This window comes from Panthera pardus, unplaced genomic scaffold (genome assembly GCF_024362965.1).
Source record: "Panthera pardus isolate Hobbes unplaced genomic scaffold, ASM2436296v1 HiC_scaffold_13, whole genome shotgun sequence".
In the NCBI taxonomy this organism is placed as follows: Eukaryota; Metazoa; Chordata; class Mammalia; order Carnivora; family Felidae; genus Panthera; species Panthera pardus.
In genome coordinates this window covers 26,386,572-26,508,467 of record NW_026526688.1, presented here as the reverse complement: position 1 = coordinate 26,508,467, position 121,896 = coordinate 26,386,572, and the positions used below count along the sequence as shown (strand labels likewise).

General features: G+C 44.9%; 2 protein-coding genes, 1 long non-coding RNA gene, 1 other non-coding gene and 1 pseudogene across 4 annotated transcripts; 4 read left to right on the top strand and 1 right to left on the bottom strand.

Moving 5' to 3' along the window:
• Positions 1-1,803: 1,803 nt before the first annotated feature.
• LOC109277240 (low-density lipoprotein receptor-related protein 2-like) lies at positions 1,804-45,964 on the top strand. The gene is made up of 33 exons (XM_019466793.2): positions 1,804-1,970; positions 4,730-4,843; positions 6,505-6,624; positions 7,069-7,308; positions 8,181-8,294; positions 9,525-9,644; positions 10,770-10,895; positions 11,473-11,676; positions 12,371-12,539; positions 12,833-13,001; positions 14,160-14,385; positions 15,192-15,317; positions 17,158-17,382; positions 22,758-23,069; positions 23,690-23,902; positions 25,147-25,341; positions 26,129-26,344; positions 28,105-28,343; positions 29,880-30,009; positions 30,227-30,411; positions 31,663-31,849; positions 32,425-32,643; positions 33,038-33,221; positions 34,660-34,861; positions 34,948-35,112; positions 35,289-35,489; positions 36,944-37,493; positions 37,906-38,031; positions 39,132-39,242; positions 40,804-41,040; positions 42,903-43,380; positions 44,979-45,087; positions 45,803-45,964. Exons 1-33 carry the CDS (start codon positions 1,895-1,897, stop codon positions 45,827-45,829), a joined length of 6,315 nt encoding a protein of 2,104 aa, XP_019322338.2. The 5' UTR covers positions 1,804-1,894; the 3' UTR covers positions 45,830-45,964.
• A 7,871-nt stretch (positions 45,965-53,835) lies between these two features.
• Positions 53,836-54,905, bottom strand: CLDN23 (claudin 23). The gene has a single exon (XM_019466792.2). The coding sequence runs from the start codon at positions 54,822-54,824 to the stop codon at positions 53,949-53,951; it is 876 nt and encodes a 291-aa protein (XP_019322337.2). The 5' UTR covers positions 54,825-54,905; the 3' UTR covers positions 53,836-53,948.
• Positions 54,906-57,700: 2,795 nt separating this feature from the next.
• On the top strand, positions 57,701-69,408 carry LOC109277236 (uncharacterized). The gene is made up of 3 exons (XR_002085049.2): positions 57,701-57,802; positions 68,261-68,361; positions 68,498-69,408. It is a non-coding gene; the product is annotated as an uncharacterized LOC109277236 (long non-coding RNA).
• Positions 69,409-70,976: 1,568 nt separating this feature from the next.
• LOC109277235 (V-type proton ATPase subunit E 1-like) lies at positions 70,977-74,524 on the top strand (annotated as a pseudogene).
• Positions 74,525-91,227: 16,703 nt separating this feature from the next.
• On the top strand, positions 91,228-91,300 carry TRNAM-CAU (transfer RNA methionine (anticodon CAU)). Its single transcript has one exon. It is a non-coding gene; the product is annotated as a tRNA-Met (tRNA).
• The last annotated feature ends 30,596 nt before the right edge of the window (positions 91,301-121,896 follow it).

Sequence of the window (121,896 nt, the reverse complement as noted above, 5' to 3'; positions counted from 1 at the left end):
AACACATATCTGTGTGAGGCCAGATTTTCTTCATACCCTGCAACCAAAACAACAGTAAATCACAATTTACAGGTTCTGGGAATTCGAATTTACCTTTTTCAGGTGGTGTGTGTGTGGGAGGGGGCATCATTCTGCTCACCCACAGGCTGACAGAACAGATTGAAGACGTGAAATGTGGGGAGAGACAGAGGACTGTGGGACCACACATGTCACCAAGCAAGAATGAGTCAGAATACAAGGATTTAAAGCCAAATATAAATGCTACCGAAATTCTTACTTCTGTCACCCATGTCTATGGCTTTCTCAGCCTGTATGGGTTATTCAGAGCCGACGCTGACTGTTGCCTAACAATACAGCTGCCATTTACATCCACGTATAGCCTCATTTAGCTGAGATTCGAACCCAGGTCTACCACACTGCAATTCCAGCTTCTGACCACCGGCTTCGGTGCCTCTCTGGGAGGAAAACGCGTCTATATTCTTAAAACTCCGAGCTGCTCTATTGTGTCTCCGAATGCCATTAAGCGTCCGATAGAATCTGGTTCCAAAGCAACAACATTTCAGCAGAAATCGTTATGATATCTTAGGAGGTTTTTGTTAAGCGCGGAAGGGTCCTTTTAAGCGGCTTATGCAATCAGAGCACACAACGAATTTAAAGAAAACTTCAGAGCATATGGCATTCCGGTATCTTCCAAGTGTGATTTGATGGGGCCAGCAGTGAACATGAAGAGAGGTATGATTTAAAAGAAAGCTGTTGGAGTACTGTGTTGCAAATAACATCTAAGAAGGCACTTTGCAATTCAGTTTTCTGTTTCTATTTTTTTTTTCCTGGTGTTTTATTGCTGCCTTGCCCTTCCCAACGCTATAAATGTTCCTTGCCGGTTTTACATTCTAAATTCTAACTCCGCTGGCGTGTTCTCTCCAAGAATCTGACACTCATGTCCCCTGGTGTACTGGAAAGAAGGAATGCCACAGCTTAGTAAGGGGAAGGGAGGGTGCTCTATGGCTTTGCTAATGTGTCATCAGCTCTCATTATTTTTTATCCATCATCTCATCCCCGATGGCAGCATTTGGATAAAACGATCTCCAAATTCTCCCAGTCCTGTAAGTCTATGACTCTACAGAGATTATGTTGGACTCTGGCTTGGAGCCACCAGATCCACGTCCCCGTCCCGTTGTTTAGGAAAGTAATTCCACCCCTGCGGGGACACACACGGAAAGCGGTATGATGTTTCTCGGGGCTTTTGTGCTGTGACTCTGACCGCCGGCCAAGACGACTGACCCCTCCGCGCTGTCAGTACAGACCCCTCGCAGGAGGGCCTGGCTCTGGCCGGGGGGCGCTGGGAAGACAGGAGGCAGAGAGGGGGAAGTCCTCGCAGAGAAGGGCTCCCGAGCCCCGCGGCTGCCGTGCTGTCCTCAGTTTGCTGTTTCAAAGTGAGGTCTGAGGACCAGCAGCCAAGGCGTCACCTGACGATCATTCTGTTAGAGGCTCTCAGGCCCCCGCCCCACACCTCCGGGATCAGAGTCTGCCGAGTAAGATTTCTAGGTGATTCCTGTGCCCATAAGAGTTCTCGAACCCCGTAGTTAAGCGCGGCTGAGCAGTCCCACTTGGCCCCCGAGCGTGGCGGAGGCCAGGGCCCGAGGTAGCGGAGTTGCCGGAGGGGAGACCCCGCGGAGAGGCGGGCGCCGTCCTGCCCGCAGCCCGGCTGGGTCCCGGGCAGCGCCTCCCCGGGGGCCGGCCGCGGTGGTGCTCCCCACGCCCCCGCCGTCGTCATCCCCAATGAGCGGCGCGAGCGGAAGAAAGCCCGCCCCGGGCGCAGCCTGCGCTCCTCCCGCCAGCGGTCTCCTCCGGTGAGCGCGACTCCGGCCCCGAGGCGCCCTGTCCCCTCCCCGCCATGGGGCTCCGGGCGCTCCTTGTGCTCCTGCCGCCGGTGCTGGCCGCGCTGGGCGGCCTCGCGGGCTCCGGGACCGGTGAGTGGGGTCGCGCGGCAGGGCGTCCTGGAAGGGACGGCAGCGTGCAGGGGTGGCGGGCTGCGAGGCGCTGCAGGGGCGGGAGGAGAGCTTGGGGCACCCTCGCTGGTGTGCGCGAAGCACCCCCCCCCCGCCCCCCGCTCCTGCAGTGACCTTCCACAGAGGAGGGTGAAGTCCGGCATTCTGGAGGGGCCGCCGGCTGAGTCGCGGGGCCCCCTGCTTCTCTGCCCTTTCCTCCTTCCCCGCCTGCCCAGTGGGTGGAAGAGGTGGGCACAGCGGTCAAACTCGGCGTCTTTCCTTCATCCCACCCCAAGCGTGTGGGAGCGAGCTCTCTGCACACTGAGTGCAGGGCGCACCTTCTTCTCCCCCCTTCCAATTCCCCCCCCCCCCCCCCCCCCGCTGTGTCGTGGCCAAGTGGGATCCGCTTTGCAGCCCTGGTCTCTGATGGGACCCTCGCTCAGGGTTCCCCAGGCAGCAGATTTAGCCTGGTGGAGGCCCGGGGCCTGGGGAAGAGGTAAGTCCCTCCGGAAACAGCACCCCCCACCCCCCGGGGGCGGGGGTGGAGTAGGGGGACCGGGCTTGGGCCGGAGGTGCGGTTAGGAAGCGACTTCCTGCAACACTTGTTGATACCTCTCGGGTTTAGGCAGACCCCAAGGCAGAGGAGAGCTGAATCCGTGTCCCAGGGTGACTGAGACACCCACAGTTCCCAGATGGTGGCTGGCTGGGCGACTGGTTGGTGGCTTAGCCAGGTGTAGGAGGTGCCCAGCGTTTGTCAAACCGCCTGGCCTGCCGGCATGCTGATCTCTTGACAGGTCCTGGTTACTGGCCCTCATAGATTGAAGGCTGGTCATTTTAACTCGCGCAGACTCCTGGTCAAGGTGCTGTTAACTAGTTCGGAGGAGGTACCACTTAACTGAGTTCTCTGTCTTCCAGGAGGGATTCTCACCCACAAGATTTTTGCCTAACCTGGCAGAGCATCTCTGCAGGGATGAGAAGCCTTTGCTCTGGGTGGTCTTTTTGTACCACTCCTGGAGAACGTTTTAAGTTACTTGGGTTTTTTACTAAGCAGTGGTTACCAAGGCCCTCTGGCATGAAGACCTCTTTAGGATGTCCGTTTTAGAATAGCATGGGATCATTGTACTTTGTGTATTGACAGACTATGAGAAAGCTACCCTAAAATTAATATAGAAGTAAAAATATTAATAAGTGTCGTATTCATTCACAGCAATCGTCTACATAAGTGAAAAGTAATGTTTTGAGATGCATCTGTAGATGTGTAGAATCTCGATGCACACATGGTCTCGAAACTGAGAAGCACCAGAGCACCGTATTGTTCAAGGTGTGACTCACCTGGCAGTATGAGTCTCTGAGAGCTGACTGAACCCCTAACTGGGATCCTTCTGGAAGGATCTGCTGGAAGAGGCAGCAAAAGAGTTAACACTTTATGACGATTTATATGGTGGGTATACTGTGCCAAGTGGCTTTGTGGTCGTTTCATCTCTGACTCTTCCTCTTCTGATCACTTATTTAGTAGTCTCCTTCTATAGACCAGAAAACCGAGATCCAAAGAGAGGAAGTGACTCTCCCAAGGTCCTATTGTTAGTAAGCGGTTTCACTGAAATGCCAACCTATGTAGTCTAACAGCTGAGTCTGTGCTCCCACATTAGCGGTTGGTAACATCACTTGCTCTCAGTGGTTTGGGTTAAGCTAAGTAAGATTGCCTGGATGGTATGTGAGTCATCGGCAAAGTTGTTAGCTACCCATTAGTAACCAATACTTTCTAAATATTTCATTAAAATATTTTTTGCAAGTCAGCTTTAAAAAAAAACCATACCTTGAGTAGCTATGCTAAAATCGCTATGTTAGAGGGATACAAGTAAGACTATGAAATGGTCCCTTAACAAAGAAGCTGTGGTCTACACAACGACCTTCTGTTGTCAACTTCCATTACACAACTTTGCACCACTTTCCATTCCATATTGAAATTGTCCCAGGGAGTAGGACTGCACAGGGTTTTCAGTGCATCTTGCAGAGGCTTCTAGTATGGGCCATGTGGCTCATCTTTTCTAGGAACCAAAGGCTGGCTCTTTCTTTTTCAAAGTTATGACAGCATAATAAACTAAGTATAATCAGGCCTTCCTGGAGCCTCCCTCTGGGGACCACATTCTATAACAGGCTGATTTTTGACCATTAATCATTCAAGGTTGACAAACACAAGTTCATAACTTGAACAAAACTGAGAGTATAAATCAATCTCCTGCAGATAACTGAAGACTTAACAAATGCTTATAACCAGCCTATGAGAGGCATTCTTATCAAGATAGTATGTAGGGACCCGCAATGCTAATCTAATTTTCGGATGTGTCTGCACATGCTTAAAAGTAAACTAGAGTGCCGTCTTTGAACTTGGACTTCTAAATGTGCAACTATTCATACTGATTGTTTAAGACGGAACCGGAGCGAAAGCAGTGCCTGTGTCTCTTTGAGCAGAGCGCACGCCAGCCCCTTATTCTAATGGGGACAGGCGATGGCAGTTCCCCAACTTTATACCACCTGAAGAACTATTTCTGATGTAGTAACGACTGCAGAAGTCATATGCGATTTTATGATACTGAATCCCCCCAAGTGTCTTCCTGAGTATGAGTTGACGGAAGGCCTTCTGAATGACCTCTTGACGGCAGCTTACCATGAAAAGGTGCTCCCTTGTAGCCAACGTAGCCAGGAACTCTCACGGATTTGCTTTTTTTCATCCAACGTAGACCAAGTGAGGTGCAACATGACGAGGCAAGCTGCCTGTGGGGAAAGGTGCATTCCCGTGGCCTGGCTCTGCAACGGAGAGCGAGAGTGCCCCGACGGAACTGATGAGCAGTGTGGTGAGCGGCCTCCCCGTGTCTGGACTCCTAGATGGGCCCTTGGGCTGTTGCCTGGCTGACGGTGCCAGGTTTGGTGGTTTTCCCTCTTAGGGGGTATCCGGAAATGTTGGGCCTTCTGGATTGTTGCAGGCTTTCAGTTGGTAAGCCTAGGGATGTAGGTGTTGGTAGCATTATTATCAAAATGAGTGTGGAGGGCTGGTTGGGATAGAAAACCCAGCAAAAGTCTGGCTTCTCGCCTTAAATTCTGGCTGAAGCATGTGGCAGTTCCTGAAACTGCAATCATACAGATTCCTTGTATAGGAAACCTTGGCAGACCTCAGCGCACACAATTACTTGTAAATATATACAGTAAGTTAGTTCAGCTTTGCTTAGGGATTTTGTTCAACTAAAAGAAATCTTTACAAATTGAGTATAAAGAAAACTACAAAACCAATAGAAGCCAAGTTAGCTACTTGGTAAATGTCTTCCTGAAATAAAGCTCAAACGGCTCTGTGCTAAGAGTGCTCCCAGCCCCAGAAGGGACACCTGAACACCTATAGATGAGGAGAGCCTCTTAACAGATGCCTCTCATCCTTGTGCGGTAAATATGGAGGGAAAAAATTCCTCATTAAAAGAGGAACTCCCCCCCACCCCGCAAAGAACTTGGAGAGCGCTGTACTCCTTTTCTGTACCCCACATGCACATTCCTGGACTGGTCACTTACTGTAACTAATTTAATGTGAAACCTTTGGTGTGAAAACCTGTAATAGGGCAGGTTAGAATTACATTTCATACTTGCATCAATGCCTTGTGCTCTGCTCCCCCATATACTTCACCCCACTTCTCCAGGTTTACTTGCCCAAAGGCATACTTCGAAGTATTTGAAGATCTAATTAAACCCCAAACTAACAGTCTCCAGGTTGTCTGAGTTCTTGATATAGTCTCAAACACCAAAGGGGTTTGAAGAAGCGAACTTGTAAAACTGTACTGTCCACTACAGTGGCCATTAGCCACACATGAAGATTTTTTTAAAGTTTATTTTGAGAGCGAGAGAGAGCATGAGAGAGTGAGTGAGTGCGGTAGGGGAAAAGGGAGAGAGAGAGAGAGAGAGAGAGAGAGAGAGAGAGAGAGAGAGAGAATCCCAAGCAGGTTCCACACTGTCAGTGTGGAGCCCGATGCAGGGCTTGAACTCACGAACTACAAGATCAGGACCTGAGCCAAAATCAAGAGTCGGATGCTTAACTGACTGAGCCACCCAGGTGTCCCCCACATGTGAAGATTTAAATTTATTTAAATAAATACAGTTCCTTTATCATACAAGTCACATTACAGTTGCTCCACAGCTACAGGAGACTGGTGACTACCATTTGGGGCAGCATAGGTCCAAAACACTCTTCTGTAGTCACAACAGGCTTTACCGGACAACTGTGTTCTAGAAGCATGTTGGGGAGCATAAGCTTTATCGGGCTGCTAGGTGATTACCCCTGAGGCCGGGGTACAATGTGTTCTTAAGGATAACCTGAAAAGGACAGGCAAGTTCAGGATTGACTCAGTGGCGAATCAGGAATTAATTATTCTTTTGCCAATGACAAGACTTAATATGAAACCCAAATTTAAAAGCTGCGTGTGCCCTGACAAACACCTCTTCCTTTCTGCCCCCGAATACCGCCCCTGGCCTGCAGAGGAAGTATGCGGTGGACATCCTCAGGCCTGGCAGTGTGATGACGGGAAATGTATTTCTATTAGCTGGCTCTGTGACGGTACCGGAGACTGCTTGGATGGCTCCGATGAGGTTAACTGTGGTACGTACAACTTCGTGTATCTTCACACGTATTCTCTGTGTCTGCGGCATCGAGGAACCTCCACAGGATTGAGCGTAACACACAAGTCACTAAACAGCCTTATGCCACACGGGCTCACTCCAGATATGGTCTCTGTTATTATAGGGGACGTTTTATCCACTTCTGTATTTTTGCAAAATGACCTAAAAGATTCTTGCCTCCGTTGCCTTTTTAAACTCCTCTGGGATGAACTTGAGTATACAAAGTTGGGGCCACACCGCTAATCACTACCATCCCTTTCAGTTCTGGGTTTTCTATAGACCAAATCCACGAGCAGACCATAAATACCTGAATAAACGAGCAATACCTATGGTCTGTAAGCAGACCATAAATACCTGAGTAAACCTGAATGAACAAGCAAGTTCAGGGGCACTGCCCCCCTGAGCCCACTCCTGCCTTTGACAGAGATACCAACAGCATGTCCTGGCCGAAAAATCCAGTGTCCGGGAAATTCTCGGTGTCGTGATGCTTGGGAGCTCTGTGACGTGCATAAGGACTGCGGCGACGGGCTTGACGAAGCACCGTGCTCCCCGAACCGTTGCCTGGCCGGGCAGTGGCAGTGCAGGAACAAGGTGTGTGTCATGGATAGCTGGAAGTGCAATGGCGTCAATGACTGTGGTGACTCCTCCGATGAGGAAGCCTGTGGTGAGTCCCCCGCCCCACCCACCTCCCGGGCCTTGGCCTTTCGTTTAAAGGGGAAGGCTGTACTATGTGGACCGCTTTCTGCAAGCTGTGTTTCATTCCTGTGACCGAGACTTCCATCCTATATCTAAAAACAGGATGTTTCCTAGCAATAACTCGAGATTTAGTTATCCATGGAAACCTAAAGCAGTGCTCAAATAATAGCTCTGTGGTGGACGCTCTGAGCGTTGCCTCGAATGTTTCCACTACTCAACGTGGCCAATGCACAGAACACCTGAGCACCGGCTTATGAAGGCAGTCTCCTAACAGGTGCCTCCCGTCCTGGTGTAGTGAAGACGGGAGAGGAAAATTTCTCATTAAAAGAGGATTCCCCCCCAATGCCCTGCCTTACAAAGCACTTGATGAGTATTACGTTCCTTTTCTCTACACCCTCCCCCCCACCGCCCCCAACAATGTGGTAGAAACTCCAGATTCTCAGTAAATCCCAATCCTACTTCAGTCTTTCCAGGATTAAATCTGCAGTATTGAATATATTCAGATTCTAACATTTTTGTAATGTTTAAACTGGCTTAAGAAGAGTCTTCCTTTAGGGCGCGTGTTAACTCACTGTAACACCATTTCAATTGGAACTACTTAATGCTAATTGAATTCAAATTCAATATTCTTTCAGTCCAGTGCCCAAGTGGCATAAGATCCTTGTTATCAAGTCTTAAGTCCCAGTTCCCTGAAAACCCTGCTTCAAATGACACAATATCCTTTCCTACCTAGACTTGCTTTGGGTTCTAGAAATACTGCGGCCACCTTACTGTAATAAGTGTTTCTATCACCCCTTCCCCCCAGTGCTGTCAGAAAAGAATGCTTTCCTGCCTCCACAGCTTCCTGTCCAGAAGGCACTGTGAGGTGTGATGAAGGGAAATGCATCCTGGAATCCCTGATGTGTGACGGGGAAGCAGACTGCGCAGATGGTACCGATGAGCCCGCTACATGCGGTGAGGACCCCGTTGCTGGGTTGGCCCGATGCAGGGGTGGGGAGAATCGGACCAAGTAAGCCAGTGCTGCTTGGTAATCATAGGGTCTACACTCTGGGAACGCGTGGACTAAAACACCTATTAATCCTTCAGTGACGGCTCCATCCCAGGTTACAGGTTCCAAGCCTTGGTTTTGGTCTCCCGAGTTTGAGCCAATGTTACTTGTGCCATGAAACTTTGAGAGTTCTTCTCCTGTTATGGCTTTAGGGAAATAGACTAGCTAAATACCCCAAACCACATGGCTCCTAAAATTCTGGAGTAACGCATACTTTGCTACTGAGAAGCACATCGTGTGTTCAAGACCATATGGTGAATTCTCTAAGGATTTAACTGAAGAAAGACTTAGGAAGACTTTCCTGGTGAGGATGGAAACTACTGAGGGAAGCAACTCAAACTTTTTTTTTTTTTGAATGTTTACTTGTTTTTGAAAGAGCAAGAGCGGGGCAGGGGCAAAGAGAGGGGGACAGAGGATCAAAACGGGCTCCACACTGACAGCAGAGAACCTGATGTGGGGCTCAGACTCATGAACTGTGAGATCATGACCTGAAGTCAGACGCTTAACTGAGCGATTCAGGCGCCTCTCAAACTTTAATACCTTGCAGTTCTCACTATAAAAATCACTGTTGATTCAAGTTGTTGTGGAGGGAGAGGGGGCACCTGACCCCAGGCACTTTGTCATCTGTCTTATTTCCTCCTCAAATCTGGTATTAGATGTGTATAATGAAACCTCTTTAGTGCTGCTAAAGGCTGTGAAAGCAGCTTTCTACTAAAGGAACAAGTAAGATCGTAAAAGCATAAACAGTGGGACAAAGCACAGGCTTCTGGTCCTGTGTAGATAATTCACTGAAATTAATAAACTGCTATAAAGCTTCCTGAGGCAAGGGTCCTGACCACCCACATTTCTGGAGAAATTAAGGAAGAGGTTGCTGGCCCCTCTGTGGGCGGAACAATATGCCAACATTTGAAATTGTCCGGACTGTCCACCTAAAAATTCCTTTCCTCTGCTCCAAGTTTCCTAACTTTCCCTGTCTTCTGGTCTTTTCCCAAAGCCTCCACATTCCTAGGTCAGGGAGCAGGGTCAAAACAGTCATATGGCCCTTACACAGTGTGGGGGTTTGTAACACAACGGTTTATGAAATGTTTGATCTGTACCGTGTTAAGCCGTCCTGACTGCTGCCCTGTCTCTACCAGGTAAAAACTGCTCTCTGGCCAACGGGGGCTGTGAGGGGCAGTGCAGGGACACATACTGGGGAGTCCAATGTTCGTGTGGAGCCGGGTGGCAATTACAGCCGGACGCTCAGAGCTGTGCAGGTCAGCATTCATTTGGCTCATCTTCAAAGTTTTTATTGCAGGATGATGGATATGATATAAAATACACCAACTTAATCATTAAGTGTATACTCCAGTGGCCTCAGCATGTGCAAACATCACCACTGTCCATCTCCAGAACTTTGTCATCCTCCCAACAGCAACTCTCCATACCTGTGACATAATAACTCTGTCCCCAATCCCTGGAAACCTCTATCGACTTCCTGTCTCTATGAATTGGCCTGTTCTAGTCCTGCATCTAAATATGATCATGTGGTAAATGTCCTTGTGTGTCTGGCTTATTTCACTTAGCATGTTGTTAAGGTTCATCCATGTCCTAGCATGTGTCAGAATCTTTTTTTTTTTAAGTTTATTTTGAGAGCAAACATGAGTGGGGGAGGGGTAGAGAGCGAGAGAGAGAGTAGGGGAGAGAGAGAATCCCAAGCAGGCTCTGTGCTGTCCATGCAGAGCCCGATGTGGGGCCTGATCTCACAAATGGTGAGATCATGACATGAGCTAAAACCAAGAGTCGGGCACTTAACTGAGCCACCCAGGCCCCCCAAAACCTTAAGTCCAAATAATATTTCATTGTGTGTATATGTCTCATTTTGTTTATCCATCTGTTGATGGACACTTCCACGGTTTCTACCTTTTGGCGATTGTGGACAATGCTACGAACATTGGTGTGCAGATGTCTGAATCCCTGCTTTCAATACTCTTGGGTATATGTCAGAAGTGGAATCGTTGTATCATGTGGTCAAGTCTGTTTAACTTGAGGAACCATCCAACTATTTTCCACAGGGGCGGCCCATTTGATTTTTCCCACCAGCAGTGCACAAGTCTTTGTTTTTCCACATCTTACCATTCATTCTGAATCAGCAACACCCCCAAGAATGTTGTTAGGGCAACCTAGATCCATCTTCTGGGGTCTCTATATTGATGTTTCTGCTGAATTACACTTATGTGGATGGCAGTTCAACAGAGGCAGGGACTGTCTGTCCCAGCACCCAGTGCAGTGGTTTCCACATAATACGTGTCCAGTGAGCGTCTGAAAAGTAGCTCAAAGGAACAAAAATACTCAAGGGATTGCTCCTTGGTCATCTCTGACTTACAACTGTCTCTCATTAGATCTAGATGAGTGCTCCAAGGCCTACAGTCCTTGTGGCCAGCTGTGTCACAACACACCAGGCTCTTACTCCTGTGAATGTATTCAAGGTCACCAGCTCTACAATGGTACCAGTTGTCGAGTTACAGGTGAGCTCTGAGACCCTAAGTAAAGCCTAGCTCTTGCTGTGCCCTTAGCAGTAATTATAGATAGAAATACTATGGGTGATTCCCTTTAGGGTCTAGTATTAGAGAAGACTTTATTCTTTCCATAAAGAAGCTGCTATGACAACATTCCTTGGCCAATTTGAGTTTCAGTTGCTATTAAGTGTCTTTAAAATGACGTATTCTCTAGGCTATACACCTAGGGGCTCCAGGGACCCCACTGATAAAATCTTAACTGGGCCTGTGTTTCTTTAAGGATGGGACAGTTCATTTATTTGGCTTCTGTGTATGAGGCATAGAGAGGACGTCCGTTTAGGGTTGGGGGAAGGGCTGAATCTGAAATCAAATGGGCCAAGAGATTCCAAAGATTAGTTTGAATGTGTTGGAGTTTAGAGGAGGAATTAAGACTTAAGGTGGTCCCCTAGATCTCCTCTGGACACTCCTGAGTCAAGACTTCAGGGTAAGTGCATTTCAGCAGGGACAGCTTCTTTGGTTAAAGAGAATGGCATGAAAGTAAGTTTCAAAGGAATGTGTCACTACTCCTTTTCCAATTCTATTACAGATGATGCTGTTAAAATTCTTATAGCAGCAGATCGAGAACTTGGTGTCCTGGATCGAAGAACAGGCATCTACGAACCTCTTGTACCTATAAAATCGAGGCCTACTTCCGTTGCATATGATCTTGAGAGAAGCATGTACTTTTGGGTGGACGGAATCTTAAATGTGTTTGTCCTTGGGAAGCCAAACTCAGTTCTTCTCTATCCAGGTATATTTCTTGACGTGAAGAACCCTATAGCTTCTTAAAGCCACATCAACAGAGTATAAGCAGCCTGTGTTACTCATCTGGACATCTTCTGTGACTTCCTTGGGAATCATGAGAGTTTGTACAGTCCCGATTTGAGATAAGACTATCTAATTTGGCTCCATGGGAGCTTTGGTAGAGTCCAACTGGAGAATGAAGTCACTGTTAAGTAGTCCAGAAAGTTTGGGGATGTGGGCTCAGGCCAAGGTTTGTCTCCACTCTATTACTAGGTATGTGACTTTGAGCAAGTTGCTAACTCCTTTGAACCACCGTCTGTAAGATGAAGGGAATAGCACTTGCTTCATTGGGTAAGTGTGGGGGTTAAACCAGAGTTGGTACATGTGCGGAAGTGCTTAGCATTGTCCTGGGTGCCCAGAAATCCTCTGCGAGTGGTTAAGAGGTACAGTTCCTAACAATGCACCTGAGACTTCTGTAATAGATAGTGCCCCAAACTGAGGTTGCATTCTCTTCGATTTCTTGGTTATGTTTCTGCTAAGATCTTTCTCTTTCCCTGCTGCACACTGCATATTGGACATAGCACATCTCTGGCCCTCCTTCCCTGTGTCCTATTTGCCTCATTGTGTAGCTTGAAATCAGAACATGTAGACAAGTTCGGTCCAAATCTGTGGGAACAGAACACTGTCTCCTGTATCCCCAGAACTTAAAACGGTGAACAGTGTCTCTTTGGACTGGTTCACGGGACAGTTGTATTGGGCGAGCAGCTTCGCAAGGGTCATCTGTGCTGGTTTAAGTGATGGCAGAGGCTACGTCAAAATCTTGGAAAAGGATCTGGTGCCAGAGCAGCTCATCGTGTTTCCCACAAAGAAGTAAGTAGTGTTTCTTTGAGACTATATCCCAAATCATTGGTTATCTTAGAAGTTTAAGTTGATAAGAGAACACTTCAACTTTTTCAACCTATTTGCTCCAAAAAAAAAAATCTTGAGTTTAAAGCCTAAATCGAATGTTATGAGGCCCAACTTTTCAGTCTATTGAGTCTGAGGGCAGAAATCTCCTGCATTCTTAGCAGTGTGGTGATCTGGGACCTGTACAAGAGAGCTAAGGGGACCTGGCTGTTCAGTGGAGGGGACTGTTAACATCTTGCCCCTTTTACTTTTCTCAGGTCCTTGTATTGGGTAAATCGTGGTGAGAAAGGCATGAGAACTATTGAGACTGCAGGGATGGATGGCTCGGATAGGAAGGTGCTCGCAGCTGTAAACATGGAGGAGCCTGTAGGACTGACACTCGACCACGTGACCGGCAGGCTCTACTGGATCAGTGACTATAAAGAGGTACTGGAAATAGGTCCGGGAGAGAAGATAAACCATTAAACCTGGGTCTTGGTATGACTGTGGGTAACTGCGAAGTTCTCTTTGGTCTTGCATCGACACTGTGAAATACTTCTGGCTGTGAAAACGGAGAGAAGCGAGCTAGGATTGCACAGTATCTTTAGGTAGAGTCTGATGATATCAACATAGGTTGGGAGACTTGGCGTGACTTCCTTTTTTTTTTTCCTTAGGTTTATTGAAAAGAGAGAGAGGGAATGGGGAGGGGCAGAGAGAGTGGCGGAGAGAGAATCCCAAGCAGGCTCCATGCTCAGTGTGGTGTCTGATGCAGGGCTTGGTCCCATGACCGTGAGATCACGATCTGAGCTGAAATCAAGAGTCACTTAACCAACTGAGCCACCCAGGTGCCCCTATTGTGACTTTCTTAAATACTACAGTCAAACTTGGCACTGGTAGTATAGGGCATATTCTGTGTCATGCCTAGGATGTAAAACCTTTTAAGATGGCAGACCACCTCCTTGAAATAACATAGTTAAGTACTTAGTACTTACTTATATTCCTATTTCGAGGTCTTAATATTACAGTTTGTGTAATCTCATTTTTGGAAGCATCAAACTGACAGACCAATATGACACAGTGGCCAAAAGCATAGGCTTAGGAGTCATTTTTTTTTAAAGATGTCAATTTTTTTTTTTTAAAGTAATCTCAACACCCAGTGTGTGGCCCAATCCTGAGATCAAGAGTTTCATGCTGTACCAACAGAGCCAGCCAGGTGCCCTGGGGAATCATATTTTTAAGCCTATCACATCAGCTGTGATTTTGGCAATTTATGGCACCTCTTTGGGCTCCCGTTGCCCTCTCTGAAAACAGCTAAAATGTTTTTCTTCAAAAGACAATCGGAAAATGTAGGGAAAGAACTTGGCACAAAGTTTGGATGCAGACAATGTGTTGTACAAGTAACTATTGTAACTTATCTGTGACCCGGTTTGTGCAAGATGCAGTTGCACCACTGGGTTTGGCATTACCTTCCGTGAATCCTAAGATGATTTCATCTCTGTCAAGTTGATAGCTCATGAAGATGTTAATCAGTGTGCATGAAAGAGGTGCACTGACCTCGGCATCTCTTGCTAACGGTACACTGCTCTCATGACTCTAACCCTTTAGTCCATAGAGACGGTAAACGTGGACGGCAGTGGGAGGCACACCTTTCCTGAGATCTTCTTGGAAGGTGACAATCCAATAGGACTAGCTGTATTTGAGAACTCTTTCTTCTGGGCAAATAAAATACGGCTGTTTCGCACTTCACCCCACACCCCAAAGGAGAGAGTGGTGCTGCTGAATGCTTCCATATCTGCTTTCTCTGTCCTGCACAAATCCCAGCAGCCCAAGGGTATGTCAAGGACTTGCTTTTGAAATGCTAATGCATCAGAATGTACACTAAACAGAAATGGCCTAAATTACTACCTTGGTCTGCTCTTGGAACTTGCTACTTTTTTAGGCAGGGAAAATGTTCTGGGTATTATGCCAGAATTCTATAGGACTTCTAAATAAGAGAAAATGAGCAAAATCCTTTTCTGGGAAACTCCTTCCAAGCATGTACCTTGTGGTTTGTCCAAGTCCAATGTAGTAACCAGATTCTTGAAGTCTGAAATACATGAAACGGGGTAATAAGCTATTCACATAAGGGCTACAATAGCTTACTCACAGACACATTAATTGTCGTTGACCTTAAAGTTTTATGCTCTTGATAGAAAGTTGAAGAAAGCCCAGTATCCCATTTATAGAAGAGTAGGAGTTAAAAACTTTTGTCAATCAGTAATTATATGTCAGATTCAACTCAGATAATGGTTCTTACTGTGTCTGAGAGACTAACCAAAGTAGAGAACTGAGACTACTATTTACTTCTAAAGGAGTGTTCCTATAAGCGAGCTAGGCAGCATTTTGCCTTAACTCTGGGGGGAGAAGATGCTGGTGGTTGAAGCTTTATTGGCTTGAGCTTAACATGGATAAGTAATTGCCAGTATCTGAAAGGGGATTGTGGGAGTTTAAAGGTCAGCATGCCTAATCTAGAAGGAAACAAGGATACTGGGATTCCTCTTAAGGCAAAACTAATTTAATTCCCCTTGAGTCTTCAGTTTTGAACTAGTATATGGAGAATTCTGAAATTGTATCTAATCTATTTCTCTTTTACAACAGGCAGATACCCAGAATGTGCTCCAGGCTCTTGTAGCCACTTATGTCTCCTGTCCCCCATCCATCCCAAGGGCTATAAGTGTGTTTGTCCAGAGGGAATGTTTCTTTTACCTTCTGGTACATGTAGTGGTAAGTATGCTGGGTGAAATGGGTTTGGCTCTGGGAGTCACATTCCATGGTAGGCCTGGAAATAACGTGGCTTCCATTTTGGGATCAATCACTTTTGCACTGACAACCTTACTTTGGTTAAGTTTCACTCTCAAAGATCTTGATTAGTTTTTTAAGTTGTGTTAAAAGTCCATAACCTAGAACTTCCTATTTTAACCACTTCTAAGTGTACAGTTCAGTAGCATTAGGTACGTTCATATTTTTCTGCAGCCATCACTACCATCCATCTCCAGAACGTTTTCATCTTCCTACACTGAAATTTTGTACCCATTTAACAATAACTCCCCCTTCCTCTCCTCCTCTGCCTGCCCCTGGACGACCATTCTACCTTTGGTCCGTATGAATTTGACTATTTGAGGAACCTCATTAAGTGGAATCATACAGTATTTTCCCTTTCGTTGCTGGCTTATTTCACTTAGCATAATACCTTTGAGGTTCATACATGTTGTAATAGGTGTTAGAATTTAAAAAAAAATTTTTTTTAGTGTTTGTTTATTTTTGAAGGAGAAAGCGTGAGCAGGGTAGGGGCAGAGAGAGAGAGAGAGAGCGTGAGAGAGGGAGACACAAAATCCCAAGCGGGCTCCAGGCTCGGAGCTGTTAGCACAAAGCCTGATGCAGGGCTCGAACTCACGAGCCATGAGATCATGACCCGAACTGAAGTCAGACGCTTAGCCACCCAGGTGCCCCCAGAATTTCTTTTTAAGGCTGGATAACAATCCATTTTATCTGTACTACATTTGGTTTATCCATTCATCAATCTGTGGATATTTGGGTTTGATTGATTTTTAAACTAGAAAAACATAGTTTACACCATTCAGTTTTACCAGAAAATTTAAGTTGTATAAGAAAAGTAATCCTCCATAGTCTTATAACTATTATATGTTCTGGCTTCTGTTTGTGAGCAGAGAGTCTATGTCAATATTGTTAACGTAAAGTCTTCCTGCTGGTTTTGTCTTTGAAATATTAAGGCTACATGCTCCATTGAACCCCTCTATCCAAGTTACTTTTTCCTAAAGAACATTGAGGCTTTAAGAAGAAGACATGGTGGGGGCACCTGGGTGGCTCAATCGGTTGAGCATCCGACTTCAGCTCCAGGTCATGATCTCATGGTCCGTGAGTTCAGGCCCTGCATCGGGGTCTGTGCTGACAGCTCAGAGCCTGGAGCCTGCTTCGGATTCTCTGTCTCCCTCTCTCCCTGCCCTTCCCCCACTTGCGATCTCTCTCTCTGCCTCTCAAAAGTAAAGAAAACTAATAAAAATTTAAAAAAATGCTATAAGTATGTTCACGTTCTAACTACCTTTAAAGGACACAATTCTCAGGGGTAGCCACTGAATGCACTCATGGTGTATATAATACACTATTGTGCCAGACTCAGGACTTGAGCTTAAATCGTACCTTGAACATTATATATCCAGTTAAGTTCCCAAGTAACTTTTCTTTAAGTGGGCAATTGAATTTAAAATTCTTTCTACTGAGACTTGAGTGCCACAAGCAATGATTCGAGGACATTACTGAATGAAATGGGGCACCACCCCAACCCTAATCCTCCTGCTTCTGTGTGAACCTTTCAGCAGAAAATCCAAAGGGTTTGTGCCTTGGGAAAGCTGATTAGCACTTCATTTGCCCAAATGGCTCCCTTCTCTAAGAAAGCTAGGGCATTTGGGTTGTATGTGTGCCTCAGAAGCGAACTTGGTAAGACCCCTTTCTAGGTGTACCTCAGCTGGAGGGATTGCTCAAGAAGGGAGCATTTGGGCATACCTAGCAAATGGCCAAACAGTAAATCTCCTCTTTCCCTTGGTAGAGTTAAAGGTGGTGTTTTCTTCTGGCAAACGTCTCTACTTGTTGAAAGTTGGTTTTATGGGAACTGCTATAGAGCGAACCCTGGTTCAAGAGCATCCTAGGAACATCTATTTACTGGATATTGACTGGAAAAGAAACCTCATCTACTGGACAAATGCCCAGGGACGTCTGTTCTTCTCAACTGGCTATTCGGGAGAAAAGCGAGAGATTTGGACAGAGCGTACAGGTAAGTTGGGTGGCTATTTTGGCTTTTTCCCTTTATTTTCTGGCTCTAAAATTAAGTAGAGCCAAAAAAAAAAAAAAAAAAAAAAAGGTACCTATTCCTGATCTGAATCCATCTTAATGACAAAGAATTTTTTTTATTTTTAGTGTTTGTTTTTGAGAGACAGACAGAGTGAGAGCAGGGGAGGGGCAGAGAGAGAGAGAGAGAGAGAGGGAGACACAGAATCTGAAGCAGCCTCCAGTCTCTGAGCTGTCAGCACAGAGCCCGACGCGGGGCTCGAACCCACGAACCGTGAGATCATGACCTGAGCAAGTCGACGCTCAACCAACTGAGCCACCCAGGCACCTCCAAAAGAATGGTTTTAAACTAACTTACATATGAAGTATCAGAGTTACCCTTATGCTTAGGAGAGCTGTGCAGACTGTTAAAAGGCTACCATGATTTGGCAAATCCTGGGGTCAGTGGTAAGTTTTTTGAGATTCTATTTTCCTGGCCTTAAGTTTGGGTAGGACAGAAATAGACCTCAAATCCTTCAGTTTTGCAATGCAGATTTTTTTCTTGCACTAATTTAGAAGTGATTTGCAATGCAGATTTCTGAGAGAACTAGCAAGATATTTTCTTACCATGGTAATATATACTTTCTCTTCTCTCCCACTCCTGGGTGCTACACCCCAAGCTTAGTGCCCTGTGCTCTGCCTAACGGCAAACATCTACTTTATAAAAAGGAACTGAGGCTAGAGCTCTAGGGTGAGTAATTTGATTTCCGGATGTTCCCTGCGTACTGTAAGTACCAACAATAAGCTTTATTACAAGCAGTGCTGTCCTGAAAGACGTGCTCCCGGGACGTCCTTCAGAGCAGTGGACTCTGCTGAGTCCTGAGGGCAAGCACAGTGCCTGGTGCCTTGCAACTTCCGGTACCTGCCCTGGAGAACTTTCAGGAAAAAGTGAAGCGGGCAGTGATCTTGCAATACAGCTGATGGCTGTCTGAGGAAACTTGTGGCCTTAAATTTCTTCCCATTTAATTAAAAATGCCACCTTTGCTCCACTGGCTAATCTTAGCTAATAGGTTTCAGTGTTACAATGATTATATCAAGGAATTTTAGGAGACTGGCAGTTTCACTTGAGCTGGGTTCTCGTGTGGAATACTGAGTCCTTGGGGTAGGTGGCTCTGAAATAATAGGAAAAAAATACACATATCTGACCCTGGTTACTGGCACAGAGCTTTGTAACTTCCTGAGTGATAGCTCTGACACAGAGCTCCTAGGTCCTTTGGGGTTTCCTGGGCGAGAGGAATAGCTTTGGCTTGAATGAGCCAACAATGCAAAATTGAATTTAAGGTCCATTTCCACGACTTAGGGCCAGAAAAACTTTAAAACCCTTATCACTGACCCTGGGAGGCTGTTAACCAGAAAGACCAAGCCATGACCAGAAGCTTAGACCTCTCAGCCCTACTCCCCATTCTCCGGAGAGGGGAGGGGGGGCTGGAAATGGAATCAGTGCTCAGTCATGTCTATGTGATGAAGCCTCCACCTGTGTGCCGGAAGGGAGGCAAACCTCAGGTCCATGGGAACAGAAGCTCCTGCTTGTGGGCCCTTCGGATGTGGCCCTGTGAATCTCTTCACCTGGCTGTTCATTTGTATCCTGTATGCGCTAAACCAGTAAGTGTGTTTCCCTCAGTTCTGTGAGCCATTTGGCAAATGATCAAATTTGAGGGGGTTGTGGGAACCCCGATTTAGGGCCATTGGCTCAGAGTCCGGGGACAACCTGTACTTATGGTTGGCATCAGAAGTGGGGGCAGTATTGGGACGGAGCCCTTACCCTGTGGGGTCTGATGCCAACTGCAGGTAGATGGTGTCAGAACTGAATTAAAAACATTTTTTAAGAATGTCTTACAATTTAAGTTTATTTATATTTTGAGAGAATGTGGGTGGGGGAGAGGCAGAGAGAGAGGGAGAGAAAGAGAATCTCAAGCAGGCTCCTCAACACTGTCAGCACAGAGCCCGATGTGGGACCCGATTCCACAAAACTGTGAGATCGTGACCTGAGCCAAAACCAAGAGTCGGACACTCAACCGACTGAGACACCCCCAAGCGCCCCTGAATTGTAGGACGTTCTCGTGTTGCAGAATTGCTTGGCGTCGGGAAACCCCACATGTATCTGGAGAACAGGGGTATGTTTTTCGTGTATGATGGCTGAAAGCTTGACAAAGCCAGGCAGGCCATTCACAGCAGGGAAAGGGCTGGTTACCTCCAGGACTCCTCACAACCCAGCTTCCAGCTTATCCTCACATCAAAGTATACTAACATCAGTATTTTCTCTTGAATGCGTTAATCCTGTCCTACTGAGAAGCAAAGCTGGTAAATACAGTTGAGATTGCTAATAAAAAAAATGGGAGGGCTTCAAATCCTCTTTCAGGAAAGAGTGTGTGTCTTTAAGAACCTATGTAGAATCACTCAAAGAACATTCCGTGGTCCTGGCAACTGGACACTCAACCTTGAATCTGCACGGCACCACTTGAAACTCATGCCAGAGAGAGCGCATCTCCTGTGCAGACGTCAGAGCCCGACAGAGAAGAGCGAAGCTGGACCGGGTGTGGCCAGTCTGTTCTTGCTAACTGGCCAACCTTAAGTCCCTTCTTTCCTGGAGTGAGACTTAAGGAACATGGGGACAATTCTATGCCAGTTTCTCCTCATGAAAACATGAGGAATAAGGGTGCCTGGGTAGCTTAGTCAGTTCAGTGTCCAACTCTTGATTTTGGCTCAGGTCATGATCTCACAGTTTGTGACTGGGAGCCCTGCGTCAGACTCTGTGCCGACAGCACAGAGCCTCCTTGGGATATTCTCTCTCTCTCTCTCTCTGCCCCCTCTCCTTCCCCCCTCTAAATATAAATAAATAAACTTAAGAAAAGAAAACGTGAGGAACATTAAGATATGCTCCTACCCTAACACCCAGGAAGTGGGAAAAACTAACACACGTTAAGCCTGTGGGTTCTGGCTTCCCCATTCTGGTACCACGCCCCAGTTCCATGCCTTGTCTGTTTCTCAACCTTCCTGGTAGTTAACATTTGAGTTCTTTTTTAAAAAAAATTTTTTAACGTTTATTCATTTTTGAGAGCCAGTGGGTGAGCAGGGAGGGGGAGAGAGAGAGGGAGACACAGCATCTGAAGCAGGTTCCGGGCTCTGAACTGTCAGCACAGAGCCTGACGTGGGGCTTGTACTCACGAACCTTGAGATCATGACCAGAGCCAAAGTTGGACGCTTAACTGACTGAGCCACCCAGGAGTCCTAACAATTGAGTTCTTATATATATCCCAGCACACCACCGGATATTATATTAAGAACCAGCTTTCTGGAGGTTGGGGGATATGTTCATATATATATTATATATGTTTCTAATAAAGCTGACTGGCATAAAGGATGTGACATTATTTACAAATAATAAAATAGACGACATTCTTTACTGTAAATTTCATATAGCCACACGATTTTCAGATTGGCTACAGATTCAAGAACTCAGAATAAAAAAAGCAGTTTATAGTTGCAATTCAATCAAGATTTAACACAATCCAACTGTGAATAAATGCTTGATTGCTATCTGATTTGGCAAAGATGTCGATGCCATCGTTGAGTGAATATAGTCCTACTGCAGTGTTGTTTGCTACGTGTTTCTATAAACAAGTGAAAAGTGTAGCAATGGAGACTAATTGGAATTAGTTTATTGACACAAAGGACTTATGTGTGGAATTGGATAATAGTTTTCAAGGACTAGAAAAATATCTTCCCAATTTTTGTGGTATTTAAAAGGTAATGGCTGTAGATGTGACACATGTAAGTTTAATTTGCAATATTAGCATCTTTCTCCGCTACTTCAGCCCAGACCAGGGGTTTTCAACCTCTTCCTCTTAAAGGCCAGTTGTATCTGAAAAGATACAACAGTAGAATGCCCAACCAGCCGAAAACATGTACTATAGAATGACCACGGTGTGCTCCACCAAATTTTATGAAAACAGACTGCAGGCTGGAATCCGCCCAAGGGCCGTTGTTTGTCAGTCCCTGGACTAGAAAACAAAACCTAACACAAAGCCCTGATGTGCAGCGTTTGCCAATTTCTCTGCTTGAAAATACTCCCACGGTGCCAGATTTCAAGCTACCAATGTGATGTCTCTTAACCCCAGTGTACAGTAACAAAACACGGGAAAATAAGTGATGAGTGTTTTAGTTTTGTTTCAAATACAAGCAGGCTTATGTAATTTAGTTTCAATAATGACCTTACCGGACAGCAAATTTGCAGCATCCCTGAATTTAACAACTGGCGGTTACAGGCTCGTGCAAACTAGCTCCGGCACAGCGCTAGAAAATACCCGACACAGTGGGGCACCTGCGTGGTCTGGTTGGTTGAGTGTCTGACTTCAACTCAGGTCATGATCTCACTGTTCTTCGGTTCGAGCCCCACATCTGGCTTGCTGCTGTCAGCCTGTCAGTGCAGAGCCCGCTTCTGATCCTCTGTCTTCCTCTCTCTGCCCCTCACCTGCTTGCCCTCTCCCAAAAATAAATACCTTAAAAAAATAATAAAATACTGGACACTGTCCTAAGCTTTATGCATACTAACTCTAATCCTCAACACTGAGAGAAGCAGTGTCCCTACCATGCATTTGTGGAAACTGAGGCACAAAAATTAACGGGCACCTTATTTTGGAACGTGTTTCAAACAAGGCGATCTGACTCGCTAGCCTGACACTGCTAACTTTTATGCTATACTGCAGCCCAGTAGTAGGTACTATGTAGCTTAGACCCGGACCAATTGTCCGGCTATGGTGAACGGAATGGGAGCAGGGAGTGCTTCGTAGGGTCGTGCCCAGCGGTCACGCTTAGAAGCGAACGCTTTGTGGCTTTCATATACTTGGTGCCTATCATGTCTGTGTCTTCTGGCTGTGGGTCACCTCCCTATGTGTCCATCCCACGAATGACCTTTGATACCACCGTTGTGGTTTCCCTTTAGTCTCTGCTTTCCCGCAGCAATCTCAGTCCTAGGCACTTGACATGTAATTGATTGATTTTCATACTTAACCAATGAAGAGGGATGTGAATCCAAAGTTGCAGACCTGCATTCAAGTGTCAGCGTTGCCACGTAGATCTCTAACTCCTGGAAGGTGGTGAATCTCTCCCTTAGCAGCTGGTTGTAAGGGTCACATGAGCTGGTGCTACAGACAAGGTGCTGGATCCAGGATAGGTATGATGGGACTCAGATAAATGAGCCATGTAGGCTTGTTAGGAACCAGTCTTTGCATCCTAATTGTTTCCAGTTGAGTCCATCCTTAAGACCATGCATGAGTGTATTTGAGTGTCCTTTCTAATGGAAGTTCCTTCTCCTCCTTACAGTCTGCTCAGCAAATGTGGATGTATCCACTGGGGACTTGTACTGGCTGCCCTGTGACAGAAGTGCTATTCAGAAGACCAACATTACTGGCCCAGACACACATACCCTTTACAGGACAGGCAGCATTATACTGCATCTTCTTCTCAACTGGCCAAAGAGGGTGATCTACTGGGTAGAGAGTGGGAAACATTTGCAAAGTATGACCCTTGATGGCAAAAGCAGACAGGAAGTCTGGATGGGCACCTGGACGGCCGACACCCATATGGCCTTAGACCTTGGCTCGTCTAGCATCGTCTGGACTACCAAAGGGTCAGGTAAGTGCAACACCAAGCAGCACAGTTGGAAGAAGCTTGGGACGGGAGGTGGCGGGAGAATCTTGTCTCAGCACAAGGATTCCAGCCATTCTTAGAACTGGCTAGACCCAGGCTCAGATTCTGACTCTCGTAGGCAAAGCTGGGACCCGTGTCACTTACCTCACACTTGGTTCCATTTGTAAGTCTGGATTCTTGACTTGAAAGGTAGTAAGCTTCAGAGCTAATATGCTTAATAGCTTTTTGTCCAGAATCTGTTTCTGTTCCCGTGAGTGGAATTAACAGAACCCAACTTCCATTGCAAATGGAGCAGAGATGCTTCAGCTACACTTGACACCAGATACGGCCTCTGCCTCGTGGCTGTTGACGGTCCTCTCACCCAGAAACCATCTCCAGCAGCTGGCGCCTGAGCGTGTTCACAGACCGCATGTGAGGCAGTAAAATCACACCTGATGCTTCCATGTGGCAGATCTCACTTTCCTGGAGCTTTGAACACTTTCCTTGGACTTATTTTCAGTTGGGGTCATTGAACCTCAGTTGAGTGGTGCCCATGACCCCCCTTGCCCCTGCCGTCACAGGTTGCATGTTCTCCGTCAGCTTGTAAGAACTTGACTCTTCCTTAGGGTTGCAAAGTCTGAGCCTCCTAAAAAATAGAACATACGCTTTGAACAAGGCCTGGAGTGACGGCATTATAGCGGCCCACGAGCCCTACCTGGTGACCGTGCACAGAGGAGCTCTCCTGCTGTGGAACAGGAGGATGCCGGAGCCCTTCTCCGTGTCAAAAGAGCCAGACGTAAGGAAAATGATCATCCTGGCAGAGAATCAGCAGGTTTCAGGCGAGTCTTCCTGTGTGGGGTCATTCTCTGAAATCCACTTTACCTGCCTCTTGTCAGTGTGTTTTCAGAGGAATCTTATATTGGCAGTTGTCCCGACCCACAGGTCAGCAGGCCTTCTCCTAACTTCCCTATCCTGGAAGAGTAAGAAGCTGACACGTTTCTTAAAATTTGCTAAATGACCCAAGACCCCGAGCAAATGCGTAATAAACCTCTGGCCGTAAAGAGATCCATTTAATTTGTTCTAAACCACTTTCCCAGACAGGTTTTACCAAGGAACCCCCTTCCTCCAGGCAGCAACATCTTGCGGAGCATCCTGTGCAAAGCTGCTCTGGGGCTGTGGGTACCAGGAGAAGCGGTTCTCTCCTGCTGTTGAAGCTGTACCTGTAGTTCAGATTGCCCTGCTTAAGGCTGGCTTACCTTTCTCTCTTCACCTATGCCTTTGGCCTGGAGCCCAAAAATCTGATCCTGGATCTTGCGGCAGAAAAAGAAGAAATCCTGTCACAGGATTCAGGGGGCTTTGTCAGCAAGAGTGGCCAGAAGTCCAAAGGAAGGGTAGAAACAAGGAGGGCAGAGGCATTCTGTCCTCGATGTGCCCACTCCTCGATGTGCCCACTCCATAGAGATCTCTCCTCTCCCTCTTCTGTCTGAACTGCCTTACCTTTTGATTCATTGGTTGGTTTAGCCTGATTTTCAAGGCTGAGAAACATGAGGCATAGGAACCTATCTCTTAGGGAATAAAGTGTGCCAAGACAAGGTGAACGTTTTGGTAAAAATCCAACTTTGATTATCCTACAAACTGATCTGTTGGGTTGCTGTGCTAGTTGTTGAACGTACTAACTGGTAACTTTTAGAAGTGAAACTGAAACATCACAACAAGGGAGTGTCCACATTATGCTGCTCCCTGTCCCAGATCACAAGACGCTATAGCAGGGAGCCAGACAGAACAAGTCTGGTTGAAACTTGATTTTTTATTCCTAGCATATGGCATCAGGCAGTGAAAAAAAGTCGGTAGGCCTGAAAGGAGAAAACAGTTGGCCGAAATTTGAAGCCATTAGACGATGGGCCAACGCAGCGCATCTAATCTAAGGATCTAGGCTTTGAGTCCATCTCCCTGCTTGTCCCGATGAGGTGGAGAAATGGCACTACCCCGCCGTGACGTGGTTTTGGAGGAGGGGGACAATGGGAGTGCATCTCTGTTGCTGAAACCTTAGGGACTGATTTCCTGAAGCAGCTGTTTATTCTAGATCCTGAGTTGGAAGGGGCAGCCACAAACGGCCCCCCCGCCCTTCTTCCGGCGCCCCCTCTGCTTTGCCCCCAATCCTCTGTCCCCTGTCAGAACGGGGAGGAATGCGTCTCTCAGGAGTACCTCTGCGATGGCAAACGGGACTGTCAGGATGGCTCGGATGAAGGGAACTGTTCCCACTTCTGCAACAGACCAGGTTTGTCACGGTCTCCTGTCTAGTCCTTTGTGCCAGGCATATGACGCCACTCCGGCCGGGCACATGCTATGAGGTACCATGTTTATATTCTAATCACGCTTTGCTTTCTTAGATAAATTGTCATCAATAAAGGTCAGAGTCTGTCAGAATGTGGATTCTACCAGTATCCGTTTTATCACATTGAAGGCAAATGTTCTACTGGCTGTAATTTAACTGGTGCTTCCTTGCTTCCTCATATTTGCATAAGTGTTCCAGGATTTGCCTTTAGAAAGGCTGAGCCATAAAGTGAGCTAAATAGACCACTTGTAACAGATTTGGAGTGTCCCAACAAGTTTTTAAAGTAACCAAACCAATATGAACGCTTATGAAACAACTTAGTTCAGCTTGTTAATATAATTGGCCTGAGTACTTTACTAAAGCTTGCTCATGGATTAGATAAGCTCTAAAGCTCACACAAATAGGATGCAAACTCCAGGATGAGGGGGAGTTCATCTAATTTTATATTATTTATTTTTTGAAATGTTTACTTATTTTGAGAGAGAGAAAGAACAAGAGCAAGGGAGGGGCAGAGAGAAAAGGACAGAGAGAACCGCAAGCAGGCTCCATGCTGTCAGCGCAGAGACTGATGCCCTGCTCGAACCCGTAAACCGTGAGATGATGATAGGAGCCGAAATTGAGAGTCTGGCGCTTAACCGACTGAGCCACCCAGGCACCCCGAGTTAATCTAATTTTAAGTCTTCAGTATGACTGAGTATATGATGAGAGCCTCCGGTCCTTTCCATTTTAGGAGTCTTCCAGTGTCTGAACAGAAACCAGTGCATTGAGGGGAAGTACCACTGCGACGGAGCTCAGCAGTGCTCTGATGGGTCCGATGAGCTGGACTGCTGGGAGCCCACTGAAGATTGTTCTTTGCGTTGTGACAACAAGACCCGCTGTATCCCTAAGAGCTGGCTGTGTGATGGCAACCCAGACTGTTCTGACAGGAAAGACGAACAAGGATGTAGTAAGTGCCATATGCCTCCCTTGGAGTGTTTGAAAATGCATTACGGTTGATTCTCCTTATCTGTGATAGTTATATTCTATAAAGTTGCCACAAACATTGAATAAGCAGGTGTCACATCATTGCTCGTAGAAAAAAATGCAGGGTGAGGTTTCAGAGAATCTATCGCGATAATATTTTTGTCAACCAATCCATGTGTAACCTTGTTTTAGGAGTATTGCTGTTTAGAGACCACTTGATAATATATTGTTGACTCATTAACACTGAAGTCAGAGCCAACAGCATTTTAACTCATGCCTGAGCAAAGCTTATCTCATACATATATTTTCTCTGTAAGGCTTCTTGCACTCATGAATGCTAGACAGCCTTTCTGCACTATACTTGGGGGCCTATTTAAACAGCAAAATCACCAAAAATACAAAAATGTGGGAAGTATGGCCCTAAACAGACTTCAGAAAGGACACTTGTTTCCAGTGTAAGGACCAAAACAAGCAGGCAGAGCGCCGCCTTGTTTGATCGCAACTGGAAATGTGCGTTAGCCAACACAAATGTTTTGCTGCTGTATATGTGCATCTTTTTTTCCTTAAGTTTATTCATTTATTTTGAGAAAAACAGAGACTGTGTGAGTGGGGGAGGGGCGGAGAAGAGGGAGAGAGAAAATCCCAAACAGGCTCTGAGCTGTCAGTGCAGAGCCCGATGCTGGTCTTGAGCCCGTGAAACCGCGAGATCGTGACCTGAGTCGAAACCAAGAGTCGGACATCTAACCGGCTGAACCGTCCAGGTGCCCTGTGTATGTGTATCCTCAGATGACCAAAAAAGTGTGGGAGCACAGATTTAGGAAGGGTGTTACAAATTTTGGCAAGTAGGCGAATGTGCAAATAATCTGCAAATAACAAAGATGGACTGTACTTACCACAAAGTGAACAGACTAGGACGGAAGGTTCCAAGTTGGAGGGACAAGATTCCCATTAGTGGGAAACCAGTCTACTTGACAGCACATTTCTTGAGCTAGAATCTCCCTCCTTGAAGATTTTAATTTTGATCCTAGGTCTTCTCATGTGGTGGGCTATCCTCATCTATAGGTGTTACCACTTTCCCCTCTTTTTTGTGGGGTACACGATCTTTCTTTTTAGTCTTCCCAATGACTTGTTCCAAAGACCTTGATCATTTTGTGGGAATAGGGTAGAAGAGAGATTTTGGAGAAATTGAAGTGGGCAGAAGAGGGAGCTGGTCGAGGTACCATGATGGATTTGAATGTGGAGGTGACTGGGTAGCCAGATGATATGACTGTATTCGTGCGTATGAGAAGAACATTAGGAGGAAGAACCCAAGGTATCATTTACTTTTCAATACATATTTGTGGTTTTGCCTGGGATCTGACCTTTTTTCTTGAACCAAGCAACTTCTGTCTGTAGGAATGGAGCCCATGAACAGAACATGTAGGGTATGTTGGATGTTGTGAGAGACTTTCTCTTTTCGTGGATGACATTAAGGTCCTGCAGGAGAGTCTTCCTCCCCAGCCCATCCCAGTGTCCTTCCACATGTCTCCATCCGTGTCCTCTAGCCCTTGTTCTCCAAGACAGGATTTCTCCGGGCAAGCTTAGTAGGCCTTTTCTGACCTAACACTGCTCGAACCACCTTTGAGGGCCAGGGTTTAGTTCCCAAGGTGACAGCAGGAGACTGAAGAGTCATCAGACCATTTCTTTTGCCATCAAACTGCTTCCACCTCTGGCTGAGTTCTTACCTAAAGTTCTATTTTCCAGTTCATGCAAAATGCGGCACACCTGAATTTCGATGCAAGAGTGGCCAGTGCATATCTAATTTTCTGCGCTGTGATGGCAATCAAGACTGCCTGGACCACTCCGACGAAGAGGGCTGTCCTGTTGCTTTGCCTCCGCGGTGCCCGTCAGGGGAGGTGAGGTGCCGGAGGAGTGGAGAGTGTGTGTCGGCAGAGTGGCTATGTGACCGTGACGTAGACTGTGAAGACGGAACCGACGAGAAGGTAGTGTACCCTTCTTCAGAAAAAACAGACTCCTCGGGGCACCTGTGTGGCTCAGTCAGTTAAGTGTCAGACTCTTAATTTTGGCTCAGATCATGATCTCACCATTAGTGAGTTTGAGCCCCATGTTGGGCTCTGTGCTGACAGCGTGGAGCCTGCTTTGGATTGACTCTCTCTTTCTCTCCCCCCCCCCCAACACCCTGCCACTTTCTGTCTGCCCCTCACCCACCCCAAATAAACAAACATTAAAAAAAACTTAGGGGTGCCTGGGTAGCTCAATCGGTTAAGTGTCTGACTTTGGCTCAAGTCAAGATGTCTTGGTTCATGAATCTGAGCCCCTCGTCGGACTCTGTGCTGACAGCTCAGAGCCTGGAGCCTGCCTCACATTCTGTGTCTCCCTCTCTCACTGCCCCTCCCCTGCTCATGCTTTGTCTTTCTCTCTCTCAAAAATAAATAAACATTAAAAAAGATTTAAAAAAAAAAGCAGCTTAGAAGAACAGATTTCTCCTCACAACAGGAATACGTGCTTCCCTCTAGAAAACTTGAGAAAATACAAGAACAGAGAAGGCTCTCCTCCTTACTGCTCAGAAAGTTACTCGTAACTACATTGAAGTGTCCAAAGTGAGAAGATCTCCTGTTGAAACAAAAATGTTTAAGAGGTTTTTATTGTAGGTTTTCAAATGTTCGGTCTTAATGGCTGTGGCTTAAGGGTCCCACTCAGAAGCTCTGCTCACGTGTCACCATGAGGGGCACTGAGGCTGCCACGTTGTATGCGAGGTGCAGCCTGGCTAGAATCCTACGGCTCGTGTTGGATCTTAAGAAAGTACTTACTCCTGAGTGTTTTTTTCCCTCATCTGTCAAATGTGTGGAAGATATGGCTGCTGGTACCCGAGGGGCTGAGAATGCATCTGAAGGTTCGGGGCTACAGCAGGCGTACAGATGTCCCCTCCCCTCTTGTCCCAGATCTGAGTGTCCAAGTCAGATTAGGTGCAAATTGGTGCTATAACTTTTAACATGCTAGGGTGTGGGTTTGATATGGTAAAACAATCTAAAGAAAGTTTCTAGAGCACATTCTTATGTTTCTTTCTTTTACTTAAAAATTTTTTTGATGTTTATATTTGAGAGACAGAGCATGAGCGGGGGAGGGGCAGAGAGAGTGGGAGACACAGAATCCGAAGCAGGCTCCAGGCTCTTAGCTGTCAGCACAGAGCCCGACGAGGGGCTCAGATTCATGAACCAAGAGATCTTGACTTGAGCTGAAGTCGGACACTTGACCGGCTGAGCCACCCAGGTGTTCCCATTCTTATGTTTCTTAAACGAAGACCTTTCTTCCCACTTCCACCCAGGTTCAGTTTACCTAGAACTCCTCGCCTAAACTCTGGCTACTGAGAGCGTTTCTCTCTGAGTTTGGGGGCTTTCTCTGGCCTCATTGCAGAGGGGACCTGAGCATTGCCTCGTAACCCAGGCCTGTTCTCCCTCTGAGAACTGCTTCCTGGGCTCTGAATGCAGGTGTCGCTGACGGAGCCACTGTCTCCGCAGGACTGTGACCCCGAGGAGCTTCGCTGTGGCTCCAGGCAGTGGTCCTGTGCCAGCGGGGAGCGGTGCGTGCCTGACGCGTGGCGCTGTGACGGTCAGAGAGACTGCGGGGACGGCAGTGACGAGGCCGGGTGTAAGTGCAGGGGCTCCGGTTGAGGAGGGGGAGGCCTCAGGGGTGCCGGCTGCCGGCCTCCTCTTGGCGTGAGAAGCCAGCTCCACAAGCAAGCGGTGCGGGCGCTGACCTCCACCCCCTTTCCAGAATGGAGGCGTCTTGAGGGCACGTTGTTGCTGCAGGAGGGGTGTTCGGGGGTCGGGGGCGGACTATAAAAGTAGAAAGTCCTCCTCTCCAGGCCCCCCCGAGAAGTGCCAGAGTTCTGAGTTCCAGTGCGGCTCCCATGCCTGCCTCGACCTCCGCCTGGTGTGTGACGGGAAGGAGCACTGTCCCGACGGCTCCGACGAAGGCGGACAGTGCGCGTGGCCAGCATGCAGCCGAGCGCGGTGTTCCCACGCCTGCTACCAGTCCCCGCACGGGCCTGTGAGTTCATCCAGCTACTCTTCTCCAGCAGCCATAGACTTGGTTTAGCGAAAGGGGGCGACATCCTCACTCAGGCTGTCCCTGACTGCTCCGAAGGCTCTAAGTCTCATGTGGCAGAGCCACCCCGACCCATCCTCTGATGTCCTCTGAGTCCTTCCCAGCAACTAGGGAATCCCGTTGAGCTCCTTCCCCATGTCGTGTCTCCTGGAACCGTAACACCCAGCCTGCAGAAACTCCACTGCCTGCGAGCTGTGAGCTCAGGGGGACACGTGGGACTGAGGCAGAAGTTTTGAAGGAAGTCCCTTCCATGTGTGTATCTGGATGTGGCCTGCCATTAAACTGAGGAGAGCCACAGCCCGTGCTCTGGTCTGGCATTAGTAGTTGGCCGAACATCATGAACTTGCCTGACTCTGATGGGCAAGTAGAAGAAAACAGTATTCTGATGTCCCATCATAGTAATGTCTCTCTCTGTTGGCAGACTGCCGGTCTGCCAGTTAAGTCTCCATGCCTCTTACTGATTCTACTGGGGTTCTAGGGTGTCATGGACTGAACTTGGACCCCTTTGTTGATTCAGGAACCATGGTGGTGGCAAGGGTGTGAGGTGTGCAGCAAGGTTGATAAGACAGAGAATGACTATATTAAAAAAAATTTTTTTTACACTTATTTTTTGAGAGACAGAGAGACAGAACACAAGTTGGGGAGGGGCAGAGAGAGAAGGAGACAGAATCCGAAGCAGGCTCCAGGCTCCGAGCTGTCAGCACAGAGCCTGATGCAGGGCTCGAACTCACAAACCGTGAGATCATGACCTGAGCAGAAGTTGGATGCTCAACCAACTGAACCACCCAGGCGCCCCAAGAATGACTATACTTAAAATGAAGTTGGTTCTGGGGCACCTGGGTGGCTCAGTTAATTAAGCGTCGGACTCTTCATCTCAGCTCTGGTCACGATCTCACAGTTTGTAAGATCGAGCCCTGCTCTGGGCTCTGTGCTGATAGTGTGGAGCCTGCTTGAGATTCCCTCTCTCTTTGCCCCTCCCCAGCTCATATTCTCCCTCTCCCTCCCTCTCTCTCTTCCAAGAATAAATACATAAACATTAAAATTTTAAATGAAGCTGGTTCTAAGAACTTTTTTGTTTTCATCTGTTGAAATTGAGTGTATCACCATGTGCTTTTAATAGCAAGGTGAGGCCTTTTCATCAATGTTATGTATCGATGTCTTCAGGAAGTCTTTATGTTTTTGAAACTCATTCAGGTGTGTGCTTGTGAGCGAGGCTTTGAGCTGGAGAGCAGCGGCCAAGTCTGCAAGGACGTGGATGAGTGCCAGAAGCCAGGTGGTCAGCCTTGCAGTCAGACCTGTGTCAACACCGAGGGCTCCTATGGCTGCGCCTGTCACCCTGGCTACTCCCTGGAGCCTGATGGCCATACCTGTAAAGCAGCAGGTAAACTGGAGCCCGGGACGTCTCCTCAGCCCCGGATCAGGAGCTTTGAGCTTCTAAATTTTCCAGGAATACGAGTGCAAATCTCCTTTCTCAAGTCCTAAATGCCCCTGCCTGCTTTCTGTCTGCAGAGCAGGACTAGCACGGTCCCCAAGCCCCCTTTTTATATGTAGCCATTTAGGTTGGGTTAGAGTCTGAAGGTGTCTACAGATAAGGCATCCTTGTAACAGAACCACAACTCCGGCTTCTGTCACCACCGGTCAGCCTTACCTGAAGTTAGAATGAGTGTCAAAAGTTCCAATAGGCACTTCGTTCCTGCCCACTATGCACAAATCCTTAGTTAGAAATATTGTTTTCAGTTTACGCTAGCCATGCCTTTCTTCTGAGTATCTTTGAATTGTGGGTATTAGCTCAAGTTTAATAACATCGAGGGGAGAACTACTTACATACCAGCTGGCTAGTGTCCCAGCCTGGCAGTGAGAAGGCAAAGACGACTTTGTTCTCTTATTCCTTAGCCCATGCTGGGTTCAGCAATCAAACTCCTTAAGGCTGTGCTGAAAGCCGTTCTAATTTGGCAGGTACCGAACCAATCCTGCTTGTGGCAATTCAGTTCAGCCTACTCCTCTATGGCTTGAGGAGCTTGAAGGAAGATATTCTGGCAACCGTAGACAAGAACATGATGATTTTCTCTATTGACTATGACTTAGTGGGGCAGAAGGTCTTCTGGACGGATGTCGGTACGGAAAGTATTAAGTGGATAAGTATGGACACCAAGAAGAAAGGGACCATGGTGAAAGGTATGTCCCTTTGCGCAGACTTCATGCTGCCCTTGTGAATTACATATAGCGTGAAAAATAAAATGAGTGGCCATTAACATTCTAAACACTGATTTCATTAAATCTTCTTCACTAAAAGAGATCAAAGCCTGCTAATTGGCTGGATATGGAAAGATGTGTTGTCACCCCAGAAGACAGTGGGGGCCAAACTGTCAGCCAGAGGCCATTATTTCTAATGGCCATCTTCCTCTAGGAGTAGAACTTGGGAGTATTTTAAAGATTGCTCTGATGGGGATGCAGGTACTCGTAGGAAAATGAATTAACATGACATTCAAGCCTGAAGCCTAGGAGCCAAAACCCAGTAAAGGCTGTAATTTAACCTCAATTCACATGTTGAATGGCTTCCTCTCTTCAGGGATAAGGTCAGACTGTATAGTGGTCGACTGGATCGGGAGGAATCTGTACTGGGTGGATGGGACAGCTGGCCAGATTTTGGCAATTCGGCTGACTGCTGTCTGGAGAGGAAAATCTGAGCACACGATTGTCCTGGATGATGACGTGACTCAACCACGGTCTTTGGCTTTAGATCCCCTAAACGGGTGAGTCCGGGGATCACAACGCCAGTGAGGTCCTTTAGGTTTGTCATTCCTCCTTAGTTCTACCTTGGTTGTGTTCACCCAACACAGAATGAGTGAGTAAAAACCTATCTGACTTGACTTTAGATCTTATGGTGATGTGGGTCAACCATACACATGGTAATCGTAAAAGTTTCTGGTAAAAGTCCTTTATTTCAGTGAAGTGAGATATAGGTATGCTCACTTGCTGGCCCACCTATACTTTCTTCTGCTAAAATAATGCTCCATTCAGAGGTATATTATTTTATGGCTTTAAATGGCAGGAGGAAGGAGAATGGAACTAGGGATAGTGTTTAATTTATACTGATGTGCTTGGTATTAGTGGAGGAAATAATTATGTGTTGGGCTTGAATCTAGGTTCTTCCATCCAGAGTCCTTTCTCTGTGGAAAGGGCCAAGAACTTAGAGACCACGTTTTGTATCTGTCAGAGCCAAGCCTTCACTGGGATGGCCATGTGTGTATCAAATGTAAGAACAAGATAGAGCAAAACTTAGGATCCAAAGGTGACCCATATCGGGGACCCTCTGCTTTTCTCACCCTTTCAACACCTTCAATCAGGAATCTGTTAACATGGTCCTCAGGAAATTGGCAATAGTTCCTGATGCATCTAATGGCTTCAATTGTGACTAAGAATAAGGTCTAAGGCACACATCTTCCCATAGAACTAGCCTACTTTCTCGGCCAGAGAAGATCGGCAGGTTCCCTGGCTGTTTTCCAGGCCCAGAACTAAGGTATTCCTTGGCTGCTTCTATAGCTGTCATGATATTTTGTCTCCAAGTAATGACTAAATAAGCACTGTAAAATTTCAAGGGAAACTTTCTTTTACCACTTCATAATTTCTTTTTTTTTAATTTTTTAAATGTTTTAATTTATTTTTGAAGGAGAGAGAGACAGAGCATGAGCAGGGGAGGAGCAGAGAGAGAGGGAGACACAGAATCCAAAGCAGGCTCCAGGCTCTGAACTGTCAGCACAGAGCCTGATGCGGGGCTCAAACTCACAAACTGTGAGATCATGACCTGAGCTGAAGTTGGACACTTAATCGACTGAGCCACCCAGGCGCCCCAACATTTATTCATTTTTGAGAGACAGAGAGAGACAGAGCGTGAACTGGGGAGGGGCAGAGAGAGAGGGAGACAGAATCCGAAGCAGGCTCCAGGCTCTGAACTGTCAGCACAGAACCTGATGCGGGGCTCGAACCCACAAACTGTGAGATCGTGACCTGAGCCGAAGCCGGACGCTCAACCGACTGAGCCACCCAGGCGCCCCAACCACTTCACAATTTCACATAAGGAATAGACCAAGTTTGAGGAAAAAAAATAATTGGGCTAGAGATCAGTATTTTAAGGAATGAATCAGTATTTTCTGTGAGGTAATACTTTAAAGCTGACTTTCATCTGCACAGGTTAATGTACTGGTCTGAAATTGGAGGAGAACCTCAAATAGAACAAGCTGGGATGGATGGTAGCAGCAGAAAAGTACTCATCAATCAAGGTCTTGGCTCGCCAACCAGCATAGCGCTTGACCAGTTTAGCTGGAAGATATTCTGGTCCGATGACAAATTTCACTGTATTGGCTCTGCTAATCTAGATGGCACTGGTATTACTGTAAGTGTCCCTTGGTATTAGGCTGTGTGTAATGTCTTATGCCTTGTATAAAACTCATCCCAGAAACCTCATCGCCACCATTTTAGATGCTGCAGCTAACTCGAATCAAGAGCCCCTTTTCGGTCGCTGTGTTTGAAGATGAAGTCTTCTGGTCTGAGATGAAGACGAGAACCGTACAACGCATGAAGAAGACAACAGGCAAGGACAGGGCTGTCCTCATCAAGCGTTCTGAACAGCCGTACGGACTCAAGGTCTACAGTGTACTCTTCAAAGTTTGCCCCTCAGTCTCCCTAAAAAGGCCATATGTATGAACTTCCCAAGTGCAAACTAGTGACATCCTTCTGTCATGATTAGAAAGCAAGATTTACCCATTAGCTATTTGTAAGGATTCGGTGATGCGTAGTAACATCTGGCTGCTTTCTTCCAGATCATGCATGAAGTGCTCCAGCCCAAGTCTACCAATCCTTGTCTGGACGCTGGATGTTCTCACTTGTGCCTTCTGAGCCCACGCCCCAAGGGAAGCTGTCGTTGCCCAGTTGGACTCCTGCTCGCAGACGATGGCACCACCTGCGTTCCACTCGAGGAGTCTGCATTTATGTTCCTTGTGTTGCCCACAGTTATCATGCAGGTACTGTTCCATAGCCTTACATGTCTGGGCCTGGGCTGCAGTCCATTTCAGACTGAGTAATTTGCATTCCCCACGCACAGTTATACATAGTAGGGGCCCTTGCCCTTGGAATGTTTTTTTTTTTTCTAATTTTTTTCTTTTTTTATTTAGTGTTTGTTTATTTCTGAGAGAGAGAAAGAGAGAGAGAGCACAAGCAGGGGAGGGGGAGAGAGAGAGGGAGACACAGAATCGAAGCAGGCTCCAGGCTCTGAGCTGTCAGCACAGAGCCCCATTGTGGGACTCGAACTCATGAACTGCGAGACCATGTCCTGAGCCAAAGTTGGATGCTTAACCAACTGAATCATCCAGGCTCCCCTAAATTTTTTATTCTTTAGTCTCTGCACTTCATCTGGGGCTCAAACTCACAACCCTGAGATCAAGAGTCACATGCTCTACCAACCAAGCCAGTCAGGCACGACCCCCACCACCTTGGGATATTCTTCAAATACAATTTAAATTCTAGCATTCACTGTGTGTTGGGAGCTATCATGACCAAAATAAAGACCAAAATAAAGAGGCTATGAAATGAAGACCACTTCTTAAGAAATAGCACATCAGAACACAGGTGAGGGATCTGAGAGTGGGATTAATCTCGTTTAGTTGTCCAAGCATCTCACTGGTGGTGTGGAATAATTCTAAATACAAGCAGCTCAGCTGGGTTCTAGCCTGGTGGGGGAGGGTGAGTAGGTGGGGGAGTACATTTTGTGAGGGAACTTTTCTTAAATCATAGGAGGTACCAACAAACAAGTCACTTCTAACTTCTGTCCTATAGAGACGATTTGTCAGCTTTGGTACTTTAAAGTGACAAATGTTGAGGGGTGCCTGAGTGGCTCAGTTGGTTAAGCATCGGATTCTTGATTTTGACTCAGGTCATGATCTCACGGTTTGTAACAAGATCGAGCCCCACAAGAAGCTCTACACTGGTAGCGTGGAGCCTGCTTGGGATTCTCTCTGTCTCTCTCTGCCCCTTGTGTGTGTGCACACACATACTCTTTGTCTCTCTCTCAAAGAAGCTGATGAAAATGAAAAATATTGGGGTGAAAGATTGACTTCAGTTTCAGTAAGATATTAATAGTGGAGTCTCATTTAACGGAGAGGGCCTTTCATATATAAATGTATCAAATCAACACCTTGGACACCTTAAACTTACACAAATGTCATAGGTCAATTATAGTTCAAAAATTTACAAAATAAAGGGGAGGGCATTTAATGAAGGAGTACCTCTTTAAAACCCATGGATTCAAGGACTTTTAAGTGCTTAAAGCTCCATGAAGGGCGAAAAATAACTGCTATCGGTTTTTAGAAGATAAGTTCAAACTCTCATATGTTCCAAGCAGCGTGACGTTAATGCAAAATCAAGGTGAAGAATGACACTAGATTCAGCTGGTGCCATCCACCTAATTTTTTCCCCACAGATTTATCTGAAAAATCTAGAAGCGTTACTAGGACAGCCAACTTTACCAGAACATAGGATACTTCCCTTTGCCACTGTGAACCAGCTTGCATCCTTGGACTACCTAGTCCAAGAAAAGGCTCTCTACCTTTCAGAGTTGGATAATGGTGATATCAGGCTACTGAGGCTCAAAGAATCTGGAAAACTCTCTTGGAGGAAAATCCTATCCGTGGAGGGGACCGTGATCGACTTTGCTGTGGACTGGTTGAGTGGAAACATATATTGGATTGACAGTGAGAATCCCCACATCAATGTGGCTTCCTCAGAAGGTCAGTGTCCCACTGTCCTGTTCAGTGAAAACCTCTACCATCCTGCCTCGGTTGTGCTCCACCCACCCTCTGCAGTCATGTGCTTTGTGGACCTGGGTTCCCAGGAGGATGGTGGGCGTGGGTCCAGCATTGAATGTGCCTCCATGGACGGCAGCAGGAGGAAGGTGCTGTGGCAGAAATCCCAGGTCCCTGCAGGCCTGACCTTTTCGGATTCGGGGACCCGAGTGTACTGGGCCGACACTGGTAAGCAATTATAACCTATGCCCTAAATGTGAGTCCGAAGGACTCTTTGGCCACAGTGAAATAGTGATGTCCTGCTTTCTGGTCTTCAGCCATGAAGACCTTCAAATAGCATTTAGGTCTGAGTTTATATATTCTGTACCACCTTCCAAACAAACACAATGATTCCCCATTCTGAGTAGAAAGTAATAGGCCCCAGTTGTCCCTTTGTGAAGGAATAAAATCAAGAACTTAACAAATGTGCATGAGCAAATTGTGGTATATCTCTGTTGGAGTGAATGAAGGAGAGCGGTCCTTCAGAAAATGCATGGTAGATCATATCCTCCTGGAGGGGAGGCAGGACAAGACCCAAAGAGCTACAGGGTAGAGTATGGTTGTTTAGGCTAAGTGAGATTAACTAAGCCTCTCTTTCTAGGGAGAGGACTCATAGAAAGTATTCAACAAGATGGCTCTAGATACAGAGTAGACCGCAGAGGAATTGAGGGCCTTAACCTCTTTACATATGGCCAAGGCATGATGTTCTGGACAACAGTTGATGATGGTGGGTGTCTTTGTGATCTGAATTTACTCCTGGATCTCTAAAGCAAATCTGTTAATGCTTACCATTGATCTTTGGTAGGGTCTTTCTTCTGGAAGAATAGTTAAGCAACTTCTCTAATCTAACATGTCTATGTAACAGAGATTCTATGACTTGGGGAAGCTTTTGTGTGAAAAAATATTATTCTTCATATACGAACAGGCTTGATCCTGTTCTACCTGAAATTTCTGGCTTTCATTAAAAGCTCTCTGCCTTAGAGGACATTGTGATATGGTACAGAGAGAACTGGGCCAGGAATTGGAACCAGGTAGTATAACTGCTATGCTGCTTGGTAGCTACAACACCTTACCTGTAAAATGAGGACAGTACATGACTCACTTGACTAAATATGCATGGAGGTACTAAGCGAATTACAGAACATTCTGTACTTGCAGGGAATTTCTAGAATTTAAAGCGATTGTCCTAAACCACAGTGTTCTAGCATGTCGTTTCTGGCTAGCATCCAGATTTAGTAAAACTGGAAAACGCTATTTAAAAGCTGTCTCTTTTATAATTTCCAAATGCTGGTCCATTGACCACTTGGGCTGGCCACATCACAACTGCAAAAACAAGTTGTTAGATCCTACCCCAGAGATGCTAATTTATTAGGTATGTAGTGAGATCTTTGCTTTCTGTTGTAAGATCCCCTGGTGATGCTTATCGCAGAAAACCGTTTTCAGAAATGTTTTAGAACAATGTTTAAAATCATTACCCATTATTTGCATGGGCTATATTTAAATGTCTCGTGCCCTAATTTTCTGTCTTTGTATATCAGGATGTGTACGAATGTGCTCAACATAACTTACACCTCTTTATTTTGGAGGAAGGTATAGAACTGTTTTTATTTATCTTAAATTTCTTCCCAGAAACAAGATTTAGAAAAACACCTTTCTCTCTGGTAAAACTCTTGTTACTCAACTGGAGTTGATGCAGATGGGTGACAGTTTCCATACTCAGCAATTTCTTTTGCACAGGAAGTTGTCTTAGAAGTAAAATGTGCTTTTCTTAAAAAAAAAAATTAAAATTTGCTTTTCTTCATGATATTTCACTGGCTTTTGTTTCAGCCCAAATCACTAAAGTTTGGTACAGCAAGGCAGAACTTTCTGAAAATCGGTGGTTCCAAACAGACCAGAAGATTGTGGATTTAAAAGTTTCCGGCAAACTTAGTCAACAGGGTAAGCAAAAATTATGACAACACTGAAGCCTGCTGCGCTTCCCCCACGAAGGGGACCTTCCATCCCACAATATCTCCTTGAAATAACTCTGTGTTTCTCATTAAATTACTTCTCTGGTAAATTCTTGTGGATCTGCATAACTCTCTTTTCTTTATGAAGTTCTATGCAGTACAGTTCTGGTATATAACTAGTCCTGTTACTTATTGAGGAGATAAAACACAGTGGTAAGTATATTGGGCTGGGGTTTGGTATACTTGGGTTCTATTGTGAATGGAATTACATCTGTGGTATAATGGGAATTGTCTTTTATCTCTGCAGTGGAACTGGTCTTTATTCTACTTGTTGTCACTTGTATCTACTTGTGGTGTTAACTAATCCTTGGAATTCCAACCTGGGGGCGCCCAGATGTTTCCTTTCCTCCAGTGTTTGGGTAGAGTGATGATGGGCTTAGTTAAAATAGTAATAGATATGGGGCGCCTGGGTGGCGCAGTCGGTTAAGTGTCCGACTTCAACCAGGTCACGATCTCGCGGTCCGTGAGTTCGAGCCCCGCGTCAGGCTCTGGGCTGATGGCTCGGAGCCTGGAGCCTGTTTCCGATTCTGTGTCTCCCTCTCTCTCTGCCCCTCCCCCGTTCATGCTCTGTCTCTCTCTGTCCCAAAAATAAATAAAAAACGTTGAAAAAAAAATTAAAAAAAAAAAAAAAAAAAGAAAAAAAAAATAGTAATAGATAAAAGTCTTTTCCTAGTTGAGATTAACACCAACAATGTGAGCTCGAATAGTTAACCACATCTACCACTGCCATGTATATTGAGTATTTTGGTCTTAAGTGATTGCTGCCCCATTGCTTTGCTTTGGAAAGCTAAACATGACTAAAACTGGTGTTAGTCATGCTTAAACTTCTGAAGGCTTTCCAGAGAGAACCTTTTCAGAATTCTTCAGTGTGGATCAATGGTCACCCAAGTGATAATAATCTGTGGCTTAGGTCTGAGAAGCAGCAGAAGGGTCCCTGTCACTCCTGAGGCAAGTTTTATCTGCACTATATACATACCTAGTCTACTATTCCTGGAATATCTCAAAATAAAACCTTACTAGAGGTTAAAGCTTAAGATCTAAGCCTTGCAAAACCATGATCAGCTATAAATGGCTGACTTCTACTCAGAATCTTACGGAGGGAGAATAGACACCACAGCCTTCATGTTTTCATCGAAAGACAGCTTTATTTCTAAGGCCCTTCTGGTGTTATTGTTGGGTGCTTGATGTGAGGGAAAAAGGAGAACTCACAAGGGGGTCTTGGATGGGCCAGAGTTCAGCGCGATTTTTCTTAAGCTTCTCACTTGTCTGAACTCTTAGCCTTCTGAAGTCATCATTATCCATGAAGAAGAATCACCAAACATTCAGCACCTGGTTGACCAAAAGGAATTAAACTAAAAAGCTATCTACTCTGGAAAAAAACATCTGGGTCCCATAACTCTGATAGTCTGTTTGTAGAACGTCTGCAGAAGACCCTTCTGAAACCATCTAAATCAATGTTTTTTTTTTTTTGGGGGGGGGGGGATCTACAGGTAGTAACAGCTGCTCAAAGGACAACGGAGGGTGCAGCCATATCTGTTTGCCAAACCCTGAAGGACCGACTTGTAAATGTCCCAGTGGGTACTACTTGGCTAACATAAGCAGATGTATTAAAGCTGTCCAGTGCTCTGAGCCATCACAATCCTGTCAGGATGGTCAGAAGTGCATTTCCATGAAGCAAGTTTGTGATGGTCATGCTGACTGTCTGGATGGATCTGATGAAATGGGCTGTGAGTAATTCCTATCCAGGACCCCACTGTTCATCACCGTGCATGACATACTTTCAATATTTAATAAAGTAATTCTTAATATCTCAATCTAATTCTTAATATCTAATTCTGTAGTATCCCTCAAGCTTTTATCCTCTAGACCATAGCCTTGTTATTACAGGCACTTTTAAACTGAACAACAACATAAAACTTCTATGGGAAATTGGATATCAAATTATATAGACAACCTTCTGGAAAGCTAATGTGTCCTCCCATTCAGTTTTAGAACAGGCATTATGGTAGCTGCAAGGAGTCCGACAGTTTGTATGTTGTCTGAAAGAACATTCATTCAATCTAGATTTGATTCTGTGCATTTAAATTGATCACATAGTGAGCATAGCCCAGGAGGAGGAGGTTGGGCAAACGATTTGACCTGTCTTGGTTCAGCTCCCCGCTGTTAATGTGGAAAAAGCACTTTCTATGTCAAAGAGTTAAGGAATACAAGAGCATGCAAATAAAGCCGCCATCTTAGTACATACTGTTGTCATGTTAGTTCTTAAATGCTAGCTGGTAGATGGTCGTTACAGAAATGCTGCTGCCACATAGGGCCTTCATGGAAAGTTGTTGTCCTGGCCAGTCAGCTAAGCGACTGTGATATCTAATTCTGTGGCAGTCACTATCCTCAAATCTACAGCTTTGGCTCCAATGGTATTCAAGTCACGTGAGCTGTAGAATTGAAGAAACAGTGGGCTCAGCACTGAAACCCGTCATAACTAGTAAGAAGACAAACTGGAAAAGGAGTCTTATAGCCAAGGATTCTTATTGCTCAATTTAAACCTTCATCTTCCTGAAAGCTGACTAGATGGAATACCAGTTGTTATCCCTAATCAATTCATCTTAAATTGGAAAGTTAATAGGTTTTGACTCCCAGAGTTGATTCTATGGTCTAGTGAATGAGAGTGGTTTTACAAAACGCCTTGTGTTACAGTGACTCAAGCACACACGTCAGTGAGTGAGAAATGCATCGCCCTCACCATCTGGTTTTAAAACTAAACCAGAAACCTAACATACACTCTCCTGTCTCCCGTCCTGATGACAAAGCGTTGGCTCTACTCCTCAATCAGTATTTCACCCTGACTTTCACATGAAGCTTCTTTGGAGGGGATGGTATTGGGCACATAAAGCTAGACTGGCTTCCTCTGGATATACCCAACTGTCAAAGACCCTAAACTGCCCAGGAGCGGAAACACGCCTGTAACACCAGCTAAGGCAGAGACGGCAGGTGCTGCTATCTTCCCTCCCAGGAGTCTGGTCTTTAGCAGTTTCGTGTGGAATAATGCTTGTGCCAACAGGGATGGAGAATATGGTGAAACGTCTTCAACGCAAACCCAACTTTCAGACTGTTGGAGAGAAGCGCCCTGTTGCCCCACCCTCTCGCGCCCACGACTGCCACCAAGTCCAGTCCAATATTTGCAGCTAGTAGATCTCGCTAAGCCAACAGTTTACTTGGGCTCAAAAAAAAAAAAGTCATGTTTACAGATAAACTTACATCTTAAAAATCTTTCTAGAGATTTACCATTTAGATCCACCACACTATTCCTTATAGAATAAAACATTTTGGTAATGGAGGTGGTCTACCTTGGCTAAAAATGGGCACACCGTCATTTATAAATAGATTGGTATGATAGGCTGCTCCTGGAACCAAACATTTTAAGTGCCTTACCATATGCAGGTTTTTGTATGTTTTTAATTTTCTGTCCAAAGGTTATGGTAATGATAAGTTCAGACTTCTCTGGTTAAGTCTTCTGGAATTCTTGCTCTTCTGAAATAGTTCTCAACTGACACATATGTGTATATACCCACACTCCTACCTGTTTTTGTAGGTACCTATCCAGATAAAACCCATTCAGCACCAACATCGAAAAATGCAGAGGCCGGTAAAAGGTGGACCCTAAAAGCTGAGCTACCTCTCCAAGCTACTGAGTCTCCCAAGGCTAGATATCCGGGGCCAGAAGGGATGAATTATCCTCTCAGAAAAACACCCATCCCTCCAATTTCTGCTAGAGAAAGCAAGACCTCAGAGACCAAGGGAAAAGGCGAGCCTGTTCATCCCAAGGACTCACAGAGGGCAAAACATCTGCCGTGTAGCACCGACTACTGTAATGGGCGGGGAGTCTGTACGGTGGTAGGAGAGCTGAGAAAGTGCAGCTGTCTGATGGAATATAGTGGAGAGTTCTGTGAAGAGCCAGCACATGGACCTGCCCCTGGCCACATCACCCTTGGCGTAACCATTGCCTTATCAGTTGTCCTGGTAGCTCTGGGAGCATTTGTCTATTTCAGAAGAGAACACAAATTAAAAAGGTGAGCAGTTATTAATGTCCTCACGGGAGAGTTTATTCCCAAGAAGGCTTATAAAATAAGATTAATGGGGTCGGAGGTATGGCTCCATCCTAGAAGCCTGTCCTCTGAGAAAGGATTTGGGTGATGAAGCAGCCCTCACCTGTTAGATGACCTACAGAAAAACAACAGAGGCGACGTCTTTCAGTCAGACCTGGGGCAAATGAGATTGTAAGGGATATATGAGGCATTGATGGAGGTAAGATTGCTCTCAACAGCCATTAGTGGCATAATAATCTCAGGGATGAAGTGATGAGATTCTTTACCAACAAGGCAGAGTTAGTGCCAATGATTGTTTGGATGCAAATTCAGAGGTGTGTTAGTTTGCCAGACTGGGTGCCTTAACAAATTTACTTTCTCAGTTCTGGAGGCTGGAAGTGTGAGATCCATGTGTCCGTGGAGTTGGTTTCTCCTTGAATTATGGATGCAGATTTCTCCCTGTGTCTTCACATGGTCTTCCCTCTACATGTCTGTGTCCTAATCTCTTCTTATCAGGACACCAGTCATATTGCATTGGGGCCGAAACTAATGACCTCACTTTAGCATAATTACCTCTTTAAAGACTCTCTTGGGGTGCTTGGGGATTAGGACTTCAACATTTGAATTTAGACAGGACGCAACTCAGCCCCTAACAGGAGGTGAAATCAACTCCAGAAAGATTTAAAGCAAACAAAAAGTTTTGCGTAAAAGCAAGAGAGTCACAGGATTAAAGAAACAAATGAGGATAACAAATTGCTGGCTAAGGGTAGAAAGGATGACAAAATTGGCTTAAGTATAGGAAGTTATAGAAACTGAAGAAACTGATTAGGTTACACATACTGGGCCAAGACATTAAGCAGCCTGTGTATCAAGAAATATGGAGAGAAGGAAAGTTTTAAAAGTTATGTCTCTGTCCAGTGTTCACACAATGAAGAGAAGGCCAGGAGAAATGGTGTATCTTTGCCCAAGGTAACACTGGCTAATAGCTTACTAATGTTAAAACAGACTGAAATTCTACCCTTGGGAGGTCTTTCTACCACATTAATTGGCTTTTTTAAAAAAATGTTTACTTAAAAAAATTTTTTTAATGTTTATTTTTGAGAGAGATAGGGCATGAGTGGGGGAGGGTCAGAGAGAGAGGGAGACAGAATCTGAAGCAGGCTCCAGGCTCTGAGCCATCAGCACAGAGCCCAGTGCAGAGCCACAGGTTTTGAACCCACAAGCTGTGAGATCATGACCTGAGCCAAAGTTGGATGCTTAACCTACTGAGCTACCAGGTGCTCCATTAATCTGCTTTCTTAAGTCACCTATGTCTGATCTCTCATTTACCCCAATTACCTAGTTTCCCCCAGTTGAGAAGATGTATTATTTTGGAAATTAAGTGAATGCCTGGTAACAAATCATAATTGACTCAAGTATTGCCCATTCTAGATCATTTGATTCATTCAAAAGACAAAATAGAACATCATTTCCATAATGATAGCCTTTGTTTGATAGGGGATGAGTTGGCCCTTTCTAATCATAGCCCAATCCCAGCTTCAATCTCCAGGAACAACTCTGATGACTGTTTCTTTGATTTTTAGAAATAGTACAGCAGCATCAAGAAATCTGACCCACCATAATGAAAATGGCCAAGAAGAGGAAAATCTAATGAATAGTGAGACTTTTGTCAATGAAGCCTATGACGAGCAGGTATGCCTGGGAACTGTCTTTGGGGAAAACAGATTGTGGGGTACAGTGAAAGAAGGTCCCTTCTGAAAAATCCTAGCTGGGCAAAACTAGGCAGTGGTAAGTTTCAGAGCTTTTTGTAATTGGTGAATGATGCCATTATGTGTGTCAAATGGATGTCCAGTCCCTTGTTTATGTTTAGACTCTGTTCAATTTCTAGTTCAAACTGAAGTGAAATATGCATGAAATAGTAATCTAGATGTTCAGCTTTTGGTGAACTTCCACAAGGAGCTCAGTCATATGGTGGGGTGGGATGTCATTAGAGTTAGCTGGAGTTACCCCTACAATTTACATTCCTCTGTGAGCTGTGCTAACATCTTTGTTGTTTGACCACCTCTGTGTTTTGCTTTGTTTTAACATAGTGAGTATTGGGTGCCTGGCTGGCTCAGTCAGTAAAGCACGTGACTCCTAATCTCAAGGTCATGAGTTCAAGCCCCACATTGGGTATAGAACTTACTTTAAAATAATTAATTAAAAAATATATATATATATATTCAGGGACACCTGGATGGCTCAATCAGTGGGGCATATGACTCTTGATCTCGGGGATGTGAGTTTGAGTCCCATGTTGGGTGCAGAGATTACTTACAAATAAAATTTTAACCCCCCCTCCCCCCCAACCCCTGCCACAAAACTACTATAGTGGGTATTCTCTAACTTCAAGTCTCTTTTCCAACAGGAACTGTTAACTTTACAAACTGACTAACCTGATGAATACAGGAGCTGGAACATCTCAATAAAAATGGTTTATACATTGTATTGTGTGCTGTTTTAACATCTGCAACTTACTGTAACTGCATGTGCTAAAATGGTAATTTATTAAAATAACTGCTCTTTAAAATTGGGAGAGTTCATCTGGTTTTGTTAGTGGGTATTGGCAAACTCATCACCAGCAGGGGTGGACGTCAGTACAGGCCCCAAGTGATTTAGGTCGTGGCTTGTTCACAGAAACTATCTAATCCCCGCGTGCCTGGCCCCAGTTCTAGTCAGAGGTTCTGAATTTGAATCTTCTCTCTGTCACTAACTTTGAGGTGTAGTTAATTGCTCTGAACTGGTTTCTCAGTCTTGCAAATGGGAATGATCTCTCTCGAATCTTTACCTTTCAGGTAAAGGTCAAGTTTCTGCAGTGTAGCAAGTGTTCAAGTATTAGTTCTTTACCACTCTCTGATACCTACAAACTTAGCACTCGCTTTTGTTGAGAATTTATAAAAACCTTTAATGCTCTCATTTGACTCTTGAACAACACAGGTTTGAACTGCACTTATGTGTCCACTTAGGGTGCAGATTTTTCCAATAAGTACAATATTGTGAAGGTGTTTTCTCTTATGATATTCTTAGTAACTCTTTTTTCTAGCTTATTTTGTCAGGTTACAGCATATAAAACATACAATGTACAAAATATGTTAATTGACTGTTATGGGTAAGGCTTCTGGTCAACAAGAGGCTGTTAAGTCTTGAGGGAGCCCAGTTATATGTGGATTCTCTACTGCCGGGGGAGGGCACCCCAACCTCTGTTTGCTCAAGAATCAACCGTACAGGTGAATCTACTTCACAGATGTAGAAACTCGACCAGACGATTTGTCTAAGGCTTCCTGAAGTAAAGTGGGTGGACACTGTTCACAACACAGAGTTACAGGTGTGGACCAGGATGCATTTCAAACAGCTCTTGCCTGCCGGGGAAACATGTAGATGCTACTTAGATCCCAAAGTCCCTTTGACCGCTAATATTTCCGCTTGCCTTCGAGATGACATCTTCCTTCACACTTATGTAAGGAATCAAGGGCACTGTATCAGTGATGGGAGACGGGTAACTGCAGTATTGTCTAAAATTCAATAGCAACCTTGGGCAAATCACTGAATCATGAAACTGTTTCCCCAGTGATAACAAGGGGGTTAACAGAACCTATCTCAGGCCAATCAAACATCCCATGAAAATACAAAAATGCCTGCACACTAGAGACTGAGAACATGTTTAGTTTAGTTTCTTACAAAATGGGTTTGTATAGGCCACCAAGCATAAAGAGAAGTCCTGGGCTTCTTACTGTGAGTGTGGTACCTAAAACAGACTGTGCTTTGCAGTCAAGTATAAAAATTCCCAAGTACTTGACCAAATAAACAACCACTGTGGGCTCCGCCTTTCCTGATCCTGGGAGACGCACAGAGCAGCATTAAGTTGATCGGGTGCTTAGCTGGTATTTGGCAAAAACCATTTCAGCACCAAAGTGCCTGAGACCTCTCTCATCCACAGAGGGAATCTTAGATTTCTCTTGCTACCTCTCCCAAGAACCATCTCACTGCCAAGTTGGCCATTGGCAAGGCTCTGCCTCTCTGTGCAAAAGTGAGTAAAAATACCACACAAGAATCTGGCTTGAAACCATGCACGGATGACATGTGGCAGTATTAACACTTTGCCTGGACACACTTCAGCCGTCACCTTCACCTCCTGTGGACCTCGAGCCTCCATGGGACTTCCAAGGCTCGTGTTCTTGCCAGCTCCGTCTACTTCCTACTTCTGCAAGCTGTCCACTAGAGTGCAACTCCTGGCCGCACCTTCTAACCTGTGGGCCTCACGTCCAGGTTAGACCCCAGATAGGACCTCCGTTTCCTCTTCCTGGGGAAAAGGATTGCTGACAACAGCCAAATCTGTGTGTCCGTGGATGCACCCCTTCCCTCCACCTTCTGCCCTGGCTCAGTTATGTCTTTTCTCTTTGTTCCCCTATGAATGTGTGTCTCAGTATTATGCCACTTGAATCTAGTTCAACACATCCTGTTACGCTTTCCCTATAGTTAAGAGTTTACAAGACACATCTGAATGTCCTTTTCACCGGAAAGACTTAAGTATAAATGTTAAGTACCCATTCATAAGGTGAACAATTCCTAACCATCCCTATCCCCAGAATTGGGTTTAATTATATCAGTTTCATAATCTTACCTGTTTGGAGCAATGGCATATTAACTCTAAGAGCCACCTTTTGTGATGGTCTCTGTATTAGGTGTTAATTTCTTAATTTTTTCTCCACGTAAAGAGCTGGAGCAGTAAACCCCGTGGCAGATATAAAATTTGAATTTCCTTATAGGAATTCAACATCTATAATCCGTTGGGAGGTTTGGGTTCTCTTCTGGAGAGACCAAGGAGCTTTACCAAAGTTAACTGGTTCATGCTTTAGAGTCAAGGAGCCCTATGCAAAACTTGACCTTTTATGTTTATACCCAGCAGTTAAACACTGTATACTCTCTTTAGGAAATAAATAGGGGATCATTGATAATGGGAGGGATCCATCAAGTTCCTACTATTTTAACTGCTGAAAGCCTTCTGAAATTCAAGAGAAACCAAGAGCCAGAACATGGAGTTAGTTGCCATCAGGCAATTTACAGGCCAATGAGCTTCCTAAGCCTTCACTGTTTACTTATTTTTCTCCTCTTCACTGCACCTAACTCTTACCTTTCACTCTCAAGATACTAAATTTAGAAAGGCCCTCTGATCACATCGAATCCATTCTTCCCCGTTGTACAGACAAGAAAGCCAAAGTCCAGCAAGGGCAGGTCTTACGTTATTAGGAAGCATATGCCAGCCGCCCCCCCCCCACCCCCCAAATTCTAGTAAAACTGCGGGGACCCTCAGCCCTGTGATGAGTGGCAGCTCTTTGGGGGGCACTGGACGATTGGGAGCCAAGGTGGTTGGGGGAGAGCGGTGGTGGCCATGTTGAATGGCAGAGGTGCTCCTCACCAGTGAGCTGGCCTGCCCTGCCTGGCTCTGTGCCTGGACCTCACGCTGGTTTATGAATGTGACTGTGATGAGGGAGCATAAGACAAGCGGAGGGCCAAGCACAAGCTAGCACACCTGTCCCCCCGGTGGGTTATGTGGGATATTCCTCAGGGACCCCTGCCTGCCCAAGAACAAAGGAAAGGAAAGAAAGCCAATGGTTACCTGATAGAGATCATAGTCGTGCAGGATCTGAGTCTCCATCAGTTCACAAATATCTTAGTAAATTATAAGAAAAAGGCAATCTTATCCATAGCCTAATCTTCAGAAACCTACAGACTCAGCTTCCTGGAGCCCCAACATCACCCTCCCCTCCATAGTGATGGGGGGGAAAAAGGCAAGAAGGAACTGGAAGGTTAAGTTAAATTTCCTCATAACCTGCAGCCCATTGACAAATACTTGAGGGAAATACAGACTATACCATTTCTTAGGTCTTAATCATAATGCTTTGCTAGAGGGGAAAAAAAAAAAAAACTGACCTTAGCTTGACAATAGCAAGGCCTCCAGTAATGTGAGTCTTTAGCATATGGAGATCCCTCTAAGAAACTTCCTCTTGACTTTACCTCCCAACTCCATAGCATATAACCAGTCACTCTTCACAACCCCCATGCAGCTCTGTCACAGGCCCTGTCCCCGTGCTTTAATAAAATCACCTTTTTGCACCAAAGACATGTTCAAGAATTCTTTCTTGGCCATCAGCTCCAAACCCCACCGTTACCCCAAAACCCCCCAGCGGCGCCCGCCTCTGTGTCAGACGTGTTGGGCAGGCCGGTGGGACAAGAGTGCTGTAGAACTGTGTCTACCTCAAGGTTTAAGCCCTCCTCTCCACACACCAACACGGGAGAATAAACCCCCTAGTCAGCGCTGCCTCTCCCAGGCCCTACGCCCGCCCCCACTCCAAAATGCCTTGTCTGTATTTTCCTTGATTTGGACTAAAGCCCTTGTTTTCCTGTGTTCAGTCCTGTGTAATGGAGATTTACTGGAGGGGCTCATTTCACTGCTTGCAGTGTGGGGAGAGAGGAATGTGGGTGGAGGTCATTGGGAAGACTGGATGAGAATTGCACACAAGTTGTGTTTTTGTTTTTGTTTTTTCCTCCCTGGCCCCTCACACAAGCTTTTATTTGGAATAATGATGGCGAGATTGTGAGCAGGGGAGGAACAGAGAGGGAGACACAGAATCCAAAGCAGGCTCCAGGCTCTGAGCTGTCAGGACAGAGCCCAATACAGGGCTCAAACTCATGCACCGCAAGATAATGACCTGAGCTGAAGTGAGACGCTCAACCAACTGAGCCACCCAGGCGCCCCTAACTTAATAAATTGCTAACGGGCCCTGAACAAGTGTTAGTACCCATTCTGGGACTATAAAAATGCATAGAAACCACGCCCTTACCTTCAATTTAGAGGTGAAACAGGAAAGTACCCCAAGAAAACGGCACACTTGAACATGTGGATGATGTGTTCAAATAGGACACCTTGAAGCTGATGGGGGAGAGCAGCCATTTAGGGTGCGATGGGACAGGGGAAAACTATGAAAAAACACAGGCCTTGGCCAAGCCATGAATGGCATTTAAGCTAAGAGTGGATGACACATAAGGAACATCCTGAGGCTTTTAAAGACATGATTGACAGGTCTTCATTTTAAGAAGGTGGGACTGAAGATACGGGGGTAAGATCCAGAACCCTGGGGATGTGATGTGGCCCTGAGATTCGAATGTCTTTCTATGCCTGCTGCGTTGTGGGCTATCTATATACATCAAGAGAACAGGATGTTTCTCACCAGTTAGTCACAAACTGAATCGTATTCGATTCTGAACACATTCTGTGAGTGCAGAGCCCGACGCAGGGCTTGAGCTCACAAAACATGAGTTCTTGATTTGAGCTGAAACCAAGTGAGCCGCTTAACCGACGGAGCCCCCCAGGCGCCCCTTGATTTGGACAACGTTCTGTAAAAGACTGCGTTTGTTCCAGACTGTATTCCCTCCTAGAGAAGCGGTTAACCTGACAACAGGGAGAGGGCAGGATTTCCCAAGGCTTGCTCAAAGGTACCTCCTGCTTCTTCCTGTCCTTAGCAGATTGTTCTAGAGTGAGACAGAAGCAAACCACCCTGGTGCCTGGACTGCTGCACCATCACTGTTCTCTCGACCTGCAACGTTCCCCTCTCCCTTCTTTCCAGTCTCCGGTCAAGCCATCACCCCCTTCCTGGCTGCCTTTCCTAAAATCCCACTCTTTTTTTCCCCCAGCCCTTGGCTCTGGTCTGTTATTCACTGTCCTTGTACACAGCTCTCCTGCTAGAGTGTGTAAGTTCCACAAACGCAGAGCCTGGAACGGTGGTTTTCCAAAGTGTCCACAAAGGTGCTGACGAGATGACAGGCATCCCCAAACCTATCAGTTGGGCGATCTACGCAGTGGAGAGTGGTTTGCAAAGCATCGCTGACAGCCCTCCTACAGCCTCCACAAAGGCTCGACAGCTTGTGTGCTAAAACCTCACCCTTCCTTAGTGAGGGCATGCTCCCAGAAGAGCCTCACTGCAGAACAGGTAGAGCCGGAAGCCTGTTAACGCAGTATCTCCTCCACTTCCACGTGTTTCCCCGCCCTCCAGGCATAATTGGAGTAATCTTGAGAAGACTTCAGCCAGTAACTGGGGACACATACTTTGTATGTGATTGGGATTATTCAGAACAAGCTGTGTTGGTACATGGTGGTGGGGGAGGGGGAGGCTTGAGGCAGAGCAGCTGTGCTGTTCCCCATTAGTGTCTTCCCTGCGGGGAGATCGCCTGGCTAGTCCCTAGGAAGTTCAGGAGAAGTTCAGGCCCACAACAGCCACTCCTGAGGCTCCAGCCTGGTCCAGCGTCTTGTGTGTCAAAGCCATTGTCCGTTTATGCTGCTGTGGCACAGAATGACCCGTGTGTCTCCAAACAGATCCCAGCCTGATGCAGGAGTGCCTTTCCAGGCTTTCTTGAATATTTTTATAGCAAAAGCCAGTTTGCATTTTTAAAAGGAGTTTTGGTTTCATTTCTGTGCTAGGGCAAAAACGGAGCTCTAATTCTTGAAAACAAAGAATCACCAGAAGGGAACTGTTTTGAATATAAGCCACAGGAGAATAATTGGGCAGGGAGGAAAAGTGAAAACATACAAAACACTAGTTTTGTTTCTACTCAGGCTTCTCTAAGAAATATTTGGAATTATTATGCAGGCAGGATTCAGTGAATTCAATACTTGCTAGAAACCCAGTATCTTTATGTTTGTTGTCTGCTAGGTCCTGATTTCCCAGGCCCCTAATCCCTGCCTTTTGAGGTGTTAGCTGAGAAAGCAGTGTTGCCTTTTCTCCATCTGGGCCCCGTTCCCTGGAGCAAGTGCCCTAGCTCTCCTAGGGGGCAAGCTCTCAAAGGTCTGATTCTGTGCTGCCAGTTGGGAAGGACTGCAATTTGAGCCAGGCACAGTCCCAACGAAAGCCTTTGCAGCCCCAAGTGGGGGCCTCCCATCAGCTCTGGCACCTCCTGGGAGCTCCTTAGGAAATCAGTTCCAGGCCTCACTCCAGACCTACTCAATGAGAATTTGCATTTGAAGGAGGTCACCAAATGATACGCCTGCGCTTTAAGGTTTGGTCTCAAAAAACAGGTGATTCTGGTACAAAATGGCAAAGGAAGCAAATTTATATTATCCTTTCCACTGCTAATAAGCAGCAGGTGCCGTTTAGTTACTTACGGTACAGCTGTTACCAGTTCACTACTGAACTGAACATTCCTACCTCTGAATTGGATGCCAAGGGTAAGTTTTAAAGATGAGATTCGGCTCAGTAAAAGGCACCCTTAAATCAACAGCTTGAAATGAGAGCCGGCCCTGTTGGAGATTTAGTCTCCCTCATGGAACACTTAGCAGCCTACCTGTGATTTTAGGCACCGCTGTTACAAGAGGAAAAGATTTCTAGGCTCACTTTGTGTCGGAAACTGGTGCTTCTAGTTTTTTCAACAATAGACCTGGCTTTGCCCAGAAACCAGCCCAAACCTGAAAATAAAGCAATCAGGGATTTAGTGTGTGTGTGGGGGGGGGGGGGGGGGGGAGGGTTGGCTCCTTTTAGTAATCCTATGCTAAGAGGGGCAAAGATCTGAGTGCTAGATTTCAGAAACAGTGCTTAAGCAGCCAGGAAATTGTTAGCAATGAATGATTAAACTCCTAAAGGTTGTACTGGAGACAAAACAGCTTGAGGGAATATACTGAAACTCTTGTTTTCAGCTTTTATTCATAAATAAGAGATGTATGCCCATGTTCCTTAATCCGATGTGATTAACAGGTTCCACTTGGTACCAAATATTTAATTTATGGTCCTCTAAGTCCAGGATGAGGTAGCCAAGGAATAGAGCAATATAAGGTTAGTCTGTTCAATCCCACCTGGCTTCTAATACAGAAACTGCAGTGACCACCAAAAAAAAAAGTAATAAAGACAAATCCTACGCATACTTGAAGAAATGTGAGTTAAACAAGTTATTCCATGAAAGCCACAAAAACTGCCGGTATTTGCATGGCTCTACATTTATTTTAAGAGCTTCGTTCAAACATAGCCAGTATATTGGTCTCTTGAGAGTTTGCATAAGAATATATACAGCAAAAAAAAAAAAAAAAATTATATTGATGTAAGGTTCACTGGTATTTCCGGATACTGCTTCGAGGTGTTAAAACAGGGTTTTGGGGCCTCTGTTTGCTGATTTTGATGTTTTGTTATTGTCCCACGTCAACACGAGGCAAAAGCACCCTTGCTATATCTCCTTCAGCTTAAAGTATGAAAAACGCGTCACTCCATATGAGGACCCTGATCCCTCGGAGAGGAAGACTAAACTCTACAAAAAGAAAACCAAACAAACCCTGAACTAATTGTCCAAGGAGTCTAGTTTGGCCACAAGAAAGGAACATCACCCTCCAAACCGGTTACAGGAACGTGTCCGGGTTCAGACTCTGAGCCAGGTGTTTCCGGCTACAAGGTAACAGACAAGTTCAAGGCTGGACGTGGTGGAGCGAGTCCTCTGTCCGGGCAGAGCCTGGCCAGAGCAGGTAGGGGGGCCGCCGTCTACAGGTCGGAGTCGCAGGGCAGCGAGCCTTGGCAGCACCCGGTGCTGGGCAAGGAGGCATCGGGGGTGTCGGCCCTCTCCCCGCGGAGCACGTCCACCGGGTTGCTGTAGGCGCTGGGCCGAGGCCGCGGCATGGGGAAGCCGACCCTGGGCTTGCGGGCGGCGCCGAGGTCGGCGGGCCGCGGCAGGTGCTGGCCGTCGCTGTAGTACTTGATGGCGGGCGCGAGCGCGGGCTCGGGCCAGTCGACGTGCACGGTGCTGATGCTGCTGCGGCGCGGGCTGCCAGGGGGCGCCTTGCGGCAGCCGCGGCAGCGCTCCTCGCACCAGGGCGCGAAGCTGAGCGCCAGCGAGAAGCCGCCCAGCAGCAGCAGGCAGCTGCCCAGGTAGCCCAGCACCAGGCTGTAGCTGACGTGCACCGTGACCGGGCTGGCGTCGGCGGGCAGGACGGCGCGGTCCTCCAAGAAGTGGTTGTACCAGGAGACCGGGATGAGGCTGAGGAGGCCGGCGGCGAAGAGCACCACGCCCGAGAGGCCGGCCAGCGCGAAGCGCGGCCGCTCCTGCCAGCAGCGCACGCCGAGCGACGCCAGCAGCAGCCCCAGGGCCGTGGCGGCCAGCGACGTGACCATGAGTCCCCGCGCCACGAGCACGACCTCGGCCTCGAAGTAGCCCCACACGTCGGGCTGGCCGCACTGGCGCTCTTGGCTGGTCTGCTCGCGGCATATGTCCCACAGGCCCTGGTACAGCTCCAAGTCCACGGGCTGGTTGAGGAAGCCCTTCACCAGCCTCCAGCCGGGCGCCAGCGTGGCCGTCAGGTTGAGCAGTAGTCCGCAGGGCGCGAGCACCATGCCCAGCGTCATCACCACCGGCGTCCGCATCCCGGGGCCCGCACCTGCCTCCTTGGCCGCCCCTGCGCCCCCGGCTCCGGCCCCCGAAGTGAGCGCGGGCGCCCCGCTCCTTCCCGTGCACCCTTTGTCTCCGGCGCCGGACCGTCCCCACTCCGCGGCTCGCTTCTGCTTCCCTCCGCGCGTCCCGGCCGCTCCGGCCTCCCGTCCCCAATCGAAACCAGCTGGCGGGCGGGTCTGACCGAAACCGAGGGCCGAGGTGCGGACGCCCGGAGGCGGCCGCCGCGGCCAAGCAGGTCCCGGTGGGAGGGGCGGAGGGGGTGCGAGCGGGAGGCGGCGGGGAACCTCGCGCGCGGCCGGCTCCGGGCGGCGCCGACACCCCGCCCCGCAGTCTCCGGGGACGGAGCAAAGGTCGCCCCGCCCCTGCTCCTCGCGCGGCTCCGCGGCCCCGCCGGCCTAGCGCGGGGGAGGGAAGAGGCGGCGCCGCCCGGACGGCCCCACCAGGCTCGTTGGCCGTGCCGCTGCCCTCCTTCGCGGCCGATCTGGGTTCGCCAGAGTCTCTCCCGTTCCCGCCCGAGGGCCCTGCGCAGCCAGCCTCTCCCCGCTCCGCTCCCGGCGGGGTCCGGTGTCAGCTCCAAGTTTTGAGCCGTTGCCTTTCGGGCGCTCGAGGCCGAGTGGGCGGCGCCATCGCTCCCTGCCCTTCGGGAGATGCGCCGGCAGGTGCGCACGGAGGGTCCGGTCGAGTAGGGCGTCCGGGAAGGCGCTTCATTTGCTTAATAACACTTGTTCAGCGTGCTTCGTAAAAGCTTCATGCTTCGGCTTAAGTTTGACTCAAAAGAATCAAAGGGAGTGTTTTCCTGGGATGAGGGTTTCCAAAGGAGGAGGAGGAGGAGGATGATGATGATGATGATGATGATGATGATGTTGTTGTCGTTTTAGTCCCGTGGAAGATTTTGAAGAGACCAAACAAGGGAAGGGTGCTACTGGGTGTCCTGTCTAGCACACTTTTCAGTTGTATCTACCACAGGGTCCTAATGCAAATAAGTTTGTGTCAGTAGAACCTAAGTGATTATTGCCTAGTCGATAGTGACCAATTTGTAAATTCATGTTAGCTGTTTACCTGTCAATGTAACATACTTCTTCTCTTACTAATAATAAAGTAAACAACATCTTTGACACCTGTTCATTTTATATTTGTGTGAGAGTCATGATCTTATATTTTACTAAAAATTCTTAATATTTTTCTCAGTTCCCCTATTTCTTACAATGGAAGTGCACTACCTTTATACTTGGTTAAAATTAAAACCACATACTTCTAAAAATCAAAGTTAAGTGTTGATTTGAAACAATTTTGAGCATTCTAGAGTGGATAATACCAGGGAAAGGAATCACGTCTCATGTCTTAAAAATGTTTTTAGGGGCACCTGGATGGCTCTGTCGGTTAAGCAGCTGATGCTTGGGTTGGCTCAGGTCGTGATCTCCTGGTTCATGAGATTGAGCCCCGCGTCAGGCTCTGCACTGACAGCGAGGAGCCTGCGTGGGGTTCTCTCTCTCCCTCTCTCTTTGCTCCCCTCTGATCTCTCTCTCTCAAAATAAATAAACTTAAAGTATTTTTTAAGTTGTGGTAAAATACACATGGCATGGAATTTACCATCTTAACCATTTTTAAGTACACGGCCCATCGGCATTAAGCTCATTCAGACTGTTATGTTGCTCTCACCACCAACCATCTCTTGAACTTTTTCATCTTCCCACACTGAAACTCTACCCATCGGCCGAAAACTCCCCATCCCACCACTGGTCCTCAGGCTTCCAGCCCCGGCAACCACCATCCCACTTTCTGTCCCTGTGAATTTGAGTACGAGAGACACTTCATAGGAGTGAAATCATATAGTATTTATGATTGGCCCATTTCACTTAGGATAATGTCCTTACGATTCATCCATGTCGTAGCGCGTACCAGAATTTCCTTCCTTTGTGTGGCTAAATAGTATTGCACGGTATCCATATGCCCCATTTGGTTTATCCATTCATCCTTTGATGCACAGTTTGATTGCTCCCACCTTCTAAGTTGCTCTAACGGTGATCAGATGACATTAGAGAGCCTTGAGTCAAAGTCACACTCCAGAATATACACACTTCAGCTGTCTTCAGCTATTTACCTGTGTTTGTCTCCAGTCTCCAATCAGAGACTTTGATGATGAACATAGTTCCTGTTACTAATACTCTTTCACTGGTAAAGTCATTCCTGTCTGAGATTTGTGGGTCAGCTAGATATACCAACAAGGCATCCTTGCCCCTCCAGATACAGGTGTTGGAATCAGGACACCCAATACCTGCAAGAATATTGCCCCAGCCTTGATTTCAACATGTACACACACCTGTGAAACCATCACCCTAATCAAGATGGCAAACCTATCCACTACCTACAGAAGTTTCTTTCTGCCCTTGGTACTCCTCCCTCTCATCTCCGCCTGCCACCCCTATTTCCAGGCAACCACTGATCTGCTTTCTGTCTCTATAGATTGGTTTGCATTTTCTAGAGTTTTGTGTAAGTGGAGTCCAATAATAAAGACCACATACAAGAGAATATCAGCATGTCTCCCATGGCCCAGCAGCTCCCTAATTTGTCTGAACTAAAGATCACCTGGGGCCATCACTTAGGGAAAACACAGATTCCCACTGAATGGGACTCCTCTGGGTAATGTGATGACATTTGTGTTTACAAGCCCCACGGAGTTCTTAGGCTTAGGGAAGTATAGGGCACAAAGCCAGTGCAGCCAAAAAGAAAACAAAAAACAAAACCACAATTGAAATCCTTTTCAGCTCTGAGAGGATATTTTTTCTTTTGAATGCATTTCACAGTTTGCCTTTACCTTGGAACCTAACTTTTTGTTGTATAGGACAGCAAAGAGACTTCATAAAGACTTTATGGGATCTGAATCACCTTCTCATGTAGCTGTGTGGATTGAATGAAGTCCAGGCTATGTGACCTGGGAGGGCCAGAGTCAGTATGTTCTGCCTCCTATATCTGTCTCTTGCCCTTCCATTCCTCCGCCTTCCCCACTGCCTCTACCTAAGCCTGTGACGTTCTCCCGTCTTCCCTTAAACTGGCTTCTAACTCGTTTCCTACACCCGTGCTTCCTCTCTCCCTTTCTCTTAGCCACACCGGCCTTCAAGGCTGAATCTTGTGCCTAAATTAACCCCTTTTAATGCCATCTACAATGCAGCCCCAGCTACCCACTCCTACCCATCTCCCTTCTCCCTATCTCCTTCTCACACCGTTACCCCCCAAAACTGGATTTTTACCCCATTCTTTTCCAAAGCATTGTGTTCCCTTTTGTCCCAAGATCTTTACCTCTTCTGTCTTCTTTTCCTAGAGTCCTGCCTGCCCTTTCCCAACCCCAAGGTACCCTTCAGACCTTTGCTTAAGTGCTATTTTTCCTGGGAGGGCTTCTCAGTCTCCCGGATTGAGTTAACTTTTCCTATTGGGTCCTGCCATACACCCTTTTCTATTATATCACCTGCCACAATTCCTCATTACTTGAATCACCTGGTTGTCTAGCTAGGTTGTAAATTCTTTGAGGGCAGGGGTCATTTTCCTCTTGTTCTGTTCTGCCCTGAAATCCATCTTAGAGCCTGGCTACCGTATCCACTTCACAAATCAATTGTATCTCCTTCTGTCCTGCATTCTTAGACATCGTATCCACAGACTGCTCTTACAGATGACTGTCTGGCCAAAACAGGTTGTCAACGCATCTCTGTAAAGAAATTTGCTTGTTTGTTGCTTGAATGCTTACTAATCCTCAGCATAGAAAACGAGGAAATATAGGATAGCTCCAGATATTTAGGACGATGAAGTGGAGCCCTGTGGGGGTAACTCTCTATGATAATAAGAGAAAGAAATGATAGCACTTAGTGTAGTATCTGATTATAGACCTGAGCTCTTTGTTCTGTGGGCTCCAAAGTTCACCGTAAGGCTGAGTGAGACACAAAGCACGAATCGTGGCATGGAATGAATTCTTGCTAAGATTAGTACCTGTCAGTGTAAGCTGATCCCCAGACCCTATAATAGCTTTCTTTTCTGAAGACGGGCCCTATGGTAAGACAAGACTCTATTTACAGTGCCCTAGGTTTCCAGATGAATAGTGAGTTCCCAGCCATTAATTCTAAAGGGACTAAGGCTAGGTGTTCTGTCGGCCTTCACAGAGTGGCTCACAGATAACACCTAGTACAAAATCCCAGTCTTCCGCAGTGCCTTATCTTGGAAGTCATGTTACAGACTTCAGCAGGCCAAGAGGTTCCCAGAGGTGTCCTCAGAGTCCCTATACAAGGTCCTTATACTTTACTCTCCACGGACGAAGGCCCTAAACACTGTCACTAGTCTTTCAACGGCCAATCCACTTCAGTAGGTTATAGAATAAAAAATAACTGATCAAAAATTAAATTATAATCATTCTCTATTGTAAAACAGCATTAAAACAGCCTGAGCTGAACTGGGTCCCTTTGATATTAGCATCAGCTTACCTTGTTGGCAACTAGCCCAACAGTGCTTTTTCTAGCCTTTGTGCCCAAAGTTGTAAAAAATATATAACTTTTGGTGTCTAATTTAAAGTGGTGCCCAGTCAGCTCAGTATCACATCACCCAGATTTGTTTTCTTTGTGGAACTTATCACTACCAAAACTTTTCAAATTAATTATGTATTGACCCGTTTATAGTCTGTGTTTCTCCCATCGCATTGGAGGATCCAAACACTAGGAACCTCGCTACACTTGTCCGTGGCTGTATCTCAGCACCTAGGATACTGCCTAGCTCACAGTAGGTACTCAATAAATGTGTACTACATAGATGAAAGAAGTTTCATAAAATTCCCACACTATAACACATTTGGAGGTTACAGCATTCATCACTTAAAAAAAAATCTGTGAATTTGACTACTCTGTGCACCTTAGGAATTCTACACTATTTGTCTTTTCATAACTGACTTATTTCTCTTAGCATAATGTCCTTAAGGTTCATCCATCAGGATTTTCTTTCTTTTTGTTGATTTTTAAAACTTTATTTATTTATTTGGGGGGGGGGCAGAGAGAGTGTGAGTGAGCGTGAGTGGGGGAGGGGCAGAGAGAGAGAATCCCAAGCAGGGCTTGATTTGGGGCTTGATCTCATGAACCGCCAGATCACAAGGAGAGTGGAAATAAAGAGACAGATGCTTAACTGATGGAGTCACCCAGGTGCCTCCAGAGTTTTCTTTCTTTTTAAAAGCTGAGTTAATATTTCATTGTATGTGTATGCCACCTTTTGTGTATCTAGTCACCTGTCAATAGACATTTGGGTTGTGTCCACCTTTTGGCTTTTGTGAATAAGGCTCCTATGATGGTATATCACTTCTAATCTATCCTATTTCACTCTGTATGGTGACTGCCTACCTAAAGCAAGAATTGGAGGCCCTAAGTGGCTCAGTTGGTTAAGTGTCTGACTTGATTTTGGCTCAGGTCACGATCTCATGGTCATGAGATCAAGCCCCACATTTGCACCCCTGCTGGGCATGGAGTCTGCTTGGGATTCTGTCTCTCCCTCTCTCTCTGCCCCTCCCCTACTCATGCTCTCTCTCACAAAAACAAACAAAAGCATGAATCTATTTTCCATCCCTCTCATACGTATCAGAAGGCATTCTGGGGTATCATGCCACATAGGACAAAAAGCTTGCTTAAGTTTTATCTTCTGAGGGCTCCAAACCTTTCTTGGCTTAGCATTAGGATGCTGCTTTACAAAGATAAGGCTGCATGGTATGGGTGGGGTGTTCCCAGGACCCAGTTGCCATTTGCTATCTTACACAGCCTGCTTCTCTTCAACCCTGTCCATTCCTGTCTACTGCAGAGCAAACATATTTGCCATGCCGTGGACTAGATTCCTGTAGGTCTTTGGCATAGTTTTCATTTTGAGATTGGGTATTTTCTTATTTACAAGTTCATGTATGTGTGCACACGTGTATGTGTGCATGTGCAAAAATTTATGCTGCATCACAACCATGGCAAACTCCTAAATGGAAAAACCGAGAACTATAATGATAGTAATGCTTTCCAAATTCATGTAAAGATTCTGTGCAAATCCAATAAAAAGTCATGCTAAGACTGAATAGGTAATTGCAAAGCTCATTTGGAAATATAAATGAATGAAATACATTAAGAAATTTCTGAAAGAGCAAAATGTAAAGTGCATGCATGCTGGCTGTTAAATGTGCTATAAAGGTCTAATTAATAATTCAAGTGGGAATGTAGTACTAGAATAGGAAGACGGATTAATAAAAATAGTCAAGGGGTGCCTGTGTGGCTCAGTCCGTTAAGCATCTGACTTTAGCTCCGGTCATGATCTCACAGTCTGTGAGTTCGAGCCCCACGTCGGGCTCTGTGCTGACATCTCGGAGCCTAGAGCCTGCTTCGGATTCTGTGTCTCCTTCTCTCTCTGCCCCTCACCCGCTCTCACTCCATGTCTCTCTCAAAATAAAGAAACATTAAAAATTTTTTTAAATAAAGTATAAAATATAGTAAAAAACACAGATCCTACTTATATATAAAGTTATAATTTGATAAGGTGGAATTTCAACTTATAGAGAAAGGCATGAAAATTTAATTGTGTTGTGGCAACCCCTGAGTTTTGGGAGAAGAAAAAAAACATATGTCTGCATCACAAAATACATAGAGAACCAAGGAAAACAAGTTTAGGTGGACCATATTGTTACATACAAAAAGGAATTCTGAAAGAAGTGGAAGGAAGTAGAGAGGGGGTTAAATGTATAGGCTGTGCAAAGGCTTTCTTTTTTTTTTTTTTTTTTTTTTTTTTTAACGTTTATTTATTTTTGAGACAGAGAGAGACAGAGCATGAACGGGGGAGGGTCGGAGAGAGAGGGAGACACAGAATTGGAAGCAGGCTCCAGGCTCTGAGCCATCAGTCCAGAGCCCGACGCGGGGCTCGAACTCACGGACCGCGAGATCGTGACCTGAGCCGAAGTCGGCCGCCTAACCGACTGAGCCACCCAGGCGCCCCATGTGCAAAGGCTTTCTAAGCAAAACATCAAAGATGGCAATTATAGAGAAAAGGCTTGGCAGGCTTAACTGTATGGAAGCTTAACATTTTAACTTTAGTAATGCCTCAAAATTTGGACAAATTTTTTTTCAGTTTTTGTAGCAGAAGAGTAGTCGATATTTTACGTCTATATGGCAAGTCAATAGGAACACTTAATACCCCTGTGAAAACTGGGCAAAGAAAATGCACAGTCATAGAAGTAAATAAACACCTATAAGTATAGTCAAAAGTGTTCAGTTAGGGGTACCTGAATGGCTCAGTCGTTTGGGCGTCTGTCTCTTGATTTCGACTCCAGGTCATGATCTCATGGTTGTGGCATCGGTCTTTGCGCTGAGTGTGGAGTGCTCAGGATTCTCTCTCTCTGCCCCTCTCCCCCATTCACACTTTCCGTCTCTCTCTAAAAAATAAAATAAAATAAGAATTAAAAAGTGATCAATTAAATGACTCTTTTATTCACATAAATCCAAAACCAAACATGGGGAAGCCAGTTTTCTCTTCTTTTAAAAAAAAAAAAAATTTTAATGTTTATTTTGAAGGAGAGAGAGACAGAGAATGAGCGGGAGAGGGGCAGAGAGAGAGAGGGAGACACAGAATCTGAAGCAGGCTCCAGGCTCTGAGCTGTTGGCACAGAGCCTGACGTGGGGCTCGAACTCAAGAACCTTGAGACCATGACCTGAGCTGAAGTCAGATGCTTAACCAACTGAGCCACCCAGGTGTCCCCAGTTTTCTCTTCTTGAACTGGAAATGTTAAGGGGAAAAATACTACCCAATCTTGGCTAGAGTTGGGGAAAAAGTCATTACTGAAGGGAAAGTAAATAGTGAATTTCTGCAGAGGTGATGTTGCAGTTTGTTTTTTTAAAGACTTAGATATGTGCTGTCTCAATGATTTATCAATTAACATTCTAGGTATTTGCTTCAAGGAAATAAACTAAGGATGTGGGAAGATTTAGCTATAAGGATGTCCACTGTAGTACCCTTTATAATAAACACATTATAAAATCAAATTGCAATTTGAAACCAATTAGGTTAAAAAGATATATACGTGTATTGGAAAACAGTAGAAGGAGATACACTAAAATATTAACTGTTCTTGAAGAGGTATGATTTACTATTGCTTTTTATTTTCTTTGAGATTTTATACATTTTCAATTTTTCCTTTCTGTAGAATTTATTTTATTTATTTTATTTTTTAGAGTTTAAAAAAGTTTACTTATTTATTTTGAGAGAGATAGGGCACAAGCAGGAGAGAGGCAGAGCGAGGGAGAGAAAGGACCCCAGGCAGGCTCCAACTGCCAGCACAAAGCCCAACAAGAGGCTAGAACCCATGAACCATGAGGTCATGACCTAAGCAGAAACCAAGAGTTGGATGCTCAACCAACTGGGCCACCCAGTCACCCCAACCCAATTTGAAAAACTCAACTTTTACAAGTTTACAGTCAGTTAAGTTTCTCCATCTTTCAGACTTTGAAAGTCAAGTTGCGCATTCTTCTGACACAAACATCTCTTCCATAATTGTGAATGCGCCACCTTTTAAAATGGCCACAACTAGACCTACTCTTAGATGAAAAATAAAGCTGAATTCTATTGTGACGTGACGTTCAGTTGTTCCCAGAAATGCACACACAAGAAATGATATGCACTTATTTCAGGAAGAAAATTGGGTGCTATTTTTCTATATTTCCAAGTGTTTTTCATGTTTATGCATGATATAGAAGCACTCTTTACATAGTGACAAACAGCAAGGGCAAAATTCAACACTTAAATCAGTCATGAGCCTCAAAATTTACATTCGAACTTCACTTTGAACTTCCAGAATATATTTGGTAACTATAGTGTAGATTGGTAAACAGATGACCTTATATCCCATTTTCCTATTTTTACATTATTTCTTCTTTTGGAAGGTCATTTTTAATAATATCATGGCTGTAACTGTAGTCAATGTTGTATGCTTACAAATAGTAAGAAACACATTCTCTCTTTTTCTTCCTGGATCTCTGAATACATTTTCTTATGGTTGCTAAGCAGATAGTACAAGTCTATGAATGACTCAATGTTTTGTTTACCATATTATTTTATGTCTAAATACGTGTGGGAAATCCCTTAAACCCAGTAACAGGCAAAAACTGTATACTGCTAGGCATTAAGCTTCAATTAGGAAGTTTAAATTAAAGGGGAAGTTTTTAAAAATTTTTTTTAAAAATCTTTTTTTTAACATTTATTCATTTTTGAGAGACAGAGAGGCAGAGTGTGAGCAGGGGAGGGGCAGAGAGAGAAGGAGACACAGAATCTGAAGCAAGCTCCAGGCTCCGAAGTGTCAGCACAGAGCCCGACGTGGGGCTTAGACCCACAAACCGTGAGATCATGACCTGAGCCCAAGTTGGAAGCTCAACCGACCGAGCCACCCAGGCGCCCCTAGATTCAAGGGGAAGTTTTAGCCTAAAGATATCAAAGCTATAGTGCTTTAAAAGGAACTGTTGCCCCATTCCATAGGATTTAATTTATATGCATAAAGTAAAAGTTAATAAATTTGGCAAACTCTCGTCTGTATTTCTGTTCTCTGCCACTCATTGCTAAAAGGAGAAAACACTCTAGACCGCCCTGGAAAGTTCTGTGTCCTATCTTGCTCCTTTTCACAGTTATGTTTCACATCAACAGACGGAGATGGGGTGAATTCCACTGAGGCAACTTGAGTATGAGGAACAGAGAGGTTATGTATCAGTGACATGTGGATAGTGATTTCACATGCACATCGTTGAGAAAGGTGCAGAAATGTGTATTGCTCCCCTCTGGGTTGCATGGGATTTGGTTAGCCCAGGAGCTAGAAAATGAACGCCGTAACATAGAACAATTTCTGAGCATGAGCTTTTGAGAAAAAGTTCATTTTCTCATCAGGCCAACATTCTCCTCCACCTCCATCTTGTAGAAGCCATTCAAAACAGAACCTGTTAAACTTGTAAAACTTGTCAGTTGTCTGTGAAGTTGGATGCCATCGGTCAGGCATTTTATCAGCTTTTCGGTTCACCTGGATCAATAACAACACATCATGTTAACAACAGAGCAGGTACACTTCAGTTCTTGACCCGGACAAAACCCAACAAGGGGGAAATGGACGAGCCTACCATGGTGTGTCCAAAGAAACACTTGTTGGGGCTGGAAGGGCCATGAGAAGGTGGGCTCCAATCTTCTTATTTTCCTGATGTGGATTCAGAGGTGTGGAGAGGAGAAGCGACTTTCAGACCTATAGAGTGAAGACAGTCAGTGCCAGCTCTGACACTGAACAGACGTGAGTGTAAGCCTGGCTTGGCCATGCTTTGTTTACCTTGGGGCACATTCGGCTCTCAGGGTCTTCACTTTTTTCTCCAAGTATAAAATGGAGCGATTAGTTCCTACTCAACCAGAGTGTTATAAAGATGAATGAGTTAACGAACCTTCATAATATATGTAACATATACTAGGCAGTTTAAAATAGTATTTTTTATTAACATCGATGAGACTAGATTCATCTGTATCTGGGTGATCGTAGAGATTGAACCCCATGATGCTCCTTCCCTAGCATTTTGAAAATATAATAAAGAAGGGAACCTGTAAGTCTCCAGAGCATAGCAGAGAGGAAGTAGTGTGCTCACAGTGATGACGTGGTAGTGACTGGAAACAAAAGGCGGTATTTAGGTGCATCTAGTTCTCTAGGTATATCTATCTCTCTAATTCCAGCTACGGAATATAAGGTCAAGAGCCAACACATGAGGCAGTGGCATTAAAACAAGTGTGTTTAGGGGATCCTGGGTGGCTCAGTCGGTTGAGCGTCCGACTTCAGTTGGGGTCATGATCTTGCAGCTCGCGAGTTCGAGCCCCGTGTCGGGCTCCACACTGACAGCTCAGAGCCTGGAGCCTGCTTCGGATTCTGTGTCTCCTTCTCTCTCTGCCCCTCCCCTGCTCACACTCTCTCTCTCTCTCTCAAAAATAAACATTTAAAAAAAAGTGTGTCCAGTCCACAAACCAATGTAGCATTAACAATAACCCAAATCCTTAGCCCCTCCTCCATTTGTCTTTAGACTTGAGTTAGTCATTCTGTAAGTCAAATGCAAGTGTTGAAAACCTAGACACTTTTAAAATTCAGTTAGTTTTGCAGAAGGAGTTACATAAAAAATCTTAGAAGTTGGTTCAGGCTAATTTTGATACAGAACTCTAAAGCTGATTAAAAATATTTTTTCTCAGGGCACTGGGTGGCTCAGTAGGTTAAGTGTCTGACTTTGGCTCAGGTCACAGTCTCATGGCTTGAAGGTTTGAGCCCCACGTTGGGCTCTGTGTTGACAGCTCAGAGCCTAGAGCCTGCTTCAGATTCTGTGTCTCCTTCTGTCTCTGCCTCTCCCTACTCAAGATCTCTCTAAAATGAATAAATGGTTTTTTTTTTAATTTAAAAATAATAATAAAAATATTTTTTCTTGGTCACTGAAAATGTAATAGAGCATTTCTAAAGTAGAATGTTGCTATATAATTGGAGACTACAAATGTAAATTCTAAATTGGAATAGCACTTTGTTGCGGATACATAAGATATAGTCGGTAGAATGAAGAAGGCAGTGAATCAAAAGAAAATGACCCCATCAGAATTGGAATCTTTCTGCATGATCGTTAGAAAGATGGTCAGTTGATGCCCTATGCTATTATCAAACCCCAGCCACATGTTGTTTGTGTTTTGATTTAAATGTATTTAAAATTTCTTGGGCATTTGATTTTATTACAGTGCAATTCATGAACAATACTCATCACGATATTCCGAATGGCTTCTGGCTGTGCGGTAAATAACAGTCTTAATTAATTGGAAAAGGTGCCCCCACTTTGGCTGGGGGAACACACGCTGATCCCTTTGAGAGGGGGCTGACTGGGGGATTGGTCAGCTGGAAGATTCCCAGGGGAAGCAATGACACAGGATTTGGAAGCCCCAGCTGGGCCACTTGTTAGTCACATCGCCTGTAAAACGTTGCTTATCGTGGGGACAATAAAACTCACCTCCTGGAGGCAAGAGTTCTTATCTATAAATGGTTAGGAGAAGAGGAAGTTCCTTAAGGGAGACCTATAAAGTATTTGAATTTTGAACTGTATGATAAGGCAGGTAAAAAGTAAGAGAGGACATTGGTAAGAAACGACATCCTGGTGAGAGATTTGGCTACTTTAAAATCCATTTGTAGACTTTAGAGAATTTGACAATGTGTTTTCCATTCACATATAATTGAATTATGACTAATCCACACTTACGTACAGCATGATTTCTATCTTCAAGACTGAAAGTACTGAACCAGTGGGCCTTGGCTGCATAAAGAGTATATCAAGAATCCATGGCTTACAACAATAACTTATTATTTCTCTTCATTCTGTGGCTTGGCTGGGTGACGCTTCTGCTGGCCTTACCCTCTGACATGGGGGCTGGGGGCTGCTGGGGCAGCTGAGGTGTCCACACAGCCTGGCCTGTCCTTAGGGTCTCTCGGCATCTGGGAGGCTGCCGGGGGCACTTTGTGTGTGGTTCTGGGGTTCCGGCAGCAAGAGGGGGCCGCTCTGCAAGTCTCTGCTCGCTTTTGTCAAGTCACACGGCCAAGGCCAGAGTGAGTGTGGGAAGGGATTGCCCAGGGCATGGATAGAGAGAGATGAGAACAAACTGGGGCTATTACCTGCTTGTTGCGGGCCTCGTTCTTCCAACCCACTTTGGATTGACTTCCCCCAAAGAATCCTGCTTGCAGCTACCTCTTCACCATCCTTTTGGCAAAAAGTTCCAGCCAGGGCCTGTAAAGTTAAAAGGACAACTCTTGTAATATTTTGTTAGAGGTTCAGGATTTACACTTGGTCTCTTTTCTGCTGTTCTCTCTTCAATAAGACATAAATTTCACTGCTGATTAACTTTGTCCTAAGGGACAGGTGAACATAATTCCCAGCATGACTTTTGGAGATGATGTGCCCTTGGGAAATGAACAGATGGATTTCCTTCCGGGCAGAAGAGGAGAACCTTATAAATTCGCCCCCTATCTGCTTCAGCACATTCCTCTTTGTCATCAAAGCATGCCCTTGAACTTCCTTGCAGTGCATCTGAACATCACTGTTTGGAATGTGGCCCAGTGTCAAGGGTTTCTCATTGTCTAGATATGTAACTAAGGAAATGTGTTTCCCGGGAGTTTTAAAATTCCAATCTATAGTCTAGCTAATCTGTTTATTCCTGCAGATAAAAAGGAAAAAATGTATCAAACATTGTTTTTATTTTTACTCAACCCACATCCTCATTCAGAAGTTGAACTGTTGGCTGTATCAAGGGAATCAGGTTCTTTTCTGAGCACCGGACCAATTACCAGTTCCTGGCGAATATGGAAATAAATGGCTCTCTCTCTTTTTTTTTAAAGGATATGTTGTACTATTCCAGTGCTTAAAGTCAAATTGGACAGAATGTCATGTCAAGCCACTTGAAAACAACGAAGGACGTGACATCATCTCATCTCATTTGGTGAGCTGAACGTATGTGCCCATTGTCCCACATACTTCTTTCTTCTCATTTCAGTGACTCTTTCCTTATTCATTTAGTTTGCTTCCATGCTTGTCACTTGAAAACGATGTTCTCTTGTTTCTTGGACTTTCTTTAGTGGCATAATCCACCCCAGGCCACCGCCATCCCAAGGCGCACACACTGAATCTGTCTGGTACCGCGTGGGGTCCTAAGGAGGAACAATGCCTACCTGTCACGCAGGGCCGTGAGCCCCCTTCCTAGATGGGAGGGGGCAGGGGGTGGCCTGAGGGAAGCCAGTGAGAGGACACACAGTGAACCGGTCCTTGGAAGATGAGACTTCGGGCAGGGAAAGGGGAAAGGGTGTCAGGCAGAGGAACGGGCAGGCCCAAGACCATGGAGTGGTTCTTGAGAATCAGTGAATGTGTGTTGGTGTAAATGTGTGCACGTGTGATCTCATGAGCAGCAGCAGCTAAGGTGTGTTCTGGAAGAAGCTGCCATCTGAGGGGCGTAGTCTTCATTCTGCAGGCAAGAAAAGTACCGCGGCTGGAAAGGGAATGCCTGACTTGGTTTTGAGCCATCTCTCCAGCAGGACCGAGGGAACACGGCAGGGAGACTGGCTAGGAGGCTGATTTTGTAATGCTGCAGGTGATAGGTGTCAGACTTGGACAGAAGTGATCGTACTGGAGAAGAGAAAAGCAAAATTAACGTGGTGGGGGAAGGGTGAGGGTGGTGCTTAGCCTGGTGTCTGGGTGAATTGTGAAAGCCACGTCCAAGAGTTAAGATGGGGACTCGACGCTGGGGTGTTGGTGAAGGAAGACGGCCAGGGCTCGAGATGTGGGTGTGGGTAAATTTGCCTTTGGAGACTTTGGAGGTTAAAAAAAAAAAGATTCTATGTGCTCAACATCATTCATCATTAGGGAAATGCAAGCCAAACTACAGTGAGCTATTACCTCACACCTGTCAGAATGGCTAAAATAAAAAAATATGGGGGCGCCTGGGTGGCTCAGTCGGTTAAGCGTCCAACTACAACTCAGGTCACAATCTCGAGGTTGGTGGGTTCGAGCCCCGTGTTGGGCTCTATGCTGACAGCTCAGAGCCCGGAGCCTGCTTCAGATTCTGTGTTTCCCTCTCTCTCTGCCCCTTCTCTGTTCTCTTTCTCTCTCTCTCTCTCAAAAATAAACATTAAAAAAATAATAAAATAAAAAACACAAAGAAAAACCAAGTGTTGGTGAGGATGTGGAGAAAAAAGAACCCTCTTGCACTCTTGTTGGGAATGCAAACTGGTGCAGCCGCTGTGGAAAATGGTATGGAGATTTCTCAAAATGTTAAAAAATAGAGGTACCCAACAATCCAGTATTGCATTGCTGGGTATTGAGCAAAAAATACAACAACACTAATTCAAAAGACTACACACACCCCTGTGTTTATAGCAACAATATTTACAAGACCCAAATTACGGAAGCAGCCCAAGTGACCACTGATAAATGAATGGATAAAGACGAGGTGGCATATATACGTAAGGGAATATTATTCAACCATAAAAAAGAATGAAACCTTGCCACTCGCAATAATGTGGATGGAGCCAGAGAGTAAAATGCCAGGTGAAATAATCAGCCAGAGAAAGACAAATACCATATGACTTCACTCACAGGCAGAATTTAAGAAACAAAACAAGCAAAGAAAAAAGAGACGAAATAAGTGAAAGGGATTCAGGGTACACCTCCCAGATGAGCAGAGAGTCACGTAGAGAATTCTTGGAGCCTGCATTTTACACCTGAAACTAATATAACACTGTGGGTTAAGTGTATTGGAGTTAAAATTTTTAAAAAATGAATTAAAAAAGAAAAACATTCTATAGATGACTCAGAGATCTGACAGGGATCAGGCTGAGGTGTGATGCCTTTGGTTCCAGCCAGCTCAGTACCCCTTAGGTCTGCCAACCTCTTCAGACTTTCCTTCACCCGTTCGGGTGATCTCGCTGTCAACTTATAGTCCCCTAGATTTTTAGTGTTGCTTTCTGTATACAACAATAAAATTACACAGTTTTTTTAATGTTTATTTATTTTTGAGAGAGACAGAGACAGAATGTGAGTGGGTTAGGGGCAGAAAGAGAGGGAGACACAGAATCAGAAGCAGGCTCCGGGCTCTAAGCTGTCAGCACAGAGCCCGGCACAGGGCTCGAACTCACGAGCTGTGAGATCGTGACCTGAGCTGAAGTTGGTCGCTCAACCGACTGAGCCACCCAGGCGCCCCTAAAATTTAAAGTGAAATGGAACAAAATATCAGGTCAATTCACTTGAAAATAAAAGTGACTAACATAACTATATATATATATATATATATATATATATATATATATATATATATATATAAACTATATATAAACTATATATAAACTATATATAAACTATATATAAATATATAAACTATATATATATAAACTATATATATGTATAAACTATATATAAATATATATATATAAGCTATATATATATAAGCTATATATATATAAGCTATATATATATATATATATATATATATATATATATATGTATGTATTTTGAAGAGTATAGAGCTGTCAGTTTCCTATCTCCCATGCTCTGTTTTTACCTTTACACCCATAGCTCGCATGTATCCACTTCTTTTCCCTCTCTCGATATTCTTTTCCAATCTTCCATTTAGAGGGTAAGAGTATGGGACATCTTTCCCATCTGTGTTCTGCAGGGTTGGTCAACTACTACCTCTGGGAGGCAGTGGGACAGAAAAACTTAACTCTCCTCTTCTTTAGGTGTCTCCTTGAAGCATTGGGAGCTCAGATTGATAGCATTTTCATCCCCATTCGTTGATCCCTGAAACAAAGAGATACACCAAAACTTTATTATTCAGGCAGCAGAATTGCAGATTATAGGCACGGTTAAAGAGTTTGGTGAATTTCGGCAACGATTCTGCCTCTTATAAAATTGAGATTATATATCTTTCAGGAAGAAAGAACAATGGCTCCCATTTTCGGGTGCCTACCCGTGTGCCAGTCCGGCACAAAATCCTTAGCTCACACCCACTCATTTTTGTAACAGGATGTTAAATGTGACGTCTCTATGTATTTGGCAGAGGCTTCAAAGCTTGGGAACAAGGGATGCCAGACATTTCTGTAGAACCTGTTCTGCCACCGTCACCCATCACCCACCTGCAAGACAAAGTGAAAAAATCCACTGAGAAAAATCACGGCTTGAGTTTGTCATTCAGCAATTTTATGCCGTGATAGAGAGCCATGTTCTTTATAAGCGTGTCAGACTTGATCTGTTGTATGGTTCGGTTTAGCTCAAGTTTTATTTCTTAGGAAAACCAAAGCCCCTCAGACTCTACACGAGTCCTTTTTGGTTCCCAGAGTTTGGAGCAAAGGCTCAGGTGACCCCACGACTGCAAAAGTCCATTTTCCCATCTGAATTGGTAAATAGGCCCAGTGAAGAAAAGTGGCAAAGCAGTATATTCTTAACATTTCCCTAGAATAAGAAATACAAGGATAGCGTGACGCTAGCTTATGAACACCCCCTACCCCCCAGATTTTTTTAAAAATTATTCTTAAGGTTTATTCATTTTTCAGAGACAGAGAGAGACACAGCGTGAGTGGGGGAGGAGCGGAGAGCGAGGGAGACACAGAATCTAAAACACGCTTGAGGCTCTGAGCTGTCAGCACAGAGCCCTGGGACTCGAACTCATGAGCCATGAAATCATGCCTTGAGCTGAAGCTGGACGCTTAATCTACTGAGCCATGCAGGTCTCCCTGCTGTCCCCACAGCTTTTTTATTTCTTGTAGTGCTCTTGTGTAATGTTGGCATTTGGAGTTTGTTAATTTTCAGTTACCTCTTACATTAGTTTCCTACGGCTGCCGTGACAAAGTAACACAAACTGGGCGGCTTAAAACAACAGAAATCTATTCTCTCACAGTTCTGGAGGCCAGAAGTCTGCAGTCAATGTGTTGGCAGGGCTGTGCCTTCTCTGAAGCAGAGGGAAGGATCCTTCCTTGCATCTTTCAGCTTCTGGTGGCCCCAGGTGTTCCTCGGCTTCTGACAGCATGACTCCAGTCTCTACGTCCATCATCACGTGGCTTTCTCCCTGTGTGTCCGTGCACAAATTTCCCACCTTTTATAAGGGCACCGGTCATATTGCATTAAGGGCCAATCCTTCTCTGGTATGACTTCATCTTAATGCAGTTAATTACACCTGCAAGGACCCTATTTTTAAAGGTCACATTTTGAGATACTGAGGGTTAAGACTTCAACATATCTTTTTTTGTCGGGCGAGGAGGGGACACAATTCAACCCATAGCAATAATCAATCACGTTTCCAGTCCACTTGGAAGCAGAATTTCTTCTTTGCGAAGAAATCTAAGGTTGCCTCTGAAGCCTGCCTTCTCGTGGGGGCCCGTTCTGTCTGCTCTACCGCTGGGCATCAGATCCCCCACCAAGACACAAGGGATTTATTTCATCCATTGCTGGCCCTGAATTATGTAGGGTATCCCTCCTAGAATCTTTACTTTATAAATGTCAACCATTTGACTTGAGCTGGAACAAAAACACTTCAGGATAGAGCAGAGGCAGAGAAAGGAGCAGGGGAGTGAGAAAGTCCCCAGGGTGCCAGAGCAGCACGGGAATGCCTCAGAAACACATTGCCAACCAACCCGGCCCTCTGTATGCTGCTTTGGATGGAGTTGGCAAAATGGACGTGGGTTGAAATCGGTCTCTGAATGGCAGTTGTGGAAAGTCACTCCTGGCAATCACACCCTATCTCTGCTGAATATGACCGAGACGCATGCTAGCAGGTTGAATGGAGCATCGGGGCTGCGCACCGACCAGAGGACAGCAGCAGAGAGGGACCCCATCTGGGAGCCACGGTCAGGTGGCATTCCAGCACTGACAGTTTGTGGCATTTTCCCAAGAAGGACCAATTACGTTTGTTATCCAAAATTAAAACCATTTAGCCCTTCCTTCCACCGCCTCCTTCTAACTTCTTCTCCAGCCAGTGGCCCTCAGCAATGCTGATGTGCAGAAGCAGATTAAGCATGTGATGGCTTTTATTGAACAAGAAGCTGATGAGAAAGCAGAAGAAATTGATGCAAAGGAAGAGCTCAACATTGAGAAAGGTCGTCTTGCGCAAACCCAAAGACTGAAAAGGATGGACTACTGTGAGAAGAAAGAAAAGCAGGCTGAGCAGCAGACGAAAATTCCGATGTCTAATTTAATGAATCAAGCTAGGCTCAAAGTCCTCAGAGTGAGAGGTGACCTAATTACAGACCTGCTGAATGGAGCAAAACAGAGACTCGGCAAAGTGGTAAAGGATACAACCAGGCACCGGGTGATCCTGGACGGCCCGGTCCTCCAGGTTTGTACCAATTGTCGGTGCTCCGAATGATCATTTGCTGCAGGAAACAGGGTTTCCCTCCGGTAAAGGCCGCAGTGCAGAAAGCGATTCCTATGTACAAAATCGCTGCCAGAAAAAGATGTTGATGTCCACATTGATCAGGAGGCTGCCCTGCCTGAGGAAATAGCTGGCAGAGTTGAGATCTATAATGGGGATCGTAAAATAAAAGTTTCCAGTCCCCTAGAAAGCCAGCTGGATCTCATAGCCCAGCAAGCAGATGATGCCAGAAGTACCGGGTGCTTTATGTGGTGCAAATGCCAACAGGAAGTTTTTGGGCTTAGCCTTTGGGAGCGGTGGACGTGATCCACGGCTCTCTGGGAAGGAGGTGTTCCGATCTGTGCCACTGAAGCCTTGGCAGACCCTCTGGCTCGTTCTCAGAGGTGCTCCTGAGGCACCTCCTTCCCACTTCTGCAGGAGCACCGTGAACTTGTGTCTACCTCCTGCTGCATCTAACACCTTACCTGCTATACAGAGGCTGCTATCTAAACACACGAATAAATAACTCTTAAGGCAACATTTGACTGTGTGAGCCTTGAAATCTTGAGTGGAATGAAGATCACTACTTTTACGAATTAAAACAGCAATGGAGCCCAGTGTGGGGCTTGAACCCATGACCCTGAGATCAAGACCTGAGCTGAGATCAAGAGTCAGATGTGTAACCGGCTGAGCCACCCAGGTGGACTTCAACAAGAAATTTCTGATGCCTTAAAAACTTGTGTTGTTTCCTATAAAAGATTTGAGAGGTAAAGCTGGGGGGGGGGGGAGGGGGAGGGGACTGCCAGCTTGTAAACCAAACAAGGGATAGTGATTAAAATGTGACAAAAACCTTTCTGTATTTAATGAATGGTTCCACGTCAACAAATAACAGGAATATAAAAAATACAGCCATTTACACTGCTTGGCATTCAACCGTGTCATTGTGCTAAACAGGAAAACAAAGGTACTTAACCTTTGTTTTTTTTGTATTTTGATGGGAGGTGACTGGATCTAGAGGAAATAATTTGGGTCTTGTATAATACTAGCATTTGCTGTTTGTTCATTTAAAAATTTTGGTGGGTAGGGGCGCCTGGGTGGCTCAGTTGGTTGAGTGTCCGACTTCGGCTCAGGTCATGATCTCGAGATCTGTGAGTTCGAGCCCCACGTTGGGCTCTGTGCTGACAGCTCAGAGCCTGGAGCCTGCTTTGGATTCTGTGTCTCCCTGTCTCTCTGCCCCTCCTGGGGCATGAGCCCGCTCATACTCTTTCTCTCTCTCTGTGTTTCAAAAATAAATAAACAATTAAAAAAAAATTTTGGCGGGTGGGAAATAAACTTTCCTGCTTTGAGTTTTCTCATGCATTAAACGAAGACAATGACATCGGCATTACGGATATATGCACTACACGATGGCAACTGTGCTAGAACGGTACACACCGCCATCTTTTTTTCGTCCCCTGATCCCACCCACCTCTCCTTTCAGAGACTGGCCCAGAACTTGGCCTCCTACCAGGGTAAGTCTCAAAAGAGTTGCCACCGCACCTGCGCTCTCACCCGGGTCCTTTCCCACCCTACTCCAGTCAGTTCTTTGTCCCTGGAATTCTGCAGGCACGGCCCCCGTGAAGTTCACCAGTGACTTCCATCTGCTACCTCATGCTCAGCCTTCTGTCCTCAGAGCAACATTTCCCAGCTGAGCGCTCTGCCCTTCTGACAACACGTTTCTCCAGGCTTCTAGGACTTCACAGTTGTCTGGAATTCCCCTCACTGCACAGTCCTTTTTCGTGTCTCTGTAGTTTTCTTCTCCTTGTGGACTTCTAAGTGGGAGAGTACTCCAGGCCCCCGCTCGGGGACAGCCTTCTCCTGTCCTCCCCTCCCTGCCTAGGCCATCAGGTCATCTCACACATATGCCAACGACTCTTGGTCTGTCGCCTTACCCTGGGAATTACATGTGGCCACGTCCACCCGGAGGTCAATAGGATACTTCAACCTTAACATAACCCAGAGCCCCACTGAACCTCTGCCAGTCTTCATCGCCCTCCACAAGTCTTCCTCTTCTGACTCCATTGGTGTCCCTTCCATCGAGTTGCTGGGGAAAGAACCTAGAAGCCGTCCTGGACTCCATTCTGTCCCTTTCCATGTCCGACCCATCCAAGTTGTAACAGGGTTGCTTCCAGAATGTATCTTGAATCCAACCACTTCCCATCATCTCCGTGGCTAAAACTGTAATGCCAAACACCATCATGACTCCACCTGGTGTCTGCCTGGTGGCTGGTCACCCAAGAGTCCATTATCCACACAGAAAGCGAGAATCAGATGACGTCACTCTCCTGCTTGAAGCCTCCCAGTAGCTCTTACTGCCGCCAGAATGGAATACGAAGTCCTTGGCCTGGCCTGTAGTTCTGACACGACCCGGCACCCGTCTTGTTCTCCACCTGAATCTTTAACATTTCCTCCTCATCCATCCAGACCCAGCTTCAGTGGCCACCTGTCTGTCTCCCTCGCGTGTCATGCTTCTTCCTTCCTTAGCACCTCTGCACTTCTCTTCTCTGCCAGGAACTCTCTCCCCGAGACTGTCGTGTGCTCTCTCCTCACGATGTAGGTCTTCGATGGTTCCTGCTCAGAGACTGTCCTGACGTGCCTGGCAGGAAGGGCCTTCCACCCCATTTCAACGCTTTCCATTACCTCATTTTACCCTCTTCTCAGAACACAGCTCCATCTGACACTATACCTGGCACTTCTCTCTCTATGTGACAGTGTGACGATGGTATGTTTCCAATCCACGGAACGGACAGAGAAATCCATATTCTACATGACACACAGAGGACATGCTCATGACACTTGTGTGGGATGAGTGAAACTTTTAAAATGCCGATAAACAGTAAGCATTCAGTAGATTTGTCTCCTCCTATCCTTTATTTTGGGGGAATAAACTTAAAACCTCTGACTTCTCTTTGTATATTTTTATTTTGCTGCCCTTTATTGTGGTCTCCACGTGTTAGGGTCTAGGCTAGGGGGTGAGGATCTCAAAATGAGTGAAATCTGGTCCTTTGGGAAGGTGTAATCTAGTAGGTGAGGTAGGCACATAAACAGACGTTTTTAAAAATTGTGTAAATATATATATGTGTTTATTATACATAATATGATATTGATCATTTTAACCATTCGTAAGTGTACAATTCAGGGGCATTAAGTACATTCGCAATGTTGTTCAACCGCTCTCTCTCCAGAGTTCTCGTCATCCTGCCACAACTCTGTACCAATTAAACAATAATTCCCCCCACCCCGATCCCAGGTTACCTCTCTTCTACTTCCTGTCTCTATGAGGTTGCCTATTCCAGGTACCTCCTATAAGTGTCGTGTAATATTCGTTCTCTGTGTCTAGCTTATTTCACGGAACATAACGTTTGCAAGGTTCACCCATGTTATAGCACTTATCACAATTTCATTCCTTTTTATGAATAGTATTCCACTGTATGTATATAGCTCATTTTGCTTATCCGTTCATCTGTGGATGGCATGTGAAAATGCCTGAAATATAGCAGGTACTCAAGAAACATTAGTTTCTTTCCTTGATTGAGTGACTGACTCTGTTAGGTCACCACGGTTGAGGTAGAAGTAGCATCTACGAGGTGGAATATTTTGGTTTTTTGATACCATGATTTGCCAATTTTAGGGATGAGATTAGAGAGAGATGTACTTGGTGAGAATAACCAGGAGGGAGGCAAGGCGTGGGTGGTCCGCACTCCCATCTATATACAGGGGGTGACTTGGTGGAGGCGAAAGTTATGCCTAAAAGGATGATCGATGTGGGGTGCCTACAAATGAGGATGGATATGGGCTTCGTAAAACCTTGTTCACTGATCCCACCAAATATGATTGTTGCTGGAAAATACTTGTCAAGGCCCAAGATACGCTTCGACTGATCTTTTGGCTCCACCTAATGGAGTGAAGTGGTATTTCATTGTCTTAAAAGCCAGATGTAGTGGTTGTCTTTAGACCCAATTGTAAATGGGGTGGTGTTTGTGTGTTTATGTCTATGGTTGTTCTTAATCTAAACGTGCCTTGTATCATTAAGAATTTAGTTAGGATAACTCTAGAATGTGTCTCATATGCGTGCTACAGGAAAGCAGAGGCAAGGGACAGCAGTAATTTGCCCAGGGTTACTCAGTGAGTTTAGTACTTGTCTTGCAAGAAACTAATCATCTATTCCATGCTGCCCAGGACACAGAAACCCCGAGACTTCGCGTCAGACCATCCCACAGGTAATACAGTGTTTATCTGGCACAACTGGGAGTCCTGTGGCTCTAACTGCTTGGCCTGAGACCAGTGGGCGGGCTCAGAGCTCCTGGTGACTTTTCTAGTGCTCTCTGCTTTTATCTTCATTGTCTTCTTCGGTGAAGTTTACGTCCACCTCTGGCCTCTGGCTTTGCGCAGCTGCTCGGTCGCCTTTTCACAAAACCTTCTTTACCCTATGCTATTCTTCCATTTGTCAGCAGGTGTCGGCAAATCTCAGAGAGTAAAATGCACTGTACCAAGATGCAGTCTTTTGTCACAAAATTGGGGAGGAGAGGAGACGGATGAAGAAAATGGGTACTGATGTACCAATTGTGCCTATATTGGAGTGCGCTTCCTTAAAAGGGACAGAGTGTCGTCCTTGAGACATGGCTTGAGATCGGGGTCTAAATACCAGCGCAAGTCTTTCAGGGGCCTCGTCACTTTTGTTACTTAAGTGACTTAAACTCTGAGCCACCACTACCCCGCCTGTAAAAATGAGAACAAACCCTACCAACCTCTCAGGATAAGGTGCCATAGAATGTGTTAGCTTCCTATACTTCCCTATTGCACCCTGGAAGTAGAGTGTTGGTAAAAAAAAAAAAAAAAGGCGGGGAGAAACATCAGTGACTGCCTCCTCTCATTCATTGAGCTGACAACAGATCAATTTACATTAAAAACGTAATCTATAGTCTCTGCATAGATAAGTCATAGAAGGGTTTATTAATCCCCTGTACCGGCCACAACCAATTACCACAGAGGTTTATTGCCTTACAGTCTGAAAGCTGGAAGCCTGAAATCTGGCAGGGCTGTTCTCCATTCTTTGGCTGGTGGCAACACCACTCCAGGCCACTCTGCCTCAGGGTCACATTGCCTTTTTCTCCTCTGTGTGCAGACTCTCTCTCTGCCTCTCTCTAATACGGAAATGTGTGTTTGTACGTAGGGCCCACCCAGATAATCCCTCCATGAGATCTCTCCATCTCATGGTCCTTAATCACATCTGCAAAGACTTGCCAAATAAGGTGACCTTTGTGGGTTCCAGAGATGAGGACCTGACATCTTTGGGAAACCAGTTGTCAGCCCACCGCAGAGGGGATTAGCGAGTGGGCTCTTTGAGGCCCGGGCATGACCCCCAGGATCCAGGAAGTGAGGTTACCTGAGCAAAGATTGTGCAGTAATCTCTCTCTTCCTCCATTCCAAGATAGGGGGTGTTCGGGGAGTTGCAAGAAACTTTCCGGCTTGGCAAATGTGGGAATGGAAGAAGTGTTAGGGGCATGGAGTATTTCTGTGAAGAAATGGAATGCCTTGCACAGAGGCCCTCAAAGTCTGCAATCTGGGCCAATGCACGGAGTGGAAGAGGGTTCGACAAACATTGCCTCCAATTACTCAACTGTGCCACTAGAGTGGTGAAGGAGCTACAGACAATACATAAAGAAAGGACTATACCTCTCCTTTGATTTTTGTAAAATAAATTCAGACTTACCCTCAGAGAATGGCTGAAGGAAGTTCTCCAAACATGAAAGAAATGACAAAACGATAGAACTTGGGAAATCAGAAGGAGAGAAACAATGAAGCAAGAATGTTCGCTTTCATGACTTACTCAACGTGGTGCTAGCACATCTCACATAGAAAATCTCCCCACATCTAAAAAATACTCCTAAAACTTATGAGTGTACTTAGCAAGGCTACAAGATATAAGATCACAATACAAAAAGCAATTTTATCTCTGTGTACTAAAGATGGACAAGGGGGCACTGACATTAAAAACACACTACTTGCTAAAGTACACACTACTTTACCATTTGCTAAAAGGGAGGGAGAGAGAGAGACAGAAAAACAGGTAGAAATCTAGCAAAATATGTACAAGACTTGTATGTGAAAAGCAACAGGTACTAATAAAAAGGCAAAGAAGGTAGAAATAAATGGAGAGATATACTGTGTTCACAAATTGGAAGATGGAATTTGGTAAAGGTGTGAATATCTCCAAATTGATTTACAGGTTCGACATAATTCCTAACAAACTCCTAGCAAGATACTTTTGTAGATGACAAAATTATTCTAAAATTCACACAGAAAAGGAATGAAAATATTGAAAACAACTTTGAAAAAGGATAAAGTGGGAGGAATCAGCCTACCTAAATTTGAGACACGCTTGATAGCTACAGTAAGCAAAACTGTAGTAAGGGCAGTGGATAGACATATAGATCACTGCAAGAGGAGAGAGAATGCAGAAACTGATACACATGAATATACCCCGCTGATTTTCAACAAAAGTGCAGAATCAATAGAAGATCTACAAGTAGCCTTTTGAAAAGATGGCTCCAGAGCGACTGGACCTCCATAGGCAAATACATACATACATACATACATACATACATACATACATACATACATATGCCGGGTGGCTTAGTCGGTTAAGCATCCGACTTTGGCTCCCGTCTTATCTTGTAGTTCGTGAGTTCAAGCCCCACATCGGGCTCCCTGCTATCAGCAGAGAGCCTGCTTCGGCTCCTCTGTCTGTCTGTCTCTCTCTCTCTCTCTCTCTCTCTCTCTCTGCTCCAACCCTGCTCATGCTCTCTCTCTCTCTCAAAAATTAAAAACAAAAACCATATAGAAGCTGCAGGGGATCAAAGATGTGGCAGGTGCAGACTCTGCACCCACAACACTCCTGGCACTAAGTGCTTTCAAAGGTCCCCGTGAGTGACACACCTCCCTGGTGACTACCCTCAGTATTTTCAAATCATACCTATTGTCTTTAGTAAAGTTAACATAGCCGCTAAGCGATTTACTTTATAGCCATAACAGAAAGCTCTTCAAATCACTAATAACTAAGCAGCTTTTGCCAAGGAGTCAGGAATAGAAGAAAGAGCAGCGAGTTAGATGGCCAGGAAAACTGGGCTGTAGTCCCCACACTGTCACAGTGCCATGCGTGGGCGAGTCCCTTGAACTTTTGGAGACCTGTTTTTTCCTTGCACAAAATGCTAATAATACCTGTTTTCCTGTTAGAATTTTTTTTTTAAGTTTTATTTATTTATTTTGAGAGAGACAGAGACAGCACGAACAGGGGAGGGGCAGAGAGAGAGAGAAGCCCATGCAGGCTCTGAGGTGTCAGAGCAGAGCCCGATGCAGGGCTCGACCTCACAAACCACGAGATCATGACCTGAGCCAAAGTCAAGAGTCAGAGGTTTAACCAACTGAGCCACCCAGGCACCCCACCTGTTAGAGTTTTCAAAGTATAGTCAGAAGCCTGAAGTTCTAATCCCAGTTCTGCTATTTACCAGCACGGCAATTGTGGACCCATTTTCCTCATCTCTGCCATGGAAAGGACAGTATCACCCCAAACTTCAGAATTCCAGCTCATGCCACATCTCCCCAGGGATTGCTGTGAGACTCGGTGAGATGATAAAACACACTACCAGCTATTAAAGAAAAAATACAAACTAGTGGATATAAAAATTACTTGAAAGGCTAAGGTGTCAAATGTCATTTTTGTCATTGGTTGGAGGGTCCTTCGCAGCCCTGGAGCCCACAGCTACAGCCGCGTGCAGACAGGATGGCTCATGCCCAGCAGCACCCCAGGGACCTCAGGCCCTCCCTTCCCCCAGCCAGGTTCAGGGGGCTTAAAAGTTTCTTGGTGTCCTTAATTCTCTCAGATTTCCAGCTCCATTATCCCTGTTCTGCTGACTGCTAGTTCCCCCTCACTGAGGGCAATGCCTTTATTTTAAATTAAAAAAATTTTTTTTAAGTTTATTTTCATTTATTTTGAGAGGAGGGAGGGGCAGAAAGAGAAGGAGAGAGAGAGAATCCCAAGCAGGCTCTGCACTGTCTGCGAACCGCAAGATCATGACCTGAGCCGAAGTCAAGAGTCGGAGGCTTGACTGACTGAGCCGCCCCTTTATGTTAATTTCTTGCATGGCCCTGGAAAAGCATTCTTTGCCACCTTTAATCGAATCTAAAATGCCCTCCATTTTAAGTCATATCATTCCTTTATGTACCCCAAAGAGAGAAAAAAAACTGCCGAGGCTGTGACACTGTGTCATGACAGCCCTGCCTGTGAGCGAAATGGTCACATGGGCCTCTCGTGTTGAAATTTCTTTCATCGATTCTGCACCACCTGACAGTCTCCCCGTCTTCAGCTGTGCTGCTTGGCTTTCGATGAGCATTGCTTTGCATGCATCTCAATAATTCAGTGTAATTTAGCTTCACATTATGTCCTTTAAAGCAGTTCTCAAACTCTGACGCGCAGTCACCTGGGGATTTTGCTAAAACCCAGCTCCCGATTCAGTAGGTTTAGGGTAGAGCCAAAGATTCGGCATTTCTAACGACCTCCCAGGTGATGCTGCTCGATCGTGGACCACAGTCTCCGAAGCAAATGTAAAGCACTCGGTTGGTTTTGTAAGAAATAACGGAACTGCAAGCATTTCTTCTGTAATGAACATTCACTTCACAAATAACAAACATATGCCTCACTGCTCTGTCGCCTCGTAAGTTTTCCTTTCGGGACCGAATCGTGGTGTAATCTTTCTGAAGACATTTTACACGGCAATTAAGCCCTGCACATGTAGTACCAACAATACACATAATCCCACTGACGTGATGACAACAGCAACAGCTGTGAACGAGTTGGCACATGCAAGTCACGTTGACACCGGAGGACAGCAATTGTAAGATGTTTTGGATCAGAAGATACATTCCAATGTCAAGCTGTAGAGATGTTAATGTATGAAAAAAATGTGCATCTTGGAATCAATGCAAAATGGAAAGTAATTTATTCTTTCCATTCTCTCTTTCCTATTCTTTTTTTTTTTCCCCTCTTAATTTGAAGAAATTTCCTTCAGGGGTTGGTGTAACCTAGTATCTGCCATAAGTTGGCTTTGCTCTTTGGGCATGAGTTCTCTATCCCATCCAGTCCCATCCAGGGCCCTGTTTGGGCAGTCAGGGCAACTCTCACCCCACTATCTTGCTTGAGGTTCTCTGTACTGGGGCTGAATGTCACCTTCAAGCCTGGCTGCTCATTTTCTTTCCCCTCTGGGGAAAGCCTCTGGGGGCTGAGTTATGGCTACATCTTCTGTGAACTTGCAAAGCCAACGTGCTGCTGGCATGCCAGTAAATGCACTGAGCCTAGCACAAAGTAGGTGCTGAACCAATGTCTGTTGAATTTGGTGTGAAAATCACGACTGATCAGTGATGCCTGAAATTTCTGAGTCACGGAGGATGTGTTTTATCTCAGGAGCATTTAGTGCTTTACATTAGCTTGAGGTGAGGTTGGGGCGGCAATTTCTATTTGAGAGTAGTTATGCTGGGAATTTTTCTCATCAATTCACATGTTATCAACACTTGGCCTAGTGTGGAATATCATCAGAAAGAGGGGACAGGATAAATAAACACACAATTAAATTAAATCTGTAGATCCACATTTCCCGTGCAAAAAAGTTTGAATTTCTAGGGATTAATAGGTGTGCCAAAGAAATGATTCTGTCTGCCATGGGAATTAAACACGCACCCGTTTGCCCCCCAGCGAACTCAACTATAAAACCTGGACAGGATACATAGCTAATAAGTTTGGGAAATTCTGGCATAAACCAATTTAAATAGGTTTCTTTACTGTACAAACCTGGATTGACTTTATTAAGTGTTGTGAATCTCTAAGAGGGGATTGTTTGTATTTAGTGTTTTCCAAATATGTGAGTAGAGGTTTTTCGTTTTTTGGTTTTTCTCAGGAGATAGGCTCTCTTGCTTCTGTGTGTCCCATGTCCCCATATGTGGATTAGATGGGTATGACATGACTCATCTCTCACCAGGAGATCATGCTTTCTTTTGACAACTGTCGAATTTGGGGAGTGGGGGAACCTGTCAGTTCATGGTGACTTTCACTTGGCCTATCTGATGGGTGGCTATAAACGGTTACTTCTTCTAGGTTACTAATTATACCAGGTTCGCTATTTGTCCCTGTTGGGTGATTCATGTAATAATTAATAAAGTCATACAGTAAGATTAACTTTTCTTGCCTAAAACTCAGTGAACTTGATGAACCGAGAGGTGCCAAGGAAACAAAAGTAATAAAGCAGCTTCTGATTGCACAGAGATGAGTTGCTACATAGAACTCTGCCAGAAAGAGCTGAAATGTAGAGATATCCCTCTAATACTATACCGGGAATTCAGAGGAAGGAAAATCCAACAAAGAGCTTTGTTAAAAAAACAAAAACAAAAACAAACATATTGAGAAATAATCAGCACTTTTAGAATAACATTTGTACCTACACTTCGTTTCCAATGCTGTTCCCGGTAAGAGAAAGTATATTAGATATTTGCAGTGTAACAATGATGGCAAACACAGAGGCTTAAAGCAAACTATGGACTGTGTCACAGTTTCTGTAAGTCACAAATCCAAGCAGGGCTCAACTGAGTTCTCTGTTCAGGGTCTCACAAGACTGCAATTAAAGTTTCGGCTGGGGTTGAGGTCTCATCTGAGGCTTGAAGTCTTCTTTCAAGTTCATATGGCTGTTGGCAGAATTCATATCCTTGCAGCTGCAGAATTCAGCCACATTCTACCTGCATCTTCAAGGTTAGCCAGAGAATCTATCTGGCTTTGAATCTCTTTGACAACTTTTAAGTGCTCTTCTAATTAGATCAGGAACATCCTGATCTAATTGTCTCTTTTGATTCATTTAAAGTCAACTGATTAGGGACCTTAATTACATTTGCAAGATCCCTACTGCCATAAAGTAACATAATCTGAGACCCTGGATAGCTCAGTCAGTAGAGCATGTGACTCTTGATCTTGGGGTTGTGAGTTCAAGCCCCATGTTGGGCCCAGAGTTTACTTAAAAAAGAAATACAAAGAATTATGGGACTACACCAAAATTCAAAAAATCATAAAATATTACTCATGGGAGTGATATTCCATCATATTTATGAATCCTGCTCATAGTCAAGGGGCGGGGGAGATTATAAAGGGCATCTACATTGGGGTAGGAAGGGGCCTATTATAGAAGTCTATGGATCATGTGAAATTAACACACATCTCCCTTTATTTTCTACTAAACTCAACTATAAAACCTGGACAGAATACAAGAACAGCTATTTGGGAACTCTGAAAAATAAGTCAGCAGGCACATTGGGGAGGAGCCCGGAATTCTAAGTATTGTCAAACTAGCAGATATCAATCAATAAGATCACCTCATAGCGTAATACTTAAAACGTTCAGGATGAGAAACAAAATTACCTGACAAATGAAGAACTACAAAAACCTCTACCCATATGAAAAAAGACAAGACACCAAGATACAGGAAGCACACATACAAAAAAATCAATCCAAAAGATGGCAAAAAATAGGAATAAAGACATTGGTTCACAAGTTTAATTTGATCGAGAATATTTTTGGTCTTATTTCTTCAAATATTTGTCCCATCATCTCTCTTTCTCTCTGCTTTCCTTTGGCAACTCCAATTACACATACCTTAAGCCACTTGATACTCTTAATTTTTTTTTCAGATTTTTTTCGTTTTGGGTTTTATTTTGCATAGTTTCTATTGCCATGTTTCCAAGCTTACTAATGTCTTCTTATGCAATGTTTTATCTATTAATTCCATCAGTTCGTCATTTCAGATATTGCAGTTTTCATCTGTAGTTCAATTTGGGTGTGCTTTTCTGAAAACATTCTTTATGTCTGTACTTAACTTTGTTAATATCTGAATCACAGTTATAATAACTGTTTTAATATTCTTGTCTAATAGCTAATCTAATATCTATATCAGTTCTGTGTCAGTTTTGATGGATTATTCCCATTATGGGTTACATTTTCCTTATACTTTGAATGTCTGGCAGTTTTTGATTGGATGCCAGCCATTGTGTTATTACTTTCTTTGGATGCGAGATATTTTGTTTTCCTATAGCCCTTCTTGAGCTTTGCTCTGGGATGCCATTAAATTACTTAGAAACAGTTTGAGCTCTTCAGATCTACTTTCTGATTTATGAGGTGGATCTGAGTCAGTGTTTGGTCGGGGTCTAAATATTTCTCACTACTGAGGCACAACCTTCAGGGGTACTCTGCCCAGTGTCCTGAAACGTCTGATTTTTTTCTCGGCCGACTGCGGGAACAGGCTATGTTCTTGGCCCTTTGGGGATGCCAGGTGCCTTTACCTGATCCTATCATATTCTTTCTTCCTCTGGCATCGGGTAGTATGTTCGCATGTGTGTAATGGTGAGAACTCTACTGAATCTTCGAGGGGACCCCCTCCAGATCTCCAGCATTCTCTCTTGGTGCCACGGTCTCCTGTCTGGTATTCTGTACGTTCTAGCTGCCTGGTCTCCCTGGATTCTCGTCTGCATCTTTTCATCTCCAGGAATCCACCAGGCTCTGCCTTCCTTTGGGCTCCCCCTCCTAGGCTGAAGCTTAAAAGCTCTCTCAAGGTAGTAAGCTGGGGCAATAGCAGAGCTCTCTGAATGCATTTCCTGTCTTTCAGAGATCACCGTCCTCCATTGCCTGATAGCCAGCATCTTGGCTGGTTGCGCCATATATTTGCTTTTTGTCTGTGTGTGTGTGTGTGTGTGTGTGTGTGTGTGTGTGTGTGTGTCTTTCAGGCAGCAGGCAAAAATCTGTCCTTTTGACTCCATCTTGAGTGGAATTTCGCAACCAGTACTCTTTTCCAGTGCATACTGAATAATCACAGTGTTTTGCTGATGAGAAAGTGGGAAATGGAGAGGTTAAAGGTCACAAACCGACCCATCCCCTAATCATGATGCTGCCTCCTGGTGGAGAACATGTGCTTCTCATGTCTTCATGAGAGAAATTTCAGTGGAATCTTTCCAACTCAGCCCAATGCTTGGCTCTAATCATATTTATAAATGCTAATAGGAGTTGCAATCGCAATTATGCTAATCTCTTTGTTTAGGGCCAACTGTTGCAAGCAATTATGGTCAATGAGTTCAATTTGTAAACTGGAATTTATTAAATCTAGCCACTTAAATATACCTCTGTTTTAGGCAGATTGCCTGTAACATTTATAACTAAAGCTCTTTACTTTAAAAATATCCTAATGAGACATAAGCACTTATAAAAAGTCTTCATCTCTATTTTCCTTTGATGGAACAAAAAAGGAAAACGTGCCTGCAGTCAGATTTTTGGCCTATTTACTAGATAACAAAGACTCTGTGAAGCTCTTCAGACATATTTCAGAGGATGTTTTCTGAAGAACCCACCCAGCTCCGGCCCAGAGCCTATATAGGAACTGCAGACTCATGGATAGGAGAAACCTTGTATCCTGGACAGTGGCAAACAGGAGAGTTGGTGGCATGGGTAGGCAGTGAGAGACAATTAGGACAAGAAATTAAACACACAGCAGATTTCTTCATATATGCGGGGCACCTGTCTGGCTCAGTCGGTAGAGCATGTGACTCTTAATCTCAGGATTGTAAATTCCAGCCCCACGTTAGGTGTGGAGATTACTTAAAAATTAAAAAAAAATTCTTTCTATTTGCTTTTCGTACCTCCATTTGGGCATTCATAAAATGTAGCTATGTTAAGTGGATTTAGAACTAGACGTAAGCAAGATTCTGAAGTATAAATTATTCTCACCGGTAAACTGAGATCTATAACTGAGATGGTCTTAAAGGCAATTGCTTTTTCCAAGAGTTTATGATTCTCTGATGCTCAAGCCACACCTTTTGAGAGGAATTCCACTCAAGATGGAGTCAAAAGGACAGATTTTGCCTGCTGCCTGAAAGACACACACACACACACACACACAGACAAAAAGCAAATAAATGGCGCAACCAGCCAAGACGCTGGCTATCAGGCAATGGAGGACGGTGATCTCCTTTTGCTGGTGGGGGCCACCCAGAACCCCGCTTGTGGTGCCCGGCAAGACCCTACCAGTGTTTGATCTTCTCTCCCAGTTGTCAATGTTGACCTTTCTCGTGACCTATTTCCTCAAGGTCCCATCTCCCCCAGCTAATCTGATCAACCAATACAAGAAAGTTATCCCTCGTGTTAAGGGTGCAGTGGGTGGTGTCAGATCCTGACTAGGGTGAGGTAAGAAAATAAGAGAATTCTTATGTATATTCATTTTTCTTTCATCCTGTCTGATTTATACTTTGTTCCATAATGTGCATAATATATTAGTTACAATATACATAAACAATTAATAAATATATATACAATAGTACATATCTAACATACATATATTTAATCTTAAACTTTCCCTAATTGTGTAAATCTTCCCCCTCTATATTCTGTCAGTTAATCATGAGGACATCACTGTATGCTAGCTCTCTAGGCTTGCTGCATACCTGTCACCTTAAGCTTCTTCTTGGCAGCCATCTTGGGACTTACCACTGCTTCTTTCTTCCATTGGTGCATCTATTTCCTGGATCTCTTGTATCCCTTTTCCTGGGCATATTTCTGGTGTATCTAGCTTCTGAGAGCTTCTGGTTGCTTGCCTGAAAAAAGGTAAAAGGAAGGTAAATCTTTAAAGACCTTGTATGTTCGAAAATATCTTTAGTGTGACTTCACAATTAATTGATAACTTAGCAGGATACGGAGGTCACTTTCCTTCAGAAATTTGAGGGCATCGCTTTATTATCTTCTACCTTGCAGTTGCTGTTGAGAAATTCAGTATCAATGTGATTCCCCATCCTTTGTATAAAACCTGTTTTATTTTTATTTTTGTATTAGAAACTGAAAAGACTTTCTCCACACCTTCTCTCTAAAGAGTAACCATCATGCTGGCTTTTATCACTGTAGACTTTTTTGGTGAACATTATATAGGTGGAATCACAGAATATATACTTTTTTGTGTGTCTGGATTCTTTTATTCAACATCATGTTTGTGAGATTCATCACAATACACAGTAATAATTATTCAGTCTCATTGCCTTATGTAACTCTATTATATGAATGAAATCAATTATGTGTCCCAAATGCTCATTTTGTATATCATCCATTCTTTCTTTATGGATCCAATATATTGTCTTATCTCTCTGAGAATATTCATATTAATTAAATACTTTTTTCTTACCCTCATCTAAACTTTGCTTCCTCTAAGTTCCTTTAAGGGGCGCCTGGGTGGCTCAGTCGGTTAAGCGGCCGACTTCGGCTCAGGTCATGATCTCGCGGTCCATGAGTTCGAGCCCCGCGTCAGGCTCTGTGCTGACAGCTCAGAGCCTGGAGCCTGTTTCAGATTCTGTGTCTCCCTCTCTCTGACCCTCCCCTGTTCATGCTCTGTCTCTCTCGGTCTCAAAAATAAATAAACATTAAAAAAAAAAAATTAAAATACAGGTGTGTGGGATGCCTGGGTGGCTCAGTTGGTTAAGTGTCTGACTTCCGCTCAGGCCATGATCTCATGGTTTGTGAGTTCGAGCCTCATGTCAGGCTCTGTGCTGACAGCTCAGAACCTGGAACCTGCTTGGAATTCTGTGTCTCCCTCTCTCTCTGCCCCTTCCCAGCTTGTGCTCTGTCTCTCAAAAATAAATAAACATTAAAAAAGTTTAAAAAATACAGATTTGTTTAAGTCTTTGTATTTTATTTTATATGATTTCCTCAACTGTCTAGTGATCCCTGCATTCTGCTCATGTTTATGCATAAGGTACTAAACAGCTGTTTGCTAGAGCGCTGTGTTCACGGGTGGTCTTCCTTGTAGGATGATCTTGCTGCACTATTTTCTTGGAGGAGACTCCTGATGCTAGTACCCTTAGTTTTGCCCTCCTTCTCTGGAGCTGGTCATACTCCACACACAGTGAACTTTCAGGCTGAGGTCCAATCCTGACTCCCAGTATTTTGGGAGCCAACTAGGGGAAAGGCTAGAGAAGCTTTACATGGGACATTGGTATGTGGCCCCATTTTCAGTGTGGCTCCCCACCTTCAGTGGACGTGATGTTTCTTGTCCAGAGACCTTCTTCTGTTTTACCTTTTAAAGAAGACACCTCCAGGCATCTCCCGGTGAGGGCAGGAGAATATGCCTGGTGCTGGGATTTAGGGAGGCCACCTAAGGGTCTCACTCATTTTTCAGCAAACTAACTAGACCAATTTTCTGTCTTTAGCTCTATCTTCACCTCTACTTTCAGAAGTATCTGGAGCCACCAGCTCTTGAGTTTCTGGGAGGTTCCACAAAGACAGGGTTTCCATGACATTGCTTTCCAGCTTCCAGATTTGTTGCTATTTGTCCTCTCTCCTCTCCCTTTGTCTTTTGCACTTACGTCATTTTTTTTTTTAAGTTTATTTATTTTGGGAGAGACAGACAGCGTGAGTGGGGGAGGGGCAGAGAAAGTGGGAGAGACAGGACCCCAAGCAGGCTCTGCGCTGGCAGCAGAGCCTGACCCAGAGCTCGAACCTATGAAACCACGAGACCTTGGGGTGCCTGGGTGGCTCAGTCGGTTAGGCATCCGACTTCGGCTCAGGTCATGATCTTGCGGTTCGTGAGTTCAAGCCCCGCATCAGGCTCTGTGCTGATGACTCGGAGCCTGGAGCCTGTTTCAGATTCTGTGTCTCCCTCTCTCTCTGACCCTCCCCCATTCATGCTCTGTCTCTGTCTCAAAAATAAATAAACATTAAAAAAAATTATGAAAAAAAAAAAAAAAGAAAGAAAGAAACCACGAGACCTTGACCTGAGCTGAAAGCTAAAACTAAGAGCTGGACGCTTAACTGACTAAGCCCCCCGGGGGCTCTGCACTTATGTCTTTCAAAATCCTTTCACTGTTATATCATGAGGCTTCGGACGAGCGGCCACAGGTAGGTATGCTCATTGCTCTAGTTTCAGTCAGAAGTTTTGTTTGATAATTTCTGAACTCCACTGTCTAGCACCTTGACTCTGGTTTTTACAGAATGAAAAAGCTTTCGATACCCAAGGAAGAAGGGATTCTGGTGCCAAAGTTGACAAGTACTTAATTTTTGTTAATATCTATAGGCTTATACACCCCTTCTTTTAGACAAGCCTAATACATTTTGGTTCCTCTGCTTATGGGCTACAATGAACATAATGAGGTCTTTTCATTTTTCCAAAGTACATGTATCATTTGCTGAGTTACCTTCTAGATTACTTAGGAATCTACTGCTGTGGGAGGAGATGTGGGAAAAGAACATTTTTGATGCTATTACAAATCCACTCGATCATTGGCTTGACCTACGAAGATGAGCTGACACCTTTCTCTTTAAGGAGCTTACCACTTCAGGAGGCATCATTACTCATGCTGAGAAATTGCACTGTAGCCCTCTTAGCGCAGTGGGCAGCGCGTCAGTCTCATAATCTGAAGGTCCTGAGTTCGAGCCTCAGAGAGGGCACAGCTGTTTTGCTGTGCTATAAAGGGGTATTTCAAGAAAATAATGAAAACTTTCAGCAAAGGTGCTTAGAGGCCCTGTACGTGGCCAAGCAGATACAGGGATGCCCCCCACAGAGGGAAGGGTAACTGCCTATGTCCACAGGCAGACCATTCAATCTCATTCATAATAAAAGGACCACAAGCCACCCCCAAAAGGAAGTTGTCCACTTTCCTGAGAATGAAAGAAGGGGCATGGGGGCGGTTCAGTCAGTTGAGTGTCCGACTCTTGATTTCAGCTCAGATCATGATGCCAGGGTCCTGGGATCAAGCCCAGCAGTGGGAAAACAAAGAAAAGTGGGAGCCTTGAGCTTAGAAGAACAGCTCGAAATCTCAGGTCTGCCACTTCTTACCAGTGACCTGGGACAAAGGTTTGGTTTTGGGTTTTTTTTTTAACTTTTAAGGGCTCATTCCTTATTTGTGAAATGGGAATAATAACACCTAACTGGCAAGGTTGATTGAACATATTAAAAGATATTGATATATTACAGTAAATGGAAGAATCTTATCCCATATTTTGGCAAGGAGTAAACAGTCCAATAATTAATGTTCTTAATGTAAGGAGAGGGACTACAGAGGTGTGTGCTCACTGGTGGATTTTTCTCTTAGAAAAGCATCACCTGCACTGTCCAGAGATGACAGGGTGTGGCATCGCTGTCCAGGAGCTGCAAGTCTCTTCCAAAAGAGAATGAGGGTGCCTGCGTGGCTCAGTCAGTTAAGCGTCTGACTTCGGCTCACGTCATGATCTCAGGGCTCTTGAGTTGGAGCCCCGCACCAGGTTCTCTGTGCTGACAGCTCAGAGCCTGGAGCCTGCTTCAGATTCTGTGTCTCCCTCTCTCTCTCCCCCTCCTCCACTTGCACTCTGTGCCTCTCAAAAATAAACATTAAAAAGATTTTTTTAATTAAAAAAAAAAAAGAGAATGATGACCCAGACACTGTAGGATCCCTGCGAAGCACCTGCTCACTGACACAGGCACACTGGCATCAGAAGGTTTCACTGAACACAAACGTGCATGATCCCTTGCCAGGCGGTGTGTGAAGAGTCCCCTCCACCACACGGTGGTTTCAGTACCAGAACAAAGAAGGCAATGCCAAGGTGAAATAAATAAACATTAAGGACTCCAAGTGGGGGCAATTCTCTAAGCACGAGCCCCAAAACCTGTCATTTCACCTTCCTCCCAGGGCCTCTTGGGGTGCCGTTTCTGGTAATGTCCCTACACGCTCCTAAACCCTCTTCTTGACTCGTCCTACATTTCTTTCCATGTGTACCCTACACCCCACAGCTCCACCTGAACAGGTTCCAAAGGAACACTTTTCCATAGTTATTTCCACAGATATTTACAAAGAATGGTCACTTTCAGTCTGGAAACAGAAAAAATGCATATGACAGATGATCCTGATATAGATCTTTTAAGGAGACAGAAATAGTGAGATAACAGATGAGCTGCTCATCTTTTTAAAAAATAAAAAAAATGTTTTGTCATCAAGGTGATGCGCACTTTCTTTTTCCCTCTTTTTTTTTTTTTTTTTAACTTTTTGGGCCACATTGTCGTTCTGTCTACAGAGTTTTCCCCAAGTTCAATTTGACCACTTTCCCCTGACCCTGCTCGTAAGTATTCCACTGGAATACACAGAGCGGAATATTATTCAGTCATGAGAGAGCAGGAAATGCTACCATTTGCCCCAGCATGGATGGGCCCTGAGGTTATCATGCTGAGATAAGTCAGCCAGAGAAAGGCAAATACTGGATTATATCACTTATATGTGGAATTTTCAAAAGGTAAACTTGGTAAAAATAGAGAATAGAACGGTGGTCAGCAGGGGCTGGGGCTGAGAGGGATGTCACTTAAGGATATAAACCCGCATTTAGTAGATAAATAGTTACTGGAGATCTAATGCATGGCATGGAGGTTACAGTAATCAGTACTATATTATAAACTTCAAAGTTGCTAAGACACTAGATCTTAACTGTTCTCACCACAAAAGAGAATGTGATATATGGAGGTATAGTTAATGCTATGGTGGTAATCATATTGCAGTATATAAATGTGTAAAGCCAGGATGTTGTACACCTTAAATTTCCACAATGGTATATGTCACTTATATCTCAATAATAGCAATAATAAAAAAGGAGTAGGACAGAGAAAGAAAAGCTGGGCACTCGGGCGTTAACTCCAGTCCTCCGACATCAGGGATGGTCAATGATCTCACTGACCTGATTGGGCTGGTTTTCTTCCCAGCCTAGGTGGCCAAAAATGAGGGCAAGAATGGCTCCAGCTGGGAGCATTAGAGCAACCCATAATCAGAGATGTTCTAGGAGAACATCATGAGGAAACAGCAGCATTATGACCTAACCAAATAAAGTTAGGAATGTCCAGGCAGTGCGAGCGGAATCTGAGTTCCTACTGTTACATTAACACTTGCGGCAAACCTGGGTTCCCATTTCCAAAGGCTGGGAGCTGGCCAGGGTCATCAAGTCAGGTACGGAATACTTTGTACTTTTTGCAGATCAAGCGCCCGTTTTAGAATCTGAAAGCTTCTGACACCTTTTAGGGTCAAGCAGACACTCCTGGCTGATTCACATACCAGAAGACTGAAGTCAAGTTGTCCTTTTTGCCTGAGCACACAACCAGGAGAACAATTCCGAGCAACCGAAGGCATAATGAATGTGACCCAGCTCTCCTTGTGTTGAAGGAAGGAAGGAAGGAAGGAAGGAAGGAAGGAAGGAAAGAAAGAAAGAAAGAAAGAAAGAAAGAAAGAAAGAAAGAAAGAAAAAAGTAGGAAAGAAAGGAAGGAAGAAAAAAAGAAGGAAAGAAAGAAGGAAAGAAGGAAAGAAAGAAAGGAAGGAAGGAAGGAAAGAAAGGAAGGAAGGAAGGAAGACAAAAGGAAAGAAAGAAAGAAAGAAAGAAGGAAAGAAAGAAGGAAAGAAGAAAGAAAGACAAAAGGAAAGAAAGAAAGAAGGAAAGAAAGAAGGAAAGAAGGAAAAAAAGGAAGGAAAGAAAGAAGGAAAGAAAGAAAAAAGAAGAAGAATTGAATCTGGGCCAGTTAATAACACAGTCCACTGGTTTGTGCCCAGGACACTGAATCTGCATGTGGCGGCCCTTTCCAAAAGACGATCTGTGCCTGAAGGGAATGCTTAACCTTTCCGTGATTTGTCTTTTAAGGCTCTGTTACCCTGGAGTCCCCTCTTTATACCAGCAGCAACACCCCAAATTAGTTTCCATTCACAAATCACCTCTGATGCGGCCTCCCTGGGAAAATGAAAAGCCTACTTAACTAAAGGAGCGCCCGCTGCCAAGAAGTTGGCTTGGGAGAATGGCAGTAATTAAATGATGATAATATTTAGGATCACGCAGGTATAACAAAGCCTCCTTTCTTTGTCTCAGGTGGGGACACGTTAACACATTGCGTCTGTCTGGGAAGGGAGGTAGGCAAGGGAGGAAGGCAGCCATGGTGGGGGCGTGAGAACGGGGAATTGGAGAGCCTCCGCAGGGGCGGGGGGTGCTGACTTCTCAGGTCCGGAGGAGAGGCTGGTGCTGGGAGTGAGAGCAGTTTAATATTAATTTTCATCAGAGATGGGCCCTGTGGCATTTCAGCCTAAGATGTATCAGAACAGGCGAGAGAGGAAACAAAGCCACCTTCTCTGTTAAATGGTTTATTGTCTGGGGGAGGAAAGGTGGGGAGGGGAGCACAGGGTTTGGGGAGAAAGGGAAGAAGAGTACAAAGAACTACCTTTGGGTTGGTTCACTTTAACGAGTCTCAGTCTCACACTGTCCTGAGGACCCTGAAGCTCTCCCCAGAGCCTCCAGTCCCCGGCTGCCCCCCCTCCCCACCTCATCTCACAGTGGTGGCCAGATGGGAAGTTGGGTCCCAGTGACCAGACTTCCCTCTCTCCAACTGGGGGACCTCGTGGGCATTGTCAACCCACCCACCATACATCTAGGAAGGGGAGCGGCCCAGCCCACCAGCCCGCTGACCCGACCTGCGTGCACCGATGGGGGTCTCCCTTCACCCTGTTGGCCTGGAGGCATGAGCACCACGCTAGCGTTTGCCTGCTGAATGCATACCTGTCTCACGATTCGAGCCGACCCGAAGGTCTGTATGATGGATGCATCCTGCAGATCTGATACATCAGTAAATCCATACCACTTCCTTCAGCTAAAGCAATTTCATCAGTTCAGCCCACAAAGAGGATAAATGGAATGCTCAGCTCAGGGCTCGGGGCCAGGGTTCCAAACACGTGGGAAGGAATGGGTCTGTGTTCCTCATCCATCCTGCCTGGATTGGACAAATTCCATCCGGGAAGGCAGAATGCCAGATCAGTCTATTTCTGTCCCCCACCCCCTTTCTCTCTGTCTCTGTCTGTCGGTCTCTCCCTGTCTCTGTCTCCCTCCTTTGCTTGTTCTCTCTGGTGAAACTTAACTCTGGCTAGGACAAACTGAACCACGCAGGGCCATGGTGAAAAGACCAGGGTGCTGTTTGCCGCGTTTGGGAGGATTCTCTGTGTTGGGAGTCAAGGGTAGTGGGAGGAGAGATGAGGAGAGGAATTTAGCCAGAGCGACTTCTCTTAGTGAAGACAAGCGGGGCTGGCCTGGGCTAGGTATCAGATTCAGCACCGTTTACTTCTTAGGTGGCCAGAGGTATAAGAAATGCAGAAATTCCTGCACAAGAGGCCTAGGGTCCAGGCGGAAGATGTAAGGAAAAGAATGAAACGTGGGCTCTTTCTTATACTTTCCATTATTGGCGCTTTTTTTCCCCTGTTTATAAATATAACACATTCGCATTATTGAAAAGCTAGAAAATACAGAAAAGCCTAAAGAAGGAAACTAAAATATTCATCTACTAAAACTGAAGGATAAATACCACCAACTTTTTGGAGAATGTTATTTTCATATAGACTCATAGCCTACTTTTTTTCTTTTAGTAATTATTTTGTGGGCATTTTCCAAAGACATTGCAACATCTGCAAGGATATGTTTGTAAGGGGTGCCTGAGGGGCTCAATCGGTTAAGCATCTGACTCCTGATTTCAGCTCAGGTCATGATCTCATGGTTCACGAGACTGAGGCCCACATCAAACTCTGCACTGACAGCAAGGAGCCTGCTTGGGATTCTCTCCCTCTCTCTCTGGCCTCTCTCTCTTTCAAAATAAATAAATACACATTAAAAAAAAGAATATGTTTTAAAATCAGCTGAATTGTATTTCCTTGTATGGATAAAACGTACATTTTAAAATCATTTCCTAATGCTAGCACTGAGGCTTTTTTTTTTTTTAATGTTTATTTATTTTTGAGAGAGAGAGAGAGCATGAGCAGGGGAGGAGCAGAGAGAGAGGGAGACACAGAATCCGAAACAGGATCCAGGCTCTGAGCTGTCAGCACACAGCCCGACGCGGGGCTGGAACTCACAGACTGAGAGATCGTGACCTGAGTTGAAGCCGGACGCTCAACCGACTGAGCCACCCAGGTGCCCCAGCACTTAGCTTTTTAATTTTTTCTACTATAAAGAAAGGCTCCTTGGGGCACCTGGGTGGCTCAGTCGGTTAAGCATCCGACTTCAGCTCAGGTTACGATCTCACAACGAGTGGGTTCGAGCCCTGCATCGGGCTTTGTGCTGACAGCTCAGAGCCTGGAGGCTGCTTCGGATTCTGTGTCTCCCTGTCTCTCTGCCCCTCCCCCGCTTGTGTTCACTCTCTGTCTCTTGAAAATAAATAAATGTTAAAAAATTTAAAAAGGAAAGGCTCCAGTGAACGTGTGTGTGTGTGTGTGTGTGCACGCGTGCGCACGTGTAGTGTGGGTATGCGGAATTATTTTAAGTATGTTCTTAGGAGTAGAATTACCACATTAATTCTTGATGTTCTTCCAAATCCTGGCAGGCAGAAAATTCTAGGAGAATGGGCTTAGCGCTGCATTACACATAGGGGGCTCTAGCAGCTCAGCTTTGCAACAGAGGGCGGCTCATACTGCCGGTCTTCTTTGGAGTCCAGGAGAGAAAGAGACAGAGAGATTGAGAAAGTGTGTGTGTGTTAGGAGGGGAGAAGAGAGTGCATCTGAACTGCTGTACCCTTATTTCAGGTGGTCCCTAGAGTTGCTCTGACCTCTGACCTGCCCGGATCCTGGATCCACAGCTCCCAGGCAGCTGTGTTCATCCTCAGGAGCATGGCCCATAGATTTCCTGAAAGAACCTGAGATTACTGGGGGCTGGAGAAGGTGGGGAGTGCCTGGGAGTTTTCTCCATTTAATCCGTGGAGACTAGAAATGCCCACCATTCCCCCTTCCCTCCCTCGGCTCCCTTGGGGACATTTGGATGAACCCTCACAAGACTCCCCTGCAGCCTCTGTGGAGCCAGACCATGTGAACAGAAGGGAGCCGCCAGCCTGGGGTGCGGAGAAAGGACGGCATGAAGCAGGGCGTGGCAGTGCTCCCCCGGAATGTCCAGGGGAGAGAGGCCCCCCCCACCTGGGTCCCCCACCGGAAAGGCCTTGACCATGGTGGGCCAGGTGAGGATAATGCGTCAGGTCTCACCTGCCTTCACTCCAAGCTCATTCAGCCTCCTTCTGATTAATGTTAGGATGTTAAGCTTCTGGGCCTTTGACAGGAATTAGAGCATTTTTGTTACTCAAAGAAATAACCTTCAGCAGAAATGAAACACTGGCATTTCAGTGTGCGTGCTTGGGTGTTAGGTGAGTCAGCCTCCGGGAATCTGTCTAAAGGGCACCGTCGGGCTGAGGGGCAGCCCCTGAGCAGGGCAAAGGCAGGGAGCTAAGGCCATCTGCCGGAGTCCTCAGAAGCTTTGTGTAACATTCTCGTCGTGACCCTGCAAACCTCGTGGTGTCACACTCTGCCTTCCCACTGCTGCGGCCACCAGCCGGCAGAGCCGACTGTCTTGTAAGGCCACACACGGCATTTGGTCACTTCCCCGGGTTACTTGCAACTGGACAGCAGTTCTAGAACTCCGCGTACGTACAAGCTATGTGCCAGTGCGAGTTGTCGGTTTTTTTCTTCCCTGAATACTGAACGTGAATTACTGATCAGCATTACTGATAACAGACGTGGGCATGTAAATACAGGACTGCCCTCCACGGTCAGCTATACGATTGCTTACGGTTATGGATTGAATTGTATCCCCCTCAAATTCATACGTGGAAGTCCTGATCCCCAGCACCTCAGAATGGGACCTTATTTGGAAAACAGGGTCCTTGCAGACGTAATTGGTTAAGATGAGGTCCCCCTAGGGTAGGGCTTGCTTCTCATCCAGGATGACCCGTGTCCTTATAAAAAGGATGCCATGCGAAGAGACAGGCACACACACACACACACACACACACACACACACACACACACACGGAACACTGCGCGAAGACTGGAGTGATGTTGCCACAAGCCAAGGAACTAGAGAAGCCTGGATCAGATCCTTCCCTAGTGCCGTCAGAGGGAGCATGGTCTTGCGGATAACCTGGGTCTCTAATTCTAGCCTAGAGAACTGTGAAACAATACATTTCTATTGCTTAAGCCACTCAGCTTGTGGTCTTTCATAGGGACAGCTCTAGGACACGAACGCACTCACCGCCACTGAGGAGCCTTCTGACCTTGGAAGACCTCCTGGCCTTCCTTACACCTCTGCTTTTTACAGAAAGGCCAGCCAGGTCATGCCTATTTTATAGATGGAGAAACTATATCCGAGAGAGATGAAACGATTTATTTGAAATTGCTTTCTGGTGAAACCCTTGGGGAAAAAAACAACAACGAACCTGGGAAAAGTTAACTGTGGCCACATGCTAATTGTCTGCCTACTGTTAACCTCCCATTCAGTGCTCCGTGCCGCCTTAGGGTTTGGGCCTTTGGGATGCCCTGTTCTTGGCGATGGAGTACAAATGAGTAGCAAATCCGGGAGTGTTGAAGAGTAATGCTGAGCCAAGTCTCACAAGAATGTTGAAGGACCCCTTTATGTAAAATCTGCCAATAGAGAAGGGTGTGGACCCCAAAGTACTTGTTTTCATGCTACGCAATGCCAAAGAATGTTTTAAATTATTTAAATGTTTTAAATTATTTAAATCATTTAAGGGGCGCCTGGGTGGCTCAGGTGGTTAAGCGTCCGACTTTGGCTCAGGTCATGATCTCGCAGTCTGTGAGTTGAGCCCCGCATTGGGCTCTGTGCTGACAGCTCAGGGCCTGGAGCCTGTTTCCGATTCTGTGTCTCCCTCTCTCTGACCCTCCCCCGTTCATGCTCTGTCTCTCTCTGTCTCAAAAATAAATAAACATTAAAAAAATAAAATAAAATAAATCATTTAAAAAACATGTATTTTCCAATCAAATCGAATGGAATCGAACTGAATAAATAATTTAACGTTTAAATTAAAAGTGGGGGGGGATTTTTCACTCTGACTGGGGAACTGCCTGGGTTCCCAAATTCTTGGGCAAATATCTGGATCAGAATCTCATTTTTCAGTGCCCAGTCATGAGGGATTAAACATCCACATCCCTACAAACGAGCTGCAAGTAATAGACACAGTTGGGAGCTCCAGCTCTCTCTCACGAGGGGTACAACCTCCGACAAGATGCATTCATGCCCCTGGGTCTCATCTCTACATGGGATGACAAACCACACCATATTCCAGAGGGTTCTAAGGGAATAAAGTATATGGCAGTGCTTTATAAAGGGCAAAGTCACCAAGCAGCGCAAACGGCTGTGTCTGAGGTATGGAGAGAGAGCAGTTCAGATTTCTGAGGCACCACTGTACCCAGGGAACATTCTGGTGTCTCCTGCCGAGGTCACGCAAAGACGGGGCGAGATGGCAGCTCCTCTCGGGAGCTCTGAGGTGGAGTTCTGACTTGAAGAAGTAAACCATGGGAAGGACTGGGGGAGAGCCAAATCTCAAGTTGTTTTGCAAACATGTCACCCCTATGTTCATTTTCTGGGGGAGAGAACGCCTGGCTATAAGGGTTGGTAACTACTGGATCTTTCCTCCCAAAGACTTCCTCCACTCTTTAGGAAGGATGTGTGTGTGTGTGTGTGTGTGTGTGTGTGTGTGTGGTGGGGGGAGTCAGGAAGAATGGTAGGGAGGAGAGGAGCTGGGGCAACTTGAAAGAAATGCAGACCACAAACCTGAAGACATGTATTCTCCATTCAAATCGAATGGAATCAAACTGAATCAATGACTCCGTCTTCCAGCCTTGCCCACCTTACTGAACACCCCACCACGTCCTTCTCTCCAGCAGGCTGCCTTTCTCCCAGTGATTCCTTTTTAACCGCCTTAAGGTTTCATCTGTTTTAAGGGGAGGTGACTTTAGAGTATGTAGTGCCATTTGCCCCCTAGCTACCCCCCCCCCCCTACTGGAGCCGGGTATTCTCTGCACGCACAGAAGAGCCTCTGGTGTCAGAGTGGCAGTGTGTGGGAGTCAGCGTGCTACCCTCGCTCCAGCCCGTTCCCCCAAGGAAGATGTGGGAAAAAGAGCCTGAACACAAAGGGCTGATCCTGCCAGGCTTTGTGTGTTTGTAAGAGTTAGAGGGTGCAGGCTGGAGGTGGAGTGGGCAAGGGGAGGGAGGGGAGAAGGAAGGTGAGAAGGCTGCGTGTGACTCACTCCGAAAGAATTGGGCTGTCTGATTTTCTACATTCTCAGGGGCTGGGAAAGCAAACGCAAATGACCTCAAATTTAGCTAATAGAGAACATTGATTTCCTTTATGCGGCGCAGCCAAATGCATCCAGCTTCCACTTAAATATTGCCAGCAAGTATTTTTCAGGTCTTATAATCAAACCCTCTTTTTAGGTCACCTTTAAATTCCCTAGCTGTCCCTTTGAGGAGCTGCATTCAGGGATGATGTCTCAATTCAGAAAAGGTGGCTGACTCTTAATTATGCTGCCGATATGCATTTCTTCCTTCCTTTTGTGGAGAGTAGAGAGAAACAGACAGCCATTCCTTCTCCTCTAGAGCTATGTCATTGTCCTGGGTTTACAGCACTACTGTATATACGTGACCCCTCTCTGGCAGTCTGCTTCTAGCTTTCCTTGTCCACCAACCTTTCAGCCGAGCCCAAGGATGGCATTTATCGGAAGCAGGAGAGCAGCAGATTAATTCCAGCACCAGAACGAGCTGGAAGAGAGCGTACTCTTTTTTGTTAGTTTCCCTGGCCGACTACATCGTAATTACTTCCTATGGCGTCTGTGCTCCTTTAACCTCACTTCAGGTGAGAGTACAGAAAGCAAATGATGCTTTCACTGTCGCATGCCTCCATGTGAACATGTATATAGAGTCTGTGAACTGACCATATCAAGAACCACAGAACATTTTATTATCTAAACTGGGTACATTGTTGTATTTAGTTTCACGAGAGGAAAATTTCAACATCCCTCCTCCGGGAGGCTGTCTAGGAAACACATCTCACCAGTTTGAGAAATTCTCCTGCCCTGGGTGTTCCTGGCTTCCTGCTGTGTTTTCACTCCTGCTCCCCTTCCCTCCCGCCCCCCCCCCCATCCTAATGAATATTCAGCCTGCATCCTTCAGCCAGGATTTTGAATAGGATGCTTCCTGTTTTCCTATTAGAGATTAACTGTTGTCCTGGGTAAAAGGGATTGTTTGGTAAGAACTTGCAGCTGGGAATTCCTGTTTATTTTCCATTCTGACCCCGGTTCTGGGGATAACATACATCTCATAGTTTCAAATAAAGCCTTGTATATTCCAACGCATGTTAGGCCTGACTCTATATTACAAATACCTATGTATTTTAAACCTGCCTACTTCTTGTCTCACTGTGAGCAGCTCAAAGGTAGGGATTAGGTTTTATTAATTTCTCTTTTCTGGTGCCCAACACAGTGCCCAGAACAGAGCAGAAACTCAATAAAATTTGGTGAATGGATGAATAGGCATCGTGATTATAAGTTCCAGAGAGGGATGATCATAATCATCCATCATTGTCCTGAGGCTAGGAAGGGATAAAGAAAGATGAAGATTCGTGTGTACCTATTGTGTGTCCTTGTTGTCAGAGTAGTGATTACCTAAGCACGTTGTGGCATGACCCATTGGGTCCTGGACTGGGGTTTTTAGTCTTCTGCCTTTAACAACCGTGGATTTTCCACTTTTCTCTCAAGTGCTTTGTCGTTGCTACAGCTTTACCTGGTTACAGGGCTACATGGATCAGGGCTGTGGTTCCTTGCTTGCTGTGTGCCTCGGAAGCCAGTCACTGAGGGTGGTTTGTGAACCCTCGGTGGTTACCTGGGTAGACTCGAGGTGTTCCAGAAGAATTAATTCACAGGCAGGTGATGGTTTTGTCACTTTACAGAGAAAGTGACAAAAGCGTGTTTGGAAGTGTAGTTCTACCAGAGCCGTTTATAAATGTGTAGAGATTTGCCATGTGGATTTTTGATCTGTGACTAGGGTTTCTTGGGATTTGCCCTGAGGAAATTGTCTAGGAACCCTTTCACAATTAAAAGGAAATCATGGGTGTCTTTCCTGAAGACTTTATGGATGATGTTTTGCACTTACCATCTCAAGTAAGAAATATAAACACCTTGTATTTCCTTCATACTCCTTTAAAAAAATTTTTTTTAATGTTTATTTATTTTTGAAGAGAGACAGAGACAGAATGCGAGTGGGTTAAGGCAGAGAGAGAGGGAGACACAGAATCCAGGATCTGAGCCGTCAGCACAGAGCCTGACGTGGGGCTCGAACTCACAAGCTGTGAGATCATGACCTGAGTTGAAGTTGGTCGCTCAACCAACTGAGCCACCCAGGCACCACTCCTTCATACTCCTTTTTAAAGGCTGCAAATGTACTTTTCAAACATGATTTCATGACTCCTTTGAACCAAGCCTGAGAAAAATAATGGATACACTTAACATTTGCTGAAACCTTCCAATAGCTTCCTCTTGCCCTGGGGATAAAGTTCTCCTGCAGCTACCTCTCCCTCCACTCTCCACACCCTTTCTCAAACACTAACCTCCAGTCGCACCTCAGGATGGAAGCTTCTAACCTGCAAGGTCTTGCCTTCAGCCTTCGTGTCATTGTCCCTTTCACCAGGAATCCCTCTCTCACACTCTGCACCAGGTCCGGTCCCCTTGCTATTTGCTCCCACAGAGGGACCTGAAAAGAGAAATGAAGGGCCCACAGTGCATACGCTTTTAAAGAGTGATCACAACTTTTTGGTTATTTGAGATGTAAATAGGAACTCTCTGAGCTCAGGGTTGTCCTCTTTGTAATAATCCACGTCCTTCTGTTTATGTATTTGAATTGATGTCCTTTCAAAAGTTGCTGCCAGAATTGTATTTCAGAGAAGCCAGGAAGAGCTTGTCAAGCCTCTTGACTTGTAGTTTGGATGGTTTTGTTTTGTCAGATTACCTTGGCTGTCCAAGGAAAGAGTAAATCACACCCCAATCTTTGACTTCTTCCTCTGGATAGTTTAACATATTATTAGTAGTTTGACCATCATTCAAATTCCATTATTAGGAAGCTCTGAAGATTACCCGACTTTTCTGATTATATTAGAATATCCTTTTATTTAATGTTACTTAAAATAGAGGTATGCAGAGGCTTAGAAGCCTTTTGGTTATATAAGATACTTTGTGACACTATTATTTTAATCATGTTAGGTAATCGTTATTATTAATAATATGCACAGCAGCAGGAGGGCCTAGAGAGCAGATTTTGAAGAAGACCATACCAATCGTGATATGTAAATTAACATCTCTGTGGCCCAGCAATGGAAATGACAATAATACCTACCTTGTAGGATTACAATGGGGGCTAAATAAAATAATGCGTAGAAAGAGTTTAGGGTTATACATAGCACAAGGTAAAGTCTCACTTAAGCGCTACCATAGGAGTGCTGACTACACTGACTCCATCTTTGGTCCCTCATCTTGTTCTTGCCCGTGCAGTGACCTCCCTCAGGGCCACGTATTCCAAGCCTCGAGGAGGTTAGTGTATGCCCTGACTGGAATATGGGAAGGCTTTTTCTGATTTTCCCGAAAGTGGTGCACAGAAGGCCCCACTTGAGGTAACCAGAGAGGACTGATGCACAGACAGTGCCACTTTAGATAACTACCCCGTGACCTTACCACCATGCCCCTTGCTCCATAAAAGCTGTGCCTTGAGGTCCTGGTGGGGTGGAGAAGCAGCTGCCATAGATCTTCTGTCCACCTGACAGTAAGTTATACTGAATAAGACTCTGTTAATGGTATGGAGTGCCTTGCTTCATTTTTTGGCCTCAAAGTGCCTTCTCAGTTGGAGATACATTATTGTACATCTCAGGAGGATATATTAAGGACTCTCCTCCACTTCTAATAGCTACCTATTTTATTATAAAATACATACTAGCAAGTGCCCCTTTACATTTCCTGATGAGGGAGTTTAGCCATTTCCTTTCTCAAATTCACAACCTGTAGGTGCCATAAAAGTTACAGCCATTGTGGGACAGTGAGTTCCAGACTTGGATCTTGTTTTCCCTTCCTGTGGTGCTAGGAAGCGGACCTAAACTCTCTCAGGCCACGTAAGTCCCACAAGCCACTTTACACTTCCTCATGGAGAAACCCTGCAGCCCCATAGCTCACTGTGGAACAAGACTGTCTCTGCCATTTGCCTCCATCATGGCGTCTTTGTTCTGTCTCTCGTCACTACTTGGTTGGCCAGCTCTTTCCCACACTGGGCCTTGACATGATTCATCTAATGGCCTTAGGCCAGCTATCTCCTGCCCATAGTCACTCAATAGAAGTTCACTGTGAGGGGCACATACATGGCAAATATCCCTTCTCAAGGTGAATAGATGAGAAAATAACTGCCTTATTTTAATCTCAATTTACTTGTCTTCATTTTACTGGTTTAGTGAAAAAGTCTGAGGAGAATTGACTACAATTTTCTTAACTAATCAGCCAACAAATCCTTCAGGATATGAAGAGGCACCCAGCTCCTATTTCAAAGGACAGCTTAAATTTTGTGGTCATTATTTTATTGATGAGTTACTGGCTAGCAAATGTATCAGCCTGGTATTCAAGGTGGGCCTACTAAATGGAATTATAATCAGAAAGATGTTTTTAATACTCTTTTTTTTTTAAGTTTATTTATTGTGAGAGTCGGTGGGGGGGGGGGCACAGAGAGAGAGAGAGAGAGAGGGAAAGAATATCAGGCAGGATCCACGCTGTCAACGCAGAGCCCTACTCGGGGCTCCATCTCATGAACTGTGAGATCAAGAAGTGAGCCGAAATCAAGAGTCATGTTTAACCAACTGAGCCACGCAGGTACCCTGATGTTTTCAAAGTTCCATTAGGATTTCTCAAATAGACTTTATTGGACATTTTTGGTTTTTATTGATATGGTATGGTAGACACATTTTTAAAGACTTTCTTGTGTATAAAGGTGAGAGAAGAAGCCCTCACTGACACATGTGGGTTTTATTATTCTTTATCCATTCTTCAAGAACACATACCCTGTGGGGGCACCTGGGTGGCTCAGTCGGTTAAGTGTCCGACTTCAGGTTATGATCTCATGGGTCGTGGGTTTGAGCCCCACGTCGGGCTCTGTGCTGACAGCTCAGAGCCTGGAGCCTGCTTCAGATTCTGTGTCTCCCTCTCTCTCTGCCCTTCCCCTACTCATGCTCTCTCTCTCTCTCAAAAATAAAATAAAAACATTAAAAAAATTTTTTTAAAAAGAACATATACCTTGTAAAAAATAAAAAAATAAGAACAGTATCTTTTTTTTTTTCCGCTTGGCCATCAAAATGGCTTCTGGTTTTGAATAGATAACTGTTTTGAAGCTCTTCTCAGGCCCAGGTTTGAAGACTCCACACCCCCTTTCCATGTTCCATCTCCCACGAGTATGTGTGGTATCACAGAGAGACACTGCTCTGGGAGTAAGGGATTCTGATTCTCCTTTGTCAATTAGGAGACATTGGAGACATTCTTCCTTGAAGCATGGAAGAAGGAAGGAAGAAGCAAAGGAAGGAGCAAAGCTGATCAGCCATTCATTCCATAGCAGCCTGACTCTTACAGTCCAGAACTCAGTTTCCCATCTGGCTGTTGAACTTGCACTTGACTGGATAAGGTTTACTCATCCTTAGAGCTGTACTATTTTTTCATCTATCTGAAGGAAAAACTGGAGGAGGTCTCAAGGGTTTATAATACTCTGAAGACAAGGACAGAATGTAAAAATTCCATTCTGCTAGAACTATTAAAATCCATCCCATAGAAATACTTGACTTGGATACATTATCTATTTAGATGATAAAGTTGCGGGTATAATAATTTATGATATGATAGCTGCTTCCTGTGCTAAATTCTGAGTTTGTTTATTCATCCTGGAAACCATTATAGTCAAGTTAATAGGAAGAAGGAGATCCCCGGACTCTGTGTACCTGGCAGTTCCTGAAAACAGCCCAGAGTTAGTTACTGGATGGCCTCCAGGTAAAATTCATGTACACAGGAGTGTGGGAACCCTCTGGAAAGCCCTCTACCTCCTCTTTCACTTATTTAAACAAATTCAAGTCACTTCCTTAGAACTATGTCCTTTAAAGATAGATCACTGTAACAGTATTTTGATTACAGTGCACTGGAGGCAGAATATCTTATAAGTATATAAAGATGCAATGTTAATTTGTCCCTAGTCTAAGCTCTGTTATATTTGCCATGTGTAGGTGCTAGTGCATCCTGATAATCTGAGGAGAATCCATAATGTTTACAGAGAAGATTGGAGCTTACTTGCAATGGAATCACTTCTTTAGAAGCTGCCTGTTATAGGATGTCTGGTTTTGTTTACTGCAGATAGCAAACGGCTAATGAAAACAGTTAACACGAATGGAATTTTCACAATTAGCCATCAGTAAAATGAGGATTAGAAAGACCTTTCTGCCTTGCGGGGTTGGCATAATGGTTAATGGAGGCAATTTGGGTAAAGAATTTTGAAGAGTGCCTGGCATTCAGATAATTCTTTAAAAAATGTTAGGTAGTGTTGTTTCATCACTAGTAAGTGAGCATGAGTCTATGATGAGTGCTAGAGACATTTTGTAGTCAGTAGAAACTCTGGTCTCAAGAAGTTGTGACAGTCTGCTAACCTCTAGTGTTGGAGAGAATCTGCAGAAACACTGTCTTCCACCCTTCTCTCTCCTAGGCCCTTAACTTAAGGAAGCCATTTGGTTTAATTAAATATCTAATAGGGGCCTGAAGTTTCTGTGGGCCAGTTTTACCTCAAAAAGATCAGGTGTTTTATAGCCATTTAAGAGTATGCATTGAAGCAGACACCTGGGTGGCTCAGTGGCTTAAGCATCTGACTTCAGCTCAGGTCATGATCTCACAGTTAGTGAGTTCAAGCACCATGTTGGGCTCTGTGCTGACAGTTCAGAGTCTGGAGCCCGCTTCAGATTCTGTGTCTCCTTCTCTGTCTCTCTCTCTCTCTCTCTCTGCTCCTCCCCAGCTTGTGTTGTCTCTCCCAAATAAATAAACAAACATTAATAATAAAAAAGAATATGAAACTTAGAGGATTACTAGAAGAGAAGCAAAGATTGTAAAAAAGCATGTTGCTGGTGAGATGACATGAAAATACAAAAACATATGTATTACAAAATGGAAAATGTCTAGAATGTCTGCATGAGGGAACTTTGGGATGCTGGAGAAACCCATTTCCTGACCAGTGGTTTCTGGAGGGGGAGCCAGGCCCTTCCTCTGCTAGCCTTGACCTGTGTCCCAGACTTGCCTTCTCTCCCTCCGCCTTGGGGGGTCAGGCAGAAGGGCCTTTGCTTTAATCCCACAGTTACAGTTCAGTCAGCCCTTCCTGTGACCCTCACCTCTGACCTGGATGTGATCACCCCTCCTTTGTGCCCCCCACAAGTGTCTGTCAGCACCTATAACACTACTGTCCTTGCATAAGTTCAAATCTCCTTATAGCTTCCTTCATGGTAAAGACTCTTTGCTATTCATCCTTATATTCCTGTGCTTAAACCAGTGTCCCATATTTAGCAGGTGCTCAAAAAACATGTCAAATGAATACAATAAAACTAAAATTAAATTAAATGACTGTAGTGCAAATTTGGTTGCCCCGGCATCCATTTCCAAGACACCCACCCTGAATAAACATATTGTCTACCCGGCAACTAGCAAAACATCTAGATAATTAACCAGAACCATCCCCTCAACCCTGAAGTTCCCCTGTTAGAAAGCCCTGGGTGACCTGGGTACCTGGCCACCTGAGGGACCTCCACTTCTCCCCATTCCCTAATTCTGGCTCTTATGTTTTAAATTCACAAATAAAGAGTGAAACCCTAGGCACCTCACCACTGGCCCTGCTGAAGGCAGAGTGTCGGTCTACGTTCCCTTCCACCCATGACCTCGTTTTGTGGCCCTTGAGTGTGCCATGTGCCCTCCAGGAGCTGCGTGTAACAAATCTTGTTCTTCCAAGTTCCCTGATGGTTATTGCCAAGGTTGTCTTGTGATCACGGTAAGAACCACCAGAGACAATCCAGTCACAACCCTGGCTCTGGTCCGAAAGGTCTGTCGGGACTGCTACAAGTGGTAGGGGCCCAGGGCAGTGTCTCAGGCTGAGAGCATCATTATCAATAGGCTGAGACCCACACACCAATGGTACAAAACGTTATCTTGGCACCTGAGATAAACGAGGTACTCGATAAAGGGTAGTTTAATTATGATGATAGGTAACAAATGATGTCACATCATGTATGACATTTCTCAACTAGTATCTGAAATACTACCTTAGATGGAAAAGTTACAGTCCATATTTTTAAAAAGTTACTAAACAACGAAAGCCTGAATATACAGTTGAATTTCTCTTGTGTGTTAAACTCTCCTGAACATATTTCTTTTACAAAATAAATTTTATGTTTCCTGGTTATGGAAATATTAGGCATTAATTACAATAACTTTTTTAAACATTGCAATAACTTTAAAATACAGAAAAAAAGGGGCACCTGGGTGGCTCAGTTGGTTAAGCGTCTGACTTCGGCTCAGGTCATGATCTCAGAGTTCGTGGGTTTGAGCCCCACATCAGGCTATGTGCTGACAGCTCAGAGCCTGGAGCCTGCTTCGGATTCTGTGTCTCCCTCTCTCTCCCTCTGCCCCTCCCCTACTCATGCTCTGTCTCTCTCTGTCTCAAAAATAAACATAAAAAAAAAATACAGAAAAAGAATCATGCCTAGCTCCATCATTTAGAGATAATCATATCAACATATAAATATTGCTTCAGTCTCTTTTTCTACGCAAGAATCTTTTCTGTTTAACATAATTGTGATTCATTCCTTTATTCATTTCATAAATATTTATGAAATGCTTATTATGTGCCAGGACTGTGTATATTATGATTATTTAGAAAATATAATTTTGTATCCAGCTTCAAGTTAATAGACTAACAGACATTTGCCAATATTATTAAAAACCCTTTGTAAATATGATCATGCTTTATTTAATTAGCACCCTCCTGTTGAACATTTGGGTCCTTTTCAACAGTATAATGCTGTGATAAAGTTTTGTGTAGCATGCTTTAATCCTACAATTTTAGCGTGCTTTCTTTAGGAAAGATTCCCATGCATGAATTCATTCACTGGGGAGGAAAGCTATGAACACTTTAGGACTTTTGACACATTTACCAACTTGCTTTCCAAAATGGGTTACCAACTAATTGAATAATAAATATAACTACAGAAATGTGTATAAACACACAGAAAATGTTTTCTCTGTTTTTATAAAATCGCGAAAAATAGAGTGGAAAAAAAGGCAAGCCTCACAATCAAGGCTTGAGCGACAGAACAGTGAAGAGATGGCGATCCACCCATCTTAGTTTCTCAAATACTTGAAATTCATTCGGAGTAGACGGCTTGTCTGGAGGTTGCGACCACGCTCGGAGGGAGCAGGGAGAGTCTGGCGGAGGCGCCTTGTTCCTAATCCCATGTCTCCTAAAAGCACCAAACCTTGGTAATTTAAGCAAGACGTCTCTTTGGTATGCCTAGAAGCGCCTACAACCAGGACAAAGTGAGGACAAATATAGCCAATGATCATACGCACACAAGAGTTTCATGTAACCAGTAAAATCAAGATTTCTTTAAAGGCTTAGGATTTCTTTCATGTTCAATGCGCTTATTTATTTTTAGATAGGAGGGGCTCCAGGCAGAAGCAAGCAGTGTAATATCATCTTGTATTGTCTTGTCTTGGAGGAAATTAGCCAGGAATTTGATTCGTTTTTAGCCGTGACATTCCAGGAAGGCTTTAAGCTGACTACAGGGAGCTAATATTTTCTAAAAGTAATTTGGGCCAAAAGAGACACAGACTTCTGAGGCAGAAGATGCAAACATTGCATGCGTGCTTCAGTTCTGTTACGTTCTCTTCTCTTCTCTCCCATCTGATATACGATATATACATTTAGGAAATTAAGGGGATTGCAGTGATATTTTAAGATTTTCCTTACAACTGATAGTGAGTATAAAGCTCAGAAATTTGGCCCTAAGTAAAAAGTTAAGAGTATTTACCTGTCAGTTCTCAGGGCCCTTTCCCAAAGCATGCTCATTAAAGCTGAACATTTTTTTTTCACATTGTTCCCATTATTTAATTGGTGAAAACATTTCAGATCAAAACTCTTAACAACTTTCAAGTATAAAATAAGCATTGTTAGCTATAGTCATCACTTTGTACATTAGATCTCCGGAATTTAGTCAACTTCCAACTGAAAGTTTTTACCTTTGACCAAATCTCCCGATTTCCCCCACTCCCAGCCCCTGGGAGCCACCAATATTCTCCATTTTTCCATTCCTTTACCCGCCTCCCCTCTGTAACCATCAGTTTGTTCTCTATAGTTAAGAGTCTGTTTCTTGGTTTGCCTCTCCCCCCCCTCTTTTTCCCTTTGCTCATTTGTTTTATTTTTTTAAATTATATTTCACTTAAAATTTTTTTAAATATTTACTTATTTGGGGGGACAGCACAAGTAGAGGAGGGGCAGCGAGAGGGGGACAGAGGATCTGAATCAGGCTCTGCACTGACAGGCTGACAGACTGATGTCAGGCTCGAACTCACAAAAACAAACCACGAGATCATGACCTGAGCTCAAGTCAGATGCTCAACCGAGTGAGCCACCCAGGTGCCCCGTCCTCTGTTTTGTTTCTTAAATTCCACGTATGAGTGAAATCATATGGTATTTGTCTTTCTCTGACTTACTTCACTTAGCAATACACTCCCTAGCTCCATCCACGTCATTGCAAATGGCAAGTTTTCATTCATTTTGATGTCCGAGTAATATTCCACATTTTCTTTATCCATTCATTAGTCGCTGGACACTTGGACTGTTACCATAGTTTGGCTATTGTAGACAATGTAAAGATGGAAATTTAGCTAACTCTTACAAACACAAAGGTTCATCATGTCTTCAACTGGTTACAAGTGTTATACACATGAGGTCCTGATTTCAACCCTCATTATGACACAGTTAATTGCATTCGGCTTCGTTACCAGGCTACGCTGTCCCCCACTGAATTGGTGTGTGTAAGGACGGTGAGGGTACGAGGTGTAAGGAGACCTTGGGAAGGAGGAAGAATGGAGGTAGAAGCTTCTACTATTGGTCCACTAGTATGTACCATTCGTTTTACAAGGAGGACCAGACAAAAGAGTAATGGTAGATCACTCACTACAAATTCATCCCCAGCATGGGGATGGAAAGAAATGCATTTAATACTGGAGCAGTGATATTTATGTGTCTGAAGGACAGTCCATTTCAAATTACACTATATCAAAGCACGATATACATATAAAGACATGATCATTAACCACTATCAGCCTAGGTCCCTCATTTCTTATCTAGCTCATTCGCTCATTCAATAAATAGTTATGAAAGGCCCATTCCATTGTGTGCCAAAGTTCATAAATGAAAGGTTATTCCTCTTATACAAGACAGGGGCTAGATGACACAACCTTTAGCATACCATAAAACCAACCTAAACTCTGGTAGATCATCTGATCTAGGAGTGACTTGGCAAAGTCAATAGATGGGTCTCCTGTTCTGGGGAGGAACTACATTGGTACATGAGCTGTCCATGAGGTAACTGATTTCCTGGGAACAGATAAGGCCAACTAAAATGAGACAGTCAAAAGAAAAGAGGTCTGGATGAGGGAACTTGGAGAACTTAACATTCCAGGGATGTCAGAGGAGAAGCCATTGAAGATGGTTTAGGGAGGAATGATGGAAACATAACCACTTTTTCCCCGTAAGTGAAACCAAGATTTTGCCATATTAAATATGGAAAAGGGCAGCTTGAGCAAAGCCGAGGTTCACCCTTTCTCTGTCTCCAGAAATCAGTACCTCTCTTCCACTGTCGTAGGCAGACTTTTCTCCTCTTACAGAACTTTGGTTCAAATGGGGACATCTGACACAATAGTCCCCACAGCCTGACTGAGGCAAGGCTACTGTATTTCCACGTGACCCTTCTAACCTCAAAGGCAGTTTCTCTCAACCTCTCCTTCCAGCTAAAGCAATAGACACGGTGGGTGACGTTCGCCAGGGCGTCTGGGTAAAATGCAATCGCAAGTACATGGAATGAAAGAAATGGTAAACCTGTGTGACATGTTAAACTCTATCATATACATAAAGAAAAAAATTTTTTGAGAGAGAGAGAGAGAATGCGCACAGGTGAGCAGAGGAGGGGTAGAGCGGGGGAGGGGCAGAGAAGTAACGTGAGACCAGAAACTGTGGGAATGTAGGTGCATGGACATCACAGCTTGTGTCAGGACATGATGACACCCATGACTGGGCACATCCACAGACACTGCAGTGGAAGCCAATGTGCCAGGATGAAGGAAACTGAGGTCCATCCTGGGGAAGAGAGAAGAAGACAGGGGAGGCCAATCTTTCATATTCAATGGTCTGAGTTTACATCTTGAATTGACCCTACTTTAAACCAAAAGTGACAGAGATCCTGAGTTGAAATAGCTAATACACTAAATTAGATTCTATGACAGACATGGAGATAAAGCTACACTTCTACACACCTGAGGCATAAGTTTTACTTTTTATTTTTTGAAAGATTGAAAGAGAAAGCGGGAAAGAGAGAAGTGGCGGGCTCATGTTCCTGAAGGGAGGCTCACGCTCACCAGAAGTGCAGAACTGGAGTTCACCCGAAGCAGGGCTCGAACTCATGAACCGTGAGATCATGACCTGAGCTGATGTCAGATGCTTAACCGACTGAGTCACCCAGGCACCCTTGAGGTATAAGTTTTAAACCTGTTCTATCTTAAACACAGTGTCTCCTCTTGCCTGTTTTGGGACAATATTTTACCCCCTTTCTCTCTGGTACAGCTAATCTCTGTCTGCTAGCTGCTCTGAGTTAGTCACGCTTCTGCAATTTATTACCCTGCGCGCACACACACACACACACACACAGAAAAAGAAAAAGAAAAAAAAAAAAAAAACGCTTTTCTTGACCTCTCCTGCCCCTTAAGCTACATCTGCATTTCTTATCTCTCCTACCTCAACTTCCTATAAACACACACACTATCTTTACTCACTCAATTCCTGCTCATTTCTAAAGTGACGGTCATTTGGTTTCCATCACCATTATTCTACTGCCAGAGAGCTTGCAAAGTTCACAAAAAGCAATCGCTTCTTTTGAGGTCCCCTGATCTCCGGTGTCCCTGAAATATTTGCCAATGTTGACCAAGCTCTCATCTCCTTTTCCCAACTCTTCCTTTGAAAATTCTTCCTTATTCTACTTCATCTTAAGTTAAAATGTTCTCACTTTCTGCAGGCCTGGTTAATTCCAGACACTGAAGTCCCTTTGTGGATTCACTTATTCAAGTTGGATGTTAGACCCGATGTGCCTGTTTAGTTTTTGAAGGTAAAGAAACAAATTACCGGGTGGAAACCTAGTTGGTGACCCAGGTACACGGACACCAAACTAAAGAACTGGTGTCTGGAACTCTCTCATTGCCCAGTGGGAAAATACTAAATCACCCCAGCGATTTGTGCTATCTGGCAGACACAATCTGATTTATGTGGCATGCATTTACATAAATTAGCCTCACTTTCCTTCTTCCTGCTTAACTGTCTCACAAGAAAGACCTCCCAGCCTTTGGGAAGATGGGAGCCATAAGGCTGAGCTGTGGTGACCATCTGACACTGGGGAGAGTTGGCCTGTAATTAACCATGGTAATGACTGCAGGGGGACTATTGACACAGAGAAGGCTAACCTCTTGTTGGCTCCGCAGAGGGGACATATTTCAGGATTCTCACTCCCTCTTGCAGGGACAGCACATATTTGGGAATCAACTGTGGCCCTCTGCTCTCTGATGTGGAAAGGGCATTGGATATAATGTTATTTTTGCTTGCTTTTTGGTTTTGTTTTTAACTACATTTTATAGTCAAATAGAAACACATGCATGGTGTTTCTGAAGTGACTTCAGATGATGTTTTCTTGAAACACTGGTGAAGCTTGAGGATATCCTGCACAAATGTGGCTTATCAAATGCAAGCACATGGTGTTAGGGGGTCAAACCCCTCCAAGGCATGCTTCTTTGGTGGACCCAGAAGTTGTTTCTATCCATCGCTGAGAATTTTGAAATGCGACGTTTTCTCCAGGCTCTTTTGTGGTTTATGCAAATCCCCTTGAACTCGTAATGTTTTCTTTCTGAGATTGAAAGGCCAAACACCTATTGAAGAACAAGGTACTAAGAGAAAGATTTAAGTTGTAGAGGATCCAAAAGGATCTCAGAACATCTATCTCATATGTACCACCTTCTCTGTCACTTTGTGTTTTATTATCAGAAGTAGTTGGTGATAATATCAGTTAGGTATCACCATGTAATAAACTGTACAACATCTCAGCAACCTAAAACAAGACACATTCATCTTTACTCACCGGTCAATTGGGCAATTCTATTGATCTGCACTGGGCTCCCTCATATATCTGTGGTTAGTGAACAGGGTGCGTTCGGACTGGATTGGTTAGGATGGCTTTAGCTACACGTCTGGCTATTGGCTGGCTGTGAACTGGGGCAACAAGGTGATAGAAACCACTTGTTTCTCATTACCAGGCAGGCTAGACCAGGCTTGTTTTCATTGTCTCTGGACAGGATGCCAAGAAGGAGGGCAGAAATGAGGCTCAGACCTGGCCCAACAGTCTCCACTTCTTTCCACTAATCAAAGCAAATGACAAGGCCAGCGCAGGCTCAGGGAATGGAGAAGCAGACTTTTCTTTTCTTTTCTTTTTTCTTTTCTTTTCTCTTCTCTTCTCTTTTCTTTTCTCTCTCTCTCTCTCTCTCTCTTTCTTTCTTTCTCTTTCTTTCTTTCCTTTCAGAGAGCAAGCGAGCACACCGCGAGCATGCATTTGCACTTGTGAGTGGGGGAGGGGCAGAGGGAGAGGGCAAAAGAGAATCTTAAGCAGGCTCCACACCCATTGTGGAACATGACCAGGGGCTCAATCTCAGCACCTGAACTGAAATCAAGAGTTGGACACTTAGGCGCTCTAAGCAGACCCTCTTCTTAACGGGAGGAACCACAAAGTCACATTGCAAAGTGAGAGGGGTGGATATAGGGAAGGGAGATGAAATTAAGGAAAATTTGCAATCAATGTGGTACAGGGATATTTCTAGTAGCATATTACTTTTTAAAACACTTTGCAGGGGCGCCTGGGTGGCGCAGTCGGTTAAGCGTCCGACTTCAGCCAGGTCACGATCTCGCGGTCCGTGAGTTCGAGCCCCGCGTCAGGCTCTGTGCTGACGGCTCGGAGCCTGGAGCCTGTTTCCGATTCTGTGTCTCCCTCTCTCTCTGCCCCTCCCCCGTTCATGCTCTCTCTCTGTCCCAAAAATAAATAAAAAAACGTTGAAAAAAAAAAAATTAAAAAAAAAAATAAAACACTTTGCAAACAGACATGCCCAAGCACTGCACTCCAAAGGCCACGATGAGCATTCAGATTCACTACAAGAATGGAAATACATGAATAAGTTAAAACCTTCAAAGAGTCATTAAAATATTGTATAAATCGGGCCTACACGTGAAACTAAAAGGTCTTCCCGGAAGGAAGTGAACATCACAGCAACGTCTCTGAAAGTAAATATTGGTGGAAGTTCCCTTACTCTAAATAGCTTTTCCTTTATGCAAATGAAACTTTGGAAGTTTTTCACATACACATAGCCTGTTACCTGAGAGATAACCTGGAGGGGTCCCAGGGGCCACCTCCTGCTGGAGGGAGGCACAAGAGGGAGGGAGGGGACAGAGTTGGGATGAAGAAGCCCCTGGGAAGGTCTGGCCAGAGCTCTAAGCCCTCCACATGAATCCAATTCTACCAGAGGAAACTTGCCTCTTCCCATGTTGTGTATTGGGCTTGGGTAAACAATTTCATCAAAGGTAGTAGTTTCCACAGATTTTTAAAAGGCTGGAATTCAACAATCCAAGAACAAACAACCCAATTAAAATATGGATAAAGGACTTGAACAGACATTTCCCCAAAGAGGATCTACAAATTGCCAACAAGCACATGAAAGGATGCTGAACATCAGTAATCACTGGGGAAATGCATATCAAAACCACAATAAAAGCTCACTTCATGTCCATTAGAATGGCTATTAAAAAAAAAAAAAAACAGAAATAAGTATCGGCAAGGACAGGGAGGAACTGGAACCCTCCTGCACTGTTGCTGGGAATGTAAACTGGTGCGGCCACTGTGGAAAACAGTATGGAGGTTCCTCCAAAAGTGAAAAATAGATTTACTTTATGATCCAATGATTGTGTGCAACCAAAATAGCTGGCCTCAGGGACTTAAAGAGATTTTTGCATGCCCAAGTTCATAAGGGCATCATTCACAATAGCCAATAGGTAGAAGCAACCCCACGTATTGACAGAGGATGAGATATTATGTGGTGCGTGGGCACAACAGAATATTATTCAGCCTTAAAAATTCCTTAAAAAGGGATAAAATTACGACACACGCTACAACCGTGAATGGGCCTTGAGGACATTATGCTGAGTGAAATAAGCCAGTCACAGAAGGACAGATACTGTCTGATCCCACGCAGGTGAGGTACGTAGAGTAGGCAAATTCATAGAGACAGAAACTAGAATAGTGGCTGCTGGGGGCTGCGATGGGGGGGAGCGGCAAATGAGGTGTTAATGTTTAATGGGCTCCAAGTTTCAGTTTGGGGAGATGAAAACAGCTCTGGAGATGGATAGCGATGATGGCTGCCCGATGTGGGAATATACTTACCACCAGTGAACTGGACACTTAAAAGTAGCTCACCTGGTAAATTTTAAGTTACATGTATTTCATCGTATTTTTTAAAAAGTTTATTGACTTATTTTGAGAGAGACAGAGACAGTGCAAGCGGGGAAGGGCAGAGAGAGAAGGAGAGAGAGAATCCCAAGCAGGCTCCACACTGTCAGCGCAGAGCCCCATGCGGGGCTTGAACCCACAAAACCGTGAGATCATGACCTGAGTGGAAACCAAGAGTTGGACACTTAACCAACTGAGCCACCCAGACGCCCCTGTTTTACCATAATTTTGAAAAAGGCTTGGAAAGCCACTGATAAAATCCAAACCCTTCATTTTACATTTGAAAAATAGACTTTGCTCTTTTCACCCAGCGATACAACTTGGAGATCTTTCCACACTGGTGCTGGATGATGAGGTTTTTTGGAGTGATAGTGGGGTCCAGAGCTGATGGCCAAGGAAGGATTCTTGAAGGCATCTTTGGTGCAAAAAGGTGATTTTATTAAAGCCCGGGGACAAGAAGAGCTGCCCCAGGACCATGAGGAGAGACTGGTTATATACTATGGAGTTTGGGGGAGGTAAAGTCCAGGGGAAGTTTCCAGTGAGACTTTCATATGCTAAAGAAGACTCCCAGGATACTGGAGGCCTAGCTGTTGTCAAGCTAAGGTTGTTTTTCCCTCTAGCAAAGCATTAACATTAAGACAGCAGGGAGTTCCTGGAGAAACCTTGGCCTGACTCAAGGACTGGTCAATGGGCTGTAGGTTATAAGGAAATTTATTCGCTTCTGCCATTTCCTCCTGCCTTTGTTTCCCACATCACTGCAGATCTGCCTAGGACTGTTTTCATGACAGCATATTATTCCACGGTATGGATGTACCACCACTGATTTAACCCATTCCCTGATAAGAGGCACTGAGGTTCCATGTGTTGCCATCATATCTCTCTCTTTACTTCTGTTTCCTCTTCTGGGCTGTGAGTGTCTTTTGCAGGCAGAAATTGTAACTGGTTCATTATCTCTTCAGAACCCTGCACAGTGATCCAGCCTTAGTATTTTTACTTATTACAGAAATGAATGAGTATAGACAGTATGTGGCCCACTAAATCTAGATTCTGACTCACTAGAAATGGGCTCTCTGGCCTTGAGCAAGCCCCATCCCCCTTTCCAGGCTTCAGTTCTTCTATAGACATAAGTAGATAAAATGAGATGTTGCTGCCAGCTAAAAAAATCCCACGATTCCTCCTCCTCGTGTTAGACTGACCCAAGGTCTGACCCGCTTCTCAGCCTCCAGAATGGAGCCAGGAAAGATTCCCTTTCTTGCTGTTGGATGGAGCCTCCCCTCACCTGGGCCACCACTGAGAGCTCAGTCAGCTCAAAGCCTGATCCTTTCACCTGGGAGTGGAGACATGCTGTGTGGACCCTTTAATGTCCCCGAGGGCCATAGGAGGTGACTTTGCACTGGGATCAAAATCCCTCATTGAGGGGTATTTGCCTGAGGGACAGCGACTGACACAGAGCAGTTTCACATAGTCTAACTGTTTTGCATAAAATGTTCCCAGAATGCAGGCCATTGTGCCTTTTCTGCATAGAGGGGGAAAAAAACCCAGCATTAACAAAAGGCTTCACAATGATGGGAAAATGGATGTTAACATTTCTGCCTGACTGATAATCTCTGATGTTACCCTTGGGAAGCCCCAGCTTTCAGAATGATGTATTTGCCAGGGTTTGGAGGTTTTTACGCCTATAATGGGTTATCTGGCAAATGGGCAGCCGAGGGAGGCTCAGTGCCGGAAGCAAAGCAAGCAGAATTTTATGTTTTCTGGCCATTTTATTTGTTCCTGATTTCCAAGGTGAAATTTTCATTTCAAACAAAGAGAGAACAAACAGGAACAAAGAATCAATGGTCTGCTTTTGTTTGCTTTGTTTTTCTTTACGTGTTCTTTTTTTTTTTTTTTTTTTTTTTTTTAGTGCCAAATTCTGAAATGGAATGTTTGGCCCCCAGGGGTGAAGCTGAGGGTGAGGTTTTTCTGACTTTTCCTGTGATATCTTTGGTTTTCTATTTCTTTGGTGTATAGAAACCTCGTAGAGACATTATTAGAGGATTCAGAGAGAAGAGATCTTGCCAAGGGGCCAGAGTAAAATCCGTTTTGTAGCACACAGCAGGCATTGTGAGTGGGAGAGATGTGGAAAGGCCAGAACCCCAGGGCTCCTTTCTGAGGGAGGACACAGGAGACAGTGTTAGTTATCTGCTTTCCTTTGACTCTTGCATTTGAAAATCATCTAACCTTGGCTAAGGTCCCCGGGAGCTTCTCTTTAACATCCACGCATAGCATAGCTTTCTTTCCACTGGCTCCTCAAAATTCCCCATTATTGTGAGAAAAATGTCAAACTTAATGCCTAGAATTTGAATCCAGGGTTCAAATCAATACCTTTTAGCTACAGTGCTAACTTGTGGCCTATCCTGGGTTCTTGGACTTGCATGGAGTCCTACTTGTGCAGACGAATGTCCACTTACTACGCGACAGACATGTATTTACGGGCAGCACTGAAGTAGATGCTCGGGGGTAGAGCACCTGGCTTCTTCTCTCACTGGATTTACAATATAAGAGAAATACGAAAAATGAACAATATAAGACATCAGAAGGCTGCTTTTAAGTATTGGGGGAATGGAAGACATAGTAATCTATGCTAAGTCTGATGTCTAAAATAATCAGAGTCAAGAGGAATCAAAGCTTTATCATCGTGTCAATGGAGTATCCTTCTATCTATAAACAAAAATGTGATGTCGCCTGGTAGACAGCTAAGCTACTTCAGGAACTTCACTGCCGGTACTCCCTGACCTTGAACTTGTCCCACACATGAAAGGTTTTCACTCCAGAAGGAAAGAAAAATGGCTCAGATGGCCTCCGTCCATGGGATAGAGTGTCTAATTCCTTAATTAAAGGAAAATTCTTCAGGGAGCTTTATGTGTTCCTTGTCATACCAATTTCTGCAGCCTCCCTTTTGATTTGCCATGAAACAGTACTTGGGGACGAGGCTTTGGCACAGAAAATACAATCAGAATCTCTCTTGCAAGAAGTGTAATTACATGGGGCTTTAAATTGACAGTGGCTGACAAAATTTCCACCAGCACATTAGAAAATCAATGACAAGAACACCCTTCAACATCAGGAAGTTGTGATGGCTTCCCCTTAATTGAGGGGAAGGAATTGAGGGAGGAACGTGTGATTACTTGTGGTTTACCTAATACCGGCATCTATATTTCTTTACCAGCTAACAACACGGTTTCTAACCTCCCTCTGCCTTCCCTTCGCCAACTCTCTGCAGAGGAGATTACATTTAATTTTATTCATTATCACATTGTGGAGAGAAATTCAAATGTACCACTGTGAGGCCTAAAACAGTCTCTACTCCAGAATGGTTGAATGAAAGAAGTAAAATATGGTCCAGAAAATTGTTCCCCTGTAATGTAATGGTTAAGTCCTTCTGTTGCTTTTAGTGTGTCCCTCCCTCCACACTTTACACAATTAATAGGAGCGATCCGTTACACTGCGTGTGTTTTTGAAGGGGGGAAGGGCACAACGGATCAGCAGTTTTCCTACACAAAAATGAGAATTTTAAATTGGCTTTGTAATCTTTTAAAAGTATTTTCTAGTCACCCAGTTGGTTCCTGGAAGTAAAAGTCACGACACTAGTTTGTTTTTTGGTTGGACTCTATGAGATTGCTGTTTTGCGGGAGAAACTACTGAATATTGGTAATTTCACAACAGTCAACCTAATAAATCAGCTAAGAGCCTAATGCCTGCTTGTGCATTGTGATTTCAGGAGCTTTGAAAAAAGACCCATAGCCTTAATATCACATAAGACCTTCTGTTTCATAACTAAATGAAATAATAATTATAAAATAATAGTAAACAGCATATAGATAAAAAATAAAGGACCCTCATTTGAAATGAGTACAAATGACCAACATCAGAGTCTTTTCGTTAAGCTGAAAGAGACAGGGAGGCAGCAGGAGCCCGACGGCTAAAAAGGGGTCGTGGGCAGAGGTGGAGGGACACATAGAAGGGGGGAGGGCTGTCCTCTGCAGAGTCTCTGTAACAGTTTTGCCAACCCTATGGTGCTTATCTCTCTGAAAGGGCATTGTTCCACATCGTGGTCCATGTATTGGCTGAAGAGGAATGTTCTAGGCTCTACATTATTCCACTGGATCTTCACTGCTCTCTCCTGGGGACAGGCTGGACTGTCCTCACCCCAATTCGTGACCAGAAGTCATGAGTGATCTTGTGTGGGCTTCTGGGTTGAGGTTGGGAGACAGAACACACAAACGGACAATGGGCAGGCCTTATATAAAAAGAGAGTTCTGACCTACCATCTGCAACAAACTGCCCAGG

Bases quoted from the DNA above. Each gene is read 5' to 3' on its own strand.
- CLDN23 (XM_019466792.2), bottom strand. From the start codon at position 54,824: ATGCGGACGCCGGTGGTGATGACGCTGGGCATGGTGCTCGCGCCCTGC.
- LOC109277240 (XM_019466793.2), top strand. From the start codon at position 1,895: ATGGGGCTCCGGGCGCTCCTTGTGCTCCTGCCGCCGGTGCTGGCCGCG. The intron at 11,677-12,370 runs GTATATTTCTTG...CTGTATCCCCAG, and splicing joins CTCAGTTCTTCTCTATCCAG to AACTTAAAACGGTGAACAGT. The intron at 35,113-35,288 runs GTCTACAGTGTA...GCTTTCTTCCAG, and splicing joins AACAGCCGTACGGACTCAAG to ATCATGCATGAAGTGCTCCA.